Source organism: Myodes glareolus, chromosome 5 (genome assembly GCF_982192425.1).
Source record: "Myodes glareolus chromosome 5, mMyoGla1.1, whole genome shotgun sequence".
NCBI classification, from domain to species: Eukaryota; Metazoa; Chordata; class Mammalia; order Rodentia; family Cricetidae; genus Myodes; species Myodes glareolus.
Genome location: NC_142030.1, coordinates 102,699,920 through 102,844,098, shown reverse-complemented (window position 1 = coordinate 102,844,098; position 144,179 = coordinate 102,699,920). Strand labels below are relative to the sequence as shown.

Sequence of the window (144,179 nt, the reverse complement as noted above, 5' to 3'; positions counted from 1 at the left end):
TGGACTTCTTCTCCTTCTTCTATCCCTATTATTTTTAGGTTTGACCTTTTCATGATGTCCCTTATTTTCTGGATATTTTGTGTTAAGCTTTTGTTAGATTTAGTGTTTTCTTTGATCAATGAGTCTGTTTCCTCTAATGTATCTTCAGCACTTGAGAGTCTTTCTTCCATGTCTTGTATTCTCATGTTTATGTTTGCATTTGTGGTTCCTGATTGTTTTCTCATATTTTCTGTTTCCAGAATTCCCTCCATTTATATTTTCTTTATTGTCTCTATTTCAGATTTCAAGTCTTGAATCTCTTATATTGATTTTTCTTGGTCTTCTTTATGCGATTTGTTGATATATTCCAATTTTTTATTTGTCTTTTCCTCCATTTCTTTGAGGAAAATTTTCATTTTCTCTTTAAGGGCTCAAACATTCTCCTAAAGTTATTGTTTAGGTCATTTTCTTCTGCTTCATCTATATTTGGGTGTTCATGTCTTGCTGTTGTAGGGCCACTAGTTTTTGTTAGTGTAGTGCTGCTCTTTGTGCTATTCAGTGTATTCTTATCTTGTCTACCCATCTTTTCCTCTGAGTGGTGTTTGGGGCTGTGTCTCTGTTGATCAATCTTCCAGGTGCCAGTTGGTCTGAGGCTCAGATGGTCGCTCCTCGTGGTGCATTCAGGGCCACAGTTCCAGTCATCTTGGAGGTCACTTGGTTTTCCCAGATGTCACTCAGCACTCCTGGGGATCACTCTGCAATCCCAGAGATTATTTGGGCCTGCTCCTACCAAGGTAGCTTGTTTGGGTCTGCTCTTGCTGAGGTAGTTGGCTTGGGCCTGCTCTGACAGAGGTCTGCAGGCTTGGGCCTGTTTTCATGGAGGTCCCTGGCTCAGATCCAGTACAACAGAAATCTTCGATTTGGGCCTGCTCCCTTGTACCTGCTCCTGTGAGGTAACTGGCTCAAACCTGCTTCCACCATGGTCGTTTGCTAGGGCCCGGTCTCACAGAGGCCTCTGGCTTGGGCCTACTCCCTTGGCAGTCGCTCTCTTGTATCTGTTCCTGTGGAGATTGTTGCCTTTTTGTTTGTTTATTTTTGTTTTAGTCTTTTGTATTTTTTTTTGAGACAGAATTTTTTTTCATGGGAGGGCCCTGGCTGTTCTGAATCTTGCTCTGTAGACCAGGATGGCCTCAAACTCCAAGATAAGTTTTTTTTAAAATTGAGAATAATTTACAATAAATATAGATCATAGTTTTTCCTCCTTCATCTCCTCCTAGATCCTTCCCATCTCCTGACCAGTCCATCTACATATTTTCTTTCTTTCTCTCTTTAGAAAACAAACTGCTAAACTGCCAAACAAACCAGAATAAAACAAAACAAACAGGAAAAAAAAACAAGAGAAACACATACATGTGCAGAAACATGCATACTCATACAAAACCCACAAAACACAAAATCAAAAGCCATAGTAATAAGGAAAAGGCCAGTAAGGTTAAAGAAAAGTCTAAACAAAACAAAACAAAATTCCCCCAAAAACCTTTGAGTTAATTTTGTGTTGGACACCTACTGCTGGGCATGGGCCCCGCCTTTATGCATGGTGTGTATTCGCAGCGAGACTCCATCTGAGAGAAGTAATTTTTCTTTGCAAGTGGTTGTCAATTGGAGGTAGTTTCTCGGTGAGGGATGCAGGCTTGTGTCCACTTCTCCTGTTAGCACTGGGACAAAACGTAGCTTGGAGCTGTGCAGATTCTGAGCGTGAGTTCAGATGTCTGGAAGGAAGGCCTATTTCTTTAGTGTCCTTCATCCCTGGTTTCATGTCAACTTGACACAAGCTAGTCGTCTGAGAGACGGGAACCTCAGCTGAGAAAATGCCTTCATAAAGTCAGACTGCAGCCCACTGTGGGTGGGGCCATCCCTCAGATGTTGGTCCTGGGTTCCATAAAAAACCAGGCCGAGGAAGCCAGGGGGAGCAAGCCAGTAAGCAGCACCCTTTTATGGCCTCTGCATCAGCTCCTGGCTCCAGGATTCTGTCTTCTTGGAGTTCTTCTGACTTCCTTTGGTGATGAACTGTGTTGTAGAAGCATATACCAAACAAACTTACCTCCCCAAGTTGCTTTGGTCATGTGTTTCATCACAGCAATAGCGATCCTGATTAAGACATCCCTGGCTCTTACAGTCTTCCTCACTCTTCTGCATAGCTTCCTGAACCCTGAAGGGAGGATTTTGACGAAGACATACCATTGAGGCCTGAATGTTCAAGGTTTCTCACTCTCAGTACACTGTCTAGTTGTGGGTCTGTGATATATTCCATCTCCAGCAGGGAGAAGTTTCTCTGATGATGGCTGATCAAGACACAGATTTATGGGTAGAGCAGATGTAAGGAGCCGTCAGAACATCGCCATTGTGATATGGTGCTGGCGTCCTGCAGCTTGGAGGAAAACAAATCCTTTTGAAGTTGCCGAGTGGGCCTTGGCCTGTATTTGCATAACTGAGCCTTGGTTCCCTGGCCTGTCCCGAGGCCCCGGGCTTCAGCGGAATGGTATTCACCAATCAGAACAGTGTCCGAGCCTCTCCACCCTAGAAAAGCAGCTGCCGCTTGGCTTTTCACTCTCTCTCGTTCCCCACTTCCCCTTCAACCGAGAGGCTCCAATAAAGTTGTGATTTGGGAAGAATTCTCGATTTCGTGGTCGTTCCTGCTTACTGGTCAAGGGGTGCGCCACACAAGCAGAATGCCATTAGGAGTCATTTAATTGTTATGTTTCCTTAGCAGAACAACAGTATTTGGTTCTCTCCTGGGTCTGTGATCCTGTGAACCCAGGTCTCTGGTTCTTGGTCACCAGAGCAGTGTCAGGCATGGGTGGGTTCCATCTCTTGGAAACGTTGGGCCAGGAAGATGACTCAGTCAGTAACGTACTTGCTGTACAAGCATGGGGACTTGACTTTGAGAACATGCATTTAAAAAGCTGTGCATGCTGGTAGGTGCCTGTAATCCCAGAGATGAGGAGGGGCCAGTGGCCACGTAGGAGGAGCAGCAGGTGGCAACTGAGCTTCAGGAGACTGGTCCTCCAGGAAACAAAGCACTGATGGGTGAATCGTGGATAGACAAGACCCTGAGGACTTTGACAGCAGAATGTGTCTTTCTACTGCTGGCTGCTGAATGTCTCTCGATGCCTACATGTTTGCTGATGCCATTATTCTCTGGCATACAGCATGGTATGAATAGGTGTGGGGGGGTCCCCACTACCCTTAATGTAGTGTGATTAGCTCATGGAAATATCCTGTTCTACTGGGCATTGAAGGACCCCAACTCGTTTTAACCACAGTTATACCGTTTTGCAAAGGTTCACAGATAACAGGCTCAGCTCAGGACCTCCGGAATGCTGAGCAGATAACAAGCTCAGTTCAGGACCTCCGGAATGCTGAGCAGATAACAAGCTTAGTTCAGGGCCTTCGGGATGCTGAGCAAAGATACCTGAGGTTAGAGCAAGAACAGCCTTATCTGGCTGCAAGACAGGGGATTTATGGACTGGCCATAGAAACAAAGAAAGAGAGGATTGCAAGGCCTGAGTCACGTGTGAAGCGGGGCTCGTCACGAGTCAGGGGCTGTGCAATCAGACATCTGGTCGCCAGCCAGGAAAGGGGGGCAGGATGGGAGGAACAGTAAACCGCTGAGTAGTCCCCTCATTGTTGTTTGGGTTGAGAATTTACCACCCTGCATCTTGCTTCTGTAGACCTCGCTTTTTGCTCTCCTATAAGAACCCCTCACCCCCAACCTGCGGGCGCACAAGTCCTCCGAGAGACTTTGTCGCCACAGGTACCTGCATATCCAATAAACCTCTTGCTGTTTGCATCCGGTTGCGTGTTTTCGACTGATCTTTGGGCATGGGGTCTCTCCCGAAGGAAGACGCCCACGGGAGTCTTTCATTTGGTGCATGGGCCGGGAAGTTGAGGCCCCTATCCCAGAGACTGCTGAATCACTGCTGGGAGGTGAGGTAAGCTGGCCAGAACTTTATATGTCCTGTACTTGTCTTACGTCTTTTGTGTCTGAATGTTGCGCTGTGAATTTGAATTTGTTCGATTCAGCTGAGTCGAATTGTATTTGGCGGGCCTCGGAAAGGAGCTGACGAGCTCGAACTTTCCCCCCGTACTCCTGGAAGACGTTCCGGGGGTGTTTTGGAGCCCGATTTTTCGGGGCTCATTTGTCTGAACCCACGACCAGAGTCGGACCTTTGTCCGAGGGGTATGAGGTTCGTTTGGGGAGGCGAGGTGTCCGGAACCTCTTCGTAGCCTCCGTTTGCGCAGCGTGTTTGATTGTCGGTCTGTTTGTCCTATTGTGCATCTTTGTGGTTTGTCTGTTTGTTTATTGAAACACCAGCATGGGGCAGTCTCTAATTACCCCTTTTAAGCCTTACTACAGATCGGCACCCCCAGCGCAGCGGCGTGCGTGGGAGGGCTAGGGGAAGCCCGAGCGCCCAGGCCTGAGCGAGCAGCCGGGGGCCGCTGAGGGCCGGCAGCCTGCCTGGCCTCCCGCCGCGCTCGCCGCGGAGAGCGAGGTTTGAGCCGTCTCCGGCGGGACTCCAGTGGGGGAGGAGGCAGCGGCTACGGAGGGGTGGTCCTGCCCCGCGGCTGGGCCTGGCCCCCGCGAGCTGGGGGCGCGGCGCCCGGCGCTCGGGCCGTCTGTGCAGGGGGAGGTCAGCGGCGCGGGCTCAGGCAGGCTCGGCGCGTCCCCGCCGCCTCCTTCCAGTGTCTTTCTCCCCGCGCAGCCCCGAAGGCACGCGCGCTCCCCTCCCCCTCGCTGTCTGCGGGCCGCTGCGGCGCGCGTGGCCGCCCCGCAGGCGGGACTCCAGTGGGACTGCGCCGCCCCACCTTTGAGCCGCCCTCACGGGCCGCGGGGGCTCACTGCTGCCCCCGCTGGCGCCCAGGGTGCGGCCCGGGCCCGGCTCCATCACGACTCCCCCGCCGGCAGATGCGCCTACAACCCGGGCCCCGATGAGTAACTCCTGCAACAACTGAATGATGATGGGGGGGGGGGGTCGGCGCCCGCGTAGGGCGCCGCCCAGACTGGAAGTGGGGCTGGTCACACCCGTGAAGCAGCTTAAAGTCTTTGGTTTGTTTGATGTCTTTGTCCTGTGTGTCTATGTAATACTTTGTCCTGACTTAGACTGACGTTGACTACTCAAAATGACTTAATGACTTCTTTGACTTTGATATTGTGATCACTTACAAGACTTTAGAGATATGGCCATAAGCATAGGGGTATATTTCAAAAAAAAAAAAAAAAAGAGTCAGCCTCAGCCCCAAGCACGTGGATGGCTGAGCTGGATAATGGCTATGACCTAAAGAGATTAACAATTTTTTTTCTCAGTGCCCCCCCCCCATGCTGATGGATGAGTTCCCTCTGTCTGCCCTGGGAGCTGTGCGCCTCAAACCTTTGGTCAAAGCTGGCCAAGGCTTAACTCCACCTATGAAGAGCTCTTTCAGATCCTATGGGTTATAAATATTATAAATATCTGTCATCATTTATAGAGGCTGGTTACAAATTATTGTCGGTTAATGTTTAAAAAAAAATTGCTGGTCCCAAATGTTTCGCACTGGTACAGGATTTTATGTACTGTTCTTATTTAAAAATTATCATTGGTTAATGTTTTATTTTTAAAAAAAGAGTCTATTGTTGATCTCAAATGTTTCACACTGGTATAGGATTTTATATGCTGTTCTTGTTTAAAATATAGCCATATATCCCCACTGAGAAAAACCACAAGAAAGACTTTGGTAAGAGTTTTTAATGTTGTCTAAAAAGAAAGAGAAATTTTTGCTGTGTTGTCTAAAAAGCAAGGGAGATTTTGGTTAAAAAATATGTAAACAGATGGGCCTTATCTAGTTCCCTATGTTTGTTTTTAAGGTCAAACTTAAAGCAGGTAGGGAGCAGCTGACAGTCCATCACCGCAGGGCTCTGCCATCTATGTTTCTTGAGCATTTAAAGGAGACTTACAGGCATTATACTCCCCTTGACCCAACCTCTGAGGGTCAATGGTACCTATGGCCTTTATAGGACAGTCAGCATCAGATATTAACAAAAGTTACAATGGTTAAAAGGGTTGCAGGATTTGGTTAAGGAGGCAGAGAAAATGTTTCATAAATGAGAGATGGAGAAAGAGAAGCGTGAGAGAGAGAGAGATGGAGGCAAAAGAAAGAGGACTGGAGGGATCATAGACAAAAGGGAAATTTGATAAAATTTTGGCCGCAATGGTAGGAGAGAAAGAAAAGATAGAACATAGACAGATAGGGAACCTGGGCAACAGAAGACCAAAGATGAACATGGACAGGCACCCCTTGGACAAAGGACGATGTGCTTATTGCAAAGAAAAAGAACATTGGGCAAGAGCAACTGGACAGAAACAATATCTGTGGACCACCTCACGAACTGTAGATTTGGGGAGAGGAGAAGTGACTCATTCCTTCCTTTTTATCCCCGAGCATCCTATCTTTATTAGAAAGAGACTTGCTAACGAAGCTGAAGGCCCAGATCGGGTTTACTCAAACCAGGCTGGAGGTGATTAAAGCCTTTTGTTGACTGAACCAGTGACCTTCGCTCCCCCTGCTGTCCTCCATCCCACTACCCTACTGCCTGAGACTGATGACATCTCGTCTACTCATCAATGCGCTGAGAAGCTGGCACCAGAAATGATCTGAAGGATCAGCCTTGGCCTGAAAGTCCGAGCTGGTGTACGGATGGCAGCTGTTTCGTGATCAAAGGTAAGTGGAAGGCAGGGACAGCAGTGGTGGATGGGAGGCAAGTGGCCTGGGCACAGCCTCCCTGAAGGACGTTGGCACAAAAAGCCGGACTTGCGGCTTGGATACGAGTGGCGGAGGGAGAAGTCTCGGCGTCTACACTGACAGCAGGTATGCTTTTGCCACTGCTCATATTCATGGAGCAATATACAGATGAAGAGGACTGTTAACATCTGCAGGAAAAGACATATACTTGTCCAAGATTAATGCAGGACACTCCATATATGCTCCTGGGAAGAGGCTCAAGGGCAATTGGCCTGGAGCCTACTGGAAAGTATATTTTACAGAAATTAAGCCAGTCAGATATGGCAACAAGTACTTATTAGTTTTTATAGATACCTTTTCAGGCTGGGTAGAAGCTTTTCCCACCAGGACTGAGACAGCCAATGCGGTGGCTAAGAAGATCAAAGAAGAAATCTTCCCAAGGTTTGGGATACCCAAGGTAATTGGGTCTGATGATGAACCTGCCTTAGTTGCCCAGGTAAGTCAGGGACTGGCCGCCCAATTGGGGATCAATTGGAAATTACATTGTGCTTACCGACCCCAGAGTCAGGACAGGTAGGAAGGATAAATAAAATTCTAAAAGAGACCTGCGGAAATGACTGGACAGCCCTCCTTCCCTTTGCCCTGTTCCAGGTTTGGAATACCCCGGGGCGATTTAAACTCATCCCTTATGAGATCCTATGTGGAGAACCACCACTGCTCACTGAGTCGGGTAAAATATATAATCCTGATGTTATTCTTTCTAGACCTTTATTTTCCCCGTCTAAAGGCCCTTGAAATAGAGAGACACCAGATCTGAAAACAACTGAAAGAAGTATGCATCTCTGCCTGGATCCACGCCTCCCACATGAAGCGAGCTCCTGAACTACCCAAACTACAGTATCCGAGGCTTTTGACAACGCTACCAGTCAAAAGGCTTGGGTTTAGAGGACTAATCATACATGGACTCTTACTGAGGTTATGTAATGAGACTCTAAAGAGCCCTAAGACTCCTAACACCTGGTACTTGGTTCCTGGTTTAGGTAGATGATGGGTTTGTAGTACAGGCTTGATGCCTTGCGTGTCAAGTTTTTGATGATACCAAAGATTACTGTGTGCTTGCACAACTGGTATGAGTTTGACAGGCACCCATCTCACTTTCGACGAGAACCTATTTCTCTGACACTAGTAGTAATCCTGGGCCTTAGAGAAGCTGCCTGTGTTGGGGCAGGTACTACTGCCCTAATACAGGCCCCTCAGTAATTCAATGTATTAAGATTTGAGGGCTTTAAAACAATCTGTTTCCAAACTCGAAGAGTCATTGACTTCCCTCTCAGAAATGGCCTTACAGAATAGAAGGGGATTAGATTTGTTATTCTTAAAGGATGGAGGATTATGCGAATAGATCTCCCTGGATGACTACTTTGATATCCTCCCTTATGGGACCACTCCTAATTTTGCTTCTGCTACTAATATTACCTTTATTAGAAAAAGAACAGGTGCTGTTCAGATTTTGATGTTACACCACCAATACAGTGCTTTATAAGGTCAAGAAGATACTGAAATCTAGTTCTATGATTAGAACTAGGCACTAAAAAAATGGGGGAATGAAGGACCCCAACTCGTTTTAACCACAGTTATATCGTTTTGCAAAGGTTCACAGATAACAGGCTCAGCTCAGGACCTCCGGAATGCTGAGCAGATAACAAGCTCAGTTCAGGACCTCCGGAATGCTGAGCAGATAACAAGCTTAGTTCAGGGCCTCCGGAATGCTGAGCAAAGATACCTGAGGTTAGAGCAAGAACAGCCTTATCTGGCTGCAAGACAGGGGATTTATGGACTGGCCATAGAAACAAAGAAAGAGAGGATTGCAAGGCCTGAGTCACGTGTGAAGCGGGGCTCGTCACGAGTCAGGGGCTGTGCAATCAGACATCTGGTCACCAGCCAGGAAAGGGGGGCAGGATGGGAGGAACAGTAAACCGCTGAGTAGTCCCCTCATTGTTGTTTGGGTTGAGAATTTACCACCCTGCATCTTGCTTCTGTAGACCTCGCTTTTTGCTCTCCTATAAGAACCCCTCACCCCCAACCTGCGGGCGCGCAAGTCCTCCGAGAGACTTTGTCGCCCCAGGTACCTGCGTATCCAATAAACCTCTTGCTGTTTGCATCCGGCTGCGTGTTTTCGACTGATCTTTGGGCATGGGGTCTCTCCCGAAGGAAGATGCCCACGGGAGTCTTTCAGGCATTTTAATCTGTGGATTATTATGAGATGACTTCACCTTAAGCAATACTGTTTAACTGAAGTAACAATTTTATACAATAATAGTATTAGTTTAAATTAAATTTTGATGATTCAGGGTTTTTAGCAGACATAGTAAGGGATTAAAATAGGAGTTAGATTAGTGGGAAAGTTAATGTAGATAAAGACAGGATATAGTGCTGCCCAACCCCTGATAAAACAGGGGCTGCAGAGGATAGAAAATGGGACCATGAAAGTATCACACAGCTAGGACTTGAGTTTCTCTTGAGGAGTCTTATAGACTGTGGCTTAGGTTAATGATTAAGGAAAACAAGTCCCAGAAGCTATGCTAGCTCAAGTTCTTTTAATCTTTTTTATTATTACTAAATTTATTTTTTAAAACATTTTTTTTCTCATTTTACATACCTATCCCAGTTCCTACTCCCTCCCTTCCTCCCATCCTCCCACCCTCTCTCCACTGCAGCCTTCCATCCCCTCCTCAGAGAGGGTAAAGCTTCCCAAGAGGAGTCAACAAAGTCTAACATATCACTTTGAGGCAGGTCTGAGGTCATCTGCCCTACATCTAGGCTGAGCAAGGTATCCCTCTAAAAGAATGGGATCCAAAATGCCAGTTCAAGCACTAGGGATAAATACTGGGTCCACTGCCAGTGGCCCCCAGACTGCCGAAGCCGCACAACTGTCATCCGCATTCAGTTAGCCTAGTTTGGTCCTATGCAGGTTCCCCTGATCTCAGTCCAGAGTCAATGAGCTCCCACTAGCTCAGGCCAGCTGTTTCTGCGGGTATCCCCATCAGGATCTTGACCCTTTGCTCATATTATTGCTCATCCCTCTCTTTGTCTGGTCTCTGAAAGCGAGGCCCAGTGTGTAGATGTGGATCTCTGCATCTGCTTCTATCAGTTGTTGGATGAAGGTTCTATGATGACTCTGATTACGGGGTCAGGCCAGTTCAGGCACCCTCTCCACTGTTGCTTAGAGTCTTAGCTGGGGTCATTCTTGTGGATTCCTGTGAATTTCTCTAGTGCCAGATTTCTCTCTAGCCCCATAATGACTTCCTCAATCAAAATATCTCTTTCCTTGCTCTCCCTCTCTTTCCTTGCTCTCCCTCTCTGTCCTTCCCCCATTGTTGAATCCCATCTCTCTCATGTTTTCCTCCCTCTCTTTCTCTCCTCACCCTCCCCTTCTGCCCTCCCTAAATTATTTTCATTATGTTGGGAGATGTGTTCACAGGTTTCAGTGTATATCATAGCTAAAACAAAGCTTTGAGTAATGACTTAAGGTTAGGTTAAGAGGTTTTTGTTAATGGCTTTGAGTTAAAAATTTTGGGTTTAGAAAGGCATATTTTTAATAGTTGAGCGAGGGACTCTGAAGTCAGAGAACAAAAACAACGGCAGCCTGGCTATTGCTGGCTGACATTCCTTTCTTGTTAGGATGCATTGGTGATCAAAGGTGAAGATTAATTCCTTGTATCCAGTTCTGCCCTCAGCTTCCTGATATTAAAAAACAAAACAAAACAAAGACCGTTGATGAATAGGTATGCACCCTGTGGATTTAAAGTAGAGCTGACTGTTTTTCATATGTAAAAGTTTAGATTTGAGATCCTTTTAAGATTTTTTTTATAAGATTACCTTTTGAGTTTAATAAAGTGATTGATCCTTTCTTTGTAACTGCAAAATGCAGCCTGCCAGTGAAAGAGCAGGCTGAGAAAAATATCTTGCTTGCTTACACCCTGTTAATCTACAACAAGTTGCTTGGACATGAATGTACGTGGGTTCTTGGGATAATTTGTTTTTCACCCATAATATGTAAAATGTTGAATCATGTAAGGGAAATAAGAAACATGCTGCTTTTCACTTGTATTCATTGTAATCATTCACTTGAAAAATAGAATATAACCACATTGTAATTTTTATGTTGCTTGAAAGATTTTGCTGGAATATGTAAGCTGCAAAGGAAAAATAAAGGTAGAAATGATAGGAAGATCTTGAAGGGGTGTGTGTGTGTGTGTGTGTGTGTGTGTGTGTGTGTTTCTTTTTCTTTGGCTCTAGAAAATTAAGTTTTACTCCCTCAGATAGAAAAGTCAAATTGAGCGATTAGTCTGGCCAACTTCATAGCTCTCCCTCATTTCCTGAGCTGCTGAAGGCTGGTCCTTACAGTAGCAGGGGTGCAGAAACAGTAGGTGCCTGGAGCTCACTGGCCAGCCAATATAGTCTACAAGGAGAGTTCCAAGCCAGTTAGAGATCTTATCTGAAAAAAAGTGGATAGTGACTGAGGAACAAAGGCTGAGGCAGGCCTCTGACTTCCACATATGCAGACTCTTGCACATACATATATACACAGAAATGAATGTGCACACACACACACACACACACACACACACACACACACACACACACCTTAAAAAAGGAGACCAATGGCCAGGAAAATTTGTACATACAAAATTTGCATAAACTTGCTAGGCTAACCCTAAATTTCCTAGTCCTTTCTCTTGGTAATTAACAACTTTAGGCTAAGGCTCTCTGCTCTCCCACATTTTCTCAGGTTCTACTCTCTGTTAAATTTAGAATATGTGACATTTCCAATTGTCCACTTGACACAATCTAGAATCACATAGGAAGAGAATCTTTAGGAGGGATTATCTAGATTAGATTGATCTCTGGTCATGTCTTAGTCAGCTTTTTATGCTGGGAAGAGACACCATGACCACAGTAACTCTTATAAAGGAAAGTATTTAATTGGGGCTTGCTTACAGTCTCAGAGGTTTAGTCCATTGTCACCATGTGGGGAAACAGAAAGTGGCATGCAGGCAGACAGTGCTGGAGAAGTGACTGAGAGTTCTACATCTGGATCTGTAGGCAGCAGGAAGAGAGAGAGAACCACTGGGCCTGGCTTGTGCTTCTGAATCTCTAAAACCCACTCGCAGTGACACACCCACTCCAACAAGGCCACACCCACTCCAACAAGGCCACACCCACTCCAACAAGGCCACACCTCCTAATCTCAAGTAGGGCCCCTCCCTAGCGACCTAACATTCAAATATTTGAGCCTATTGCAGGGCCATTCCTATTCATATCACTGCATGTCTATCTTGATTATTAATTGATACGGGAACACCCAGCCCACTGAGGATGGCACCATTTCCTAGGCAGTGTAGAGAAGGAACTGAGAATGCGTAGGTGTGCGTTTCTCTGTACCATTAGCTGTGGATCTGACTTGCTCTTTCATGTTTCTGCCTTGACTTCCCTGCTGTGATGAACTGTGGTTTGGAATTATGAATTGAATGAACCCTTCCTCCCCTAAGTTGCTTTTTTGCCAGGGAATCTTATCAAAAATAGAAGTAGAATAATATATATGTGTTTTTATGTCTATCAATCTTAGACTCTGTGGTATATGAAATTTTTAGTAACTAATTCGTGTGCTTTTATTTTGCTCATTTAGTTCAATTTTATTCTCTGGCTTGGTTATAAATCTTAAGAGGGTCAAGTTAAAACTTTGTCTTCCTTACAACACTGAGGTACAGAATGAATAAATCTGCTGAGACCAGTGGTTTTCAACTGGAGGCCATTTAGCCTGGCCTCAGGTCACAGTGGCAATGCCTGGATATAGTTTTGGCTATAGCAACTGAAGACTAACACCTAGGGAACATAGTCTAGGAATGCTACTAAACAACCTAGAATATTCATGACATCTTTCTCCAACCCCCAACAGGGAGCAGTCCAGCTGAGGATAAGGAACCCCAGCCTGGGGTACAGGAGCCAGGAGCTATGCTCTCTGCTTGTGTGACTCTAATTGGAGAGATGTGGATAAATGTCTATTTACCCTGAGGACAGACAGAAGAAATGATTCCACACAAATCTAGCTCAATGAATCAGTGAGTTTATTGGGGTGACTCGTAGAAGTGTGGGTGAGGGGTTAGTTAGACCACTCAAAGGTAGCTGCCTCATCAAAAAGCCCACCTCAGTGTGGTGAGGAGTCTCTGTAGGACTGGCAGGCAGCTCAGCCAGGTGAAGTGTCTCCCCGGAAGTTGCTTCTGCTTGCATAACCATGTGGGATCCCCTTGCTAATCCTGGAAGTTTTAGGAGCTTCCTGATCTTAATGGAACATTTCCCATAGGAGGAAATAGCAACACAACCACCTTCCATCGTCGGGAGTCTTTGGAAGCTGGCTACATCTCGCTTTCCAATGAGAGCACCTGCAAGGCTCACCTGTGACCCGGGAGCACCTGTTGCTGTCAAGTCAGCCAGGTGCAAGAAGAGGGCAGGCAAGCGCCAGACTGGGGCCCTTTGTGAGGCACGGATGAAGTCTCTCTTCACAGCCGCAGCAAGACACGAGGCCTTGACATCAGAGTGTGAGAAACAAACAGGCCCTTTCCCGTTATAGTCACCCAGAGCAGCAGAAGTCATTAAATAGCAGTTTGAAGGGTGAAGGATGATTTCTTTCCCTTCAGACGCTGAGTTCAGTTAATTTATTCTGACTGGATGTGGAGCAACCGGGTGCCGGACAGGACGGCGTGTGGAAATACATGTCTATTCCTCATTATCTTTAATGGGAGCTTCAAAGCTGCACTCAGAGTTGGTGTCCTATTTGGTCTGCCTTGTACAACACCTGTCAGTAGACCGCTTTCCTGCTATGTCATTAATATTTAAATAATGCGATTTTAAGGTCAAACTGTGCCCACGGCAGTATTAAAATCCAGCATTTCTTTTTCCTAGATGGTGATGTAACGGAGAGCGGAGAGCTGTAAGAGACAGTGGAAGGTAATAATAGCCCTGCCCAGGAGAGAGCACGTTGCATGTACGTTCATTGCATTAATAAATTCATGACCCACCTTGACTTTTCTGGACAGAAATGTGCATTGCTGCAGAGCTAAACTGTAGATGGGAGCTGCCGAAATGGTTCTCAATGAACAGAGAAGGGGTGTGGCTAATTCTTCCTCCAGGCTTTGCCCAGACTCTTGGCTCTCCCCTTTCTGGGAAGTCTTCCTCCAGAGTAGGGTTTCCCCCGTGCTCTCGTCCCCCTCCCCCTTTGCTGATTGGCGCCTTCCTTAGTCAAGTGACCCCTTTATTCCTGCGCTATCTTCAGGTGTCCTCTTAGAAATGTCCGACACCCTTTTCTCTCTCCTTGCCAGCTTTGCATCCTGGTTAATTAGTTTTCCTGGTGCTGTGACAAAGTGCCTGGCAATCATTTCAAAGGAGGGTTTCTTTTCGCTTTCAGTTCAAGGGATACAATCCCCAGCGGCAGAAAGTTCATGGTGGCTGGGGGTTGAGGCAGCTCGTTATCTTGCGGCTACCGTCAGGGAATGCGGGTGTTCAGCTCACAGTCTCCTTTTTATTTAGTCCAGTGCCCGAGCCTCACCTCTGTGAACCTCATCAATACAATCCTTCATAGGCGTGCCCAGAGGCTTGGCTCTAGATGATCCTAAGAGCGGGACAAGTTTATAATCAGTGTTAACCTATACAACATCTCCTTCTTGGCAGAAGGAGCTGTGCCTCACCAATGTTGCATTTGGAGGGAACCCTACTGTGTACGCATGCTGCTTCTCCTCAAAATTACCAAGTGGGAATTCTCACCCCCAAGGAGATGGTGTTAGGAGGTGGCACCTCTGGATGGCGGTTAGAGAGAGGATAAAGGCAGACTTTTCATGGATGAGATTGATGCTGTGTGTGTGTGTGTGTGTGTGAGAGAGAGAGAGAGAGAGAGAGAATACTTTTCCCATCTACCATGGTATAATTCAGAACAAGGCACCAGCTTTTTAGTCAGCAGACGTGTGACCTGCTGGCACCTTGGTCCTTGCACTTCCAGCTGTCGGAAGGTAGGAATCAGTGTCTATTGTTCGTATACCTAAACCAACATATGGTATTCTACTACAGCCACTTGAAATTAAAAAATGAATAAATTATGTTACTATGGAATTGAAATGATAACAAATATTTGGCAGCTTTTGGCTTTTCAGTTTTTCTCTGCGTCCCTTTCTTCTATCAGGTCCTGATGTGATGAAAGTCTGTCCTGAGCTGAAGAAGACACCACGGGTGACTTGGGTGTGTCAATCTCTTCCAAGTCACCAGATTCTGTGGCCTCACCGAGGGCAGGATCTTTTGCTTGTTTGAACTCTGTAGTTTTCTTAATTTCCTCTCTAACCATTATGCCTCTGGACTCGTTGTACACGTGTTTGTGTGCTGGAGTGGGTGGTGGCCAGAGGCTGACACTGGGTGTCTACCTCTGTCGCTCTGCATCTTGTTTCTTTGAGACAGAGTCTTCCTCCAAACTGAGACTGTGACTGCTGTTGGCTTCTACCCCGTTTCCTCCTTTATGCAGCAATGGTGTCACTCCAGCCTCTACTTCCCACTCTGATTTTTTGATATAAGGTAACGTTTCATAGGTGTGTAGGGAACATAATTTTCCTACCAAAATGGAGAAGACTTTGAGGTTTATTTCCTATATAATTTTGCTTTGGCTTTTCTTTTCTCCCTTCCTCCTTTTCTCCCTCACTTCCTTCCCTTCTTCTTCTTCCTCTTCCTTCTTCTAATAAAATAAGACACAAATGTAGGAGATCAAAGCTTTTAGCCCAGTGAATTAATAATAAAGCAAGAGCTTTATAATAATTGTGGAGTAATCTGTAGGCTCCAATAGAGTCTTTTCTCCCCCAAGTTGCTTTTATTCAGCAAGGAAATGAAGCTGGAACATTGAGTTAGGATTTCAACTGTGCGTTTTAAAAGAACACAAAAACCAAGCCATAGTAGCTTCACTCCAAGTCATTTAATTCTTCCAAAATATGACTTTCTTACCTGTAAAATGGGGATGATACAAACTCAGAATTGTGAAGAGTCATAGAGATGGCAACATGGAATGTTTTTTTTAGGCCGTGAAATGGAAAGTTTTTATTTTAAATTAAATTTTAAAAGATTTATTTTAATTTTAAAGGTGTGTATGTGCATCTGCCAATACCAAAGAAGGCAATGACTTCCCTGGATCTGGAATAATAGGCAGTTGTGAGCACCCTGGTGTGGGTGTTGGGAGCCGAGCTCAAAGGAAGAGCAACAAGTGCTCTTAGCTGCTGAGCCATCTCTCCAGTCCCTTTACTTCAATTTTTGAATAGATATTATATACACATATTTAAAAATACTCAAATCCCATAACTTCTCTCATCCAAACACTAACTCTCATCTGTTTCACTAAGTATCTATAGGTTATAACTTTTGTGCATATGGAAGAAAATATCAATGTACAGCTTTGTGTTTCTCCTTTTTTTAATGTGCCAGTCAACTTTCTGCTGCTCCAACAAAGTCCCTGTGATAATTAACTTCAAAGGAGAAAGGTTTGTTCTGCCCTCAGTTGTGGAACTTTCAATCCATAGTTGGTTGGCTCTGTTGCTTTTAACCAGTTGTGAGACAACCCCTTATGGGGGTGGTGCATGGCAGAGCAAAGCTGCTCCCCCCTCTTGGCCAAGGAAAGAAGGGTGCAGTGACGGAATTCAATATCTTCTTCAAGGAAATGAGTGACCCAGGTGGCCTAACCTCCTTTTACTAGGACCCACTTAAATCTTTACCACCTTTCAATACTGTTATCAGCTGGAGACCAAGTATTCAACACACGAGTTTTGGGGATCACTTAAGATTCAAGCTACAACATACAGTATGTATTCTACCGCAACTTTTGTTTCCTCCTCCTTCTCTCCCCTCATATATATTCATATCTGCTTATATATACACACACGTAATGCACACTTACATATATATATATATATACATACATATACATGTATGCACATACAACTTATACTTGCTTTTATAGCTGGTTTAATAAGTCATATATTAGTGTAAGTTTGGTTGCATCTGTAAGTTTTCTGCTCAGTTAAGCTTACACAGGAGCCATGTATGCATGTGGAATGCCTGCATGTGGGGTGTGTGTGTGTGTGTGTATGATAAGTTTGCATAGGAGCTGTGGAATGCCTGTGAGTGGTGCATATGTGTGTGTCTGTGTGTATGTGCATGCCTGTGTGCATCATGTCTTACTTAGCTCTAAATGTCAACCTGATGCAGTCTAGAGTTACCTGAAAAGGGAGTCTAATTGAGGGATTGTTCAGATTCATCTGTGAGCATGTTTGTGGGGAATTCTGAGCATGTCTGTGGGGAATTCTCTGGATAGAGTGAGAGGGCCCAGCCCACTGGACTATACTGCCCCTAGGCAGTTAGTCCTGGGCTTTGTAAGAGAGCAAGCTAAGCATTAATCTGTGAACAAGCTATCAAGTGGCCTCCTGCATAGTTTATGCTGTATTTCTTTGGCTTGGCTGAGTTCCTTCATCAGAGGTGATGTGTATAGCAAGCAGGAATAGCAAGCAGTCCTGCCTTCAGGTTTCTGTCTTGAGCTTTTACCTTGCCTTCCCTCAGTGATGGATTGAGACCTGGACATATAAGCCAAATAGACCATTTCTTTCCCGAATTGATTTTCATCATGGTGTTCATCACAGCAAAGGAATGAAATCAGAACAATACCGTATGGTATGTGTGTGGGTTGTATGTAAGTGTATATGCATATGTATATGCATGCATGTGTGTGTAAGACTATGTGCATGTGTGTGCTTGGTGTTTGTGTATACGTGTGGGGTATGTATGTATGTATATGTGGGGGTGTGTGTATTATTTTATGTGCATGTTGTCTATGTCTGCATATGTGGGGTATACATGTGTGTGTGTTTGTGGGATGTCTGTGTCTGTGACTATATATGCATGTGGAGTATGTATATGTGTGTTCATGTTGGGGGGTGAGTTTCTGGAGTCAGTTATTTATAGCTCTTAGAATTTGTGCAAAGAACAGTCAAGAAGGCTTGGTTTAAAGTTGTATTTCTCTTGGTGGGTAGACTAAGACTGTTCTTAGAAAGAATGAAGACATACTGCTTCTTTTCCATATTTTAATGCACTTTTCTCACCTAAGGAATGGGAATAATAGCCCTAATATGCTGAGTTTTTCTGAGGCAAAAATGAGACTGGAGCAAGTTCCCACACATTGGTACTCTGTCTGTAAATGTGCTGTTCTGCTAGCAAGGAAATAGATGGCCTGTCAGTCAGTTCAGTTTGCTGTTATGAAATATGACAGGTGCTTGAGCAGCAGGAGGGTGAGGAACTGATAAGCATATTACGATGAGAAACCATTGCTCATAGTTTCTGTGAGCTCAGAGGCCCAGTGATGCTACTAAAAGGTCTGTTAACGCCCTGTAAACTTGTGATGCTGAGCAGTGTGCTGCCTCCTGCTTGCAGCCTGGCCTGGTTGGGAGGCAGGGAGGTGGTGAAGCCCAGCAATGGCAGTTGTGAAGCAGAAGCAATGCTGGCAGGCAGGGCAGAAGTAGTGCCTAGGATTCAAAGTTGGAGAACCTGGCAGGGACTGGTCTTGGTGACTCAGCTCAAGATATGGAATAATTCCATAGGTTTGGGGGTCACCACTGAAGATTTTCGCTGTGACTTTGTTATAGGCAGATATTGTGGTCCCGAAGATATTCACCAGGACTTCCAGGTTCTTGTGTTTCATAACAGGGAATGGGGCCAGGGATCCAAGGATAGTGACAGAAGCAGACAGTTGATTAAGGAAGACAAAGGCACTCCAGAGTGTTATTTCTTTGGGACACTTTAAGAACTAACCACGCCCACCCCAGCCACTTCGGACCTTCCTCGCCACCATCTTCTCTCTCTTGTGTGTGTGTGTGTGTGTGTGTGTGTGTGTGTGTGTGTGTGTGTATGTGTGTTTTTTTCGTGTCGTGTGTACATTTGTCTTTGTTCTCTCTATGTTTGTCTATGTCTCCCTTTCTTTAAGTAATAAATGTCTAGCTTTATGTATAGCCTTATGTCCATTTACTCTGCCGTCCAGCGCATCCAGCCGCCTGACTCTGCCGCTCGCCTCGCCCGGGGACCCTGACTCCCCCCGGCCGCATGGTGCTGCCACCCTGGAGATCTTGCCGGGACCCACAGCCACTAACAGCTGCTCCGCGAGCTGCCCGGGACATCCCATCATCATAATATTTTTAAAAAGAACAATACAGAGAACAGAAGTGGGCTGGAGAGCTTCAAAAAGGTAAAAAAGCTGTGGTGCTGGGCAGCAGACTCAGGAGACTCATGAAGGGTCTGTTCTGCATTTGTAGGGCCTGGCGGGCTTTTCTCAGGCTTCATGTCTTATCTTAGGTCTTGGTCAGGGGCCTCTGGTCTTTCTCTGCTGTCTCTGTCTTCCTTCCCATGCTAATCTTGGTGCCTCTTTTCTCCCACTCTACTCTTCTGACACAGCTGGAAACTCATCTGCATTTGTGTAAGAAGAAAAGTACTGTACAATGTGACAGGCCTCACCTAAGGTGGGCTGCTGAACTTGGACCTGTGACCTTGGGAGGGGGCAGAATGTAGGAAGTGGTGTTGAGGTAGGAAAGGGCAGAGTGTGGAGATGACTTTCTAGTTGCTGGATTATTGGCCTCATGAATGGTGGTGTAGTTCTTGGGTTGTGTGTACCAAGAGAAGCCAGTCTGCATAAAGGATGGAGTCCAGTTGGGCAGTGAGTTTGAATTGTTAGAGGTGCATACAAATGGAGACGGCCCATAGGTCAGCTTGACATGTGGGTCTGACTTGGAAGAGAAGTCAGGGCTGACAACAACCAATGCCAGTTTCCTCTCAATTTTTTTTTTTCTGGAATCATCTTTTTCTTTTTTTCATGTCCACATCATCTCCTGCTGCTGATGCATATATATTATTCTAGAGTACAGATAGTGTCAGTGAAACCACTGTTAGGATAATAGTCCTTAACTAGTGAGCGCGTGCGTGTGTGTGTGTGTGTGTGTGTGTGTGTGTGTGTGTGTTGTTCTTCAGACCCCATCTACATTGTATTTTACAACAGTGTTTTTCTGGCCCAAATTCACCAAGTAGGCCAGATGGGCAATCCAGTGAATTCCAGCAGCATTTTGATCACAAGTGTAACTTTTTGGTGGTTGTTTGTTTTGATTTTATTTATTTTTTTACTTTGAGATTTGAACTAACGTCCCTGTACTTGCAAGGCAAGTATTTTACTGACTGATCCCTGCTTAGTGTGTCCTTTATGGTTGTTCTAAACTCATCCCATTGCTGCAACAAAATCCTTGACCAAAGCAGCTTAGTGAAAGAAATGATTTTTTGGGTTACACTTCCAAGTCTGTCATTGAGAAAAGTCAGTAGGAACTTGAAGCATAAACTGCGGAGGAACACTGTTTCCTAACTGAGGTATGCTTAGTTTATCTTTTTTTATAGCCCAGAACCACTTTTCCAGGGAATGATGCCACCTTTGGTTAAGGATCAAAACACACACCCCTCCCTTAAACACACAGGGCAATCTACCTGGACTATCCTTCAACTGAGACTCCTTTCTCAGGGAAAAGGAGTCTCAGCCAATCAGGACAGTGACTGTTGGTCCAGGCCCACTGAAGCTGTGCTCCTCAGCATCTCAGTGTCCAATGCTGACATCTCCAGACTCAGAAGATAATGAGTCTACTTTCTGCATTCACTGGTGATGAAAAGACAGACTGTTTCTTCTTTTGATCATAGGAATAACAATTAATCATGCAACGGTTGGTCTTATCAGTGTCGACAACTCTCTGAACCCTCTTAAACCGTGTCCTTTCAAAGCTTCAATGGTGGAATTCTTTCTCCTCATCCCCCACACACACCCACTCTCTCTGCCTAATAGAATTAATTAACTGTTGTCCTTCCCTTTTGTATGCATGTCTGCAAATCCAGACATAGGACCCAAGAAGAAGCCGAGTTACAGCAGAAAGCAAAAACCCTTGCCATGCATCTTCTGAAAAGTTGTGGAGCAAACATTGTGGCGCAAATATGCCCCAATCCATCAGTCCTTGCATATCATCAAAGAAATGACTCTTAATGGGGTGAGTGGATGTTTGTCAATTCAATAGCTTCTCTGAAAAAATCCTCTTATTTCTTGCTGCCATAGAAACAGTCTCTTTCAAGTGGATTATAAATAAAAACAGGGCCTTCTGGCTTTGTGTTTAAATTATATGTGCATTCTTTTCAATAGAAAGAGTATGCCAAGGGTCTGGGCTCTTGATCTCATTCTCATGTTTGTGTCTGACTGAGCAAACTCTGCAGTCATAGAGAACACTTAAGTTTGTCCTTCTGGGTTAAGAGATAAGGCATGCAGAACTTCGGGTTTGGATATTTATTGTAATGCATTCAGAGGCATTGAATACCTAAGAGTAGATAAATAATGGGAATAAATTAAAATCTGAAATCTTTCTCTGTCTCCTTCTATATGGTTAAACCAGCATCCTGGGTCTGTTGGGACTCTGACTGTTCAGCATCGCCAAGGCCACAGCTGTTCTGAGTCTGTTTAGCATGCGTTGTTTTGAGAAGAAAGTCAGTTCTTTTATCAGAGCAACTGTGACTGCCTTCAGGTGATTGTCAGTTCTTTGCCTATCTTTCTCGCTTGATGGCTGACAGATCTTGAGGAAAAGTACATTTCAGAGAGAGCCTGAATCAACAGGAAGAACAGGAGGAGGAAGGAAGGAGAGAGGGAAGAAGGGAGGAGGGAAGGAGGGGAAGGGAGAGAGGGAGAACAAGCTCTTGCTGCCAAGCAACAACTTCCTGGGAGAGCAAAGCATTCTGGGTGAAGGTACTCTGGCTGGCCTGGGCATGGCAAACATGGCTCTGGGAAGCCTTGTCCCTCTCCCCATTCTCTCTGTCTTGCTAAATACCATTAGATTACATTCCCAAAACTAGTCTCCACGATCTATTTCCTTTTTTGGCCACTTCCTCCTTCTAAGGCTGACTAGCAAGGGCCATCTATCAAAGTACTGATGTCCAGCATTCAGAATCCCCTTTTGGCTCACCTAATTAACATGCACAATTAAAATTAAACACTTCATCCTAACACGTGGTTTCCCCTTGTATCTTTATAAACAGCCACTTTCCCATGTGCCACACATCCTCTATTCAGAGGTGGTCCTTTGCTCCATCCGGGACAAATGCTCCTGCCCCTTTCCCTTGTTTCCATCCCCTTCTCCTTCATCCTCTATTTCCTGTGTTTGTCTCTTATTCTTTGACCTCTGTCTCTCTGGGGCAAATAAATCTCCTTTGTGCTGAGAACTTGGTCTTGGGGTTGCCGAGCTGATACTGGTCCTTTCACTGGGAGTTCTAGAACTTGAGAGAATTTGCTGCCAACTTTGAGGTAAGATATAGCGGATTTTGCACATATAGAATGTGACTTTCCTAATACCCTGATCTGATAATAATATATCGTAGAGTGTCACACAGTATCCTGTGGCACTGATAACTACTACTTATCAATTAAATACAGAATTACGTTTTTGAAAAATGCAAAAGAAAGTACAATGCACCCCAGTAAATAAGTGCAACCCAGGAAAACTACCTTCAGAGGTTTCCTGTTTACACATAGATTTGGACAAAGGTTTCTCTTTTCCATTTCTGTAGATCACACCTTGTCAAGAAAAATAATGATTTTTTTCTGCCTATGTTCTTGTCTCACCCTCCAATGGCAGTATCTTTTCCTTTTGTTATACACATATATACATGTGTGTCTGTGTGTGTGTGTGTTGTGTGTGCATGCGCACAAAGAGTGCTCTCACTCTGCAGGCACACGTGGAGCCCAGAGGTTGATGTCAGGTGTCTTCTGCTATTTTGAGTTAAGATTTCTCATTAGATCTAGAACTTGCTGTTGTGGCTAGGCTGCCTGGCCACTCAGCAGTAAAGATCCTTTTGTTTCCAGTCCCCTACCCATAGCCATGCCTGGTGTTTATATGAATCCTGAGTATCAAACGTAAGGTCTCACACTTTTAAGGAAAGCACTTTACTAATTGAACTCTCTAGTCCCATGCATTGGTTTTCATAGCAGGCAATACAGATTTCCCAGCCTAAAGTGTCAAATGCCATCCTGTGGCTAAGAGAAGCTAGTGTATAACAGCTTTCTCCAAGACTGAAACACACAGTCTAGCGCCCAAGCTCCTTAAGATAGAAAGCAAACAACTGAAAATTACTTCAGGAAGTCCCTGAAACCTACCAGATTCACTAGACCCTTTCTTACTCAAGAGTAAATAGTAAAGGCTGTTAAGAATCATTCTCAGAAAAAAATCAGAGAAATATCACCCTTCACAATAGCCACAAATAACATAAAATATCTCGAAGTAACTCTAACCAAACAAGTCAAAGATGTGTATGACAAGAACTTTAAATCTTTGAAGAAAGAAATTGAAGAAGACACCAGAAAGTGGAAAGATCTTCCATGCTTTTGAGTAGGCAGACTTAATACAGTAAAAATAGCAATCTTACTGATTGGTCAAAAGTGAGACCCCAGTCCTCTAACACTCCTACATCCAGAAGTTGGAATGTGATACTGAGTTGGAAGTGTCACTCCCAGCCTGCCAAGTGCTTGGACTTCAACTCCCAGCCTGCCAAGCGCTTTGTGCTTGGACTCCAATTCCCAGTCTGCAAAGCACTGACCCCAAAGGGTATTTAAGCTCACACTGGAGCTTAAATGGTTTTGGGTTTGTATGAATGTCCCCTCTGTCTTCCCCTCGAGATGCTCTCCCGACCACTTGGGAGTGTGCCGTTTATTAAACATGGGCATTGAATTTGGTTTAATATGGTCCGATTGGAGTCCTTTTGTGCTGGCAGAGTGGCTCATCTTAAGAGTTTCCCTATCACTTACCAAAAGCAATCTACATATTCAATGCAATGCCCATCAAAATCTCAGCAAAATTTTTCACAGACCTCAAAAGAATAGTACTCAACTTCATATAGCAAAAAACCCAGGATAGTCAAAACAATTCCGTACAATAAAAGGACTTCTGGAGGCATCACAATCTCTGACTTCAAACTCTACTACAGAGCTACAGTACTGAAAACAGCCTGGTATTGTCATAAAAACAGATAGGAGGACCAATGGAAGCGAATAGAAGACCTGGATATTAATCCATACACCTTTGAACATCTGATTTTTGACAAAAAAAACAAAAAATATAAAATGGAAAAAAAGAAAGTATATTTAACAAATGGTGCTGGCATAACTGGATATCAACATGTAGAAGAATGAAAATAGACTCATATCTATCACCATACACAAAACTCAAGTCCAATGAATCAAAGACCTCAGCATAAAGCCAGCCACACTGAACCTTACAGAAGAGAAAGTGGGCAGTACACTTGAATGCATTGGCACAGGAGACCACTTTCTAAATATAACCCCAGAAGCACAAACACTGAGAGAAACAATTAATAAATGGAACACCCATGAAACTTAAAAGGTTCTGTAAAGCAAAGGACATGGTCAACAAAACAAAACAGCAGCCTACAGAATGGGAAAAGATCTTCACCAACCCCCACATCAGACAGAGGTTTGATCTCCAAGGTATACAAAGAACTCAAGAAACTGGTCAACAAAAGAACAAATAATCTAATTAAAGAAATGGAGTAAAGACCTAAACAGAGAACTCTCAACAGAGGAAGCTAAAATGCCTGAAAGACACTTAAGGAAATGCCCAATATCCTTAGTCATCAGAGAAATGCAAATCAAAACAACTCTGAGATTCCATCTTACACCTGTAAGAATGGCCAAGATAAAAAACACTGATGACAACTTATGCTGGAGAGGTTGTGGGGAAAAGGGAACACTTCTGCATTGCTGGTGGGAGTGCTAGCTGGTAAACCCCTCTTGGATATCAGTATGGTGATTTCTCAGAAAATTGGGAAACTACCTTCCTCAAGACCCAGCAATACCACTTTTGGGTATATATCCAAAGGACGCTCAATCATGCCACAAGGACATGTGCTCAGCTATGTTTACAGCAGCTTTGTTTTTGTCATAGTCAGAACCAGGAAACAACATCTTGAAATTTGCAGGCAAATGGATGGAGTTAGAAAACATCATTTTGAGTGAGATAATCCAGACACAGAAAGACAATTATTATATGTACTCATAATGGTTTTTAAACATAAAGCAAAGAAAACCAGCCTACAATTCACAGTCCCAGAGAACTTAGACAACAATGAGGACCCTAAGAGAGACATACATGGAAATAATCTACATGGGAAGTAGAAAAAGACAAGATCTCCTGAGTAAATTGGGAACGTGGGGACCTTGGGAGAGGGTTGAAGGGGAGGGGAGAGGCAGAGAAAAATGTAGAGTTCAATAAAAAATGTCAATTAAAAAAAAGTCACTCTCAGACAAGCCAAGCAGCAATGAAGGCTCTCAGACAGGCCAGGTTGAAAAGACTCTGAGATTAGATCAGTTGCCTGGAAGAAGCAAAAATCAGATGATCTGCCTGGAAGATGTTTTGATATACCGAGTCATTCAGAAAAAACTGCTCCCCAATCTGTTGAGCTGCATGCTGGGTGTGCCGTGTGTTCAAGGTTTCCAGCTTTTGTGAGCCGTGAGATATACTGGTGTGGGTGCTGACAATGCAGCTGTTTTTGAGTCAGTTCTGCTTCTGTAAGTGAGCCCAATAAAAGTCATTGGTTTACCAAGTTAGACTTTGGTGGTATCCATACTTTGGTCTATAATGGGCTCGCTACGTAGAGTGAGTAGGTGTGTGTGTGTGTGTGTGTGTGTGTGTGTGTGTGTGTGTGTGTGTTGGCGTGTTGTTTCCTCTGGAAAATTCTCATCATTCAACAAAATTCTCTGGAAAATTCTCATCATTCAACAAAATTCTGAGTTGCTGGCATTTATCTCAGATAGCACATACCCCAGAACATACCAAGTTATTTTTGAGTATCATAAGCAGTTCAGGGCTGAGTTGGTTAGTACAAAGTCATCTTCTATATAATGGTGAAATACAATATTCATTGTGTTGATGATGATGTAAACCACATTGGGAATTGCTTGCTGAGATGGTCTAACTTCGTCACTCCTGGCTAATGCAAATATAAATGATGGCTCTCTCCTGGATCATACCGTTTGGAGAATAGCAACAGTTGTGTGGGGCCAAGGCTCAGAGGGTTTCAGAAGATCTTGGTGATAGTCAGTAGTTACTGGGTTATTTCTCCTATCATCTCTAAGCTGTCAATGGCAAAATGTCTTGTCTTACCTCAGACACTTTAGCTGGCAAATTCTAGATAGAAGTACTTGTAAGAGTGTTTATTAGCTTGGTTGCTTTTCAGGATTTAGGTGTGTCTTCAGTCACATTCATAGACACAGAATTTGCTGGTAAGTGCTTTATTAAGGAAAGTCACATGGCTGGGAAGACAGCTCACTTCGTAGGGTGCTTACCTTGTCATCACGAGGATCTGAGTTTGATCCTTAAAACACACACTAAAAGCAAACAAACAAACAAACTGGGCATGGAGGTGCACGCTGGTTGCTGGTAACCTAGTGCAGGAGGTGTGAATTCCTGAGGCTCGTGGGCCAGTCAGTTTAGCCTTTTCGCCCAGTTAGTGATTCCAGACCAGTGAGATAGAGGCCCTGTCTTAAAAAGGAGGGGGGCAGGTCCTGGAAATCTAAAGTTGTCCTCTGGCTCCCCACAAGGGTACACACACATTCTCTAACATACACATGTACACATATAGCCCCTCCAAAACCCCAAATAAATGAATAAAAAGAAGAGGACCAAGAGCAGGTGTCTGAAGAGAGAAAGGGCAGGGAGGGAAGGGACAAGCCAAGTCAGAGAACAGCCTCAGGCTAAGTCCTGCTGGGGACTGGGAAAATGAGTGAAATTTCAGTTTTCCTCATCTGAAGGTGAGGACAGGGTTCCTCACTTTAGGCTTGTTTGTTATAGTTGCCTCAGTGAGGGTGAGAAGGTGAGACATGAATTCCCAGGAACTGGCATTTGGTAGGACAAGAGCATCTTCTAAAGTATGTAGGGTCTGGCATCTGGACACATAGCAAGCACACACATAAACATATTCAGAAGATATGTCAAGGAAAAGGGAAAGATTGGTCCTGCTGTGTCTATACACCAGTGAGGAAGGAGGTATAGAATGACTTCCTGTCACTTAATACTGAAGGATTAAGTCAGCACCTGATGGTTTCTGAGTCTGGAGTCATGGAAGTGTTCACGAGCTTCTGGACATTTTTGGCATGAGCATTGAGTGTTCCAGATTAAACACTGACTTTGCTTAATAAAGTCTAGCACTCAGAAATCTAAATGGACTACAAAGACTAATTAGGGTTTGTCTTCTCATATCCCGCTAGCATTTGCTGAAGTTGAAATGGCATTCCTGAGAAACCACGCAGAGATGAACAAAACAACAATCTCCAGGATTATTTAAAGAGGGCAGAAAGTTTCTTTCTCATTACATTGTGTGTGTGTATGTGTATGTGTATGTGTGTACACAAACATGTACGTTGAGACCAAAAGCGGTAGCTTCAGTGACACTCTGTTTTGAGACAGGGTTTCTCACCAAGCAGAGAGCTCACAGATTAGCCACACTGCCTGGCCAGCAAGCTCCAAGAGTACTTCTTCTCCATCCCCATGTGCCCTGCCCCTGCCAGCACTGGGGTATGTAGTGCTGTCTTGTCCAGACGTTATACATGGGTGCTGGGGATCTGAACTCAGGTCTTCATGCTTGTGAAGCAATCATTTTTACCCAGGTAAGTGTCTCCTCAGCTCCCACTTTACTTTTTGATACAGGGCCTCCCATTGAACTTGGACTTGCTAACGAACTTCACTTTCTGGCTTGCAAGTCCCAGGTATCTGATTGGTTCTGCTTTGCCAGTGTTGGGATCATGTGCATGCACGACTGCACGAAGCATGTACTATCACAGCTGCCTTTTTACTTGGCCTCTGGTGGCCAGAACTCAGGTCCTCAAGTGTAACATGTGGGCCTGCAACATGAGGTCCTGCTTGTTGGGGTTTCTGTCCCGCCCAGTTCCCACAGTCATTAGGTCCCAAAGAATCACACAGAAGGTCTATATAAGTTATAAAACTGATTGGCTCCTTAGCTGAGGCTTCTTACTAGCTTTTATAACTTATATTAACCCATTATTCTTATCTATGTTAGCACATGGCTCAGTACCTTTTTCAGCAAGGCAGATCACATCCTGCTTCTTCAGTATCTAGACAGGACTGCAGGAAGAGCTTCCTTCTTCCCAGAAAATTCCTGTTCTCATTGCCCCACCTCTACTTCCTGTCTGGTTGTCCCACCTATACTTTCTGCCTGGCTACTGGCCAATCAGCTTTTATTTAAGACATAATTGACAGAATATAGACAATTCTCTGGCACCACTCAAGCTTGTGCAGTAAACACCTTAGGAGTTGGGCCCATTTCCTCAACCCTTTTCTTGTTGTATTTCTTTTTAACAGTAACTAATGTGGAGAATGCTATAGAGTTTCATCCCAGAAGGAAAGAAAAAATGACACTTCTAGGTCACTCATATATGACCATCCTGCCAAAGAATTGTTGTTTTAATGAAGTGTGATCTGAACTGTTTATGCACCACACCAAGGAGTCCAGGAACGTATGGAAGAAATGTAGAGATCCTGAAAATGTAGTTTGCCTCAGCACATGTGCAGGGCTTGTTTACACACCTGTCACACAGGAAGAATGAAGCCTGTGATTAGCTTTATCTGAGACCGGCAGATGAATGTGTAAAGGACAAGGAAAAGGCAGGTGCTGCATTTACCAGAAGCTCCTAAGACAGCAGATGCTGTAGGTAAATGTGTGAGAGTGGATTTCTTAGAGCTGAAGTATGTTATCAACAGTTCAGTGTGAACTGCAAATAACGTGAGTTTTAAAAACAAATACCAAACACATTTCTGTTTGGAAGTACTTTGAACTTTGATCTTTATCAATAGTTCTAGATATTTTTACTCTACAAAAACTTCTGACATTTTCCATCTAATGTACGTTTCCCCCTTTCACCGCACAGCTCCGATGCCCTGTGGTTCTTTTCTGTAAAAAACAAGGATGCCGACTTTGCTAGAACCTTTAGGAGCCCTCCCTCGAAAGTTCCCTGGACTTTTCTCGCGGAATCATTGTCAATATATTCTGTTTTCCTGTTTGTCTTTCACAGTTTTGCTGTTACCATGTTTTAAGCAAGAAGAATTGAAGAAACATCTACCTTTTGTAGTGTAATATTTTTGTGTGTACATCTGTGTTGTAAAAGGAGCGGCAGGCTGTGTTCCCACTGCCCGGCTCCCAGCTAGCTTTACCCAAAATAATTACACAGAAACTATATTCATTTAAACATTGCCTGGCCCATTAGTTCTAGCCTCTTATTGGCTAACTCTCACATATTGATTCAACCCATTTCTAATAATCTGTTTTGCCACTTGACTGTGTCTTACTGGCATGAGTCTAACCAGCATCTGTCTCAGAGAGGAGAGCCATGGCATCTGTTTGACTCTGCTTTCTTTCTCCCAGCCTTCTGTTCGGTCTACTTCACCTATCTAAATTCTGCCCTATCAAAAAGCCAAGGCAGTTTCTTTATTTGACCAATGAAAGCAACACATAGAAAGAAGACCCTCCTATACCACATATGTTCATGTATGTGTGTGTGTGTGTGTGTGTGTGTGTGTGTGTGTTTAAGTATGTGTGCACGTACATGTGCACGCCAGACTCACCTCAGGTGTCATTCCTCAGGGACCATCGATACCGCCATTTCTTTTTTTGAGTCAAGGTCTTTTACCGGTCTGGAAGTCATCAAATAGGCTAGGCTGGTTGACCAGTGAGCCCCAGGGATATACTTGTCTCTGCCTCCCCAGAACTGGGATTATGAGTACATGCTAACATATCTCGATTTTTCATGTGGTTTCTAGGGTCAAACTCAGGTTAAAGGCAAGCAGTTTGCTGAGTGAGCCATTCCCTAGCTCTATACTGTAATATATTTAACTAATAGGCAGATACAGATGTGTAGTCGGAATTTTACACTGCAGCACTGGATCCCGCCAGTTTTATTTTTATTGTGTGAACTCCTGGACACCTCTGCAGTAGATTTTTGCATCTTGCTGCTCATTACTGAAGGTTAAGCGTGGCAGAATCCAGAAAGACTGGCAGGACGCAGGGATCTGAAGCCCATGGACATAGTTATATTTGGAAACTATTGCTTATATATCTATCCCCAAATTCTTTAACTTTTCTTTCTTCAGAAGTTGGATTTTAATCTCAAAATCCTCCCTCTTCCTCTAAGTAAGAGCTATACTGAGCCATTTTCTTATAAAGATCAGAACAAGCCAGGAGTCAAGGTGATAGCATATACCTCTGAGATGAGAACAAGGTCATGAATAAAAACTAGTCTCCTAGCTCCTTCTCTCTCCATACCCCACCTCTCTCTCACTGTTCACCCTGGAACCTGCCAGCTGACACATCTCAGGGACCCTCAAGCACTGTATGGAGAGGTGTGTATGTGACTTGAACATCTTTTTCTCAAGAGTGAATGATGCACTTTGGAAGTGGCTCCTCCAGATGACTATAGGCCTGCTGACATCTTGATAGCTCTGTCTGCCCTAAAGGACTCTGAGCCAGGGTTGTCCAGCTAAGCTGCTTGCACATCCTGCCCTCAGACACTGTGAGATAATAGATGCTATTATTCATATTAGCTACTCTTATGCTAAGTTAGCGCTGTTTTATTGCTTTAAAATCTTTTGTGTATGTGTCAGTGAGTGTGCCTGAATGCCAAGGCACATATGCGGAGGTGCCCAGCTCAAATATCTGGGTGTTTCTTTCCCCTTAAGGAAGGCGAACAGGAGAACTGGTGGTTCTCCATGCGATGTTGTCTGTCTGTACAGCTGATCAGCCTTTGGCTTTATTTTTCCACTTAAGAATGGGCTCCTCTTCTTGTTTTAGCTGCTCTTCCCTTTTGTGTCAGGATCTCACACATTATGTTACTTGTGTTCATTTATTGCAATATTTTCTTTCCTTCAAATTTATTTTTAATTTTTTTCTCACTGTATACATATGTGGTATGTCCGTGTATGTATATATGTTCACCTGTGTGGGGTGCACATGTATTTTAAGGCCAGAAGTTAACCTATGTGTCTTTTGTAGAAGGAGCAGCAGGCTGTGTTCCTGCCTGGCTCCCGCATGGCTAGCTTTACACCCAGAAATAACAACACACAAACTGTATTCATTTAAACACTGCCTGGCCCATTAGTTTCAGCCTCTTATTGGCTAATTCTCACATCTTGCTTTAACCCATATTTAGTAATCTGTGTCGCACCACAAGGTGGTGGCTTACTGGGAAAGATCTTAACCTGCATCTGTTTTGGAGAGGAGAGTCATGACGACTGCTTGCCTCTGCTTTCTTTCTCCCACAATTCTGTTCTGTCTACTCCACCCACCTATGTTCTGACCTATCAGGCCAAGCAGTTTCTTTATTAATTAACCAATGAAAGCAACAGATAGAAGACTCTCCTACATCATTTCCCCTTTTTCTGTTTAAACAAAAAAGAAAGGTTTTCACTTTAACATAGTAAAATTACATATAACAAAACAGTTATCAAGCAAGAATTAGTTACAATATTTATATCTATTTTATCTTTTATCATAACCAAGGAAAACTATAACTATCCATTCTTCAACTCCATCAAAGACTCCAGAAGGATATAATATTACCTAAGTAAACAAGAAGTAAGCAACTTCCAAAGTCTAGAAACGAGAGACATCTAGCTGCCTGGAGAGTCACCCAAAGTTCCTCTGTACCGTTGGAGCATCCATCTTCATCCTTCAGGCCCATAGTATCCAGGAGACTTTTCCATGAAGCAGGAAATTTCAAAGGTAGTTTAGTCACTATCTGCTGTGTCCTGCAGAATGTCTCACAGACTCTTTCATGAATCAGGAACCCCAAAAGACCATCTCACCTTTAGGCAAGTTCAGCAGTCCTCTCTCTGCGGGTTCTTTGTGTTCAGTCAATGCATCAGTCCAGGCAAGAGCAGTTTCTTGCCCAAATGGCTATCAAACTCCATAAGGAGTCTCTTCGATGCCCATCTTCCTCTCGAAGTAGATTGGTGCTGCCAGGAGCAGACGTATCTCATTGTCATGAAAAGTCCTAAGTTATTAAAACATTTAAAATGCCATATTCTGTAGTCTTTGAAAGATATGAAGAATGCCTATCTAACTGAAATGTATCTCTACATATCTAGAAAATCTAACATAACTACAAGCTTGACTATTATCAATGATTATCCATTAATCTATATTTCTAATTATACATTACATTTTTAAATGAACTACACAATCACAATACCTTAATAAAGATCAGAAATACATATACATATAACAAAATTGACTTTAAAATCCATACCAATGCAAATTATTCATATCTATATCATATCCCCCTTTAAAAGTAAAAGAACATTTACAAACAATATTTGGGAACATGGGCGCAGTTATTTCTCTCCAAACTGCTTCGTGCTGGATGTGGGTGCCATTAATCAGGTCTATTTTGGTGTAACCTGTGTGCCAGCTTCATCTCAGTCTGCAGTTGAGTTAAGTAATTTTCTGAAGGTGTTCACGGCAACCTTTCAGGAGGGCGTGGTCTATCATACCATATTGGGATAGAAACAATCCACAGGGTCTCATCCTCTGTGAAAACAAAAGAAGACCCTCTCCAAAGCATCATATCCTTAGATCCAAATTCTGAAGTCATAATACCCTTATGATATCCATTCTGGTTTAGCTTGGCAGCCCATATAATGAAATGTCTCTCTGTACTTAGCTCCTTCACAATCAAAAATTTTAAGGAAAACACAATGTACATAATCCAGACCCTCTGTGAATTTTCCATTTTTACATTGCTTATTTTTCTTTATTTCTTTAAATCTATAATTATCTGTACTCTGTCTCTTTAAAGACTTTACTCTTTGTCTTTAAGGCATTAACTTTATTCTCTATAATCTTTTTCTTTTTTCTCCCAAGCCTCCGTACAGTCATCCAACACTGTGACCCATTTAGAGGTCTTTCATGTCTGAATCTGTCCTATTGTGAATCTGTAATTTTTTTTTTAATCCAGGAACATTTCTTAAAATGTTAAGCAATTCTTAAAAACTTAAGTTGTGCCATGTAGAGGTAATACGGTACCACCTGTTTACTGCGTCTAAACCTTAATTGTGCTGTTATTAGGATAATTACGATAGTTCCTGCCTGAGACCAGCACAGTTCAGCTTGGCGCCAAGCTGAGCAGCTCCAGGCTCAGAGCCATTCGGTGCCCCTGAGCCGCGCACAGTTCCAGGCACACAGCAGTCCACACTGCCATCAAGCAAGCCCGTAGCACTTTACTCCAAATGTTCCATTCAAAAGCTCTGTCTCCCACAGGAGCCAGAAAGAGATCGCGATGGCGGCACAGCCCAGAAAGTGGTATTTCAAAACTGCCATGTTCTAGTAGACCTGATCCAGCTGCTTACTCGGGCAGGAAGAGTAAGCAGTGCCAAGTGGGCACACAAATGTCTGGGCCCAGAAATGCTCCATAGCCAGAGTTTGCACCAGCGGCAGGGCCCAGGAAGCCATGTTTAAAAGGGCACAGCTTTTTTTCTGCCGCTATTGCTGAAACAGGAAATCTCTCTACAGCACGTCCTAGCAGACAGCAAAAAGCTGTGTTAAACTCTCCCTTTTTTTTTTTTTTAAGCTCTCTCAGGTTTTTAAATCGATTTAGTCCATCACGTTGGGTGCCACTCTGTAGCGGGTGTGGTCGATCGATAACTAGACCAATTTAATACAAAAGATTTAGCTTTTAATAAAGGGGAAAAACTTACAAGACCTGAGATTTAATGAACACCAAAGGAGCCGGAACCGAAGAGAGAGGGAGTGGCAAGGCACTTCGATCTTTTATTTGATTTGTGTAGCCTGAAGGGGCCACACCTTAAGCAGAATGTGATTGGCTGAGATTCCCCATCAGTCTTTCTTGAAAGCTTTCCACTTTCTATACCAAGGGAGGGTTTCTCAGTTGACCTAGTCTGGATAGCAGCTTGCCGTGGGAATCCCCTGCCTCTGCCTTTCAAAATCTGGGATTGCAGTTGGTCACCACATTCACTTGGAATTTATGTGGATTCTGTGGAGCTGAACTCTGGTCTTTCCCCTTGTGCAGCAAATGCTTTAGCCAGAGCACTAACTCCTTGGCCCTTTATTTCTTATGACAGATGTTTTTTTTTTTTTTCAAAAAAAAGATTTTATTTTTCATTGTGTGTCTGTATGTAGGTTTGTCCATACTAGTGCAGTGCCCTCAGAGGCCAGAAGAGGGCATTGGATTTCCTGGAACTGGAGTTACCTACAGTTGAGAGCTGATAGATGTGGGTGCTGGGAGCCAAACTCACGTCTTCTGCAGGAGTGGTGCGTACTCTTAATCACTGAGCCATCTTTTCAGCCCTGTATCATTTATCAGTTTAATTTTCCTCAAAGCTGAAGTTATTCCACAAAGTTTACCTGTTATGTCTAACAAATAACAGAAATGATTTTGTTTACTTCTTGGTCTTGGGACTCTTCTGAGCTTGCTGTAATTAATTATGACGGTGTATAATCTTTTAAGATGTTCTATTCATGTTGCTACTTAAAAGTGTAGAAATTGATTAGAAATGCATTATTTGTCTCACGAAACAAAAAGCTGATTCTATGTAATTTTGTCTGTGTTACTCATATCTGAGGGGTTACCTGTAATCTTGGAGCGGAGGAGGATGTTGTGGTGGTAAATTTCCATTTGAAGATTAAATGTTTTTTTGGGCTATGATCTATGCTTTGGTATTAATTTGCAAAGGTGACGGAGTCACTATGCAAAGGGCAACAGCTTTGAAGAAGGAATTTCTATTAGTTACATTTTCCTGAGAAAGAGGCCAGGCCATATCTGTAGGGCTACCTGGGAAAGCTTTTGATTGTGCTAAAGCAAAGGGTGAGGGACAGCATGGTCCACAGTCTTTATAGCAGGCTCTGCAGAAAGGCAGAATGGGACTGGGTGAAAGGCAGAGGCCTGGGTCATTTGACTCAGTCCAGCAGACTTTGGGCCACGGGCATTGGTCCTAACTCTGCAGCAACTGGCCTTGGGCAGAATAGGACAGAGAAATACTACTTCCGGGGGTGCCCAGTGTGCACACACCAGATGGGGTGCCCAGTGTGCACACACCAGATGGGGTGCCCAGTGTGCACACACCAGATGGGGTGCCCAGTGTGCACACACCAGATGGGGTGCCCAGTGTGCACACACCAGATGGGGTGCCCAGTGTGCACACACCAGATGGGGTGCCCAGTGTGCACACACCAGATGGGGTGCCCAGTGTGCACACACCAGATGGGGAGGGGCTCTATAGTCAGATCCTCATTTGTTTATTTTGCAGATACAAAGGCTCCGTTCCTGGTGTCGGTAAAGTGTGTGTTGCACAGGCAGGAGGACGTTATCAACAGGAGAGCTGGGCATGGTGCTGTGTGCCTCTCACCACAGCTCCAGGGAAACAGAAATGGGAGTATCCCTGGCGCTTGCCGTCCAGCCAAGCAGGCCCTCTCTCAAAAAATGAGATGTTATTTGGTACCTGTGAAGCAACAATACCCGAGGTTGTCCTCTGACCTCCACATGCATGCATACAAATTAACACAAAGAATCTAGGAGGTATGACCCTCACTCCCTGGGTCCAGTATTTATTTCTTTTCTTTGATTTTTTTTTTTTTTGAGACTGGGTCTCTTTCTATACATCCCTAGCTGTTCTCCAACTCACGACGTAGACCAGGCAGGCCTTGAACTTACAGACATCCTCCTGCCTCTACCTCCCGAGTGCAGGGATCAAAGGTGTGTACTGCCATATCTGGCCTCCAGGGTTTCTGAGATGTACACATACTAGAAGATATAGAAACTGATCATGGTCAGCCACTATCTTCTTAGTTATCTTCATAGTTACCTCCGTTCCCCACCTGTCCCTTGCTGGCAGTTTGTGCTTTTCCCTCTAGCACGGATGTAAGCCCTCTGCTTTTCTTTAGGTATTTTCCGTTTGGAGTGATGACTCATGCTTTCAGGGTGTTACTCAATGTCCCTTGGCTCCTAGGAGATTCCTTATAGAGCTCCAGATACTGGACACTGAGCTGAAGGATTTGGTGTTTGCCTTGCTGGATTTTTTTTCACTCTATTATGTACCCAGTCTTCTTTTCTGAAATAGGGATGCTTGTTCTGTACCATTCTGTATTCAGTCTTTGGGCCACTTTAGAGTAACCTCATGGTGGCAGGTATCTGTAATTACTGTATTGTCTATCTCCTGCTGCAGGTCTCTCAATGGGTGCTGCTTTTCCTTTTGCACCAGCAGAGAAAGAGGATATATATCTATATCTATATCTATATATAAAATACAATATTCTGTCTGTGTGTATGCCTGAAGGCCAGAAGAGGGCACCAGACCTCATTACAGATGTGGTTGTGAGCCACTATGTGGTTGCTGGGATTTGAACTTAGGACCTTTGGAAGAGCAGGCAATGCTCTTAACCTCTGAGCCATCTCTCCAGCATGAGGTTTTCTTTTATTCTGACCAGAAGCATCTTTCTTTGTTTTTCTGCCTCTGACACTGCCAGGTAGCAGCCACACTTACCACCTCAACCCTGGTAACCAGTTGGCTCATGCTGCCACCAAGTAACTTGCATCACGCTGTCCACAAACCCCCTTCAAGTGCTTGGCCTCTTGAAAGAGCCAGAGTTAGTGCTGGCAGCACTGACCATTTCGAAACCCCCCCTTTTTTTACTGCTAATGCTGAATCAGGAAGATCTCTCTTAAAGGAGCTGTGGCATGCCACCAGCAAATAAAATCCATCTGAAAAAAAAAGTGGCTAAACATTGCTTTTTTTGTGTGTCTAGAATTCCTTTCCAAGCTCTCTCAGGTTTTATGTAGATTTAGCTGCACACATTGGTGTGCCAATCTGTTGGGGAGCTTTTTCATTTCCCGGCCACCCAGACTTTTGAAATAATCACACTGAAATCTATATTGATTACAATACTGTTTGGCAAGTAGCTTAAGTGTCTTAAATTAACCCATTTCTATTAATCTGTGTATCGCCATGTGGTTGTGGCTTACAGACAGGGTTCTGGTGGGCTCTGGCGGAGGTGTCTGTCTCCTGTGGCAGCTACATGGCTTCTCCCCAACTCTGCCTACTCTTTCTAGATAGCTCTTTCTGCCTGGATTTACTCTGTTAAGCCACTGGCCGAAAGCAGCTTCTTTATTAACTAATGGCAATAAAACATATTCACAGCATACACCACCTCCCACATCGCTATGCAGATGAGGACAACCCTGACTAAGCCCCAGGATTACAGGCATGTGCTGTCATGTTCTACTTAGGAGGTTTTCCTGACATCTGACTGCTTCAAAGTTAACCCTATATGTTCCTGGCAGTACTGTGGACCGAACCTAGAGCCTCAGGCCTGTCAGGCCAGTGCTCTCCCACTGAGTTACCCACTGAGTTACTGTTAATTCCAAAGACTTATGGAGAAAAAACACCAACTCACATCATTATGACCAAACTAATTAAACCAATGATAACTAATTAAATCATGTACACTGGCTGCCTCCCCCTGGTAGGGTTCCAGAGATCAGCATCGAATGTGAGGAAGATAATGTTTTTATAGCTTAGGGGTAGGAGTTTAAAAATGGGGATTTGGCAGGCAAAATAGGTGGGATTACAGGAGCAGGGCATGAGCATAGTTAGTTAGTTATAATGACCTCCTGAAACAAAGACATGATATGATAAGGTGGTCAGAACAACCTTTAGAAACAAAGGTAGGTTTGCAAGATGGCTATAACAGACATGATTGCAAGGTGTTCTTAATGTAGTCATAACAACAGGTAGTTATAACAACCTTTTGAAACAAAGATAGGATTTCCTGGAAGAGGAAGTTGAGAGCCATTTGTAGCTAAGGTTACAGGTGGTACATAGCCGGATCCTTGAGAGACAGGTTTAATGATAAACAGGAATGAGCCTGGTTTGTCTTTACTATACGATGGTTTTTGAGCCTAAGGTGGAGGCAGGCTGGTTCCTCATTACAGCTCTAGCCTTTTTTTTCCACGGAGTGCTTCAAGGCATAACGTACTATGGGCCACACCCTTACTACCGTAATTGTTAATTCTCCGGGTCTTGGTTTACCCACTTGAGTCTCTAGGCTTTCTAAGCCCCCGAGAGCTTAGACTTGAGACGTAGACTTGAAGTGCCTGGCATACAGTAGGTACTCAGAAAGTAGACAGCAGGCGCTCAGTAGTTGTTCCGAATCTGAGTGGATAAAAATGATCCTGAGTGGGCATATCACGATTGTGTGGAGTGTATGTGTTCATTTGTTCATGTGCGTGCAAATGTCAGCATCGGCTGTTGCCCTCAGCTGCTCCCTACCTTATCAAAACTGGAGCGTAATGTTTCGGCTACGGTAGCTGGTCAGCAAGCTCCTGGAATTTCGTCTCCGCCTTTGCAGGGCTGGGATAACAGACATTTGCTGTCATGCCTGCCTTTTGTGAGGCGGTTGGGGATCTGAACCCAGGGCCCCATGCTGGTGTATCAAACAGTTTTCTGACGGCACCTCCTCCCCAGCCCTCTTGTTTTACATTTTCTGTTCCCCTCTATCCAGAGCTCACCACACCTATTTTTATCTTGGAGGAGGGTGTTTTACCAGCAGAGAAAGACAGAGTGTGCCATGAATTATGGATTCCATCTGATTCTCGTTGAGACAATCTGAATATTTTCCCTGTGGGCGCTTGAGTGAACCAAATTAGCCCCACGCTTGTCAGCCTGCTCGCGCTCTTTGTGCTGCAGATGAAAGTCTAAGAAGTGAAAACTGAGTCTCTCTTGACCTTTTCAAGTCTTCAAATAATGATTTTCTAGACAGATAAAACTAAATTGCTATTGGATCTCCGTTTGGGAGGAGGGAGGATGGCTGTGGAGGGGCGAGGTGGTCTGTTCATCGCTTCATTTCTCCTCTCCTGCTCGATAGTGGAAATTAAAACCCTGATGGTCAGATTAGGTGGTTTAAGCTCCTGCCCCTTGCCTCCTGCAGCAGGTGTGAGAACGGGCTTATCTCCAGGTTCAGGTGAAGAGGTCGATGATGGGAACAATTGAAGAAAAACCGAGGTAATAAGATCCTTAAACTAAAGGTATTTTTGAATTGTTTTTTAGAGAGAGAGAGAGAGAGAGAGAGAGAGAGAGAGAGAGAGAGAGAGCTCACAGCCATAACCTAATCGAAGAAAAAAAAATCCAATCATGCTCACACCCAGCATCCCAGACACAGGGCAAAGGGCTACCTACGTGCGACAGAGCAGAGGGCACTGTCTGGACCTTTGGCAGCGCTCCTGCTGTCCTGCCAAACTGCTTGTCAATCATCCCTGAGAGCTGAGGATCTGCATGGCAGCTGTCTGGTGACCAGGACACCCCGTGTCTGTAGCCATGCACACTCAGGCGTGTGGCTTGGCTAGGATGCTCTGCCACAGAGGCCAGGTGGAGCACCCCTTTAAGGGAAGAAGGGGGAATGATCAGGTCCGGAGATCAAGGGCTACTGTTGACAGCCCATGTCTGCTATATCACTTGGGGAAAGTAACTCCTGCCACTGGCTGAATTCCCAAGAAAAAATCAGGGATGGGGAGATCATCCAGGTGGTAAAGGGCTGGCCGTGCAAGCAGTAGGACCCAAGATCAATCCCCAAATCCATACAAAAGAAAGCGGGGCATGGTAGTGCTCACCAGCAGTCCCAGCACTGAGGAGATAGGTGGGATCCTCAGAATTCACTGGCTGACCATCCTAGCTACAGGTTGGTGAGTTCCAGGTACCCTCGTCTCAGAAACAAGGTGGGGCAGTGCCTGGAGAACAATGGAGAGGCTGATCTCTGGCCTCAATGATGCATATACAGGCTGAACACACACGAGAGAGAGAGAGACAGAGAGAGAGACAGAGAGAGAGACAGAGAGAGAGACAGAGACAGAGAGAGACAGAGAGAGAGACAGAGAGAGAGACAGAGACAGAGACAGAGACAGAGAGAGACAGAGAGAGAGAGGTCAGTAGCTGGAAAGAATCTGTGGGCCAGGCCCTCTTAAAGCATCCTCTAGTCAGTGACTGCACAGTCAAAAACCCAAGTCCTCTGACTATTCAGGTTAGAGCTGGACGTACTTACGGATGTGTACTCACTGTGCCTGTTCCTTTGTGTAACCATTGCTCTCAAGTGGTAGCTTTTAAACTTTGTAGTTTTTGAATTGCTGTGCCATACAAGGGACTCATGGATGCTTGGAGGGCTTTCTACGGAGGCACCTGTGCACGTGCATACTCTTATGGGCACACATACACTAAGACACACACACGCTGAATAAGTACATTTGATCTTCACACACTTTGTAAGTACAAGGCTTCCTTTCAACACAGCTGTTTTGCATATTCCCAGCGTCTCCGTCAAACCCATGCAGGCCTTCTCTAGACAGCAGGCCAGGGAGCCCAGTTATTCCTGTTTTGTCTGCTGCAAGGCCATGGGGGATTTTTATAACAATGAAATTCTTCTGCGGGTCCCATGTTAGGGGAGATAGAAATTACAGTGTACAAGACTAGATGCTTGGAATGGAAGAATGAATTAGCTAGAGACAATTCTTTCACTTACTGAGCGTAGAGTCTGGTATCAATGTCAGTCCAGGATAAATAAAAATATTTTCAGCTTCCATATCTTTGAGTTGTTATGCCCAAATCCGTGAAGTCCCCTAAAAAGCAAACAAGGAGATCGAACTTCATATGTAAAAGCAAAGAACCTTTATTTTATGCAAGTTTGCAAACTCGGTCTCTCTGCATGTCCAACATATTGGAATAAATGAGAGCCCTAAGCTCAGTTAGAATAGAGTTTTGGAGTAGTAAAGGTGGGGGTGAGGGGTTTCTGAGGTTCAGGATTCCTGATTGGCTGACATTTGTCTAGGGGTGTCCTGGTATGTGTTCTGGCAGGTGGTCCTATCTACAGTGGCTGGAACGTTAGGCATTTCCTTTAGATGGTCTGTTTTTGGGTGGTGCTCAGGTAATCTCAGCTTGTGGTTCTTCCTACAACCAGGAAAATTACTGAGACTCAGGCCTCTTATTAAATTTATTGATGGCTGAGTGCTACTCTGGCAGGTGATAATGGTTAGAGGTAAAGAAGTTCCTTTGGGTGACCTGCCCATACTTAGCTTATCATGGCTGACTCTCACAGAGTCCCACATCTATAGAGTCAGCCAACTATGGATGAAAAGTATGTGGGAAAAAAATTTTGTAAGTACTGAACACACACAGACTTATATTTTGGGTCACTATATCCTAAGCAACACAACGTGATAATTTTCAACATAGCAATTAATAGATACTGTAATTGCTATTGAGATAAAATTACTATATGTAATTACTATAGAGTTAAAATATATAGGAGGCTTGTGTAGGTTATTTCCAAATACTTAGTCATTTTACATAAGGGATTTGAGCATCTGTGTAATTTGGTTCTTGCCTGAATCTTGCAGCCAGTGCAGAAAGTTTCTGGTGATTTAGGCAAGGGTTAGGGTAAACACAACTAATGTACGCATGCCTCAAAATTGTTCCACATTAAAACACGGTAGATGTTTTAATTAAAGCATGCCTAGCTGCATGAAGCCTTGCGCTTGATACTCAGCACCACAAAAATCAGATGTGGTGGTTCACACCTGCACTCCGAGTACTTGGGATGTAGAAGCAGAAGAACTAGTTCGAGGAAAACATTTCTCAGGGACTTCAACTGGAAACCTTTTCTACTCTGAAATGTATCTTGTGTGTTGGGGAGGAAGGGCGAGAGAGACGGGGAGACGGATTAGTTAAACAATTACGTCTAAGTCTGTGTCTCTCTGGTGATATATGCACATGAATAGAGACCAGAAGAGGGTGGCAGATCCCCCGGAGCTGGAGTTTGAGGCAGTTATGAACTATCTGACATGGGTCTCAGGAGGGAACTCGGTCCTCCGCAAATGAAAAGTATGCTCTTAACCACCGGGCCGTCTCTCCATTCCCGAGATTGTGTTTTGAAGGAATGTTTGTGTGTAATAGGTGTTCATTGGTGAACAAATGGCAGGAATGGCAATCAGCACTCAGAAGATTAGCCAGCTGATTTGAAAATGACAGGCGAGGTGATTTCCCCGGGGAAACAGCGGCTGGCAAAGGAGAAAGACAGCTATAATAAGACAGGAGCTCAGTAAATCCTGGCATTCTTATCGCTCTACATATTTTCAGCACTTCTCCTAGATTACACTGAGAACTTGGAACTCTGTACAAGGCTCTTGCTGTTTTATGCTGGGAAATCTCTCTCCCCTGCTGATAAGATTAAAGAGCTAACTCTCAGGCTGCTTAGCCAGCCGGCAAGCCTGCAATCAAGGTGACACTGGATTCCTGGGGACCTCGCCTGTAGGGGGTTGGGAAGGAGGAGCAGCAGCAGCAGGGAAGGATTCTTCCAGAAGCTCCAGGAGCAGTTTGAGCAGCGGAGAGAAAAGAGATAAAGCGTGGGAGACAGAGGATGTGAGGGGACATTTATTGCAGTTCTTTTCCAGCTGGAGAGAGGCACACAGCGTGTTCAGGAACTCCAGTGTTGGCTCCACAGAGCCACAAGGGTAGGAGCTTTGCAACCATCGGATGGACAACCTTTCCAAACTCTTCCACTCAGCCTCACTCACAGAAGGACCATCTTTCCTTTCCAGGTACTTTACCCCTAGTCTACTTATGGTGACATCATTTGAGACAAATTTTTGCTTTTTAGCTATGCTGATGTTGGAATGATGGTATTCCTTTGGAATACCTCCTGTGGCCCTCCTTTGGGTGATCAAACCATTGAAACAATGGACCCTAAGACGTTAGAATTTCCCCAGGAATCTCCTGGTGGGAGAGGAAAAAGGCCAAACCTGGTACCAGGCAGCCAGGGACCTTGTCTTATGGGAAGGGATTTCACACAGTTCTGACAACTGTCAGACCTCGTGCAAGAGAGGAACCCTGAGGATGGTGGGTTGACTCCGTGTGGAGGAAACGCACAGGATTGCTCAGCTAGGCATAAACTTCTTGCCTTCTATGCAAATCTAAAACCTCAGGTCAGAACCCCAGGATGAACTGGGGGTAGGGTGGGGCTTACTGGGCCTCTTTGTTCCGTTTCCCATTGAATAAACTTCTTTCCCTGCTTTTCACTCTTGTCTCTCTAATTGGTCTGTTGGGGGAAGAGGGCTGAGAGCGTAGTTTGTTATGACTGCAGGGCCTAGGCTGTGACCCCCACAACTCCGGTTTTCACTTCTGAGACAATGAGTGGGGGCCTTGTAGACCATACTTCTGAAACCTAATGCCTCCCCCAGAGCAGACTCCTAGTTCAAGTTTTGTTAAGTTGAATAAATAATAGGACTGGGGATGTTACTCAATGGTAGAGTGTGTGACTTGCATGAGATGGGGGTTAGGTTTAAACCCCTGCCCTGAAAGTCAGAGAGAGCAAAGGGATTCAGACCTCTTTCCAATAGACAGATAATGTTCTCTTTGGAGCACAATGAGAGCTTCAGCCTAGTTTTGGGCTGAACAATTTTATTATCCAAAATGATCTTAACTGTAAGAGCAGATTTTTTTTTTATGACAAATGACAAGAAAAAAGAAAATAAAAAAAATGCAGTGGGGAAAAGAATTTAAAACACAAAGCAAACAGGTTTAGAGTGGCAGACAGGAGAGAGCGTGATCCTGCACGCTGCTTCTTGCAGTGACACAATTTTACAGGCATCCCACGATCGCCCTTGTCTGCATGAATACCAAAACACTGGACAGAGGCTGTAACCTGAAGTGTGTAGGAAATACTTTTCCTGAGCCGAGGCCCAGAGAAACGTTTATTCTACTAACTGATGCAAAATAAGACATGCAGCCCCAGGCTTAGGAGCGCTGTGCACTTAAAGCAGTCTTAAAGGACTGCACAGCTGCTCTGTGTTTGTATGAGGAACTACCCGGGTCTGGGTCCCCAACACTGTGAATGAATAGGCAGCCATGGTGGCAGGCGTTCAGAGTCCAGTGCAGTGGAGACAGAGACAGGCGGCCCCCTGAGCTTGCTGACCGACCACTGCAGCCGCATTGGTGAGCTTCAGGTTCAATGAGGTATGTGTCAAAAAGGCAGGTGGAGAGAGATTGAAGAAGATACCTGCCTTCTAGTCAGTACTCGCGTGGACACACACACACACACACACGAACACACACACACACACACACACACACACTTTTAAAAAACCAATTAATTAGAACATACAATTGCTTGACAGAACTTCAGAAACTTTGATAATAACTTAAATGTGTTCTTATTGTCAGAAACAATCAAAGCAGCGGAATTAGGGATTTGATTGTAAAATTAGCCTATGAGGAAATAGGGAGTTGCATCTTATCAGCTGAACGTCTTTGAAAATGGCTCTTTTGTCTGTCTGGAAATGTTTTGCCTTATCTACCATCCCAGGCAAGAGTAATAAACAAAACAGCGATAAACTCAGCAATTATGGATGCTTTGGGTTCCTGAAGGTTTCCGAGGCTGGAGTCCGCAGGCTGCGTTATCAACTTAGGTCATTGAACCAGGTGGAGTGTCTTTTCATGATGAATTTTTGGAGGACCCTGGTGTGTCTTCCTTCTCCTCAGTACACCCTCATGGGAGATGGTGTGGCATAAAGGGCTGCGGTAGTCAGAACCCCAACAATAAGCCCCTTTCTACTGGTTAGCTGTGAAGCCCCAAGCAAGCCACTGGGCTCACTTAAGCAAGCCCTGGGCTGCTTCTGCTGATATTATCTATCACCCCACAATGCACACAATGCCAAGAACACATTTAGATCCTCCTGGTAGTTTTGTAGCTATGATAAGCTTATATTTCTTTTTGAAATTTATGAAAGAGATAATACTAGGTCATAGGGAGATTACTTCTCTGCAAAATAACATGTACAAAAGCCTGACGTGTTGAAGCCAGCAGTTTGTGTTGGTCTTGTTTCTCTCTCGCAGCCTGCCTGGCCCAAGCAGGAAAGGCTGCTCGTCTGTGGAGTAGACTTCTAAGAGGCCCTCTCCCTTGTTCCGGTAGCCATGAGCTCTTTGTGAGTTCTCTGAAAAGGGCAGGGGCATGCTTGCTTCTCTGACCAAGAGCTGAGTGCTCATAGACAGAAGGACACCCACATGCCTTTCCCACTTGAACACAAAGCCGAAAGGTGGGAACCTTTTTTCTTGCAACAGGTTTGGATGTTTGTTTTAGCCTAACGAAAAGATGGCAAATTCTGAACTATCCAACTGCAACTTACTCCCCATCGAGTACATTGATCCAAGGTTTATCTCTGTGGCCATTACGCGCGAATTGGACCCTGCTTGCAACTTTTGGCTGCGGTTCAGGGCCAGGCTGTGAGCGCTGAGGGAGCATTCCCGGGAGTGGTGCTTTGTGTGCAGAGGGGCTGGAGACTCCAGAAGGAAAGTGTTACTTGTTTATTTATCAACATTTCCCCCCTTGGCGTTTCTGTGAAGCCTGCTCAGGCTGTGTGAGAGGCAAGGGGAGAGTGGAAGCGAAGGCATGAGTGACAACATGTCTGGTGGCACAGCAGGCTCTGCCATGCCTGGCTTTCCCCACGCGGGTGATCTGCCATTACTGCTTATTCCACCCTCCTCTTTCCCCTGCCTTTCCCAGGCAGGGGTGCCATCTGGCATTTCTCCTGGGGTGTTATCTCTCTCATCGTGGCTGTGATAAACCAAGTGGGGGAGGACTAGAAGGAGTGAAGAGAGGGGAAAACGTGATCAAAAGATGGTGTATGAAAAATATTTCCAATAAAAAAATAATAAAAAGAATCCCCCTCCCCCAGCAAACCAAACCAAAGTCATCCATTTTCCCTGCCAGTAGCTTTCTGTCAGTCATGAAGGTGTTTGTGTCCATTCAGATCCTGTGGACCTTTCCCCTCCCACGCTTACCTCATCCCCCTCCCCGCCCCTCACCTTATATTCCAGTGGCCATGAACTCACCTCTACCAGTGCCCTGTCAGGTTACAGGGATGGTCTCTGTTGCTCTTGAACTGTTTTTCCTTCCCCTCTCCCAATAGCTCACTAGTGGAGACGATACCTCCAACCACAGATGTTTGGAAGACCCTTCAGACCCAAATTATAACAGTTTTCTGTCATTGGGAAGCATTGAATTACACTATCTATCATAGAAACTCAAGAAATGGCATTTCAGTCTGACTTTATTAAACATTTTTGGAAATTAGAGTATGCTCCTTATACGAAGTGTTGGGGTTCACCATGATATTTTCGTTCATGTCTACCATATACTTTCTTATACCATACCGTTTTTTCTACTGCCCTCTCTTGGCCCCCAGCTAGTCTCCTTGCAAATATTGCTGCTTTTACTTTCATGTCATATATACATTTTATACACAAATACACACATCATATGTAATCTAAACTCACATAGAGGGGAAATGTGATCTCTCCCTCTCCTTCCCTCTCTCCCTTTCTGTCACTTGAGACAACACCTCATATAACTCCAGGCTGGCCTCAATCTTATTACTTAGCTGAAGATGTCCTCGAACTTTGATCTTCCTTCAGTGCTGAGAGGATGGGTGGTGAACCTGGTTCAGTAGGGCTGACCTCAGGCTCTGACCCTGACAATTCTGGTATTATCAGATCCATTGCAACCCAGACTCATAGCAACCTGGTCTTGTACCATTCCAAGTCTATTTAGCCTGTGAACTCAGGGCTCCCTATAGTGCCAGGATCATTAGCTGTCTCCTCCCTCTCTGGAAAATCCTTCTGGTTCTGCAAGCATACTTCAAGGATCAACAGCTTAGAATCTGAGCACAGAAGAAGCACTATGGCAGAAGGCTGCCGAGCATCCTGTGCTGGTCATCTAGTCCCTCCCGGAGAGCTGCCTGTTGGATAGCGCTATCTTTTGCAGAAGTAATGGGGCCCTGAGAGTGCAACCTCTGCATCTGACTGATGACACTGAACATTGAACCCAGGAGTCAACGTTTATAAACCAGGCCTTCTGTGTAATAGGCTCAATCTCTTAATCTTCATTTATTTATTTTTTAGCAAATTGATTAATTCTTTGAAAATTTCATACAATGTATTTTGATCAAATTTACCCACAACGTCTTCCCTTAATTTGTCCCGGATCCACTCCCTTTTCCACTTCTCCCAACTTCAAGACCTCGTTTTGTTTTTTTGTTTTTTTTTTTGTTTTTGCTCTTGTTTTGTTTGTGTATTTAAAAGTTCATTGACTTCAATTTGTGTTGCTGGATGTGGAGTGGGGTCAACCTACCCGTTCTCTTAAAGACAATGGATTCTCTTTTTCCTAGAAGTCATTAACCATGTGTAGCTCCCAAGCTAGGGGTAATGGCTCACACACATCTTCCTACTGTGGGCTAGAATGTTGACTGGCTTGATCTTGTGCAGGCAAGGGCAGCTGCCTTGAGTTCATGAGTATGGTTGTCCTGTCAATTCCAGAAAACACTGTTGTATTCTAGTCCTCCCAGACCATTTGGCTCTTGTAATATTTCCACCCCGCCGCCCCACCCTTTCCACAATGTTCCCTAAGCTTTGAAGAGAGAGTGTGGGATAAATACCCCCATTTATGACCAAGCACTCCATAGTCACTTTTTCTCTGCACTTAGAATTTCTGTTTAGTATCTAGTATTTAGTTTGGTGGGATTTGAGAGCTTTACCAGTCTATGGCTGCAGAGATATGGATTTAGAGGGAAGTTTAATACTATGCCTCTTTAGCAGAATAATAGTATTAGGTTCACCACTGGGGCTTGTGAGCTCTCCAACAATGAGTGCTTGGTCAGATTTACAGTACTAGGCATTTGTTTCCTGCTTAAATCCAATCAAGAAGTGGTTGGCTACCCCATAACATTTGTGCCACTCTTGCACTGATGGGCATGTGTCTTGCCACTTCAGGCATTGATGCAGTTCACGGGATTCACACTTGAGTAAGGCTATTTATTGGTAGCATGCAGAGCACCTTCTGTACTATGAGAGCTAGCCAGCTATGAGGAAACTTCCTGGTTAGTACTCACCTGTTCTCCATGTCCTGTGACCAGCGTGTGTGTGTGTGTGTGTGTGTGTGTGTGTGTGTGTGTGTATGTGTGTGAAGCTAGAGGGTCTTAACTGTCAATTTCTAGTGAACAACCAAAAGCTATGGCAATTGCCTATATCGTTTTGGGGTTCTCCAGGCCACCTCTAACTAACAACCCTGGGATTTTTATTTGATGACCTATAGCTTCTGAGATGAACATAATCCTCTGTAGGGTGACCCCAAGCAAGCTGTTTTATATGAATAAATGAAAGAAAAATATGTAATGCTTATAAAACAGTAGGTTTCTATATGGCCTTTAAAAACACTCTAATGTTAGTTATTCCTCCCCCAGCTCACTCCTCCCTGTTTCTTTTCCATGTCTCTCCCCACTTTACCCTTCCTCCTCCTTAATAGGTTTTCTGTATCCTAATAATAGGTTTCTCTGAACAACTCAGTAGATCAAGTCGAACTAAAAAAGTTAAAGAATAGGTTCACTTGAACAAAGCAACTCCCGGGTGAGTTCTCCAGTCCCAGAGATTGAGGCCAGAGAAGTCACAAGCCAGAACTAAAGCAGGGCGGTTGTATAGCCTGTAGGTGAGGCACATATGTAGGTGAGGGGTGATGATGTGTGACCTCCGCAAGCTGGGTTTGTGAAAACTGAGCAGTGTAGCTGGGGACTTGGGCTGTGGTAACTCCAGGAGAGGAGCTGCTGCAGCTGGCAGGAGTGTGGAACTGGGCTGTTTGGCACTTTTTCTTTGTTGGAGATTCTTTGAGAGGGTGGGGTTTGGAGAGGGGGGGCTTTTTAGACTGTGCAGGAGTGAGCTAGAGGTTTCAAACACTCCTCCTTATTCACTTTTGCCTTCATGTTGCCAGTGTTCTACTATGTTCCTTCCGCTTTGAGATCTTCCTTCCCTCTCCTCACCAAGGTTTCCTTTCTAGTTTCCTGGATCCTTTTGGTACTTTTAATTAAACACGAATCTAGAATTTCGTTCAAAGATCCACATATGAGATAGAACATGTGGCTTTTATCTTTCTGGGTCTAGGTTACCTCACTCAGAATAACGTTTTCTAGCTTCATCTATTTACCTGAAAATTTCATAATTTTATTTTTCCTTACAAGTGAATAAATTCCACTGTGTACAGGCACATTTTCATTATTCATTTACCAGATGCTGAGCATCTAGGTGTTTCCATGACCTAACCAGTAAGAATACAGGAGCTATGAATATGCATGAACATGAGTTTCTACAGCAGGAAATAGAGCCCTTTGGGTATATTGTCATGAATGACTACAGTGGTTTGAATTAGAATGGCCTCAATGGTCTTACTCTTCAGGGACTGGCACTACTTGAGAAGGATTAAGAGGTGTGGCCTTGTTGGAGTTGGTGTGGTCTTATTGAAAGAAGTGTGTCATGGGGGTGAGCTTTGAGGTTTCAAAAGCCCAAGACAGGTCTAGTGTCTTCTCCAGTACCATACATGCCACCATGCTTTCCACCATGCTGACAATGGACTGAACCTTTGAAACTGTAAACAAACCTCCAATTAAAGTTTTCTTTTGTAAAAATTGCCATGGTCATGGTGTCTCATAGCAGTAACAGAATGATGACCAAAACAATTGTGTATCTGAGACATATGTGGACTTATTTCTAATTTTTTGAGGAACCACAACAGTGGCTGCACCAATTTGCATCCCCATCAACAATGTGTGAGGGTTTTCCTTCCCAGCATTTGTTTTATCTCTTGTTTTAAATCTTCCTATGAGCCACTTCCTAAGAGCATATGAGGGCAATTACTTTCAAACTACCATGGTGGTTTTTAGTTCCTTGTATATGTTAGATACTAATCTTCTGTCCATTCTGCAGGCTAATTTTTTTTTTAAGTCAGCTAATAGCTTCCTTTTCAGCATAGTGCTTTTTAACTTCAGGAAGTCCCACTTGTTGATTTTGCTCCTACATAGTGAGTGATTACAGTCTTATTCCTAAGTTCCTTACCTGAACTTATACCTGAAATATGTTCCTTTATTCTTTCTTCTAGAGGTTTCTCTGATCCCTTTGGAATTGATCTGTGTGAAGAGTGAAAGAGAAGCTCTTTAAGCCTCAGCTTCCTCAATAGAGAAGAGGAACCACAGGGTTCCTGCTTCATAGGGGCCAGCAGGGACCAGCTGAGGTGGTCCCTGGGAAGAATTTCCAATACTGTGTGGTTCTGAGTACAAAGACACCTGAGAAGAGCTAACCACAATGCTTTCTCACCTGAGACGCCTTAACCACAAGGCTATCTCACCTGAGAAGAGTTACCACAATGCTAGCTCACCTGAGAAGAGTTAACCACAAGGCTATCTCACCCAAGAAGTGTTAATCACAATGCTATCTCAGGCATGTTAACTGCTATGCCATCTCACCTGAGAAGAGTTAACCACAATGCCATTTCACCACTCAAACCCAAACCCTTGCTACACTCACTAGTTTTCCTTTGTAATGTAGAAAGTTTGCTAGAAACTTGTTTCTTGTTTTAAAAAAACAGGATATGGCTCAGTTGTTAAAATGCTTGCCTATCATCCATGAAGCCCTGGATTCCATCCCCAGCACTGCATAAACCAGGTGTGGTGGTACACACCTGTAATCCCAGCATTTGGGAGGGAGGGGCAGGAGGAGCAGAAATTTGAGGTCATCCTAGCCTAAATAGTGAGTTTGAGGCAAACTTGGGTTCCATGAGACCCTGTCTCAGACACACACACACACACACACACACACACACACACACACACACAGGCACACAATTCTGCTTGCTTAAACACGAAAAGGTTCAACTTTCCTTTCAGCCTTATTTACTATGCTAATTTGATCTTCTGTGAACCAGTTTTCAAAAAATTCTACAATTTTCTATTTTATTTTTCATTAAGTTTTTATTTGGAGATAATTGTACACCCAGAGCTAGGCAGTGGTGGTACATGCCTTTAAGCCCAGTATTTGGGAAGCAGAGGGAGGTACATCTCTTTGAGTCCAGCCTGGTCTACAAAGTGAGATCCAAGACATCCAGGACTGTTACAAAGAGAAATTCTGTCTTGCAAAACAAACGAAAACAAAACAACAACAACATTAACAAAAAATCCAACTTGCACTATAATGTCTATACCCAGTATCTGCATATATAGTATCTTATTCTCTCTCTTTCTCTCCCTCCCTCCCTCTCTCTCTCTCTCACACACACACACACACACACAGAGTTCAGATTGTTTAATTTCCTTTATTCTATCTTTAGTTCATAATTCTCCAATCTCTGTATTCTTCTATTGAGTTGATTGTGATGGCCCAAAACTGTAAGTCTATTTCCATCTTGTCTGAAGGTCAGAGAGTCTGAAATTGCTCAGAATTGTTGACAACAACCAGGGCTACACATCCTGACCCAGGATGTGGTTACTTTGTTCTTTTGGCAAAAGATGGCCCATACAGGTAGATCCACTCATCCTGACAGATGGTTAGGATATGCAAACATACTTCTGCTCCTTCTTTTGAAACAGGAGGTTTGACCTAGAGAGTGGCTGCCTTCAGAAAATTCGGTCTAGGGTGGGTTCACTGCCTAAACAACAGAATGTTAATGAACGGATTAATGCCTTGATGGTTTAAAATATTGAAGCAATTAACTGTTTGAGTTGACTTTTATTGCCTTCTCCCCCCTTTTGTACCAGGGTATAAAAGTGTATGGAAAATTAAACTCAGGGGTTTTCAGTATTCCCTGAAACCCCCTCCTGATACTATCCTGTATTTCTATTTTATTATTTTCACTCGTGTCTTCGTCCTCCTTACTATTTTTCTGATCCCCATGCTCCTACCCTGGTAAGTGGTATTTTTGTTGAAGCTGGTCTCTAACAGTTGATATGCTAAGTTTCGTTTAAGTCAGTATAATTTCCAGTCGTATAATTCCCACCTGGTTTTCTAGAGCATCTGTTCCCCATTGACTTATCTATTTCCTCTTGAGTGATTTTCTATATTTTCATTTGTTCCAAAGTTGTTCTTAATTTTTCATTGATGAATTAAACCATATGATTCTCATATTGCTTTGTATATGTGTCTATTTTTCTCTACATTCCAGTTGAGATTTTCTTTCCTTTTATATTATATTTATGCTATATTTTATGTAATTATTTTAAAAAATCTGGACATATTTGAGAATCCAGGTCTTAGATATACCTTCAATTTCAACTGTTTTTTTTTTAAATACTTATACTTCAGGGGTTGAAAACTCAGCCACTTGATTTTCCAGGTAGGGGTAGAAATCTTTGTCTTGAACTTGTCTTCTGTTTACACTTGAAGGAGTCAAGTCTCCTTGTTATGACTGAGCAGGGTTTGGACTTTGGCTCCCTGTGAGACCTTTGCTGTATGAACTTGTCGGAGGGGTGGTGTGCTGGGTTACTTCTCCCGTGAGCACTGGAAGCAGCTCACATCGCTACTGGGTGGTGATGAAAATCTATATTTTCCCATAGACCTCCTCTGACCTCACTGGCATGGAGAAGTGGGTGGTCTAAGCTTACCAGTTGGCGTCCGTCAGTAGTATAGGCATGCTGAACCTGGGCAGTGCTCAGGATAATAACAGTGTGGCTCCTGACTCTGCTCTCTTAGACGGTATTCTAAGGGTTAGTTCAGGCCCCTTGTCACAGCTGGAGAGGGTTGGCGCTTAGCGGCTCCTAGACCTTTGCTGCCACAGTGGTGCCAGGTTTATTTCTCTGTTTTGTTTGCCTGCATTACCCAGATGGCTGATTAACTGAAAATGGTCTTTAATCAGGTCATCTGTCCCCTTGGTCTTTTACAAAGGAAAGCAAGGTTTTGTAATGGCTTTGATATTTTGTCTGCCCTTGGTATTTCCAGACCACTAGCTTCCTCAGCACTGTGTAATGGGCCCCAGAAATACAAAGAGAACCAAGGAAATCTACACCCACAATGTGCCCTAGGTTCCAACATCCTCAGACCATCTCCTTTCTTCTGTACGCTGTTCACAGTCTTCTTTTGTTAACACATTTACAATTTCCAGTGTCGTTAGCTTCATTTTTACATGTCAAAATGTTCAAGATAATTAATATAGATAAAGGCTATTTTGGTTCATGGTATTGGAGGTTTCAATCTGTTATTCATTGGTCTTACATTGTTCGGCGTCTAGGACAAGGCAGAATCTCCCGTTGGGCATATATGGTAGAACACCCACTTACTTTGTAGACAGTGTCAGGTCCCGCCCAACATATTCATCTGTGCTTGTGGGGAAGAGTGTGGATTAAGAAAAAAATAGACAAGAGACAACAGATAGAGTCAGGAGGACAGCCAGTGAGTACTGTGACCAGTCTTGTCTTTACTCTCATAGCCTTTATATACATACCCCAATCCATAAAGGAAGGGGAAGGCAAAGGATTTCTTTACCAAGATACAAAGAACAATCAAAGTAATTACCATCTTAATACCCCAGCACCAACCACACCCTATGTCAAAACATCCTGTTAGTAACCACACCTTAAGACAAAGGATAATACGTGGTTCTTAGTGGAAGAAAGGGAAACAGTACATCTAGTCTATACTCTCCAAACTGAAGGCATTTTCTTTCTCCAACAAAATAAGGTCTTGATTTTATTACAAACTTTCCCCCAAATAAATATTAGGAAGCCAATCCCCTGTCTGGCAGTTATAAAATTTTTATTTTCCCATGTAGAGAATACTTATTTGAATACTTGTGAGTTGTGCTGTTGGACATTAAGAAGGCACATTAGTGACAGTGTTGTGGTAATGGAGCAGACAGCATCATACTGGTGCTGTGCAGTGCTGTCCTCTGATTTCAAACTTCCATCCCGGAAGGAAGTTCCTTAAACCCGGAAGTTCTAATGGAAGGCTCCTCAGGACTCAGGAAGTCAACAATTTGTCTCAGGAAGTCACTGAAACTTACTTGGTGTGCCATGCCCCTTGCTGAGGAGACAGAGATTAGTCTAGTGGTCTGGAAGAAATTCTCGGACTCTTTGATTTGCCTATGAGTCATCTAGAGAGCTCCAGGGTTCCAATTTTTATCTTGTGTGGGCTTTCTGCGACACATTTGCTTCTGAGTTGTTCCCGATTATGTATAGCATCCCTCATATATTCTCCTGTAAGTAACTTTGATAATTTTCACCAGTTCTTCAAATCAGACTTTTGTGCTATGATTTCGTTGGTCTGTTGTCCTTTCTGTATGTGGGGTGAACAGAAGTTTGTATTGCATCTTCCCAAGAACAGTGTTAGCTAAAATAAATTATCTGTGACAAAGGTGAACTGTGCAGGTTATCGACACAGGCAATTGAGAGTTAGTTGTAGAGGTATTTAGTCTCAGAAGCAGATTTAAAGTTTGTGTGCTCTTGCTCTCAGATAGGAAATGAGCCTTTCATGGGACTGACAAATAGGTTCTTATGCACCCAAGCCTATAAAAACCAAACAAAAATTTTCATCAAGGGTTTTCTAAACCCTACCTTGTCATGTGTATTACTATACATTATTACTGATACTCTGCATTAATACTCATCTTGTTACTGTGCAAAAGTACCCTATAAAAACAGCTGAAGGGAGGAAAGGCTTGTCCTGCCTTACAGTTTGAGGCCACACAGTCTATTACGACAGTGAAGCCATGGCAGCAGGGGAGGGTGACAGCTGGTCACTTGGCATCCACAGTCAAAAGCAGAGAAATGGATACCTGGCTCAGTTCACTTTCTCCCTTTCATTCAGCCCAGGACTCCAGCCCATGGGGTGGTACTGCCCACAGAGAAGGTGGGTTTTCCTTTCTCATTTAATCCTACTCAGATAATCATTGGCAGGTGTGTCCAGAGACTTGCCTTCAAGGTGATTCTAGACTCTGTCAAGTTGACGAACAATAGTAACTGTCAAATAAACCTTCTCTATCAATGCTGATGTTAACTCTTGAGATAAGTGCTCAGACCATCGTTCTCTTTGTTGTTGGAGCCCACAAACTATACAGTGAATGCACAGCTCACCGACCAATAGACAGAACCATGGGAAGTGTATACGGACACGTTCACATGGAACAACCCTTTTTGTAGAGCTGCGGGAACACATGTCTTTTGGAAAAGTTGCTGTCAAATCTGTGGAAACCTTCTAAAGCCATGATTCATTCCCAAAACACCTCACCAGTGTGACTTCTGCACTAGCAGCAGAGTGACCTTGCTCCATTTCCCCCAGACCAGACCGTCTTGGAGCGATGACATTCACTCTTTGTTCTAATAGTCAAATTTACATAGAGTCAATCCCACAAAATTACCTGCTAACAGACCACATAGAAATTTCTATAGAAGACAGGCACTGAACAGGAAGGGAGCATGCCCCACCTTTGCTAACAAACAAATCTGGGCATCCCCAATGTTGCTTATCACAAAAGAGATTAGATGAGGAGAATGGATAAACTCAGGATTCAGGGATGTTTAATAACTTTATCTAATGGTTTGGAATTTCAGATACTTCCCCTTGCATGCTGGCCCTTTCCTGGGTCGGTCTACCTCTTCCAGAGTAATGCTTTGTCAGGTTCTACCTGCTATTTTTGTAATTTTGATACGCATATTGTCATTGCCCTTGCCTATGGATTTTCCAACCATGTCTGTAAAAAACTAGAAACCTCGTGGAGATCACCTCTTCTTCTTCTTCTCGTGAAAGACCCCCGGAGTTGGGAGACTCTTACTCAAGTCTCGGGATAACACGACCCCCCAGGAACTCACGAGAGACTGTTCTTGCTGTAATCACACGAGGTTTATTGACAAGAACCAGTGCGCTGGGGCCGAGACTCATATCCCACACAGGGGTGGAGGAGTTTGACCACGAGTAGCTGGGAGAAGGGGTGTTTAAGGGAAAAAAACCACAACCCAGAGGGGGTAAGAAGGGTATCATTGGAAGATTCCGAAAATACCAGTGATAATCACAAGGGGGTAACTCCCCGTTTCTCAAGATTGTTCTCAAGATTATAATCTAACTTTGTGGTCAGCCAGTTCCTGGAATAGTCACTGAACTGGCTAACCTAGATTTTTGGCTCTACTCTTCCTGCTAGAGGGTGTGGATTTATCTGGTCTTACAGTCACTACTTCTACTTATTCTCTTGCTCTCCTTCTTTCTTCTCCTTATTTTTCCCCTTATTCTTCTTCTTCGTACCCTTTCACTTCACTTTCTCCCCTTGCACAAAAATTAAAGAACATGCAGGGGTAATGTATTTGAGTTAATTTTTTTACCCTCAGATCCTTGCCTGCCATAGACATTCAATTCTGAGCCCTGAGTGGGCACTGAGGCTGGTACTCAAGGCCCCTGATACTTTGTTTCAAAACAAATTATGTATGCTTCACTCTTTTGCTTTTAAGTTCTTTCTTTTACCTTAACCTCATTGTCTTGGGATATACCAATTGTCTCATGAAACACATATTACTGATGACAGTCCTTGAATGCTCTATAATAAACTCAGGGTTCTTTGGAGAAACCTCTGTTTTTTTCTCCTTAAGTTGGTACAACACCAGGAGTACCTTGGCCTCCAGCTGAGCTGGAGAAGTTCTTGTTAGCAGTCTGGGATGGTCAGCTTTAATTGTCAACTTCACACAACCTGGAATCACCCGAGGAGAGCGGTTCCAAGGTGGAGTATCTACATCAGGTCAGCCTGTGGACTTGTGTTTGAGGGCATGTCTTAATTGAGTTGACTGATATGGGAAGGCCCAGCCCCCTGTCGACAGCACTATTTACCAAGCAGTAAGTGCTGAAATTCTAAGAGTTGAGAACTTAACTGAGCACAAGCAAGGAAGTGAGTATGTGTGAGTTTATTTCTTTTCGCTCCTGGGTACAGGTATGATTTAGCTGGTTGTCTGAAGTTCCTGAAGTCTTGATTTTCCTACTCTGGTGGACTATAGCCTGGGATTGTTAAGTGGAAACAAACCTTTTCTCCCATAATTTGCATTTTGTTAGAGTATTCTATCTCAGCAATAGGAATGAAAGTACAGAGCCATCACATTGGCTTAGCTGAGGGATTGTAGTGGGAGCTTGCTACCTTGGACAGTCAGAACTGTAGTGCACGGCTTTTCCTCTTGGAAAGATGTCAGCGACTGCCCTTCATGGTTGAATACTGCGCAGTCGGAGTCTCCTGGACTCTGGGTCCCTAGGTTCATCATTTATATGTCGCCTCCAGATAGTTGTTTGGTTGTCTGGATTTACTATCAGGGAGGACTTTGGGAAGATTGCAGCTCTTGGAGTGATGGATCTCTCTAATTCTCCCTCTGCTCTTTCATGAACTATTCTGTTCTGTTCTATTCTATTTGTGGGAATGTGTGTGTTCAGGTGTGTACAGGTGTACATTGTGTGTGTGCTCATGTGAAGGCTAAGGGACAGCAAGCTCAGTTGTCATTCCTCAGGCTCTGCCCTTTATGTTCTGAGATGGTCTCTTGCTGGCCTAGAAGAACCTGCCAAGCAGGTTAGGTAAACTGACCAGTGAGTCTGGAAATCCACCCTGCTCTGCCTCACCACTGATGGGATTACAAGCACATATTGCTCCTCCTGGCTTTATTTAATCACTCATTGAATCACTCATTCCATTGTTTATCTCTGTTACTGAATTACCATATTATTTTTAGCAAGTGTAGGAAGCATGAGTGAAAGCTTCCCTTTGTCTCTCAAGAGGGTGGCAGTGGGTAGGACAAACAGTGGCCACTGAATCTGGTGCTGTGGTGGAGAGGGGCATGTGGCCATCCCAGAATGTAAAATAGACCAGGAATAGAGTCAGGGGAGGGCTGCTCAAAGGAAATAGCATCTGCATCTTAGTCTTGCTGAGGGAAAAGTTTAGCCAGATAAAAAGGCCTTGGGAGAATGAGACGGACTGCTGCAGTGGATGGAGCAGACAGGAAGGGGGCGCCAGAGAACAGCGATGTGTGTCGTGGTAGAGGTGGATTGGAGAGGCTTGTGGGCCTCTGAGCCTCAAGACATTCGGGGATCATAAGAACTGTACACGCGCACACGTGTGTGTGTGTGTGTGTGTGTGTGTGTGTGTGTGTGTGTGTGCGCGCGTGTGCGTGTGCATGCACGCGCGGGCACTCATGAAAGAAAGAGAAAGAGACAGACAGAGAGAGAGAGGGAGGGAGGGAAGGATGGAGGGAGGGAGGGAAACGAAGTCTTGACATTAGGCGTCTTCACCTTCTTTACACCTTATTTTCTGAAACAAGGTCTCTCCCTAAGCCTGGATTTAGCTACAGTGACTGGGCGGTGAGCCCGGGGATCTTCTTGTCTCCCTCTCCCCAGAACTGGGGCTGCAAGCACATGCATCATGCCTGGCTTTTATTTTTCATTTATTTGTTTATTTTTGCTGTTGTTTTTCTTTTCCATGACTCTGGGGGGCTGAACTCAGGTCTTCACTCCTGTAAGGCAAGATACTTTACTGACTGAGCTATTTGCCCAGCCCAAGGACTTTTAGGACTTTTATGCAGGGTAGTGGCATAGTGTCCCAGAGAGAACATTCTGCCTTATGGAAAAGGAATAACTTGTCAAGTGTGGAGGGCTGCAACCACATTCTCCATTGCTTCAAGGGACAGAGCTAGAGATTGACCTCTGTGACCTCAAGGTGTGGTGGTACACGCCTTTAGTCCCGATGCCTGGGAGGCAGAGGCAGATTGACCTCTGTGACCTCAAGGTGTGGTAGCACACGCCTTTGGTCCCAATGCCTGGGAGGCAGAGACAGACAGATCTCTGTGAGTTCAAGGTGTTGTAGCACACGCCTTTAATCCCAGCGCCTGTGCTTGGTAACTTTCTACTGCTGCGTCCCTGCCTACTCCCGAGGCGTCATCTGGGTTGATGGGCAGCGGACCAATCCAAGAGTGACACGTCCGAAGCGAGGACTGTTTCCTATATAAGGGACCGGTTCCCCTCATTCTGGGTCTCCGCTTTGGAAGCTTATGCTCTCTCTCTCTCTCTCTCTCAAGACGCATTAAAGCTTTTCTGCAGAAGGATCCTAAGTGTCCTGCGTCGTTCTTGCGGGCGAGACGGTAGCGCGGGACAGTCAAGGGAAGAGCCTTTGTCTTGGCTGTGATGACTGTCCATGCTAATCCTGGAGAAAGTCATTGTCTCCAGTATCCTGGGACCTTAATGACTTTACATGAACCTAAGAGCACAATTTGGTTTGTCTGTTTCTTCCAAAGAGGAGAATTGAGAGAGTAGAAGACAGCCCGAGGACTGTGACGGGCCTCGGAGATGTACTGCTTAGATGGACATCCATTAACCGAGCTTAAGATCTGTAGCATCCCGTGCTTAGAACTCTCAGAGAGCTGAGAGGCGCTGCTATCAGCCAGACTCCCTTCCACCCATTTGTGTAAATAACAATATGGGCCTCTCTTGAAGATCATAAAGAATGAACAAATAGCTGCGTTTCAGTGCTTTGGAAAATGATGGGAACTGGTCCTGAAAAGGTAGGAAATGAAAGCTGCTTCCCATTCATTTCCTGTCTTTGGCTCTGAAGCCATTAAAATGTAAATCAAACTTTGAAACACACAGTGAAACAGAAATAGGAAAACATAGGACAAAGAGTGCTTGAAAAAAAAAAGAAACAACTAATAGTTTTAGGAGGGATGAGAGGTAAGGGTGGGGGATTTCCCCCAGCAAACAATATTGCTTTCATCAAAAGAGAAGAAAATATGAATTCTCTGGTTTCCGATGTCCCGGGGCTGAGTTTAATTAAGGCAAGAAATGGCATCGAGAAATGATAAATACAGCCGAGGCCAGATCTGTGAGACATTGCCCTGGAGAACAGAGAGGCGCTCAGAACTGGTAATCATCATTACGTGAGGGATGAGGCCCGTCAAGGAGGGAGGATGTCATGTGGATAGTATAATGAAGCTCCAGATGGGGGTGAAGTGAAATCCAAGCACCTTTTATGATACCAGAGTGAAGATGCAGGGAGCATGCTTGAGCACAGGTTCTCTGAGGTTTGACAAAATGGGTCTTAGTTATCTTCCTCTTTATCACCTGGGTGAAGGGGACGGGACAGGTGGTACCTACAGGCAATGTCCTTGGCCAAGAGCCACTTAAAGTTTCTCCGAGGGAGATGAATGAGGAACACTGAGAAAGTATGTACAGGGGAAGGATCATGTTTTGGATGATCTTGGGGCAAAGTATACATGAGTAGAAACATAACTAGAGTACTAAGAATTCTTGGGTCAGTGTGTGCGAGGTGACTCTGTGCTTGCCGTACAACTATGAGAACTTGATTCTAGATCTAGAGAACCCAGGTGAAGAGCTGGGTGGGTGTGTTGCCCTGCTTGTAATTCCAGTGTTTTGAGAGGTGGCAACTGGGTCTCAGGAGTAAGCCAGTTAGCTAGCATGATGTATGAGCTCTGGTTTCAGGGAGAAACCCTGCCTCAGTAAATAAAGGGGGGACAAAGGGAGACACACACACACACACAAATGCTTGCACATACATGCAACACCCCCCAACCCACCTGCAAACAAAACAGAAGAAAGAAACAATAATGTTTGGAACAAATGATAGACTATCGACAGTAAACTCATGTTTGTCCTTTGGGGGCTAGAAGACTTGGGAAAAGTCATAGCTTTTCTATTAGTGGGGCCAAAACACATAGAAGAATCACTCAAGGAGGCACTTAAAACCATTGGACACCCAGGCAATGCAATATATGAAAAATTAAAACCTATTACTGGGCTGGGGAGATGACTCGGTGATTAAAAGTGCTTGCCATGAAAGTGTGAGGACCCAAGATCAGATCTCCAGCACCCATGTTAAGTCAGTCTGTGTCTGTATCTGTAACCCCAGCTCTGCGGGCTGTAAGAGACTGCAGGGTCTATGTAGCTTGTACTTCTCAGGCTGCCCTCAGGTCCGCTGAGAGAGGCCACCTCAAGAGAATAAGGTGATAATAGCGCAGGATACCTGGCATTGCTCCTCTGGCATCTTTGGACCTGCATACGCTTGTGTGCATGCATTCAACACACCCTATTGTGATGAGAACTGTTTGCCTGAGATACTGGGACTGTCCTGGTCTCTCTCTCCCTTTCTTTTTCTGTAACAACAGTTAACTTGACATAAGCTAGAGTTTTCTGGAAAGAGAGGACCTCTGTCAGATTATCTGTAGGCATGTCTTAGGGCAATTTATTAATTAGTGATGATGTTAGAGGGCCTAGTTTCTTGAGAGTGGTGCCATCTTTAGGCAGGAGGCTATATAAGAAAGCAGAGTATTAGAACTTTAATGGACTTTTCTCATTAGAAGTTTAATGGACTTTTCTCATCTGGACCGAAAGTGCTTCCCCCCAAGAGCCAAGGCTACCTAACAAGAAAAAATCAGTTCCAGACATAAGAATCCCTTTTTTTTTTGAGTTGTTGGCCAAGCTGCTCAAGAGACTCCCCAAACATACAGCCCATTGCTGTTGCCCTAGGTTACCCCCAAAAGATGGAAGACACAATGCACGTCAGAAACAGCCCAGAGACCCTTAGCTGGTACTAACCTGAATGCCTCCTCCCTCATGGCTAGCTTTTGTGGTACTAGAAGGCACTATGAAAAGCTTCCAAAGGAGGGAGGTAACCAACAGTCTACTCAGTGATAATATCTATAAACTACAGCAACCATCATGGCATGATAACCCTAAGGGAATATAGTGAAAGGTATACTCTGGCAGCAAACAACAGCCTTTTAATAATTTAAGACCCCTTAGCAAGAGAGATGCCATGTCTGCTACTGGATACCTGGCTAACTCCTCAGTGCTGGTGAAGTCATGGTTATTGGAGGAGAATCTACAACCTCTAATTTAGTAAACGGCACAAACCATAGCAACAATCCATAAACACGTGTCCTGTTAGTGTCAGGTAAGTATAGTCTTTATCCCTCACCAAGGAAATCCTCTCTTTGCAACAGAGAGAGACCATTACAGAAAACCACACCTAATCAATATGCAGAGTGGCAGAGCCCAGTCCCGATAGATACACGCACAAAACGTTCCCTCACCTAAGGGAAATATTTTGGAAGAGGGGCAGGAAGATGAGAAGAGCCAGAGGGTGAGGGATGTGTTGTGAGAAACGACATCCACAAAGTTCCACTAACACGATTGCCTAAACATGGTCGAATAAGGATGACCACTGTGGACACGCCAAAGTGGATGGGGAAAGCCCATGAGGCCTCAACTCTACACAGAGATTTAGAGGTGACTGAGGAAAAGCTGGGAGTGGGAGAGGGGATTTCCTCAGGGAAAAGCTCACCAATTGGTTGTCCAGTGCCAAATGGTCAGTCCCCAAAACATACATACAAACAATATTTGAACCGAACACACACACACACACACACACACACACACACACACACACGTATATATAATATAATATATATTCCTAAATATAACTTGAACAGAACCAGGCTAGGGAAAGCTGGGGCAATGCTCAGGCTCCAAGCAGGCAGGTGCTTCCATCTCTATTTTATATTCATGAAATAACAAGTAACTTAAAAAGAGCTCATGAACTGGAATAAGAGTGCAGAAGGGTATAAGGGAGTGGTGTTTGGAGGAAGGAAAGGTAAGGGAGAAATGCAATTATGTTATAATCTTTAAAAAACAAAGAAAAAAAACACAGGGCGAGCAAGCTAGGAGGATCAAGCAATTAAGAAGAGTTCTCCATGGCTTCTGATTCAGCTCCTACCTCAAGATTCCTGCCCTGACTTTCTCCAAGTATAGGCTGTATGGTGGTCTGAGTGAAAATGCTCCCCAGCCCCATAGACTCACTGGGAGTGGCATTATTAGAGGTGTGGCTTCGCCAGAATAAGTGTCGGCTTTTTGGAGAAAATGTGTCACCGGGGGCCGGGTTTTGAGATTTTAGAAGCTCAAATCAGTCCTAGTGGTTCACTGCCTCTTCCTGCAGCCTGCAAAAGCAGATGTAGAACTCTCAGCTCCTTCTCCAGCACCATGTCTGCCTGCATGCTGCCATACTTCCCACCATGATGATAACTGACTAAATCCCTGAACTGTAACCCAACCCTAATTAAATGTATTTTGTTGTAAGAGTAGCAATGGTCATGATCTCTTCATAGCAATAGAACCCTAAAGACAGACCATGATGTGGGAATAAACAATTTCCTCTCCAAGTTGCTTTTGGTAAAGGTGTTTTATCATCACAATAGAAAGAAAACTAAGATGGGGCTATTTAATGATCTAGTTGGAAATAGTACAAAAGTAACAGCTTTCACTGGATATATCTGAACTAGCATCAAGAAGAGGGTAGTCAAAACAGTGGAGCGCTGGAGCAGGCATCCATAGAGGAGTAACAACCTGAGGCTGAGCCATCCGTCAGGGCCTGAGAAGGAAAGTCAGAACCAGGCTAGGGAAAGCTGGGGGCAATGCTCAGGCTTCACGAGAGCTGGTGTTTTCATCTCTGCTGTAAGTGTCCGATGGATTTGAGAGGAAGGTTTCTGTGGCATGACAGCAAGGTGCTGAGATAGTTGACCTTTGCGGGGAGACCATTATCAACATAACAGTATCATGACAGTGTGATGGGGTCCTGAAGGGGGTAAAGGGTCTCCAGTCACACGGGGCAAAGGACTTCCTTGCTGTTACCAGTCTCTGATGGTGGTCGGTTGTGATGGTGGGGGGTAGAAGGTTCTACATCATGTGACTGAGTCTTCATACTGAGAGTCACAAGGCACCAGGTAGGGTTCTGAAGAGTCAGAAAGACACTGGCTGATAGCAGGGTCTGGGTTTGTCTGCAGGGGTGGAGTTGGGGAAGGACTGAGGGGTCTGGGTTTGTCTGCAGGGGTGGAGTTGGGGAAGAACTGCGGGGTCTGGGTTTGTCTGCAGGGGTGGAGTTGGGGAAGGACTGAGGGGTCTGGGTTTGTCTGCAGGGGTGGAGTTGCAGAAGGACTGCAGAGTCATAGCAGACATTGTCCTTCAACTGTCTGAAAGGATGATGCGGGGCTGTGTGGCTAGATCTCTTCAAGGCTGCAGTTCTGACTCCTTAAAGTGACAACTTCTGTAAGGCCCGTAGCCTAGCAATGAGCCCACTGTCTACAGCAGTGCCTGGAAAATGGTAGAGACTCTAAGTATCTGTCAGGATGGATGTTCTGGCAAGCACACCAGTGGTTTCAAGGAATTGGACCAGTAGAGGCAATTGTTTGAGGAAGGCAACCTCAAAGGCTTAGGAAACTCCTACAGTAAGCCCAAGGTTTTTGTAAGTAGAAAATCTTGATAGATGAAACTCAAGGCAGAAAAAAAGCAAAGGGGAAACGAGGAATGCCTTGACGGCCCAGGATTATTGAGCTACAACAAGGAAAACTGAGGAATAAACAGCAATCCATGTTATTCTGTCTTAAGTTTCCCTCATTCCATTCGGTTACCCTTTGCCCACCTGGGATGGTTAATATTGTCAGCTTGACAGGATGTGGAATTACCTGGAAGATGAACCTCTTGGTGTGCCTGTGACTGTGTTTCTAGAGCATGTTAATTGAAGGGAGAAGACTCATGCACCCTGGATGTGGGTGGCACCATGTCAAGGGCTGGAGTCCTGGACTAAATAAAAAAGAAAAAAGTGTGCCAGGTAGCGGTTGTGAAAGCCTTTAATCCCAGCACTCGGGAGGCAGAGGCAGGAGGATCTCTGTGAGTTTGAGGCCAACCTGGTCTAGTTCCAGGACAGGCTCCAGCATTCATCTGTCTCTATTTCCTGACTGTGGGTGCCCTGTGACGTACTGCCTCACACCCCTGCTGTCATGCCTCCCACCCATGTTGCACTGTACCCCCAAACTGTGAGCCTAAATAACCCTTCCTTCCTTCCTTGTGTGACATTTGTCAGGCATCACAGTACTGAGAAAGGTGACTGATACTTGGCACACCCACACAGCTGTGCAGAAAGCGACGGCTGCCTGATTTCTGCTTGATTATGGGAAGAGTGAAAATGTAATCCAGTGATCTTAGGGTACAGGCAAGAATTCTGTTAGCCCTGAGGGATTCTTAGCAGATACAATCATACAGTTGGGAGATCTGATAGTTACCAAAGCAAGTTAGGGAAAGGGTCTAAAAAAATCGCTGTCAGGGCCTTCTCTAGCATGTTCTGGGATTCCATGTGGACCCAGATTCCTTGGGAAGACATGGAAGTGAAGGTTGCTTTAAAAGGTCAAGACTTGCAGAATAGACTTAGAAGTGATCGAAGAGAGAATGAAGTCTAAACACCCAGGAGAAGCAGCTCCGAGCTTCCCTTCAGGAGTAGAAGAAGAAGGGAGATGTGCATTTCTGGCTTATTCTCTCTCTCTCTCTCTTTCTCTCTCTCTCTCTCTCTCTCTCTCTGTCTGGTTTTTGTACATGGGTGTGTGTATTTAGTTGCTTATTGTGAGTTTTAGTGAGTATGGAACATGATGACAGAGTCATAGAGATGTGCTGGTCTGGGTGGTGGGGTGTGTACTTGTCTGTGTATGTGTGTGCTTGTGTGTGCATATAAGTGAGAGTTTTGAAAAAGAGCTCTTAGGCTGAGGAGATGGCTCAGTGTGTAAAAGTGTTTGCTGTGTGCAAGCATGAAGACCTGACTGAATCCCAGCAATCAAGGCCATGGGCACACCTGTCACCTGAGGACTGTGGGGTCCTAAGACAAAAGGATTTCTAGGCTTGCTGGCTACTAGGCTAGATTCTGGTTCAGTGAGAGACCCTATCTCAAGTGAATAAAGAAGACAGGGTGAGACCAGGGTACCTGATGTTCCCCTCTTCTCTCCAGTGTATATGCATGGGTGCACATACCAGCACATACATAAGCCACACACATAATACAGCACACACACACACACACACACACACACACACACACACACACACAGGTCTCTAAGGTCAAATGCTGCTAATGTTCTTGGAGAGCCTCCCGCTGGGTTTCCATGGAAACAGGAGAGGCCAGCTCTGAAACAAATGGCAGGAAACCGAAGAAAAGGGCAGAGACAGTCTCATTAAGTATCTTTTTATAATCTGGCCATTCCAGTACATCTGCAAGGACAAGTAGGCTAAAAGTGATCAAAATACTCAGATAAATTTTTATACTTTTAGTAAAAAGAGGAGGGCGGTCGTTCTGTTTTTGTTTTATATGGCGTTCATATGGAACTGATGCTATTCCAAGGATTTCCCTTCTCATTTCTTACTTTGCTCTGGTCTGTGTACCAACCAGTTCTTGTTAAATATTTATGGACAAGATTAAAGACTTTATAAAACTTAGCAGCTGGCAGCTATCCTCGCCTAAAGAATAAAGCGGAGAGTTTTCATTTTAATTGGATAACCGTGTGACCGAAATATCTAACCCCAAGGGAAATACAAGAATTAAAATATGTAAAGCAATTTTAAAAAGAGAGAGTGGCCTTTTTCGTCCTGCCGACTTGATTTCCTTTGGTGGTTTTGTGTGAAGGTGAAAACGATGGTGCTTTCTTCCATAGCTTCTAGGCCTCCGCACACCTCCTTGTAGCACGTACATAGAGAACACACCACGCGGGGGCCAGGAGAAACTGGTTGCTGTCACTTCTAGGAAGTGTTCTCACAGCATACTCATGACTGAGTAAACTTAAATGTGGAGAGGGTGAGGATTTTCCCACACCTCTCGACATTGAATAAAACAAAAGGTAGTTGAAAAAAAGAGGGTCTTTTCACATCTCTTTTCCACATCTCCTTTCTCTCTCCCTCCCTCCTGTCCCTTCCTCCTCCTCTTCTCTTCTCCTTTCCTCCCTTTTCCCCTACCTTCTTCCCTCCCTCCCTCCCTCCCTCCCTCCCTCCCTCCCTCCCTCCCTCCCTCCCTCCCTCCCTCCCTTTTTTCTTCCTTCCTTCCTCCCTTCTTTTCCTCCCTCTTTATCTCCCCCCCCTTTCTGTGGTGATTTGAATGAGACAGGCCCCTATAGGCTTGTGTATTTGAATGCTTGTTTTTAAGTTGGAATTTTCCTGGAAGAAGTAGTGTGCTGGATGATGTGTGTCATTGGGGGTTGGCTTTGAGGTTTAGAAAGCTCATTCTATTCCTGGTTACGGTGTCTCTCTCTTCTTGTGGTATTATTTTAACATGTAAGCTCTCAGCTGCTGCTCCAGTTCCATACCTGTCTGCCTGCTGCCAGGCTCCTCACCATGATGATCATGAACTGACTTTCTGAAACTGTAAGCAAGCACCCAATGAAATGTTTTCTTTTATAAGTTGCTTTGCCACAGCAATAGAAAGTAACTAAGACACTGTCTTGCCCTCCCTCCTTCTTCTTTCCCTCCCTCTCTCCCTTTCTCTCTCCCTCCCTCCCTCCCTCCCTTCCTCCCTCTCTCTCCCTCCCTCTCTCTCCCTCCCTCTCTCTCCCTCCCTCTCTCTCTCCTTCCCTTCTTCCACTTTCCCATCTCTTCTTCTCTTCTCCCCTTCTTTTTCTTCCTTTCTTTCTTTATCCCTTCCCTTCTCTCTTTCTTCTTTTCTCTTTCCTGAGTCAGTGATAGCCACACTCTTTGACGCTGACATGAGAATTCTCACAGATCGTAGACAAGTGAGCTTTCCTTCTGTGGGTGCACCCCTTATAGCTGTTGGAGAAGATACCACCTGAGATTCTGTTAAAGCCTCTGGCTGTGTCAGAGTTGGCAAACAAAACTCCACATCCAAATCCTATTAAGTACCTATTTTGTGTAGTCACGAGAGCTAAAATTGCTTTCTGAAACCCTTTAAAGGTGTGCTAGGGGACTATGAAAACAGAATATTTCTGACATGCACACTATATAAGATCAGAATGCCAGTGTATGAAAAGCCATGTGAAGCATAGGCTGACCTCTTTGTTTAGGTCCTGTTTAGAATGGTTTTCACATCACAGTGACCAAGTTGAGTTCTTGTGACAGAGGCTGTGCCCATAAATACTGCGATAGTTACTATTTGGTATTTATTTTACAAAAGATTGCCAATTTGTATCTAAACAATTGAAGTTGACTGAAATGAGCCCATCAACATATTTTTCTTTGTTCATTGGAATGGTTACCTTCTTAATAATAGCTTGGATTGTATTTGGACAAAATGCCTATTAAAAATTAATATTATTTATTTATTTAAGTTTGGATGTCTGTGTGTGTATGTGTGTTTGTGTGCATATACAAGTACATTTGTCCTCATGTTTGCAGAGGTCAGAGGCTGACCTTGGGTGTTGTTTCTTAGGTGTTCTCCACTTTGTATCTTGACAGGGTATCTCACTGGACTGGAACTCACTGATCTGGCTGGTGTATCAGACCAGAGGGGCTTAGGGATTCACCTGTCTCTGCTTCCCCAGAGCTGGGGTCACAAATGTGTGTCATCCCATGGGTCCTGAGGAGAGAACTCAGGTCCTTGTACTTTTAAAGCAAGACTTTAATCAACTGAACTATCTTCCTTGTCCCAATTTTTGCATTATTACTAAAGAAGAAAAATGTGGTTTTCTATAAACGCACAAGACAGCTACATGGGCTACTTTCTCTGGGTAATTTTTCTTCTTTTAACTTCACACGTGTGGTTATCTACAGTTCCAGAGAACTGGGGTAGCTACAGCATAACGCATAGACCAAAGAGCCCAGATTCATCCTCTCTTGTTGCATTGAACTGTGATTTGAACATGTCACATGTCACTGAGGTTCATGTTTTGGAGACTCAATTAATTCTTAGAACAAAGATGTTGAAAATGGCCTGTCTGTATGCCAGTTTACCCCTGCAGAGACCTCAGTGGCTCAGTACTGTTTTCACAACTGAAGTCCTTACCATGGATATGGGTTCTGCTTTCACTCTCTTTTGTAAACATTCTCTGGCCTGCTATTCTTTCATTTACAGAATGATGATCAAGGAGGCTTCATTAAAGACTTTGGACTTGACTTTGGACTTCACAGTTGCCAAAGGTCTAACAATATGTCTCTATTCTTTATGAAACCACTTCAACTCAGGCATTGTTTAAAAAGCACAAAACAGGCAGACATGTTGAGATGAGCTCTCTAATACTGACAGATCTCCAAACCAGGTCCTGGGGAAAACTTTTGACTGGCTTGAAATGCAAACAAATTAGTTATTGGCAAAACAATGTAAGAACTAAGAATTATTGATCCCTGGCTGTTGTCAGTCCCACGAAAACTTATTTGTCCCAATACGAAAACCAGAGATGTAGGAAGATGAGAAAACTGGTAAGTAGAGAAGAAGAGTTTTGAGCTTGCTTCTTTGGAATTCAAAGGTCATGTATATGTGTACTCATGTGTGTACAGATGCACATTCGTGTGCAGGTGCATGTGCAATGCATGCATATGTAAGAAGGGGCCAGTGGTCAACCTTGGGTGTTATTCCTCAAGAACAAACCACCTTGGTTTTTGACACAGGTTTTCTCTCTGGTACTTTAGATTCTCCAAGCAGGTTAGGATGGCTGTTCAATGAACACAAGGGATCCACTTGGCAAGATCACCCCAGATCTGTCTGGGATTATAAATATGTCCCATCATGTTTGTCTTTTTGCATGGGTTCACGTTTTCACGGTTGCCATTCAAGTTCTTTACTGGCTGAACCATCTTCCAAGTCAAAGCTCATGTTTTTACGAAAACAATTTAGTATTTTCAAGGAAAACTTTCTTCCAAGTAAGGAAGTTATTACTCTGCCCATTTTTTTTTTACAGAGACATGGTGTAAATTTGGGTCCTATCAAGGTCCATGAAGGGTTATCAGTTATCAGCTGTTTCTTAGAGCATGGTTGACAACATTCGATCCATTTCTTCCAAGTTCTGTCTTCAGCAGTGGAGGTCTCCTTTATGAGATTCTATTTATTTTTTAACCCATCATTCCTCAAGAACACCCTCTGCTATCACTGTGTTGTCAGTGTCCCAGATGCCCGTACGGCTCTTGGGATGCAGAGAGGAGCCTGGAATCCTTGACATCTTTGTTGACCATCCAGACTTACAGTTTCTTCCCCCACTATGTCACTATGTCACATCTGCTTTTAGATCATAGTGGTGCTTTCTTGGTGTGTCTATCAGTCTCCATTCTGCCACCAAATCTCTTGAGTTGTACTCTTTATGCTTCCTCTTCTTCCTTCTCTCATATTCTCTCTCTCTCTCTCTCTCTCTCTCTCTCTCTCTCTCTCTCTCTTCCTCTCTCCTTGTCTTTCTCTCTCTCTGGATTTTCATTGTTTCAGTGTCTGTCCACCTTCATTTCTGAGGCAGGATCTCTCACTGGCCTGGAACTTACCAAGGAGGCCTGGTCCCCTAGCTAGCAACACAGGGCTCCACTTGCTTCTGTCTCCTAAAGTTGGGATGGAAAATGCAAGACATTACATCTAGCATATTATTATTTTTTAAACATAGATTTTAGGAATGAACTTAGCTCCTCATACTGGCAAGGCTAGTGGTTTCCTTTCTTAACCAGGTCTACAGCCGTTATTTATGCTTCCTGAGATCAAGAATAGAATCTCAGACTTTCATACTCCAAAGCACTAAATATGGTACACCATGAAGGCAATGGGCAATGAAAAAAGAGTATTTGGGATATAATTTTGTTCTAGCAATTTGTCTCATCACCTATTGTGATAATCTTGCTTGTCAACTTTGCCGGATCTGGAGCCAGCTAAGAGACATTCCTTTGGGTGGGCATGTGAGGGAAAACTAACAGAGAGGAGACTCTTCCCTAGAGTCTGGGGCATATCCCTGTGGTAGTCCATACAAAAAGAGGTCCCAGGGAAAAATCACTGCTGCTTTTCCTGCCTATCTCCCTATTTTGCTTTTGAGAGCATTTATCCCATTGCTGTAGCTGCCTCCACTGCTGCCCATCCATGACATTAGAATTCAACTTCTTTGGCCTTCCAGCAGGAACTAAAGACTTATGGCTCTCCAGGAATCCTCTAGGCCTTCAGTATCTGATTGACATCCCTAACATATCCACTCGTGTGGACTTAGCATCTACTGGGCTCTGCTGTCAGGCAGTCATTGACAAACTACCCAGCCTTCACTGTGTAAGCCAATCTAATAAACTCCCTTGATATATATTTGATGTATATCTATTCATTCTATCAGTTCCATTCCTCTAGAGAACCCTGAATGTTTTCCGAGTGCCAACTCTGCTACAGCCAAAAAAAAAAAAGACAAACTCTCATGCTTGTCTTAGCAGAGAAAGGGCAGGGTTGGGCTAACATATGTTGGTCACTCACAGTAATTTTAAAGGTTTGTTTAGTTTACTGGGGAAATGATTTCTCTGTGTTCCCTGACTGGATCTTCTTATTACACTGCATCCTACAAAAGTTCACAACCTATTTTTTTGCTTTGTTTTCATAGTTTCTTTTAAATTGCTTTTATTGAGTTACATTTTCCCCCATTCTCCTTCCTCCCCTCTCCCCTTCCACCCTCCCCCATGCTCCCAATTTACCCAGGAGATCTTGTCTTTTTCTCCTTCCTAAGTGTATTCTTGTATGTCTCTTAGGGTCCTCTTTGTTGTCTAGGTTCTCTGGAGTTGTGGATTGTAGGCTGGTTATCCTTTGCTTTATATCTAATATCTGCTTATGAGCAAGTACATATTATTATATTTGGCTTTCTGGATCTAGGTACCTCGCTCCAATATGTTTTTTCTAGTTCTACCCATTTGCTTGCAAATTTCAAGATGTCATTTTTTTTTTAACTGCTGAGTAGGACTCCATTGTGTAAATGTACCACATTTTCTTTATTCATTTTTCATTTGAGGGGCATCTAGGTTGTTTCCAGGTTTTTGTTATTATGAATAATGCTGCGATGAGCATAATTGAGCAAATGTCCTTGTGGCATAACTGAGTGTCCTTTGGGTATGTGTCCAAAAGTGGTATTGCTGGATCTTAAGGTAGATTGATTCCATTTTTTTTTTTTGAGAAACAACTGTACTGATTTCTAGAGTGGCCGTACAAGTTTGCACTCCCACCAGCAATGAAGGAGTGTTCCCCTTACCCCAAATCCTCTCCAGCATAAACTGTCATCAGTGTTTTTGTTCTTGGCCATTCTGATAGGTATAAGATGGTATCTCAAAGTTGTTTTGATTTGCATTTTTCTGATGGCTAAGGAAGTTGATCATTTCCTTAAGTTTCTTTTGGTCATTTGAGATTCCTCCATTGAGAATTCTCTGTTTATATCTGTACCCCACTTTAAATTGTATTATTTGATATTTTGGTGCCCAGTTTCTTGAGTTCTTTGTATATTTGGGGATCAGTCCTCTGTCAAATGTGGGGTTGGTGAAGATCTTTTTCCCATTCTGTAGGCTGATGTTTTGTCTTGTTGACCGTGTCCTTTGCTTCACAGAAGCTTTTCAGTTTTAGGAGGTCTCATTTATTAATTATTTCTTTCAGTGTCTGTGCTACTGGAGTTTTATTTAGGAAGTGGTCTCCTATGCCAATGCCCTCAAAGGTATATCCTACCTTCTGTTTTATGAGGTTCAGTATGTTTGATTTTATATTGAGGTCTTTGATCCATTTGGACTTAAGTTTTGTGCATGGTGATAAATATGAATCTATTTGCATTTTTCTACATGTTGACATCAGTTATGCTAGCACCATTTGTTGAATATGCTTTTTTTTGTATTTTATATTTTAGCTTCTTTGTCAAAATTCAGGTGTTTGTAGGTGTGTGGATTGATATCCAGGTCTTCAATTCAATTCCATTGGTCCTCCTGTCTGTTTTTATGCCAATACCAAGCTGTTTTCACATATAAAACAAGCAACTTTGCGGATTCACTTAAATGTACTGGAGGCCAGTTTCTTCATTTGTAAAACAAGACTACGTAACTCAGATCTTGAGTATTAGATGATGTTCTTGTGCCACTTCTGTTGTTGTGATAAAATACTCTGTCAAAAAACAACAAAGAAAACAAACTTATTTGACTTATACCCCATTATTTTGGATAAATCAAGACAGGAACTCAAGGGTCTAGTTACATCCAAAATTCTGTCAAGAATAGAGGTATTAAGCACATTGCTGTTTGATTGCTGTTTGTTAGCACCCAGCTAGCTTTCTTCACTCTTAGGTATTCTGAGGCCCAGACTATGGAGCAGTACCATCCATATTCATGGTAGATCTTCCTACATTGTCTAAAAATCAAGACAATTTCCCGCAGACACACTCACAGGTGACCTGCTCTCAACTGAAACTCCCTTCCCCTTTTTTGAGGTTATGGCAAATTTAAGTTAAAATCAGCCAATAAAGATGAAAAATGTTTACATATGCACACTTAAGCATATACATGTACAGATGGATAAGTATGACAGATATCATTATTATGGCATCTACAATACAAGAAAACTACACGAAATTGTTGCTGTTGGTAGTGTGTTTGTGTGCATCTAGCTACATAGCCCAAGCTTGTCTTAATTTATAATGTTCCTGCCTCAGTCATTTTTATAATAATTAATTAGATTCATTCTTGGGCATTTTCCTATATGTTTAACTTTTATTTAAATTACTTTAATTTCCTTCCTCTGTCAACCCTTCCTTCTACAAATCTCTTCCTGATGTTGAACCTCCTTCTGTATATGTGTTGATTTTATTGGCTACTGAATAAAGCTGCTCTGGCCAATGGCTTAGTAGAGTAAAATCATACTGGAAGAGATATAAAGATATAAAAAGCTACACCATGTAGCTGCCAAAGGAGACAGACGTCAGATCCTTATCAGTAAACCACAGCCTCATGTAGATACATTGATTACTAGAAATGGGTTGATTTAAGACTTAAGAGTTACTTAATAAAAAGCCTGAGCTAATAGGCTGAACAATGTTGTAATTAATATAGTTTCTGTGTGATTATTTGGGTCTGAGCAGTCAGGAAATGAAAGAGCAGTCTCCACTTACAAATGATGCCCATTGTGGGGTAACTCCATGAGCATCAAAACTGAGAGGGCTTGGGAAGGAATTCTAGACACAAAAGAACAGAGTTAAGCACAGCTTCTTGGTAGCTGCATTTTTTTCAGATAGACTCTGTTTGCTGGGAGCAAGTAGAGGCATGGCTCCTTTAAGAGAAATCTTCCTGTGTCAGTGTTAGTGACAAAAATTGTACAGCTTCTTTAAGATCTGACTTCCTGGTTCATGCTGGCAGAATGAACTCTGGCTCTTTTGGGAGGGCCTGCATTTAAATGGGGTCTGTGAGCAACATGTTGCAAATTGCTTAATGGCAACATGGACCTACTGTGTCCCTGAAGCTGGGGCAATGTACATGGCTTGCAGAGGTGGTGAACATACATCCACCATGTTGGACTGGGCAGAACAAACAGGGAGGGCATGCCCATTTTGAATTAAAAAGCGGCACTCCTTGTCAAAAAATGATTACAGATACACAATAAAGACAGATTCAGATAAAAATAAACTGTGAACAGGTCACAGAATGTTAAAAATATTTGTAGGCTTGGGAGAAAGAGGAAAAAGAGTATACACAGTTATAAAAAGAAGTAAATAGTTTTAAAGAGACAGTAAAAGTAATATAGAAGAGTATAGACAGTCAGAGATTAAATGAGTAAAGAAAAATAAGTCACATAAAGATGAACTATGCACAGAGTCTGGATTATATATATTCTGTGTTTTCTTTGAATTTTTTGACTGCAGAGAGACATTTGTTTCTGGGAGCTGTTAAGCTAACTTAACACATATATATTTTAAAGGTATCTTGACTTCAAAATTACTTTGGAAAAGAGATTCTGCTTTTCTTTCCACAAAAGATGAGAATGTGTGGATTCCTTCAAGGCTAATATTGTTTGATGAAACAAGACTCCCTGAAATGTCTCCATGAACCCTAAACTTACTTCACCTAACAAACAGCAAAAATTAGCTTGGAGAAAACTATGCCCAAATTCCCAAAATGGTTGTTTGTAAACGTTTATTTCCATATTTTCAAGATGACAAAACTAGCAAAGACTCAAACCTGAAGACACCTGACACCTGGAGTCCTGCTGAGACCACCTTAAATGCTTGGTGATTCTAGTTTCCAAAAACTTTTTTCAAAATCTCTAAAAACAAAAACAATAACAACAAAAAAAACCCTAGATTTTAATAATATATTTTGTCTTAGGCATTATTGAGGTAGGATGTCCTTCTGTATACTACGAATATATGTTGTTCTCATTGATTGACAGCTAAAGCTGCTTTGCCTAGTGGCAGGATGGAATATAGCTAGGTGGGAAATCCAAACAGAGATATGGAGAGAAAGAAGGCAAAGTCAAGGAGCTGACACGTGGCCTCCAAAGGAGTAAGATGCCAGAACATTACCAGTAAGCCGTGGCCATGTGGTGATACACAGATTAGTAAAATTGGGTTAATTAAAACTGTAAGAGCTATTTAATAATAAGCCTGAGCTAATAGACCAAATAAATGGTTTATAATTAATATAAATTTCTGTGTGGTTACTTGGAACTGGGTGGCCAGGAAACAAAAATGCAGCCTCCAGTTACACATTATGGTTTAGATGCTCAGCTTTCTTCTCTTTGTTTGTATGTGGTATACATATGTGTCCATGAGGGTGCCCATGCATGTGTATGAGTGTATGTGTAGAGTCTGGGATGTCTTCCTTGTTTGCTCCCTACTTTACTTTGTGAGATAGGGTGTTTCACTAAACCTGATATTCACTGACAGGGTAGCCAGTGAGATCCATGAATGTGTCTGTCCCAGCATTGAGGTTACAGATATGTGCTGCCATGCCTGGTTTTTATGTGGGTGCTGATGGTTTGAACTCTGGTCCTCATGCTTGTTTGGCAGGTACTTTACCAACGGAGTGATGTTCCCAGCTTCAATTTTATTATCTCAGAAAAAACTAATCCAATTTGTGAAAAGATTATACTTGAATTCATTTAAAAACTAATTTAATAGCTGTATAACTGCCCCAGAGTAACAAAACCCCTTTTCACTTTGTATTGCCTGAACCTTTGTTTCCCAGTGTAAGGTGAAGGGGAGGTGGGAAGTTCAAAGTGAGGCGGCAGATTGAGTTATGAAAATAAATGGGTTTTCTCTGATGTCTAATTCTCCAGGTTGACTTATGCTTCTCATTCAGTTTTTAGTTATTTGCATTGAGAAATTCTGTTGGGGAAGTTGTAAATAGGAGAAGGGAGGGGGACACTGCAGACTATTACTGATGTGAGGCATAGGAGTGGTTGTCTGTTTGCAAGCGGCAGATGCTTGAGGTGTTGTACGTGTGCTGCCCAGTTCAGCAGCAGTGGCTGTAATGGCTAGCATGGAAGCTGACGATATTAAGGACATTGGTTTGACTTTACATATAAGAATACTCTGTGTTTGCCAACAGGATCAGGAACTCTCTTTTTACTGAGCTTAAAGAATGCAGACCTTCAGATTGGCTCTAGTAATAGAAATCTCAGGAAAGGGATAAACTCATTCCATTGTGTCAATAGACACATTTTTTTTTATCTGTCCATCTGTTGATAGACATTTAGAACGGCTGCACTCTTGCTATTATGAAAGATGCTTGTAAATGCTTGTGTCTTTGTGTCTTATGCAAAACTTCTCATGGGGAGATATGAGCAAACATACATCTACTACAAATAGAGTCCCTGACAACAGACTCCAGAAATGATTCCAACTTGGTGAGCCAATGAGATTTTTGGAATAACTTTCAGAAGCACAGGTGAGTTCAGGCAGCTGCGTCACTGAAAGTTCACCCTAGCACGAGTGACAGCTCATAGAAGCTGCATCTCTAGAGCTCTCTGCCCAATGTGCAAGCACCTCAATGGGTCGGAGCCTCCTCTCCTCAGCGGCGCTAACTGCTTAGATAACCTTGAGTAAAGAGGGACATTTTGGATCTTGTGTCTCTCATGGAATGCCTGAACTTCTGAATTGTTGGCTTCCTGAATTTTAAGGATCCTTCCTCTGGGATGAAAGATTATTTCAGTTCTGAGGAAACTGCTAAGCCACAGAAGGAGTGTCATTTCTTCTTGTGAATAGCCTTTATTTACATTACTATCAAGGCTAATCCTGGTCCAATATGCACTCATCACAATGAATGTTTTCTTATTTGCAAATATTTAATTGTTTTCTTGTAAACATCTTGCTGCATCTCATTTACATATTTATTTCCAAAAACAAGAGCATCTCTATCAAAGCTATGCAAGAGAACATGAATTCAACTATAATGAAGCTTGTGGTGTATATTATACTATGACCTTAGTCAAACATAAAATATTAAAAATTCTTATAGCATAAGACTCTGGTTGGATGACTCAGTGGTTAAGAGTACTGGCTACTCTTCAGTGGACTTGGATTTGATCCCGAGTATTATATGGCAACTCACAACTATCTGTAACTTCGGCAGACCTGAAACCTTCTTCTGGTTTCTGTGGGCACCAAGTATGCATATGATGTACATACATACATACATACATACATATATACATACATGGAAATCATCCATACACATAAAATAAAACAACAACAATAACAACAGCAGCAAGCAGCAATCTATGAGCCTCTGGTGACTTTGTTTTTTATAACTCAACTGAGTGGTTCCTGAGTGTGAACTTTGTCATTGACAACATTGCATATCAATATCAAAAGGCTGGGACATGCCTTCAGACCATACATACTCGGATTATAGGTGGTGGCTATTATCATAATATTGTCTGTCTGGAATATAAGATCAGAGCTTGGTTATGACTGGAACCAGACGTAATTAGGCTTTTCCAAAGTTTTCTGTAAGTATCCAATTGATACCTGTTTTATAGATTTTTGTGTTCTAGAAACTCTAGCCAGCAAGCAAACATCCAACAGAGTTGTAAGAATACATAAAGCAGAGAAGATGTAAATAGAGAACAGTCTGATCATGTTTTTGAACTTGACAACATGTTTGAATTGGGAACTGGAAAATACCTTAATTTAGAAGCAAGGCCATTGCTCTCGGAGAACAACAGGCATGGGTGAGGGATACGCTAGTTTGCTTTATGTTGCAGTAATAAAACACTCTGACCAAAGTAGCTTAGGGGAAGAGATGATTAATTTGCCTTACAGTTGCAGGTCATAGTCCACCACAGAGGGAAGTCAAGGCAGGAACTTAATCAGGATCTTGAAGAGGAAACTATGGAGAAATGCTGCTTTCTGACCCACTCATGCTTTCTTATATAGCAGGGGCCCATCTGACCAAGGAGTAGCTACTCCCACTGTGGGCTGGATGCTAATTAACATTAGCATCAATTAACCATCAAGACAATCCTGCAGACATTGCTACAGGCCAATTTGATCTGTAGACTGTGTTAAATTCAGAGTTAAAGTGAAAGATAAACACATACTTTATGAACCATAGTGATTTAGGGGATTCGTTTTTGAGTTTGTCCCAGACAGTTCTGAAAAGTTGATCATTTGTTTCAGTTTCTCCTCCCCTAAGGCAAAGGCTGAGGTCCATCTCCTGGCACAGGCAGTGATTTCTTTAGCACAAATCTAGGCTGCCTGGTCTATTTATCAGCAGCTGGAGGTGAGACTCTGTCCTATCTATAGCTTTCATGTAAGTTTGGTGTTCTAGACACCGGGGACATCTAGAGACATCTAGAGAATGAAGCAGGGATGCTGCGCAGGGGCAACTGGAGGATGTGGGGCCATGTAACTGGAGCGAAGGAACTGGGCTCTGCAGGTTACCACCATATGAAGGCAGATTAGGGTTTGGAAGTCTCTATTTTCTGCTGCTAGGGTCTAAGATGCTGTGGAACAAGCAGGGAGGCCTACTCTTTTGAAGAAGCTGACAGAGGAGAAAAGATGGAGTCTATTAGGAACTGACTTTAGGAACCTTTCAGGTTGATGGGAGGGTTGCACACACATACCTGTGTGCACATGCATTTACATACTTGGTGTCTGGTATAATTAATGTATTCACCCTCGTCTCTCCTCTCCTCTTCTCTCCTCTCTCATTCCCTTCCCTCCTTCCTCTCTTTTTTAAGTCAGAGTCTCACCATATAGCCCAGACTGGCTTCAGATTCACTGTGTAGTAGAGAATGATCTTGAACTTCTGATCCTTCTACCTCTATCACCCAAGTGTTTGGATTATAGATGGGCACTACTATATCCAGTTTATGCAGTGCTGGGTTGAAACTCAGAGCTTTGTGCATTCTAGGCAAGCATTATACCAACTGAGCTCATCCTTAGATCGTTCGCTTCTAAACATCACAGTCATTGTCCGCCTGGAACTCTCCTGCATGACCTCAGGCTTCACTGTGGTCCCTGGTCTTCAGGGGATATGTCTACCCATCTGTATCCATATGCCCTGATGTTACCCACTGTCTCCACCTCAGTCTCAGTCTCCTGATTATGGGGATGTTGTTCTGCACCACTATTGTGTGTGTGTATGTGTGTGTGTGTGTGTGTGTGTGTGTGTGTATACACGAGCATGCATGTGTGGCAGCCAAAAGTTGGTATCAGGTGCCTCTATTGATCTCTCTTTACCTTGTCTTTGAGACAAGTTATTTCATTGAGCCTGGGGCTTTCCAGTTATACTGAATGGCCAGCAAGACCCCAGGATCTTCCTCTGCCTGTCCCAGTGTTGGGATTACAGGCATGGATCATGCGTTCTGGGGCTTGAACTCAGTCAGGTCCTTATGCTTGCGCAGTGAGCACTTTACCAACCAAGCCGTCTTCCCAGTTCTCAGCTTCCTGCTTCCAGATGGGACTATTTCAGCAGAAACCGAAGTTGCCTCCAATTGCCCTACAGTTCCACTGCTCCCCAGCACCATCCTGCTCCCTGTGCTCCTCTGCCGAGAGCTTGCTTCCCACAATCACTGGGACATGCATCCTGTTCGTAGGTCCCAGGGAAGCAAACCTAAGATAGTGTTTATACTCACGCCTTTCCCCTGTTTTCAATTAGGAAGCAGCTTCCTTTAGGATTTCTCTTCTACCTACTGAAAATGGATCATGTTAATAATTAATCATAAATAAATCCACTGAGTCTATTTGTAGGCTAATGTATTGCTCTTTCCTGATAATAGAAGTCTTGGATTCACTAAGCATTTATTTTATTTTGGGGACTTGCTTAAGTAGCAACACTAACAGGAAAATGCCATTGAGATGCTGTGAGTGTGGCTGGTGTTGTCTGCAAGGAAGAGATGGAAGGGACCCTTTGGGGGCCTTCGCATCTGCTATAGGTTAGCTGCCATCTGCCCTCTCCACAGCTCACTGATGTGTTTATTAAGAGGGAGGAGATACTCCAGCTGCGGTGTGTAGAAGTGGGACCGTTAGGAGGTGACGAGGGTGCATAAAATCATCTGAGAGGGGCCTCTGTAACTGAATCTTAGTAGTCTTATAAAGGGAAGGAGGACACATTTTGTTTATATACTGCAATGACTTGGGAGTCTGTCAGCATCAAGGTCATCCATAGAGATGGTTCTTAGCCTTGGACCAGAGCCACAAACCAAACAGACCTCTTTTCTTCATGATACCTCCGGTTTGCGATGTTTTGTTATGTACATTAGAAAACAGACTAATTGATTCAACATTCTTTTTTTCTGAATCATCTCTTTCCTTACCACTTTTACCTATCAGGAAGCTGATGTCTCCCTCCTTGATGTCCCTCGTTCATATATGTCCTGTGACTTCCTGGGGAGACCCAAACACACATCTGCTCACCCAGAGAGGGCACTAGTGACAGACTGAATGAAGCAAGGGGTCCATACAAGCGTAGCTTAGTGAAAAAAATGAGGTTATTGGAGTTGTTTACAGGACTGTGAATGAGGGATTTTTTTTTTTTAAATAGAAGCCTGGGTGGCTCAAAGGCATTACCGCTATCAAAGTTCATGCAGCCTGGGTGATGATCCGTAAAAGTTGAATTCCTGGGGCTCCCGCCTTGGGTTGTATGAAGCTCAGCCTGTCCAAGAATCTCTTCTCCCTGGCAATCACTACTGATTCTATAACTTTAGGTCAGGGTTTTGTAACTTTTAAGTTTCAGGAGCTTCCTGAGACTTTAAGTTGTGTTTATTTCCTGTGCCTTAACAGACAGTTTCAATTTGGAAGAAAAATCTACACAATTGGCCAGTCTCTCTTTACCACGCTGACCACACCACATTCTGACCATTTGGTTTTCTGGCTATCCATTCCTGCCATCTTCAAGTGTCTAGGTCGTAGACTCTTACTCACCTCTAACTCTTCAGGGCCTTCGGAGTGTCAGGTCCCCAAAAGGAGCTCAAATAACATGTTCAATGAAAGTTAATTAATTACACGGGTACCACTTTTCTTCCATTTCCTCTCAGGACTTACATCAGGCAGATCTGTGAAGAACACTTGCGACATTTATGGTGCGATGCAATGTCTAGATTATTAATCAGTTGCTTTTCTCTTTTATATCCAAACTTAAGAAACAATGCCATCCTCAGCAGTGAGAAATCAAGCAGAGAGGGTGGGGATAAGGAATGGAAAGACAGTCAGTCTCTGGAACAGGGCAGATATTGGGGTGCGGCCAAGACATGCCTGAGGTAGACTTGTGAGTTCCAAGGGCAGGGAAGACTGCTTACTTTTCTTCTGGTAGATATTCTAGCAGGAGACAAAATCCAGAGAGCAGGAGAGTTCAGAGGCTCAATGGGAAATACTACCTGGGGATTCAGGACTACAGAACTAGGCATGCCTGGAGGCAACAGATCTCTTCACAGGGTACTGGGGAAGCAGGATCAAATGACAACACTTCTGAGCTTGTAGATTGAAGACTGAGGAGTTTTATCAACCTAGTGTTTTAATTATATTTTTTCTTATTTTATGCATATGGATGTTTGCCTGAATGTATTTCTGGACATCATGTGCATGATGGTGCCTAGGGAGGTGGGTGGGAAGAGGTCTCAGATCCCTTGAAACTAGAGATAGAGACAGTTGTGGGTGGGTTCTGGGAACAAAACCTGGCTCCTCTTCAAAGTCTTCTGTCTTAACTGCTAACTCCTGAGAGAAAATTCAAACTTCAGATAGTTCATCTAATCGTGTGGCATAAAGAGGCAAAAATATAAAGTTGACTTATATTTAAAAATCCTTCAAGTTATATTAAATATAACTTGATATATATACAAGTTAGCTCTGGGCTAAAGGCTAAAATGTTGTTGCTTATAAAAACTGAAAACCCAGACTGGGGAGATGGCTCAGTCATCAAAGTGCTTGCTGCATAAACATGAGGACCTAAGTTCACATCCCCAGCACCCATCTAAAAGACTGGACATGGTCGTGTGCATCTACAATCCCAGCACTGGAGCGGTAGAGGCAGTATAATTCCTGGATCTTGATGGGAGTCAGTTGACCAAATCAATGTACACTAGAAGACCCCATCTCACACAGAAAGATGGAACTCTGATGCCTACAGGCTGCTGGATATTAGCTGTGATTGTCCTGAGGGCGCTAACATAAAACCAAGAGACCCTGAGACCAGCGATGCCTAGACTCATCTGAACTCACCAATATCCTTTTACCTCTACCTCCCTAGTGCTGAGATTTTTGACTGGGCCACATGTTCAACATCTGGACGTGCTAGAGACAGAACAGGCTCTCCCTCCCACTAAGCACACGATTTGCTGCCGAGTGACTCCCCAAACCTCTGTTCTGCTTTTATCTTTTATTGAACACTTTATTTCATTCTGTTTTCTTTCTTTTAGCAATAAATTTTTTAAGAGGTGACGAGCAACTGAGGAAGAGAACTCTCTGTTCTCTACATAAACATGCATTCTCCCCACCCACCCCAACACACAAATCCAGGGAAACCTGGGCAAACAAAACTACACTCAGCAATAACAGGTGTTAGAGATTTAGGCTAAGAGTCAGCATAGGGTCTAGTTCACCTCAGGACTCAGGGAAGCCAAAGTCTAGCTCCTGTGGTATGTGTTGAAAGCCAATAACAACAGAAACTGAGCGTGGTAGGTGGATTTGCTACCTGTGGTTTTTAAACCTCCAAATATACACCTACAAGCATCTTCTAAACATAACAGCATAGACCCAGGCATTTTCAGCAGCAGTCAGCACACCAACAAAGAGGCCTACCCTGGTGCTGTCACGGTGGGGATACTGAAACTGTCATTGCTGCAAAAACTGAAAACTGTGCCGAGCACTCACTTGCCTTGAGTCAGATGGGCAGCTGGAAAACTTTGCTTGATAAATCTAATCATTAGCTTTTTTTTTTTTCCCCAGATTACTCTTGGGTAGACTCAAGAGCACTTGGAGAAATGGATGCCAGTATATACAGACCAACACTTATATACAGGCATAAACACACAGATTAACACTGCCAACAGCAGAGTCCTGTCTCTTACTCTTCTATCTCTGCCATTTATTTATCTATTTTATTTATTATCTATCACCTACATCTATCTTTTTTCTATATCCATATATATCTGCCTGTATGTATTTCTGTGTTTGTCTGTCTGCTTGCCCATTTACCTATCTATCTGTCTATTTATCTGTTTACCTATTTGTCTGTTTATCTATCTATGTGTCTGTCTATCATCTATCTATCTATCTATCTATCTATCTATCTATCTATCTATCTATCATCGATCTGTCTATTTTATATCATCTTTACTATTTACCTTTTATTTATATTCATATCTATTATATATCTATCTGTCTATCTGTCTGCCTACCTGCCTGTCTGTCTATCTATCTGTCTATGGTCTATCTGTCTGTCTGTCTAATCTATCTATAATATACTCTTTATCTCTTATTTATATCTACCTATCATCTATCTACTCATCTGTATATAAGTAAGAGCTCTGAGTACGACACTTGGGACCATAGAACTTACAGAGTTATGCTCCCACAAGGAAGGTTATATTATATTGTTTTTTTTCTCGAAGTTTATTAAAATACAAAAGTCTCCATTTCCGCCCCTCCTCCCAACACCCTCCCACTCCCCCCACTTCCTCCCCTCCTCCCTCTCCATTCCTAAGAGCAGTCAGGGTCTCCCACCCTGTGGGAAGTTCAAACTCCTCCCCCTCCCTCCAGGTACAGGAAGGTGAGCATCCAAACAGACTGGATCCCAAAAATTCAGTATATGCAGAGGAAACAAGTCCCAGTGTCATTGTCGATGGCTTTTCAGAAAGACTCCGGGCCAGCCACATTCAGAGAATCCGGCCTCATTCAGAGAATCTGGTTGGATCACGTGCTCGCTCAATCCCAGACAACTGGCCTTGGTGAACTCTCATTAGATCAGTCCCCTTGTATCAGTGGGTGATCGCACCCCTCGCGGTCCTGATTTCCTTTTTCATGTTCTTCCTCCTTCTGCTCCTCGTTTGGACCTTTGGGGACTCAGTCTGGTGCTCCAATGTAGGTCTCCGTCTGTATCGCCATCCCTCGTCGGATGAAGGTTCCCTCTGATCTTGCCTTCCTTGCTCACGTTTTCTTTCCTTCTGCTTCTCGTTTGGACCTAGGGAGTTAAGTCCAGTGTTCCAGTGTGGGTCTCCATCTCCATCTCCATCCATCGCCAGATGAAGGATCTATGGTGATAAGCAAAATATTCATCAGTATGGTTATGGGCCCAGGCCAGTTCAGGCACCCTCTCCTCTGTCCAGAGAACAATCTGGGGATCTCTCCTTGGACCTGGGATCCCATTTATAATCAAGTCTCTAGTAAACCCTAAACTGACTCCCTTAGTTGAGATATATTCTTCCCTGATCCCATATCTATCCTTCCTCCCCCCCCCCTCCCAGTCCCCCGAGCATTCCCCATTCCTCCCCTGCTCCCTTCTCTCTAACCCTCTCCCTCTCCAGCAACTCTACCCCTCCACAAGCACTTGAGGTTACCTGGGACTCTTGTCTATTTCCAATCTCCAGGGGGAAAACTACCTGAATTTTCTTCAGGTTCACCCTCCTATCCAGCTTCTCTAGGATCATGAATAACTGGAACCCCTACCCTTCCTCTCCCCCTTTTTCGGGGTTATATTATATTGTATCTACATGAACGGAGCTTAAGACATCCACACAAAAGAAAATTGAGGCAGAAGGTGGTTTAAGAACTTGAGGATGATATCTAGAAAGGAACAACATTTCTATATAATTGTGCTTAATGAAGCCTACCTTTCCTTCTATAAACAGTTATGGTAGATGAATTTATTCAAATTTCTTTTACTGCTAGCACTTAACTGTTCAGCTCTTTTGTGTATGTGTGTGTGTGTGTGTGTGTGTGTGTGTGTGTGTGTATGTGTGTTTCCAGAAGTCAGAGGTCAGTGTTGAGTGTTTTCTTCAATTATTTCTCCACTTTATGTTTTAGTGATAGGGTCTCTGTCACTGAACTTGGAGCTCAAGCATTCACCTACACTAGCTGGCCAGTGAACCCCAGGAATCCCCTTGTTTCTGTCCTCTGCAATGCTAAGATCATAGGCTCATACTATAGTGCTTGGTTTTTTTGTCATTGTTTTTGTTTTGTTTTGTTTAACGTGGATGCTGGGAAGCCAAACTTCGGTCTCCATGCTTTCACAGCAAATGCTATATTGATGGAGTCCCCTCGCTAGTGCCTTTTAATTCATTAACTGCAAATTATTGGAAAGAACCACAGGGACAGTTGCTAACACCATTTTCTGGACTGGGAGGCAGATGTCCTGCAGAGAGCCTCATGCAGGTGTGTGCACAAACTGGGTGCACAAACTGGGTGCGCACAAACTGGGTCACACAAACTGGGTGCGCACAGACTGGGTCACACAAACTGGATGCACATACACTGGGTGCGCACAAACTGGGTCACACAAACTGGGTGCGCACAAACTGGGTGTACAAACTGGGTGTGCATAAACTGGGTCACACAAACTGGGTGCGCACAAACTGGGTCACACAAACTGGGTGTGCACAAACTGACTCACACAAACTGGGTGCGCACAAACTGACACAAACTGGGTGAGTGTCCACCTTCACATGCAGGTGTCCCCTGATTTAGAGAGAATCACGTTGTTATTCTATCATTTTTCCTTCACAGATGTGGAAACCACTGCTTAGAAAGGAAAACGACTTCCTTGAGGTTCTCAGAATGAGGTGTTGAAAGACCCTGGTTTGTTTCTGCCTGAGAGATGTAACTTCTCTCTGGCGCCCAGCCTGGGGCGTCCTGAATGAAGGTCAGAGCACTGTGCACCTCAATACCTCTTCCTCAGTCAGCTCTTAATCTGGGACTTTGATAGCAGTCTGACTTCTAAGAATACCAGAACCTTCTGCCTTGAAGTAAGGGAATAGATACATTTTCCTAGGCCAAATTGAAATGGATTTTGGATGATCTCTTATTGTCTAGGAAGGTCCCCAGGCATCACTTGCTTTGACCTCTTCCATTCTCCAAGAAGCCAGAGTCACTTCTGTGTTTGAGAATTCTCTGAAGGCCTCCCCTCCTGACCAGACAGACCCATAGCATACTCCATCCAGCACTCATTTCTTTCTCCCTTTGTCTGGCCCTCCACCAGATCCCAAGGTACAAACAAGTCACCCAGCCCTCACTTCTCTCAAAGGATGAAACTTATAGGCATCAATATACATTTTTATTTTGTAAACATTTAAAAAATAAAAAATCACAAATTATACCTATTTACCGACTGCCCAGTTGATGATTATTATGGTGTTTCTTGTTTTTTGAAACATGAAATCACTGTGCTGTTCAGGCTGGTTTTGAGCTCTTGAACTCAAGGGGTCTCTGTTTCAGAAAATAAGGTTTAGAGAGTGTAGACCTTCATGTCAACACCCATGGTTGACCTCTCGCCTTCATATTCACAAACATGCATGTGCACCACCCTAACACACCTGCACAATCACACAAGTGTACCACCCAAATATACCTGCACAAACACACATATGCTTTGCCTTCATATACCTGTATAAGTATACATGTGCACTGCCCTCAATACACTTGTACAAATACATATTCACTGCTCAACACACCTAGACAAATACACATGTGAACTACCCCAACACACTTGCACAAACACACATGTGCACTGTCTCAACCCACCTGCACAATTACATATGTGCACCATACCAACACACCTGCACAATCACATATGTGCACTGACCAACACACCTGAAGAAACACACATGTGCACTGACCCAGAACATCTGCACAAACACACATGTGCACTGACCCAGAACATCTGCACAAACACACATGTGCACTGACCCAATACATCTGCACAAACACACATGTGCACTGACCCAATACATCTGCACAAACACACATGTGCACCACCCAACACACCTGCGAAAACACACATGTGCACTGCCTCAATACACCTGCACAAATACACACATGAGTATGGTAGCATGCATATGTAACCCTAGAACTGTGGAGGTAGAGGCAGGAGGATCAGAAGTCCAAAGCTATCCTGGGCTACCTGAGGCATTATCTCAAAAGATGTTTTTAAAGAAACAAGACAGAGTTATTTTTGTGTGCTTCCTAGTTCCAACCTTCTCTCAGAGGCAAGTACTGTAATATCTTGTTACTGTTGAGTATGACAATATACACATGAAATACAAACTTGAAACATCATCACATGTGAGTTAAACCTTAGAGTTAGAATAATAAGGTTTGCATTTGTTAAGTATATAAATTTTGTTTATATTGAATAAAGGTTAAAATTAAGTTTTGATTAATGTTTACATAAGTATAAGCCAACATTTATATACTTGCTACAGGTAACTGTAATGTACACATATATTACAATTTGTGCTATATATAATGTATACTCTTATCATCATGGTATAACTTTCCTTTCCTTCAACCCCATTGAATTAGGATTTCTCATTGCTGTGACCAAATGTCTGACAAGGGACAGCTTGAGGAAGAAGAGCGTATTCTGGCTCACAGTTTGTGAGTACAGTTGACGGTGGTGGGGAAGGCGCGGTGGCAGGAGCACAAGGCAGCTGCTCACATGGCACCCACAGTCAGGAAGTAGAGAGAGATGAACGCTGGTGCTCAGCTCTCAGTCTTCCCTCTTCATTTGGCCCAGAATGCCAGCCCAGGGAGGGAAGTTAAAGTGACTCTTCCCATCTGAACTAACCAGTCTAGACAATCCCCAAGACATGCCCACAGGTCAGTCTAATCTGGGTGAGCTCTCAATTGAGAACTCTTTCTCAGCTGACCCTGAGCTGTGTCAAGTTGGTAGTTAAAGTAAGACTTGTCTCTTCGGTCACCCAAGTCCTGTCAACTTGACAGTCAGTTTTAACCATCACAATCTTATCTTTTGTTTGCTTGTCTGTTTCTGTTTCTGTGCACTCTGGTGCCTGCTGTGTCTCTTCGGTCATTTGAACTGCCCTGGGGTCTTCCGTTGCAAGAATGTGTCATCAGTTTATGACTGTCAGGGACTTGCACTGATAGCTGTTAGAAAGTTCTCATAACTGCTGACACTGCTAATCTTCCCATGGAGTCTCCCATGTCCTTGTGTGAGGGATGTTAGGACAGACACCTGCAGGTGGATATTTCTCTTCTACCAACTGCTGTCAAACTTTTCTCCACGAGGCAATGCTTGAGTGCCCTGCAGACTGGCAGAGAATGCAGCTTCCAGATCTCTGGATCCCCACTGGCACTGAGTCTTGTCTGTTTTCAGGTTCATTGCCAGCTGGGTGGATGTGAAATGACATTTCACTGGTGGTTTGTCTGTGTCTTCTTGACTATTCATAAAATTGACAGTCTTTTATGTTTATTGGTCCTCTGGGTTCTCTCCTTTGTGTGGTGTGTTTTTATAGCTTTTGTCTATGTTTTTTCTCTTGGGTTATTTATCTTTTTTTAAAATTAATTTGTAGTGTCTTTTTTAGTACTTTGTTTTCAAGAATTCCCAATGCCTGTTCTGGACTGTGACTTGACGTTTAGTGTCGTTCACAATGCCTCACTGTGTAGATCTAAAAAATTATTTGAGAATTTCATGTATGTCCATAATGAAATATCATGCTACCCATTTGCCCACCTCCAACTCCCCCAGGTCACCCTCTGTGCCCACTTCATGTCCCCTTTAAAAAGTATTTATTTTTATTTTTAATTACGTGTATGTGTGTGTTCTTGTCCCATGTGTGTCTGGTGCCCTCAGAGGCCATTAGAAGACATCAGATTCCCTGGAACTGGAGTTATAGGTGGATATGAGCCACTCAATATATATGCTTGTGTTTGTGTGCCGAGTCCAGATGTGTGTGAGGACAGCCTTACACCTTTTGTTTGAGACTACATCTCTCTAGCCAGGAGCATCCCCATTCAGATTAAGCTAGTGAATCAATGAGCTTCCAGGTACCTCCCTTTCTAGACTTCCCATCTCCCAGATGCTGGAATTACTGGTGTGTGTCACTACGCTGTACTTTTTAGGTGGGTTTGAGAGACGTGAACTCAGGTATTGCTGCTTGTAAGGTAAACACTTTATCAACTGATTCATCTTTCTGGCCTTGGAAATTGTTTTTAATCTATTAGGGTAGAGCTGGGAGAGCAGCGATCTGAAAAATGGAAGCCTGGTTTCTGGAGAAGGCAAAGGGAATAAGGATTTATGGTTTCCAACCAGAAACTAGCTATTGGTTCTCTCTGGGCAATGACTTCCAGTTAAATGACAAGAGAAAGTTCTGCATTGGGGAACAAAGGAGGAAGACTATGAATCTAACCGAAAACATGCATGATCTTGAGGAATAACAAGCATTGTAAGTATGTGCCCCTTGCCTTTAATGTTGCCATACCTTTGGTGTCATGTGTTACTTACGTTTTCATGGTGGAACTCCTTGCTGGGTAAGGAGTTGTCCTGTGTACATGAAATACCAAGCTACATCCCTGGTCATTGCCCACTGGGTGGTAGGAGCATTGCTTTACCATCCAAAAATGTTAAAAAAAAAGTGTTGCCAGATGAGGTGGAGATGTGACTGGGCATGTGTGAATCACTGATGTATTCAATATACATGCATATTATTTTTTATGTGTAAGAGCATTTATTACAGATGTGTTTGGATGCACATATGGTATATGTGTGTATATATGTTTATGTGTGCATGTACACATGCATGTGGACAGGCATGCATTTGTATGTGGAGGATAGAGGTCAACACTGGATGTCTTCCTCAGTCACTTTGCACCTTAGTTATTTGAGATAAAGTCTCAAGACCTTCTACTTAGCCATCTTCTCTTCCCAAGCACTGGAATTTCAGGCATAGGCCTCTACATTCAACCTTTTATGTGGGTGCTGTGACTCCAAATGTGGGTCTTCAAGTTTTAGTAGCAAAAACGCTCTTCTCTGAGGCATCTCTTCAACCTTGTCACAGGTTGTAAAGAAGAAAAATGACAAGCTGACATCATGGCACACCTACTTTCATCCACTTCAGAGGACGTGCAAACACATATCAGAACAGTCTTAATAGATTGTTCCATTTTGTAAAAGGTGTATTTCAGTGTCTGACTCCAGTTTTTAATATTTACTCAATTTATTTTTTTAAAAATTAGTTGATAGGAAATACTGGTGTGCATTTTTAAAGCACAGTGCAGCATTTTGATACAGATACATATTATGGAATGATCAAATCATACTAGTTAGCAGACCTGTCACCTCAAATACCAATCATTTCTTGTCTTATTGGTGTATATTCATTGTACACATTGTTGGGTTTCATAAAGACAATTTAAGTATATTGTGCATTTTGATCATATCCAGCCCCATACTTCCTTTTGTATTCCTTCTGCACATCTCACTCCTATTAGTCATATGTATCATATTTATAACATATGACATAGATAGATATGTACCTATTTAATGTATCTACAAAAGTCTAGGATTCATAAATGAGAGATTAAAGCACACAGCATTTCTCTTTCTGAGTTGGTCTTATTTCACTTAATATGACAATTTTCAGTTGTATCCATTTTGTATCCAATTGTATCCACAGCATTTCATTATTATCATAACTGACTAAAAACTCTATTGTGTACTTATAACACATTAAAAATGATAGACACCTAGGTCGCTGACTTAGCTGCTGTCAATAGTTCAGCAATAAACACTGAAGTGCAGGCTTCTCTGTGGCATGTTGACTTAGGGCCTTTCCTGATACTTCTTCATTTCATTTCTCATGGCTCCGATAAAAGAATCTGTCAAAAGCAACTTATTTGGCTCATGTTTCCAGGTCACCATCCACATCGTACGGAAGTCAAGGCAGGAACTTGGAGCAACTGGTATTGCCAAATCCAAAGTCAAGAGCTGAACGCAATGCATTGCGTACTCACTGTAACATGAGGGCCGGCTTGTTGGGGTTTCTGTCCCGCCCGGTACCCCACAACCGGAAAGTCCCAAAGAAAATCACACACAGGACTCCATAAGGTTATTAACTGATTGGCCTTTAGCTCTGGCTACTTATTAGCTCTTATAACACATATTACTCCATTATCTACGTTAGCCACATGGCTCAGTACCTTTTCTAGCTGGGCAGCTCACATGTGGCTTCTTTGGTGATCTGGGCAGGAATGGAAGAATGCGCTTCCTCTCTCCTAGCCTTCTCCTGTTCTCCTCGCTCTGCCTCTACTTCCTGTCTGGTTAACCCACCTACACTTCCTGCCTGGCCAATCAGCATTTTATTAAAACATGATTGACAGATTACAGATAATTCTCCCACACCACTTCCCCCTCTTTTTTTAAAAAAAAAACTAAGGAAAATATCCATAGTCCATTTTTTTGGGAATGTGGGTGTAGTATTTCAGGCTACTTCCAGCTGGTTGGGGGCACTGATAATCTTATGGGTACCTAAAGAAAATTTAGAGTCAAGGCAGGAACATGGAGCAACTGGTATTGCTATATCCAAAGTCAAGAGCTGAACACAATGCATTGTGTACTCACAGACTCAAGTTGCCTTCTCCATTTGTCAAGTTTAGGATCCTCTGTCTAGAAAATGGACCACCCACAGTGGCTGGGTCTTCCTACCTCAACTACTTGAATTAGGATAATTCCCCCAGACACTCCAGAGACAACGGGACCTAAACAATTTTCCACTGAGACTCTCTTCCCATCACAAGGTATAAACGGTCCTTTGGTAGTTCCGGTTTACTTATCTGAAGAACCTCTATACTGATTTCCGTAGTAAGTGAGTTAATTTACATCCCCATCAGTGTAGAAAGGTTTTCCTTTCCTTGAATCCTCCCCAGCATTCCTTATTTGCTTCTTATGGGAATATTAGTGCATTAGTCTGAAGAAAATAGATGAACCTCAACACTGTGGTTATTTCTGAGCACTGGTAATACCAGTGGTCTGTCCTTTAGCATTTTATTTTTTACATAACCCATTTAATACCACAAACTTGTGCATTAAATATGTGCCCATGCGATAATAGAAAAAAATGATGTGGTCACTGGAGAGAGTGGAAGAGAATTACATTCATAGTACATCTGCTCTCCCATGGCATGGCGCCACACACCTTGCCAACCTCATGCTTCCATACCCGCCTGAATAACCTGTGATGGCACTTGTTGGACTGTGGGGGGCTGGCAGAGCTGGATTCAGTCCTGGTCCCAGGCCGGCCTGGCTTGGGTGAGTTATTGAATCTCTGCAAATTTATGTTTCTCTACCCCTGTAAACTGGAGCTAACCTTTCGTTGTGGCTGCAAGGGCCGACGGAGGTGATTGACGGCACACATGACCGTGATCATTCTGTAGTGTTTGGCCCTTGGTGGGGGCTGCCCTTTCTTTTCTTTCCCTAACACGTCAGTTCCCGGCTTGCTTGCGGTGATGACCCTGCTGTTGCCTCTCTGTTCTGCCTTCCTTAGGAAGAAGCTGTAGAGACGGAAAGAACGATGCCTTCCGGCGCCGGGGAGATGATGAGTAACGCCGAGGGCCCAGTGCTTCGAAGTAGCTAACTTTTCTTTTTTTCTTGACAGGGCTGCTGACAGGCCCTTTAGCAGTACAGAGGCTAATTACTCGCCAGCAGTGAAAGAAAATGTGCCGTTTGGTTGTTCTGGAGCTTCCCAGTGCAATAAATCACAGCCGCGGACCCAAGCTTCTTTGATTTAATAAAGATTTTCAAAAGAAAGTTTTCTTTGTTTTTATTAAGGACTGTTGGTCATTGGTGCCTTCAGCAAGGGCTACTCTGTCTGTCTCTTGATCTCTGTCTGTCTGTCTGTCTCTAAGTATATGTTTGTACATGTTCATGGACTCACAGGAAAGTATCTCGGCTCCTGCTCTGTTCTTCCCTTCCTTGTTATCTCAGTCTTCACTGAGACTGGAGCTAGGTCAGCACCTAACAAGCCCAGAACCATCCTGTTTCTGTCCCTGCGGTTACAGGCTCCTGTGTATAACCTTGACCCATACTTTTAGGTGGGTGCTGGAGACTGAAGCTCAGGTTCTCAGTGTCCTCAGACTCACCTCTCTAGTCCTCTTCAAGGACTTTGAATTGCATGGAACCTGTTCTCACAGCAAATGAAACCTGGCACTTCAGAGATGCATTGTCCGTGGTCACACCCGTGTTCCCATTTCCTGAGTGGACCCCAGGGCCACTTGTTCCCTTATCTAGAATCCCCAATGCCTCAGTGCCAACCATGGCTTCTGGTTCCTCATACGAGGCTCTGCTTCCCTAGGAATTAATTCCCTTGACCATGAAGTCAAGGCTTATCTCTGACTTCCGCCCTGTCTCCTGAGGTAACCTGGTAGTTGTTGGCTGGTCCCTGTTTATCTGTTAATCACCTACATCTTCATGAACCAGCCTGCACGGTCAGGTGGGTGCTTTAGAGATTTGGAATGCGAAATACGGCAGAATGGAAGAGCTTGGAACTTTGAAATGGCCTTTGTTTATTATAAAAGCAAAGAGCTCCCAGTTGGGAATATCCGAACAAACAGGTTTAATATTGTCTCTCAGTCTGGCCCACATTAAGAGCTGTGGCTCCTTTAAAAAAAAATTGATACAGAGCAAATTCCTCAAAGGACAATGGTGTTCTCTGGCTGTAGGACATGTGGGAATGTTAAGCTTCTTTCCCCTTTTCCACTCCTCCCTTCCTCCCTTCTTCCCTTTCTCCTTTCCTCCTGCCCTCCCTCCCTCTTTCCTTCCTTCCCTTTTCTCTCCTTCTTCCTTCTGATCCCTTGACAACACCTGTGTAATATTTTGACTCATGTTTTGCTGGAAGATTCAACCCCTTAGTTCATTTGAACGCACCAGGGCTCTGAACTGGAGATGCCACTGCCCAGGAAGCCCCATCTTTGCTTTGCTGCTGAGTTCTGCATTGTCTCAGAAGCCAGGCCTCACTTTCCTACCAGGTGGGGCCACATCACCACCCCCCCAGCTTAATGAGCATAACTGTCAAGTAAAAATTATGTACGTATTTAAAGCATACAACTTTATCTTTTGTGTACATTCTAAAATGATTACTGCAATCAAGTTAATTAACATGCCTATAACTCATGGTTGATAATTTCCTCTCTTATTTCCCCCTTTTCTTTTCTCCCTCTTTCTTTTTCTCCTCTTTCTCCTTCTCCTTCTCCTTCTCCTTCTCCTTCTCCTCCTCCTCCTTTTCCTCTCTGTCTGTCTGTCTGTCTTTATCACTCTCTTTCTCCCTCTCCTTAGAGCTGCATTATTGGTAAATATCAAGCCTGAAGTATTGTATTTGTTACCATGGTCACATGCATGCTAGATTTCTCGGGTTTACTTACTCTGTATACTTGTAACTTTTTTTAAAAAAAATGATACCCCCCACATTCCTGCAGTTCCTGACAATTACTGTTCTATTTTCTGCTTCTGTCATTGTTTTCAAATATGAGTGAGATCATGCATTGTTTGTTCTTTTCTTTAGGGGCAGTATGGAGCCTGGATCTGGGCTCTTGTGCATGTCGGCTTTACTACTGACTTACACTTTCACTTTCCAGTCCTTTCTATTTTATTTGGAGATAGCGGTGTTGCTTGGCCATCTTATGTTTCTTGCTCCTATAAATTTGAACTTGAAGTATTGGTCACATTTAGATTTCTCTATAATGGTGCTACTTGAAGATTCCAGTTTTCCATGTGATTGGGAGTAGGTAAATAGAAGATTTCTCCTTTAGTCTGGAAGATAGTGCTTCCTAAGAGAGAAGGGAACTAACTTAAGTGTGAGTATAAATGAGTAATCCAGTGTTCCTATGAGCCCTTCATGCTCTACCTGGTCCTAGTATCTTGCCTCTCTCTCCTAGTCTCTTGTCTTCTATGTGCTTTGGTGTTCTGAGGATCTAGAGATCCTCAGACTCATCTTACCAGACTTGCTAGGTTCAAAGTCACCCCATAATTCACTTAATTCTACCCACCAGTAATAACATATCACCACCACCACCACCACCATCATCATTGTCATTATCATCATCATTGTTATAATTGTAGTCATTTTTACCTTTGCTAGGAATTTGTACCAACAGAGGAATTTCTATAATAGCAATCTGATATGTATATACCAAGATAGTCTCATTAAATTGGTCCTAGGGAATTCTAGGGGAAATAAGTTTTACAAAAACTCTCAAGTTGTCTCTAAAGTACTGCCATTACTGGTAACGTTGATGTAAATATGAAGGATAGCATCTCAAAGGATTTTAGTCTTTCATGGCTGCCAGAAACACCTGGTGCAGTGGCCACTTCTGCCCCATCCTAAGAAGGAAGGGCATTAAACGGCTCTCTTTCCTTTCCATTTCCATGTGGAGTCTAAGGAAGTTTAGGATAAAGTGGAATGAGAACTAACTGAGCAGATGTGAACAATGTAGCCAATCAGAACTGTTTCAAAGGGTCTATTTTTTTTATTGTAGAATGCAGTTCCATTTAAATTCTCCCAGATCATGAAATCAGAGCTCTTAAACTGATGGTATACAAACCAGATCTTATATACACAGATTTGTTTGCAATCTGACAAGATGGCTCAATAAGGAAGGTCCTGGTTTTGCAAGTATGAGGACCTGAGTTCAATCCCCAGAATCCACATAAATGCTGAGTGAATATGGTGGCCTACCTTTATTCCAATCTTGGAAGGTAAAGACTGGGAATCCCCAGAGCACGCTGGCCAGCAAGGTTAGCTGTATTTGGAGTTCTTGGTTTGATTGACAGATCTGCCTCAATCAATAAAGGGAAAGAACAATTAAGGATGATTGATTGAGCTCGCTCTCTCTCTCTCTCTCTCTCTCTCTCTCTCTCTCTCACACACACACACACACACACACACACCTATGTTAACTCAAACACAAACAAACATGAATACACCCATGCACCCCCTAAATGGATAATGGAAAAAGCAAAAAAAAAAAACCAAGTTAATCAAGACTGAGACAGTAGCTATAAATATGTCTTATCTTTCCACTTGGGAGCTGCTTTTTCTGCTTTGCTCTCTTGGTTACTTGTTGGAGCCATGTGTGCACTATTTCATTTTCAGGAGCATCAATCTCTCATGTGCTTCAAATTCTGCTTGTCTTGTTGACTGCATTGTGACTAGGATGAAGTGATATCAATAGTTACTATGCAACACCTATATACACTGCCTTGTGCTTTTTGTTTATGCCCATTTGATGAATTTTCTCTGTGGAGGAATGAGGCAGTGTCTACCCTCCTCCTTATAAGGTTCCAAATGACAAACCCAAGTTTCATTCCAGTGAGGAATCCAATGGGTTTACTGGGGTTACTCACAGAGCATGGGTGGGTAGTCATTGATGGTGGTGTGGGTGTCCCCTAAGCAGACACCCTGCAAAGTCTTCTCCCATAATGTATTATGAATTCATACATGACATATTCATAGGCACATATATGGAGTCCTCTTTCTCCCATAGCCTCTTTAGTCTGCATACTATATCCCCTCCCAAAGATGCTAAGGCTTGACTGAATGTTCACAATATTGGAAACTGGGAAACCTGGAATGTACTGCACATAACCTATGACAGTTCAACTAACTGGACATCAGCTGCCTAGGGAGAGTTGTTTGAAGGTAGACCAATTTGTCTGAGCCTCTTCCAGGCATCTCAGTTTCTTCTTCCATCTTCCAAGCAGCTCTGCTAGTCTCTTCTTCTTCAGATGTCTCCATTGGTCTGAGCATCTTCTAGGCATCTAAGCTTGTCTATGAGTGATTATCAGCAGTCCTTGCGGCTTACATATGCTTGTGGAGGAGTGAGTCTGATCAGTTTCAGGGACTTCCTGAAGCTATTTTGAGTTATTTGCTTCCCGAGCTTAAGGAACTTCCTTGCAGGATAAGATGGTCCACTTCCCCTTAGATTCCAAGGCTTAGAAAATCATGTTGTTTTACCTCTCTGTAAACACCAGTGTCTTAATGAGCTCCCCCTAAGAAGAGCAGTTGCGAAACACTAACTCAAGTACTTTCATTAAGAAGCTGAAGAGTCGCAAGTCTGCATATGCCTCCATCAGTTGCTCAGTGGTGCCTCTCTGATGACAATTGGGCCAGGCACCAATCTGGTCACAGGAGATGACCAGCTATGGCTACTTATCCATTATAGCTAGGAGTCTAAGCTGGGTTCCGCCCCATAGACTTCTGGGAGATTCCCCTGTGGCAGGATTTCACCTGACCCCAACCCCACTCCCCCAGCAGTTCTCAGCACCCTTTCCCTCTCAGTCCTCCAATAGAGTCCCAACTGATAACCAGGGAGCCTGTGTGGGACTGACCTAGGCACTCTGCATACGTGTTATAGTTATGTATCTTGGTCCTCTTGTCTCCTAACAGTGGGAACAGGGGCAGTCCCTGACTCTTTTCTGGCTTTTGGGACCCTACTCCTCATACTGGGTCATTCTGCCTAGCCTGAGTACATGAGGAGGTGCTTAGTCTTACTGCAACTTGATAAGTCATATTTTGTTGATCTCCATGGGAGACCTGTCCTTTCCTAGATGAAGTCAGGAGAGGAGGGGATTGGGGGTGAGATGTAGGTGGTAGGCAGGGACAGTGAGGGGAGGATGCAGGGTGTGTTGTGGCTGGGATATAAAGTAAATATGCAGCAGGACAATGGTCTTTTATCTTGTCAGTTGTATTATTTTAAATAAAACGCCAATTGACCAGTAGTCAGGCAGGAAGTATAGGTGGGGTGATGAGAACAGGAGAATTCTGGGAAGAGGAAAGGTCAGTCTGCAGTCATCACCCAGACAGAGAGGAAGCAAGATGAGAATGCCTCGCTGATGGAAGGTACCAAGCCACGTGGCTGATACAGACAAGAATAATGGGTTAATATGTAGGATGTAAGAATTAGTTAATAAGAAGCCTGAGCTACTATGCCAATCAGTATTTTATTAAAAATAATGCAAGTGACATAATAAAAGACCATTGTCCTATAGCATAAATAGAAGAATGTTTTTTAAAAAGAAGTGGAAGAGAGCAGGTGTTAGCTCAGCTGACAGAGAGCAGGAGATAGCTCAGCTGGCAGAGAACAGGAGACAGCTCAGTTGGCAGAGAGCAGGAGATAGCTCAGCTGGCAGAGAGCAGGAGATAGCTCAGCTGGCAGAGAGCAGGAGACAGCTCAGTTGACAGAGAACAGGAGACAGCTCAGCTGGCAGAGAACAGGAGATAGCTCAGCTGGCAGAGAGCAGGAGATAGCTCAGTTGGCAGAGAGCAGGAGATAGCTCAGTTAGCAGAGAGCAGGAGATAGCTCAGCTGGCAGAGAGCAGGAGATAGTTCAGCTGGCAGAGAGCAGGAGATAGCTCAGCTGGCAGAGAGCAGGAGACAGCTCAGTTGGCAGAGAGCAGGAGATAGCTCAGCTGGCAGAGAGCAGGAGATAGTTCAGCTGGCAGAGAGCAGGAGATAGTTCAGCTGGCAGAGAGCAGGAGATAGCTCAGTTGGTAGAGAGCAGGAGATAGCTCAGTTGGTAGAGAGCAGGAGATAGCTCAGTTGGAGGAGAGCAGGAGATAGCTCAGCTGGCAGAGAGGAGGAGATAGTTCAGCTGGCAGAGAGCAGGAGAGAGCTCAGTTGTCAGAGAGCAGGAGATAGCTCAGTTGGCAAAGTGCTTGCTGCACATATTTTAGCTTGATCTCTCAAACCTGCATCTTAAAAAAGCTAGGCATGTTGTACTGAGGAGGAGACAAACAGGTCCCTGAGGCATATTGGCTGGCCAGCGTAGACAGACTGATGAACTCTAAGCCAGTGAGAAACCCTGTCTTGGATAATGAGGATGATTCAATGGTTAAGAGCAGTTGTAATTCCCATGGAGGACCTAGCTTTGATTCCATAACCCATGTGGATGCTCACAATCATTCAAACTCCAGTTCTAGGGGATTTGATGCCCACTTCTGATCTCTGCAGGCACCAAACACTCATGCGGTACATGGACATATTTGTAAGCATAACATGCAAACACAAAGTTTATCCAAAAAAAAAAAAAAGAAAAGAAGGTAGACTGTACCTGAGCAGTTATACCAGAGGTCAACTTCACACCTGAGGAGTTCCACCAGGGGTTCACTTCACACCTGAGAAGTTACACCAGGGGTCTACTTCATACCTGAGGAGTTACACCAGGAGTACACCTCACACCTGAGGAGTTACACCAGGGGTTCACTTCACATCTGAGGAGTTCCACCAGAGGTCAACATCATATCTGAGGAGTTACACCAAGGGTCCACTTCACACTTGAGGAGTTACACCAGGGTCTACTTCATACCTGAGGAGTTATACCAGGGTTCCACTTCATACCTGAGAAGTTACACCAGGAGTCCACCTCACACCTGAGGAGTTCCACCAGGGGTTCAATTCACACCTGAGGAGTTCCACCAGGGGTTCACTTCACACCTGAGGAGTTCCACCAGGGGTTCACTTCACACTTGGGGAGTTACACTAAGGTCAACTTCACATCTGAGGAGTTCCACCAGGAGTTCACTTCATACCTGAGGAGTTACATCAGGGATTCACTTCACACCTAAGGAGTTATATCAAGGATCCTCTTCTGGCCTCCATATGTATGTGTGTTCATACAAAACGCATATGCAACCCCCCACCCATAAACTGAAAGTTGTGTTATATCTCAGCTACTACAAATGTTTTATCTATATCTTATCTGTTTGGTTTTGTTTATACAATAGCCCACTTAATCCACTTACTTATCTGAAACAATTTCTGAGAGGCTGAGAAAATTGCTTAAAGTCATGTAGTTACTAGATAACAAGCAAGTATTCCAGTAGTGGTCAGTTAGTTCCTTTTTATAAGTTTATTACAGTTGAAATAATTTGAAAACAGTATAAATTCAGCAGAATCAAAGAAAAAAAATCCACTTCCAATAGATAACATACCATTTTAGTGTACTTTGTCTAACTTGTTTTGTATGTATCATACATGAAGTAAGCACACTTCATAAATATTTAGTAATATTTATTAGCTCCCACAAGCATGAGATCATGAATTTTGATCCCAAGCAACCTGCTTAAGAGCCGAGTGCAGCAGTGTGTGTCTGTGACCACAGTCCTGGGGAGTAAAGGCTGAAACATGGAGATTCCAAGGGTTCCATGGCCACTCAGTGTAGCAGACACAGGACGCTCCTGGTTCAGAGATTGTATCTCAAAAAACATAGAGAGACGCTCATGTTGACCTTTGGCCTCCACACACACATATATGGTAGAGCACAACTTCATACATGTACATATGCATGCATGTGGAACACACATAATTTTTTAATTTTTAATAATTGAAAGACTCTTAAATATTAGTCATGCCACATTGAGAGTCTACTTAAGCAAAAATTTTAGCAAGTGCAAATGCAGATAAATTCACAGTATTTGCTAGGCAGTAAGATTTAAAATAACCTCCTGGAAAACACACGATATTCATATGTGTGTGCATGGATGAGTGTGCAAAGTGGACAATTATAAAACTAGAATGCAGTGTAATAAATATTTTAATAACAATCAGTCCTGGGAGTTTTGGTGATCATGGGAGGCATTCAGCCAAGGGAGAGAGTGAATGACCCGATGGCCCAGAACAGAAATACCTGTGTTGAGTATTGCAGCAAGGGAAGTACACAGGTGAAGGGGGAGGCAGGAGAGGTCATCCCAGATATGGCTGTAGGAAGACTGTTTCAGCTTGCAGCACTCTGATCACCCCAGAGAAATCTCACACTAGATACATTGTCCTTTACCCCAATAGAAGACAAGAGTTATGGACCCATCCGTAGAACAGTTTTCTCTTCTACCTGTCCCACAGAGTCACTTAGAATTCTAGGCTTGTGCTTCGGGAAGAAAGTTACACAGTCTTCTACATATCCAGTGGGAAATATATTTTTTACCCATGGCAGAAAATCCGTTCAATCATTTGCACATAATAGACCATATGCCGGCGCAGGGCCGCAAGGTGACATGACAAAGAGGAGCAAATGACTCGCAACAGGTGTGGGTGATGAATGCATCAGGCAGGTCTTTGCCTGGGGAAGGAGTGTGGATTCAAGAGTGCTCAGGTAGGAGAAAAGAGTCCCCATTCCGAGTGTCATGGCCGTCACTACAGAGGTTGTGTGGGTTAGGCACACTTCTTGCTTAATGAAACATTGAAAAGGGCAATGTCTCTGCCCTAGTCTCCTCTGAAGACAGATAGAGAAAAAACTGGAGTTATCTTTATCTGACCAGATGAGCTAAAAGAAAAATGAACCTGTAAAAATGTCTTTGTCATATGGAAATTTCACATTCTCCGCACAGCCATACATCTCCCCACTTTTGCTCCAGCCTCTTGCACCCTACACCTACCAGACTCCTTGTTAAAACTCTGTGTGCGAAAGAGTAATTAATGACTCCAGTGGACGATCTTGAGGGACCACTTCTCGTGTGCTTCTGCGTAAGAGCACTTTGCTGAGTGGAGTCACAGTGGAAAAGGCCAGGAGGGGCCAAGGAACTCACAGACAGTCACAGCCAGAGAGTGGAGCTGGGATTTGAACCCATGTCTCTATGGCTGGAGACTGCAATATTTTCCTCTGCTGAGCTGCAGGAATCTAGGATGTTATTGTTGATTTGGGGCTATGTGCACATGTGTGCATGAGCGTGTAGAGGCCAGAGAATTGCATAAGGCATCACCCTTCGTCATTCTCTACCTTACCCCTTACTATTATTTCGTTTAGAGAGAAGACCCCTTGCTGAATCTGGAGTTCACTGATTGGTTAGATTAACTGGCCATTGAGCTTCTAGATCCTCTATCTCCCTTTGCACAGTGACAAGAGTACAGGCCCATGCTACCTCATCTGACCTTTTTTTTTTTTAACATGGGTACTGGGGATCTAATTTAGGTCTGCATGCTCGCGTAACAAGCATGTTACTTACAGAGCCATCTCCCCAATCCCTGGACTTTTAGTAATAAAGTTCTTTTACCAGGAAAAAGAAGTCAATATTGGAAAGTCTGAGAAGTTGTAATGACCTCTATACTTCCTAATGTATCAGCTTCCTAATATTTCTTATCTTCTAGTTTTCTGATCTAACTCTTCTTCCCAAATCGCCCCTGCTCTGAGAGATATTCTCCTCGCCTATCCTCTCAACTCCAAAGACTCTCAGTTTTAAACTGCTTTCTTCCACCTTCACCTGATCGTAATAAACGCAGCTCCTTCAGGTTCTGAGACAGGTGTGTGTGCTTAGGAGCATGTGTGTGTGTGTGTGTGTGTGTGCACGCGCCGTGCACGTGCGAGTGTGTTTTGCTATTTTCTTGGTCTCCCACCTGGAGTGCAGAGACAGATTAAGGAAATATGTCCAGAACCCAACCACCTCTCACCCCTTTGACTGCTATTCCCAACCTGTGACCCAAAGTTACCTCTGGCCTGGATTGTGGGACAGCTCCTAAAGATGGTCCCTGTTTCGACTCTGCTCTGCTTAGACCATTGTCTATTCAATAGTTATCACAATGCTTTTAGGATGGAGGGAGAACTTGTGTTCTCTCTGCTCAGAGCTCTCTGATTTCTTCCTATGTGATATCTGAGTCCTTGCCATGAACCCTCTATGGACTTTTAAATGTATGTATGTATGTATGTATGTATGTATATATGTATATATTTGTGTGTGTGTGTGTGTGTGTGTGTGCATGCATTATGCATTCTTGGAGGCCAGAGGACAATCTCCATCTGTCATTTCTCAGGAGCTGTCCCTGTCTACAGCTGTACCATTCTGAACACACTATGTAGCTGAGGATGACTTCACATTCCCGATCTTGCTGCCACCAACTACTCTGCTGGGATTATAAACATATGTCACGGCAATGGGTTTATGTGGTGCTGAGGATTGAGCTCAGGGCCTTGTGCATTCTAGACAAGCACTTAACCAACCGAGCCCCACCCCAGCCCCTGATTTCTGCATTTGTGTTTTATGTTTCTTCTAATGACTTTTGCATTTAAGTGAATTTAGTGAAGAAAAACATTAGATTGGCTTATTGAAAAATCAAAGTGAGAAAATGTTCATATCTAATTGAGACTTTTAGGTTATTTAGAAAAGACTTTTTCCTTTTCCCCCTTCTCTTTCTTTTTTAAAGGTAAAACTAGCTAAAAGAATATACACAGATTTGTTTGAGCGAAATCCCTCTGGCCTGGGAGGAAATCACTCAAATCCAAACCATATGTGATATGTAAAGTAGCACTTTGAATATTCATATTATGATGTGAAAATCAGATCCCCAGAACTATGAGTTCCATGGCATGCATTGCAATGAAGACAGCAGTACGAATGTCACCTCCCTAGTGTACACTGCTGCGGTTCTGCCTAGCATCCTTCCTCCCCGATAGATCAGCCACTAGATAAAAGTCATTCTTACAGGCACAGAAAACATGCCTTCATCCTAATTATATGGGGCACTTCAGAGCCAGGACACATTTTAGCACAGCATCTTTCCGAGTGGAGTTTAATCCTGTAATGTGATGTTATTATTCTTGTCTGTTCTTCTGGCTTAGCTAGCTTTTTGCAACATCAGCGACTCATTTGTTTCTGCTTCTCCCCAGCCAGGACTGAAACAGCCTCCGAAATGTATTGGGTGTTTACTTACTACCTACACATTCACGGTTCCGTTTTGAGAGCTTGGGCTATTATGCCAAATACCCCTCTCTCTGCCTTCATTCATCTGGTTAGTAGCCCTCTCAACAGATTTTCCTCAGACCAATCAAAATGATCTTCAGTTTCTTTTAGTAGAGAAAGAGGGAGGGAAAAATTGGATTGCTTTACAGCACATGTATCGCTTTACTTTAAACGAAAGCATTTTATATTCCTTTCTGGCACACCTACCTAAGTCCGTTTTAGCATTATTCATATCCATTTACCCTGTTAATGGATTTTCAATTGCAAATTATTTACAAAACCTGTATCAGGATACTTTTTGCAACTGTATGATGGGTCCATCTGTCCATAACACTCAGTCAGCCTTTGGTTTATATCAACAAGTTTCCTATTTGAAAGAAGGTAGCTCACAGCGAGGCCCAGCAGAGGAGTGGTTAATCATGATTCTGGAACAATCTTTTGTAGGTATGACTGGATATTTTTACTGGCCTCAAGTTCTAATGCTGTTACTTAAGGAGACGGCAGGCTGGGAGTGGAGGGTGCTTCCCTACCACACAGGCAACCCTGTGTTAGATCCATCTCTGCATAAACAAAGGCATGGTGCCTACACTTGGGAGAATCCAGGGACCAGAGGCACAACAACAGCACTCATGACTGCATGGGTAGACAGCCGTGGGGCCAGCGAAAGAAGACTGGGGTGAGGGGAGGGTCAGACAACAGTCATGAGCTTCCTTGGCGTCTCCTGAGAAAGGCATGGCAGGGCAGGATGAGCAGTTTAGGGCTGACTACTCTATAATTCTCACATAAGGTGTGAGAAGATCCAGTGCTGCCCTGGGATTATAAGAAGGGTATATGGGCCAGAGAGAAGTACAGCTCAGCATGGGTCAGCTGGCTTGGCTCAGCATGGGTCAGCTGGCTTGTTTATGACATCTTACTGCTTGGTCCTTGAAAGGGTGAGTCTCTCTCTGCTGTTAGGGATTTTAACAATGTCAGAAGGTGATAGTGCACTGGATATCCATGGTCACTGCTCTGTAGTGTCAACCTCTGTGGTCCCACTGTCTCCAGGGGAGTGTTCTGGTGCTTGAATGTCTGACATGGGAGATGTTTTTGAATCTTTATTTAAACACCCTGTCTGAGGCTGTTGAGATGGTTCAGTGGGTAACAGACCTTGTGGCTAACTCTGAGGACTTGAGTTTGAACCCCAGTACTGAATTGGAAGGAAAGAAATAACTCCTGCAGGTTGTCCTCTGACCTCCATACCCACACCGTGAACCACACCTACCCCACCTACCCCTACAATAAATGAATAAATGTAAAAAAAATTAAAAAATCAAGCATCTTAAATGACCACAGTTGAATGAATATTCATTAAAATTTCACCTTCATGTTATATGACTTAACTTCACCCATGCAAAGTGTGATGCTCTTAAATCTTATTCTTCCTTGGGTTCTCTCACTGTAAAGCTTTGATATCCAAATATCCCTATTACTTTTTGAGCCATTCGTGACCACAGATTCCAGCTCTTCCCCATGACCTTACATGGAATTCTGCTATGGGAATTATGTTACTGTTGCCAAGAGTTGTCAGTGGCTCATTGGAGAAAGACAAAGAAAAGCTGGAGTTGAGGGGCTAGCACAGTGGAGAGAAGGCGTCCTCGGCAGCATAAGAAGTGGTCTGCATCCCGAGAGCTGAGAGAAGAGCAGGCCTGGTATAGAAATCCACAGAAGGCTAAAAACAAAGCCGCAGCTTATTTCCCATACTAAAGTTGAGCCCTCAGCTTGGACTGAGGGGCCGTGAGGGATAATGTGGGCTGGCAGTTTGTTTGGATCTGGAATCAAATACTAGAAAGCTGGGTGGGTCTGAGGGAATTTCCAGGGAGGGTTGACTACACAGAGAAGGCTCTGCCCCCATGTGGCCAGCACCTTTCAATGGTGGCCCAGATGTAGAGAGGGCTGCTTGCCCGTGAATCTCCACTTCTTGTGCATCTTCTTGCTGTGCTGTCTTCATTGGCTGTCAGTCAAACCCAGCTTCATCAGCCTTCCAAGACAGACTGAAGATCAGCTGCCCTATAGAACTCTCCAGGCTGCCAGCACCAGATCAGGGCTGTGGAGGCATCCAGCCTCCTGGGCTGAGCAGCTAGGTAGCTGGGTCTTAATGTTTCCACCTTACAGACAGTACCTGTTAGGCTACCCAGATGTTATCATATAAACCATTCGGCTACATTTCCATTTATTCATTCTGTTAATTCTGTTCTTCTAGGGAAACTTGACTAGTATAGTGAGATTAAGACTTATGATACTGACTTTTGTACACACACACACACACACACACACACTCACACACAAAACATTTTTGGTCCATCCTTCACCATCCTCCTTGTACTGTAAGTTTATGTTTCCTCCCTGCCTAGAAGACAACACAGAGGCTTCTTCCTGCGAACTATGATGTGCAGGTCTCAAGGTGAAACTCTGCTTCCTCTCCTGTCATCAGACCAACAAATGCTGACAAATCTAGACACGACATGGGGTCCTGGGAGACGGCACAGAGGGCAAGGTGTTTACTGTGTCAGCGTGCATGAAGACCCGGGTTCAAAAGCCAAGTGTGTTGGTGCATGCTTGTAACTCAGGCACAGTGGGCGGCAGAGACAGAAGGATTCCTGAGGACTCATTGGCCAGCCAGCTTAGTTCAACCTAGGATCTGATGAGCCTCAGATCACTGAGATACCTTGTCTCAAGGCTCAAGGGAGGTGGACAGCCTTCCCGAGGTTGACACTTGAGGTTGTCCCCTGGGACACACACACACACACACACACACACACACACACACACACACACCAGGAGAAACCAGGCTAGTGGAAGGATAAAGGGAAGTAAAACAGACTCGAGGCCGAAAGAGCTGCAGGAGCTGACCAGCTGTGGCACACCTGCAGTGACGGGACGGGATACCTACATGGGGCTGGATCCTGCTGAATCAAAGGCGAGAAACACAGTGTTGAATAAAGAGAACAGATCAGAATGAGAGCGCTGTCTCCACACTGGATTTAACTCTCCCGCGATGTAGAAAAGAACCTCAGGGTACTGTGCTAATGAGATGTGGGGTGACACGTGGAAGCTTAGCGAACGCAGTGGGAAGCAGAGATGCCAGATCTGTGTCAGACAATGGAAGAGAGGCACAAAGGGTTCAGGGAACGAGGTTATGTTAGAGTAGGTGGCCTGTGGGAAGCAGAGAGCTCACTTGCTTATTTAGGAGAGTCTGTTGGACACAAGGCACCGAGTGTAGTGTGAACAGGACAGTCGGCAAACCCAGGGCAGTGGTGGCTGTCCTTTGCAGTCAGAGCTGATGAGAGGAGACGCTGTGACAGAGCCAAGCTGCTTGATTACAACGGGGATGATCAAATCTCAAAACAATAGAGGTTGGGAGATGGCACTTAATCAGAAGCAAGTGGGTGAAATCAGAGGCAAGGTTGGGAGGGCAGTGAAGGGGCATGACCCAGAGAAAGCCGTGGAGATGATTGACAGACCAGCCAGTCCCAGGGGAAAGAGGTGGGAAGCAAAGAAAGCTACTTCTTAATCTTTGTGGGATAAGCATGAGTACACGCGTGAGTGTGTGTGTGTGTGTGTGTGTGTGTGTGTGTGCATGCATGTGTACGCACATGTGCATGTGGGTGTGCATATCTGTACATGAATGTGGGGAGGCCAGAGTTTGGTATTTGTTATCTTCTATCTCAGCCCATCTTATTTTTGGAGGCAAGGCATGCTCTTAGTTTTTACTGACAACTTGACACAACCTAGAATCACTTGGGAAAAGGGAATGTCAACGGAAGTATTGCCTCAGTTAGATTACAAAATCTGTGCCCATGTCTGTGGGAGAGTGTCTTGATTGATAATTCATGTGGCAGGGCACAAACTACTATGAATGTCACCATGGGTGGACATGTGGATCGATCTGGGCTACACAAGAAAGCTAGCTGAGCATGCGAGTGAAGCCACGCACAGTGTTCCTCCTCGATTCCTGCCATGGCTTTCTTCCTGATGGACTGTGAACCGGAAGTGTTAGTCAAATAAAACAATTCCTGCCTTAAGTTGCTTTGGTCAGTGCATTTTATCATTGGAACAGGAAGCAAACTAGAATGTATGGTCTATGTTGAACCTGGAACTCAACGGCTCAGTGAGACTAGCTGGCCAGCCAGCCACAGTGCTGAGGCTAATCAAGGCAGGGGCCTTAGTCAGGATTTTTATCACTGTGAAGAGACCCAATGCCCATGGCAACTCTTACAAAGAAAACATTTAATTGAGGGGGCTTGCTTACAGTTTCAGAGGTTCACTCAATTATCATTATGACAAGGAGCACAGCAGCATGCAGGAATACATGGAGGAATAGCTGAGAGTCCTTCATCTTGCAAGCAACAGGAAATTGACGGACTCTCTGGGCTATATCCTGAGCATAGGAAACCACTTCAAAGTCCACCCCCCAATGACACACTTCCTCCAACAAGGTCACACCCACTCCAACAAAGCCACACTTGAAGTGCCACTCCCTATGAGATGAGATTATGGGGGCCAATTACATTCAAGGCTTTTGTGTGGGTTCTGGGGATTTGAACCCAGTTCCTCATGCTTGTGTGATGAGTGCTTTACCCATAGAGCCTTTTCCCCAGTCCAACTGACTATATCTTAACCTAATTCATTGTTTCCCCATTTTCAGTAAAGAAACAAAAGCTTAGAATGATTCAAAAATTACACCATCATTATTTATTCTCAAATGACATTTAAATTATATGTGTATGTTCTAGACAATATAATGTTTTGACGTCCATATACATTATGGGAGGTTAAATCTATTGAATTAACACACTTATCCCTTTACATAATTATGACTTTCATGGCGGAAACTCTTACTATCTACTTTCTTGGCTTTATTCCTGAATATAGCATAATTAAGTAACTGTACTCACTATATTGTGCCAAAGATTTCTTGAAATTGCTCTTTTTAAATTTTTTTGCATGTATACATGTGTATATACGTTCAGGTACAGGTGTATTGCATGTGCACATGTGCATGTGTGTGTGTGTGTGTGTGTGTGTGCATGCACATGCAAAAGCCAGAGGACATTTCTCAGAATGCCATACAACTTGTTGTTGTTGAGACAGGCTCTCTGAACCTGGAGCTGGACAAGTACGCAAGGCTGGCTGGCCAGGTAGCCCCAGAAATCCCCTGTCTTTGCCTCCCCAGAACAGCAATTACAAGCATGTGCCACTATGCCTGTTTTTAATTTAATTTTGTTTTGTTTTAATGTAGGTTCCAGGGATCAAACTCACATCTTGATGCTTGCATAACAAGTACTTTACAGAGTTCTGCCCCCAGGTCTGTTCCTCTTACCTAATTTTGGTTACGGATTCTTTGATAAAGATCCACCACCTGGTCCCTCTTCCCCAGCCTGGCTTTTGATGACTTCCATTCTACTCTCTTCTTTCCACATCAACTTCTTCAACTTCCACACAGGAATTTTGTCATTTGATTTTTTTTTGTGCTTGGTTTATTTCTAAAACTGTGTCAGGGACACAGACCCCCTAGTCTTCTGTTCATTTTGTACACCCTCAGCAGCCAAGTACGGGACTCTAAAGCATTGCCAAGGAAAAGACATATGGCAGCGGATGAGCTAAGTTTAGCACGGGCTGTATTTAAACACCCTTAGGAGTGGTCATTTTGTTGTCATGGTTGCCCCAATCACAGAGATGGATAGAGGGTCTGGGGGCTGCAGCTGCTTGTCTGATCATTTAACCTTCGGAAGCCGATTTTATTAAAGTGTTCCTGTTGCTGAGAATGAATTACAAAGCTTTCCCTTCTTCTGTAGGAAATAAGAGTGCCCAGATGAGATTACACGGCTTCCTATGATATCTAAATAAGATTAGTTTGCTGAAGATCACATTAAAATCCCATTAAAGAGACAGTTCCGCTCCAGCCCCCCTCCTCTCCTCGGGCGAGTTCTGAGCGAGTTGATGAAAATTGCTCAGGGATGACAAGCAGGCTCTGGGTACCCTGTGGAGACCCGGAGAGGGGGTGGGGATATTACTCTAGCCACACTCGTTGCAGGAGCAGGATCTGTGTGCATGGCCCATTACTTACAGATGACAGATCCTGACTCTAAGGAGGGAAGACTTCAGGGAAGAATTGGTAATAAGATGAACAGAACACAGGATGGAGCCACCGAGGTCATTCCCAGAGAGCATCCAGGAAATCATTAAATCATTTCTTCGTGTGACAAGGATAACAATATTAATGCTTAAGTATTTATAGTCTTCCCTCAAGCCTGCTTCCAAGAAAGAGAGGCTACGAGGCTTGGATGGACCTTGCTCAGGCTTGTTCAGTGGAATGTAGAAAATAGCAGCCCCCCTCACCCCCTCTCTCTGCATGCTGATGTGTGGATGCACACACATGTGCATGTAGAATGTAGAGGACAGCCTCAGCTGTCCTTCCCCGGGTACCACCCACCTCGTATTTGTCAGACAGGCTCTCTAACTAGCCTGGAGCTCTCCAAGTAGGCTGGATGGCCAAAGAGTGAAACCCAGGGATCTACCAGTCTCTGCTACCGCAGCTCTGTGTTCTCCTGGGCTGGAGAGATGGCTCAGCCATTGAAAACTAGGCTCACAACCAAAAATACAAGATTATAGGCCCTCCTCTGGTCTCCACAGGCATGTGGAACACAGACATACATGCAGGCAAACACTCATTTTTGTAATCTGAATGTAATTGGCCCCCATAATCCCATAATCTCATAGGGAGTGGCACTATTGGGAGGTGTGGCTTTGTTGGAATGGGTATGACCTTCTTGGAGGAAGCGTGTCACTGTGGGGTGGGCGGTGAAGTGGTTTCTTATGTTCAGAATACTTCCCGGTGAGTCAGTCAACTTCTTCTTGCTTGTAAGATGGAGCACTTTCAGCTCCAGCATCTTGTCTGCCTGTATGCCGCCATGCTCTCTGCCGTAATGATAACTGACTGCACCAATGAACCTGTGAGCTCCCTCAATTCAGTATTTTCTTTTTAAGAGTTGCCATATTCATGGTGTCTCTTCACAACAATAAGAAATAAAACTAAGCACTTATACACATAAAATAAAAGTAAGTAAGATCTCAAGATAGAAAGAAAAACCAAACCAACGTAACACCATGGTTCAGGATGTCAAACTCAGGCCTTATGTTTGCAAGACAAGCACTTTACCAATGGAGGCATACTTCACCTGCCTTTTATTTTCCTTAAAAACATGGTTCTTAGGGAGCTGGAGAGATAGCCCATCCTTTAAGAGCACTGGCTTGGTGCGGGAGAATTGTCTGTATTCTGTCAATCATGTATTTTAATAAAACACTGATTGGCCAGGCAGGAAGTATAGGTGGGTCAACCAGACAGGAAGTAGAGGCGGGGCGATGAGAACAGGAATTCTGGGAAGCAGGAAGGTTCCTCTGCCACTCCTGCGCAGACCACCAAAGAGGCAACATGTAACTTGCCCCGCTGGAAAAGGTACCAAGCCATATGGCTAACATAGATTAGAATAATGGGTTAAGATAAGTCATAAGAACTAATAAGTAGCCTGACCTAATGGGTCAATCAGCTTTATAACTTATAGAGTTCTCTGTGTGATTAATTTTCTTTGGGACTTGCTGGCTGTGGGGTACTGGGCAGTACAGATACCCCAACAAGCCGGCCCTCATGTTACACTGGCTATTCTTCCAGAAGACCTGGGCTTTATTCCCTGCACCCACCCACATGGCAGCTCACTACTGTCTTTAACTCCAATCCTCGAGGATTTGAGGTTCTGGGTACCAAACTGAGCTGGCATGGGTATTGAGCCCAGTTACACTGATCTTCACTAGGAAGAGAAGGTGCTTCTTCTATGGGGCCGAACAGGACCGATGTTCTGGCTGGACCTTGAGTAGGACAGCAGTGAAGTCTAAGGGCTGCTAACAGGGAGCCTGGAGGAATGTATGATGGAGACTGGTTCTTGGGAAAGGTTAGGCAGGCCAGGAGATCTGCAGGGGAGTTGCTTGGTTTATCTTTCAGTGCTTCTTTAAAGACCCAACATGGTTTTCAGTAATTGTGTACAACTCATGTTTAATTTTTTAAGGCGATAACACAACCACGAAGTACCCAAACGTCATTTGTTTCAGATCCTGATTTCTGAAGTGTTTGTGGAACATATAAGGAAGATTCTGGGCTAGTGGGTTTTTCTTTCCTTTCATGAAATACCTGAGATAAACCACCTGTCAGAGGAAGGTTCACTGGCTCCTTGTTCCAGAGACTTCAGAGCATGGACATTAGCTCATTGATTTTAGTTCTGTTGTGAGACAGAATAGCAGGTAAACAGTGTGGTGGAGTGTAGCTGTTCACTGCGTAGTAGCCAGGAGGTAAGGGGTGAGAGGTGGGTCTGTGTGATGTCTGTTCTTGGTTGTCAACTTGACTACATTTGGAATGAACTATGACCCAGAATTGGAGGACATACTTGTGATCTGGATCATGAGGCTGGATGACACACACTTTAAATCCAGATTTTGAGGCAGCAAGACACACCTTTAGCCTGGGCCATACCTTCTCCTGGAAGCCTGTGTAAGGACAAGGGAAGAAGGAAGGCTACATTCTCTGCCTGCTTGCCCTCGCCTTGTCAGCCCATCCATTCCTTCACTGGCATTGAAGCCCACTTCTTCAGTATTCCAGCATGTACAGAAGCCTGGCTGGGACACCCAGCCTAGTGGGAATGAGCAGCTACTAGATTCTAGGACTTTCCATTCACAACTAGCCATTGTTGTATTGTAACCTGTGAGTCATTCCAATAAGTTTATATATAAGCATATAGATTTATATATAAATATATACACACATACACTTATCTATTCATTCCATAAGTTCTGTGACTCGAGAACCCTGACTTATACAGTCTGTCTGAGGCTGTATCCCTTGAAGAGCATGTCACCAGTGAACCAACCTCCTCTTCCCAGTCTTCGCTCTAGACTATCTTCTACTTAGTCTTTGGCCATTTCATATGTGCTCACATGTATCTTGATAACATCCACTTCCCATTTCATTCTTACTTTCAAAGAAGTCTGTAATACTACTGAATGGGCCTTTATGGTTTGAGTGACACACAACAGGCAGCTAAGTTCACAAACTTCATCTGTCTTTGTGCTTATCAACGATGTGAATCTTGGGAAGAGCACCCATCAGGCATCTTACTTTCACCAGCACTCACAGCTATGACTAGGTTAATTGATTAGTTTTATTTTGGTTTTAAATTAAAAAAGATTAATTGATGTGTGTGTGTGTGTCCCCACGTGTCCTTGGAGGCCAGAGAGGGCAGTGGATCTCCTGGAGCTGGAACCCTTATGTAGGTGCTGGGAACTGAACACAGACACAGGTTCTATGCCAGAGCAGTTCATGTTCAGACCACTGAGCCACCTCTCCTTCCTGTATGCTATCTTCTGTTGTCACCGGCACGTCATCACTGTGTATAGATGGATTGATTGTTTCAGTGGAAAAATTGTAATGCATTCTCTGCTACTTGTTTTGAATAGGAAAATGAATCTGACCCACATGTAGATACAGTATGTTTCTTTCTCTACCTGGGACATTTTCAATGCCCCTGTCAGACATGAGAGCAAAATGTTAATAAGGACAAATGAATGATAAACACTTTAAATTTTAAATAGTCAAAATACATTGTCAACACTTTTGGGGGGAGACTGAGAAACATGGGTTTACTTCACAGGCTTCTTTTCTGATGCATCTCTAGGTGTCGCTGTTGAGACACGCTCTGGGAAACAAAGCACGACCCAGATTTGACTCTGAGAAGGACTGCTGGGATAGTTAGACTGAATGTTTTTGAACACACACACACACACACACACACACACACACACACACACACACACACACACAATGACATGAGTGTAGTGCTTCAGTCTGATTTCCAGGCATAATTAAAACCACTAATTTCGACTGCTTTATAGATTGAGGACTGATTAGACAACAAAATAGGGTCAGGTGGAGTAAGTAACACAGAACCTATATCTTAAGTTTTGTCTTGGCACTCTTAGATTGGTAATTTGGAGAACTAGTATTTCCCTGTCTTCCTTTATTTCTTTTCCTATGATTGACACAAGTCATCTGGAACCTCAGGTTGTGTGAAGCCTCCTATGTGGGGATTTCTGGTTAGGTGGTGGGTCCCATTCATAAGGACCACAACTCAGGAACCAAAACAACAAACAACTTCTAAGTCTGACTTCTAAAAAGGAAGTCAGGCTAGAGACAGGCTATATTTAAACATTGGGATCCTGAAACTCTAATTTTTCAAGAATTCTCCTTTTATCTTTTTCGTTTCTTTCTTCTTTATCTTTTTTTTTGTGGTTTTGGAAATCTTGAAGTAAGGATAATTCTTTGATACGTTTTAATGCGCTTCTAATTTTCTCTTTGATATATTTGAATGTGCTTCTAATTTTTCTATTAGTTAAATATTCTTTCACTAATATTTTAATTAACCTAATAATATGATAGATTATTCCTTTTATATTACACACATTTCCTTTCTCCAGATGTTACGAACCAGAGAAACAGTAGCATTGGGAGAGCAGTGGTGATCTGTGGGGGAGTTAAGTGACCAGTGTGTAAAGATGAGGCTTCCCACACCTGCTCAGGGATCACAGAATGTTTTAGGGACAAGTTTATCCAGCCACGTTCAATAACATTTACTCTAAGGACAGGCTTGTGGAGTGATTGGCCCATTTTGGGCACGTGGGAAATCATATACAGAGAACCAGATGCAAAGCACCAGGAATGTCTGGAATTCTGGGATGCTAGATAGTCCTAAAGACTAGAATAAGGATGGGGATAAGGAGGCAGTGTTTCCATGGTGACCCCTCTTCAGGATGACCTCAGAACCTCACTGTGCTTTAGCTAATCACACTGACCACAGACATGACTTCCCTCATAAACAGAGCTTGTCTTCTCTTTTATGCTTTTCACTATTCATGAATGTGTATACACGTGTGTATACATGTTTAGGGATGCACATACATGTGTGTGTACCTATACATGGAGGCTAAAAGTTGACATCAAGTGTTATTCTTTGTCACTCTTCAGGTTTTCTCAGTGAACCTAGAACTCATTGATTCACCTAGGTGGACTGACCACTGAGCCCCAGGGACTCACCTGTTTCTGTCTCCCTGGTGTTGGGATTACAGGGATCTGTCGTCATGTCCAGCCTTTACACAAGTGCTGGGGATTGAACCCAGGCACTTCTGCTTGCACAGTGAACACTTCACCAGCCAAGGCATCTTCCTATCACCATTCACCCTTCAACATAGAACGAGGCATGTTTGTGAGTAGACAAGCTGTGTTAGAGTGGACAAGTACCATTGAAGTTTTATTAGACAGTAAATGTTTTGATGACTTATTTCTCTTGGCTGATGAGAAAGTCAAGCAGAAAGATTGTATGTTGGGTTTTTTAGAATGAGGTGAGTAACATAACTCTATCTCAAATGAGTCATAGTGTTTGAGCTAAATGGTAGTCATTAGTCAGCCTCTTGTGGCTGACAGAAAGTAACAAACATTTCTGCAGAACTTGCTCTGTGCCAGACATGCTTCCAGAATATTCTGCACAAATTCACACATTTTTTTTTGATCAGGTAGATAATGGTCCCATCCCAATTTTATCCCTAAACAAATGAGGCATGATATATTAGAAGATTCGGCTAATGTCCCATAGCTAATAAGAAGCAGAACTTGGATTTGAACCCTTGCTCGTTTGGTGAAGGCCACATAGGATGAAGTAATTGGATATTAAATGTTAATTATACTTTATGACAATTCACTTTTTGGGATTTACAGAGATGAAAGACCTGCATTATGTAGGTGGTTGGGAGTGGGGGTGTGGGCAACGCTGGAAGAACAGCCGAGGCTAACTGATTTATGGCTACAGGAAGTGTTGTCAGGAGTATCAGAAGCACCTCCCATCAGTACAGTAAGGCTCCCTATGTGAGGACTAATATTTTTATTTCTGGAGATAGCCATAGTGGCAAGAGAGAAAGAGAAATGAGGAAGGGGCTGAGAGGGGGAGAGACGGAAGGAGGAAGGAAGGAAGCAACTGAGCTGGGTGTGGAGGTGCACACCTATAACCCCAGGGAGATAGAGGCAGTAGATGAAGAGTGCAAGGCCAGATTCGGACGTCTGTTCAAAGTCAGCAAGTTCAAAGCTGGACTGTTCTATATGAGACTCTATCTCAAAAAACAAACAAACAAACAAGGGACTGGAGAGATGGTGGTTAAGAGGACTGATTCTTTTTCAGAGAACCTGAGTCCAATTCCTAGCATTTGTGTGTGTGTGTGTGTGTGTGTGTGTGAGAGAGAGAGAGAGAGACAGAGAGAGAGAGAGAGAGACAGAGAGACAGAGAGAGAGAGAGACAGAGAGACAGAGAGACAGAGAGAGAGAGAAAAGTGTGGAGAGGAGTGTGGAGAGGGCTCAAAACTATAAATAATTCCAGACGGGATCCAATGCCCTCTTCTGGCTTCTGTGGGCACTGCATGTACACGGTACACTGACCTCCCTGCAGGCAAACACCCATACACATTAAACAAAATTAAAAGTAAGAAAAAACCAAACAACCCCCCCCACCAAACCAAATCAAAACAAAGAAAGAAAAACAGAAAGAGGGAAGGAAAGACAGAGAGTTAAAGAACTTTATGTTATCTTAGAAATTAGTTTGGCTAGGAACAATCCCAAATGGACAGATCAGACTTAAGACTTTGACAATATATACATAGAAACTGTAAATCTTGCTGTTTTGTTTCATATGTGTGGAGCAGCAATGGTATCCAGGGGCTGTTCAAATTCAAAACGGTATCACTCCTGCCCTAAGGGTTGACAATGCAAACAGTCAGATTTGATTTTTTTTTAAACCAGATCCAAATGTTACACATCACCCGTTCCTTCTGCTTCTTTCCATTTTAAATTGGTGCTGATTCCCAGAGCACTGACATCCGCCCCACTGATTTCACTCAATGCCTCAGTGAGGGGGAAGTACGATATGCCTAAAATATTTTTTTGTCTGCAGCAGTTAAACATAAAACGTGACATTCCTCAACTGTTCTGCACAGGGCAGTCAGCTATTTCTATTAGCTTTTCCTGCACACAGAAACATCAGATACAGAATTAAAGGGATGAGGGGGCTGGTGAGATGGCTCAGCAGGTAAATGTGCATGCTGTCAAACTTGGCCACCTGAGTTGGAACCTGGGGCCCCACATGGAGGGAGAGAACCAGTGGTCACAAGTTGTCCTTCCTCCTCCACATGTGTTCTGGGGGGAGGGAAAGAGAGAGAGAGATAGAGAGAAAATACAGACAAATGATTCAATAAGTCTCTGTTTAGATCTTCTCTTAGCAGTAGACATGACCATCTTTCTTACTCTGGGACTTGGAACTATCTAGAAGGTTGGCAGAGAACCCACAGCTTGACCATCAGTTCCAACAGCAGCAGGCGGCTCAGCTGGTCAAGTGCTTTCACTACAAGCATGGGGATCTGAGTTTGAGTCCAGCACCAATGGTGGCACACATTTGTAGCCCCAGTGCTGGGGAGCTAGAGAAAGGACTTGCTGGCCAGCCAGCCTACCCTAGTGATGAACCCTAGGTCTCAAAAACCAAATGGATGGCATTTGAGGAACAATAACGAAAGATGTCCTCTGGCTTCCACATGCATGCTTGAAAACACACACACACACACACACACACACACACACACACACACACACACACACACTTTCATATACAACAACAACAATAAAATAATGCTAATACTAATACTAACAATTTTTGTTACTATTGTTTACTCACAATAAAAACTAACAGCAAGGACTTGTAGATAGCCATGTGAGAGGGCTACTGGAAGACACCTGGCAATTTCTCAATTAAGCTAATGTCTTTTGTGCCAAGAAGTCTCCCAAATGCCGTTGTACAGTTTACACACTATAGACTTCTGACCCATGGTCTTTATGCTGCCCCAGATGGCTATCCTATTGTTAAATGGGTTGCTTTCTGCTGGTAATATAGTAGTTAATCCCCATTCCTAGGGTGGAAGGCAATAATGGAGTTTAAGTAATTTAGCTGGTGCATCTCTGGATGACTGCAAACTGTTGCGCAGTGATCTGCTACAGAGGGGTAGCTCTCAGGTACCTGGGACTTGCAGTGGAGACCCTGGCATGAGTATCAGGCTGGGGACAGAGTTGGCTTGGTTCCAGAACTTCTAACAGTTAACTTCTGCAGTATAATATAAATCACTGTTGCTTCATCCCACAGATTTCAACAAACACAGTGGTAGGATACTGTGCTTGGTATCACAGCCTTAACTCAGGGCTTATCTGGCTCCATCCTGAAGAAATGTCAGCTATGCCCCAGCATTATGTTTTATAGATTTATGTGCTTCTTCCTCTCAAATGGTCAGTGGGGGATTTTAAAATCTCTGTAAGTGGAAATTCAGGGAATAGTTCCAACCCTCTCATTACATTAGTGTCTGGCAGCAGGCCAAAAAAAAAGAAGAAATATAGAAAACAACCCTCACCAGCAAAAAAACAAAACCAAAACACCAAAACAAACAAACAAAAAGCAAGCGAAAATGCAGGCGCACCAAGAGCAAAACAGAATGAAATAAATCAGGCATCAGTATGGGACAATCACGCAGGGAGTGGAAAGAGTCACACACTCTTTACAATGGGGAGATGTGCTGTCACTTCACAGAAAGTCAAGTGGCTGTTAACCAGATGTGTGATCTACAGACTCCTTTAATGTGTGGTCAAACACTTGTGTCACCTGGGGTCTGTCTGGACCAGGTGTTTCCAGGTTCTTGGCATCTTTCTTGAAGAATCAAAGAAGTGCGCATAAATAGTAAACCAGCAAGGGGTTTTATTCAGAAACAGTGCTAAAGAACAGAGTAGGCACACTGCAAGAGGACAGGGGTTCTGAGCAAGCATGCAGCTCAGGAGCTCCTGGAGACTCTCTGAGCATCCTTTTAAGGACTCAGTAGGAAGCAAGGGAGTTTTCTCCCAAGGGGTAGGTTACTGGTGGCTCCCCATATTTATAAAAATATTTTTAATTATGTGTAGGTACATAGGGGTATGTGTAGACAGAAGTTTCTGTCCCACCTAGTCCCGCAGCCATTCAGTCTCCCAAAATCATACAGAGGCTTATATTAATTATAAATGGTTTGTCTTATTGCACAGGCTTATTACTAACCATCTCTTATGACTGATAATAATTCTTATCTATGTTTAGCCATGTGGCTTTGTACCTTTTCTCAGTAAGGCATTTTCATCTTGCTTTCTCTGCATCTGGCTGCTGACTGACTAGAATTCTCTTAGTCTGGTCACCCCGAGTGTATTTCCTGCCTGACTACTGGCCAATCAGAGTTTTATTAAACCAACATGAGTGAACTTTACAGTGTACAAGAGCATTATCCCATAGCACATATGTGCACCTGAGTGCAGATGACAGAGGAGGCCAGCAGAGGGCATCCGATCCCCCGGAGCTAGAGTTGTAGGTGATTGTGATCCACTGCCTGCAGAACATGCTGGGGACTGAACTCAGGTCCTCTGCAAAAGGAATATATGTGCTCTTAACAGCTGAGTTATCTTTCCAGCCCCAGTGGCTTTCTGATTTGATTATGCTTGCGATAAATCAGCTTTTATTCACTGTACACATCCTACCCCATGATGCATTTGATTTTAATCATGCATGCCCAGTTATGCAGAGGCATAAGATGGTGAGTTGGGAATTTTATTGAAATGTTCATTCTGAGTCTATAGGTTGCCTTACTCTGAATGTTTCTAAAACCAGTCCAGCTGGATTGGCTTGCTGCCCTTAGTTCCCAGGTATGTTCCAGGGTGTATCTGGCTACAAATGGAGAGCTACTAATAGGCTGCTAGGGAGCTATAGGTAGAAGTGCTTATAAGCCTTTGTTTAGGTGGGGTTCCATGTTGCTGAGTGTGCTTCTGGGAAAGTCTCTCTCTCTCTCTCTCTCTCTCTCTCTCTCTCTCTCTCTCTGTGTGTGTGTGTGTGTGTGTGTGTGTGTGTGTGTGTGTGTGCGCATAGGTCAAGCCAAGAACAGTCATAGGTTGTAAGGTTTCTCTATCCTTGCCTGTTGGTCCTATTTCCCTTATGAGAAGAGGGAATTTGTTAGAAAAAGCCCAACTCGTATTTACAGCCCATTGTACCTAGGCACTGTGCTGAATCTTCCTCTCCTGCAGATGGATCCTCCAGTGCCCTCCTGGCATTCCAACGTGACCCATTCTCCTCTACTCAAAGAGCCATCCCTCAGCCACTATGCTTCTTCTCTCCTGGATCATCCCCCCAGGCCTACAGGATGCCTTGTTGTCTCCTCCAATAACACTTCTTGCTTTCAGGTTCTCTCAGCTCCCATTTTGTTTTGCTTTAAGCAAAAACCTTTCCAAGTGTAGCCCATACTACACCTCCTTTTTTTTTCCCCCACCAAATAACTCATAGCAGGTCTTTATCCCTGAGACCACACCAGAAAGCTCTCATCAAGGTCACTAATGCCCACCAACTCCTATAGTCAATATTTATTTTCCTCCTTTCATCTAATCATGTTTATAGAAGCATTTGAAATTTTTTTTTCAAAAAAAATCAAATAAGTATGCGTGTGTGTTTGCATGTGAATCTAACAGCAGTCCTTGTGGAAGCTAAAAGTGGAAGTTGGATCCCCTGGAGGTGGAGCTATAGGTGCTTGTGAGCCACCCAATGAGGATACTGGGAACTGAACTTGGAGCCTCTGCAATGGCAGCACTTGATCTGACCACTGAGCTATTCTAGCTCTTGTTTGTAAGATTCTCAGAAGATATCTGGGAAGGAATAAGGCCAAACCTGAAGATCACAGAGTTTAGACTTTAAACAAGTTTCATTGCTATTGTAGCATTCTCTATGTAGTAGGATTATCTTCTCTTTGGCAATGGCCTTCATCCCAATGCTGCTAGCTATGCTAGAATTCTTGATTCTCAGATGCTAAACAGCTTCAGCCAGACTCTGGAGTGGGGATTCCTTTTCCTTCCTACTATCCCACCAATTTTCCTGTCTTTCTGTTCTATCTTGCTTGTCTAGAACGCTCCAGTAAGTTTTCAGCACATCTAGAAAGAAACCCAAGCCTTACTGCCATTAGATCACAGATGTTGTTCTTGTAGAAGGCTCAGTCATACCTCATATCCTACCATTAACTTTCCCTCAAGTGCTAAACTCCCAGCAAGTAACAAACAGCTCCAAGGACAGTTGGTACAGGAGGGTCAACTTCCTAACTGACTGCTGTGCATACTATCTAGAACCTTCACTAATCCGCTGAATTCAAATATCCCTCCCTCTTAGGCCTGTAAGTGTAAGGAAGTTCCTTTGTTCTGTGGGTTGTTGTTGGATTTCTTTCTCAGCTTCCCTTGCTTAGAGTGTGCCTGATCACTGAAATCAATCCCAATGCATTTCCTCCCTCCGTCCCTCCGTCCCTCCGTCCCTCCGTCCCTCTGTCCCTCCCTCCCTGCTCCCCTCTCTTCTTATTTTCCTCCCTCCTCCCTCCATCCCTTTCTCCCTCTCTCATTAGACAGGTCTCGCTATTGTAGACCTGCGTGGCGGGGAACCTGCTATGTAGTTCAGACCAGCCTCAGACTCACAGAGATTCTCCTGCTTCTGCCTCTAGAGTACTGAAGTCTAAGGCATGCGCCATTACACCCAGCAGACTCTTCATGGTCTGTGTTGTCTCTCCTACAGCAGCATTCCTTCTGCGGAATGGTACTGCCCTCATTGAGCTGTCACAGGCTCCATGTTTATTTCTGGAAGCATGGTACCAGGTGCAGAACAGACAGTGATGAATCATAGACATGTCACTTTAATGACAATCCTTGATTAACTTCCATTGGGGATTATGTAAGGCATCTTTTATACTTTTCTTTTTTCTTTGTCCATGTGTCTCTGCCAACACCCTCGTTCTCCCAGTTCCCCCTCAATGATACAGGTTCTCTATTTTACCAGAACCAGCTAGCAGGCAGCATCATTTATGGTTCCTACTATATTTCTTTGGCCATGAAGTGAGTTCCTTGGTTGGAGGTAATGTTATGTGGACTAGCAAGCAGGGTTGCCTTCAAATTTCTACTTTGAGTTCCTTCTTTGACTTCTCTTGATACTGGACTGTGATCTGGAATTGTAAGCCAGAGAACACATTACCTCCCTGTGCTGGATAGTTTTATGTCAATTTGACACAAGCTAAAGTCATCTGAGAAAATGATAGCTGAGTCTCAACTGAGAAAATTCCTCCATAAGATGAGGCTGCAGCCAAACCTGTAGGGCATATTTTAAATTAGTGGTTGATGTGGGAGGGCCCAGTTCATTGTAGGAGGTGCCACCCCTGAGCTGGTGGTCCTGAGATATATAAGAGAGCAGGTTGAGAAAGCCATGTGGAGCAAGCCAGTAAGCAGCATCCCTCCATGGCCTCTGCATCAGTTCTTGTCCCCTTCCATGTTCCTGCTCTGTTTGAGTTCCTATACTGACTTCCTCCAGTGATGAACAATGATATGGAAGTATAAGTCAAATAAACCTTTTTCTCCCCAAGCTGCTTTGGACAGAGTGTTTTTATCACAGCAATGGGAAGGAAGCCAGAACACCTTGCCTTTCACACTCCCTAATTTAAGATGCAGCACTGTTGTGCATCTAATGTAATCAGGGATGGATGCGCATCCTAACGGAATAAGAATCATCTCTACAATGGTGAGAGGACACATGGCAGATCGCCCTTACATATTGAAAAATGCCTTGTTGACATCACCTGGCTCAAGGTCATAATCATTTTCTGAACCATCAGAAGGGACTGATACAAGTGCAGATGGCTTAGTCTTTAAAGTTCTTGCCCAGCACACTTGAGGGCCTGAGTTCCACCCCTAGAACCTAGGTAGAAAAAGCTGTGTGTGGTGGTATATATACCCTTGCCATCCCAGCACTGGGGTACAAGGAGACAAGGAGAATCTTGGGCCTTACCAGCTGGAGAGCCCAGCTTACTTGGCAGGCTTTAGTTCCACAGTCAGTGAGAGACCTTCCCCCAACGGACGACACCCAAAGCTGTGGTCTACCTCTACACTCACATGCACACAAGTAGGCCACCTTCTGCACTAGTAACAAAGTAGTCAGAAAGAGTTGGTTTGGGCTTGGGGTGAAGGCTGATACTTCCACCAAGGACTAATCTAGGAAAGAAAAGGTTTGACGTCACTCCAGTTAATCATGATCCACTTAGATAAGGATACAGAGAGCGTCATGGGAGAGGCAGTTCTGAGCAGCACTAGCTCCGGTGCTGATGAGGTAGCCGACAAAGTAGGCATTTTCCCATGTCACCTCCCATGACAGCAGGAACTTTCACCTCAGCAGGATGAGGCACTATAAAATGTTGTACAGAGAACTCTCTGTATTTAGGCCAATGCTTTCTACTTGGATTCTGGGGATTTGAACTTAGGTCTTCATATTCATGCAGCAAGCCCTCTTCCCCTCTGAGCCATCTTCTCCACCCCACTGTGGATGATTATAAGGCTCAAAATTGGAAGCCCATGAGTGCATTTCTTCTGTGACTAATTATTTCCTTGTGCTCTCTGTTATATCTCTTCCCCCATCTTTCTCGCATTTATTAGACTTTCCGACATTCCTCTCAATCTACTTAAGCCATCACACTTTGACATGGCTTTAATGACCAGTCTGTTGCATAAGGTCGTTTCTATCTATGATCCTGCATTCCTGAGTATGTTCTTTCTGTGCCCATTCTCTGTCTCTGGACTCTATGAGGAGCTTCTGGTGACATTTATCTGTAGTCCCAGAAGTCCCTGCTAGAGAAGAAGTGAGCAATAAGTGCCTCCTGGTGACAAATGGAGCACAGGGCCTAAATCTTTTATTTCTGGCTCTCCATCATTTTATGTGCTTCTGTGTGACACAAGTGTGAAAGCACTCCTCTGCTAACGAAGGGGAAATCTGCTTATACTCCGTTGTGTTGCTTCTTATTCCAGAAAGGATCCAAGGAAGCTTAAAATGCAGCAAAATAATACATACTAGAAATAAGAAAACAGTAAAGCAAGGGTAGGGACATAAAACAGACCCAGAAATGAGAACAACATCAAAATGTTGCCATATAAGACAATGCATGAGCTGCAGACCAACCATGCAATTTTCAGTGTTCTCTCTCCCTCGCCTGTCCCCCCGTCACTCTCTCTTCTCCTCCTTCCCTCTCATCCCTCCATCTTTCCCTCTCTTTCTTTTGTGTGCACATGTTCATGTTTGTGTGTCTATGCCTTCGGACATAAGTAATCAGAAATTCACTTCTCATACTGGTATGGAAAGGCCAATGTTATTTCCTTGTCCTGTTCTTTGCCTCTGGATTGACCAGACAAGTGAAGGAGTTCAAGAAACAAATCATCCTAGAGTCTCAGCAAGATGGTTCTACATCATCATGGCTTTCATCATTATACATGGCAAGATAGCCATTACCATGGGTATAAAGCAGAACCATGGCTATTCAAGTCTTGAGAGTTGAGAAGCATTAGAAAGGAAGGAGCCAGCTCAGTGGAGGGGCCTCTGGCTTCTTCAGAAGTGCCAAAGAGCAACGAGGAGAAGTCCTTTCTCACAAACATGATGCCTATTGTCAGCCAAATCCTTTGCTAAGGTGACAGGCACCTGTACTGTTTAGAACAGTGACCCTTTAATATAGCCCTTCACATTGTGGTGACCCTCAACCATAAAATTATTTTTATTGCTACTTCATAACTGTAATTTTGCTACTGTTATAAATCATAATGTAAGTATCTGATAAGCAGGATGTCTGTGTAAAACCCCCGTGAAAGGGCCATTTGACTCCCAAAGGAGTTGTGACCCACAGGTTGAGAACCACTGCCATAAGAAGAACTCATGTGAATTCTCTGAGGCTCAATATGGTGATCTCTTATAAAGATAGTGCAGTATTTCATAGAAAGTGCGGGGCCGGGGAGATGACTCAGTTGTGAAAGGTCAAGCATGAGGACCTGAGTTCAGATCCTGACTGCTCATGTACTGCGGGACTGGCTTGATGCTGAGAAGGGGTCAAAGCAAACCTAAAATCTCAGACCTTCTTATTCTGAGAGTGCAGGAGTTTGGCTGTTCCCCAGTGCTCAGGAGCTAACAGACCCAGGTTTCCCCCGTCGCAGATAAGCCCCAGTGCTTATAGTAACTGATAACCTCATGTGTCACTGTTTATATGACTGACGAAACATCCCAGGCTCGACTTGTTTCTTCTCTATATGACCTTATAAGGTCCATTCCCCTGATCCCTGCTGCTCCTGAGTATGCAAATGAAGCACCCTCAAAGCTCTTACCCCAACCAATAACACGCCACCACATGAATCCAACCGGCCATTCTTTCTGGGGCATAACTGTCCCCTTCCCTCTTCTAATAAATGAGCTGTCCTCCGACAGTCTCCTGGCTGTTCTTTCTCGTCTCACGAGCAAGTACCAGTGGCGTGGGCATGCAATGCCAGCACTGGTGAGGCAGGGACAGGAGGCAGACCCGCAGTAGGTCCCAGGTTCTCAGGGAAGTGTCTGATGGTGAAGACCAACATGGATTTGGGACTCCATCGGCGGAGCAATAGTCATGTGGTGAGAATGCATCCCAGTCAACACAATATAGTATCTGCCTCCGTTCTCTTCTAGATACACACGGATTTCTTCTCCTCTAAGATAGGACCATGTAAGAGATAGGGGCTGAGTTATCCGTCCTTCTAGAGGATCATATCTATGTGACTGCAGGATCTAGAATCACCTTGGAGGCAGACCTCTGTGTGTGGCTGTGATGAGGAGCCCTGTTCTCATCAGCACTACTCCATGGGCTGGGGTCCTGGACTAAGTAAAAAGGAGAAAGTGAGCTGAGCATCAGCATCCATCACTTTGTTAGGAAGTAGGTTCAATGTGACCAGTCGCCTCACATTCTGGCTGCCAGCACCTCCTGCGATGATGGACTACACCTGTAAACTCTGAGCCAAAATCAAGCCTTTCTTCCTTAAGTTTCAGTTACTTACTTTGCCACAACAATATGCAAGGTCAACTACATGGTAATTATATGTGTATGTTGTCTATGGGGCCAATATGTTTATATGGTGTTTGTGATAATGTGTGCACGTATGCATGCATGAACCGTATGGGGACATGAACAACAGCAATGTTTGAGGAAGATGAAGAATTAAGGGCATATTTCTGCTATATACTCTAGTAGTTTGAATAGTATCTGGGTTCAACGAGATAATGTATCTTAGAATATGTGTTACCCCTCTTACAGGCTATGAAATGCTGAGGATGCTGCAGGTAATGTCTTAAGCAAGCATGAGGTATAGTACAAGAAATTAAAACAGAATCTTCCTTTTTTTCTGACATAAGATGCATAGGAGGTAGAGGCAGTGGAGCTGGGAAAGTTTAGTTCTTGCTTTTTGAATCGAAGGATCTTTCCAGTGGAGATTTTGGTTTTGAAACATGGTCTCATATAGCCCAGGCTGGCCTTGAACTTGTAGTGAATGCTGGCTTGAAACCCTTCAGCCTTCTGTCCACTTCTAAGGTGGTGGGATTGCAGTTTTCGACCACTGCAGACATTTATGAGGTACTGGGGATCAAATTCAGGGCTTCATGCCTGCGAGGCAAGTGTTCTATCAGAGGAGCCCTTATCTGGAAAACTTCTTAGATGACAGAGCTTTTGAAGGACACACAGAGGGCATATGGACAGGAAGTTTTCAGCATTACCGATGGCGTCACTCAACACAATTAGAGGGCATCTCCTTCTATTATGCCATTTGCCTTGGTTTCAGGTTGCCTGGTGTTGTTGTTGGTAAGAAACGCGCTGTCATCAAAGCAGGTCGACAGTTTTAGTCTGAATAATGACCATGGTGGTGACACTGTCACTAGTAGTGGTGCCTGGCATTGATTAGTCACACTTGGTGCATGAGCAGTAATCAAAAGATTATTTACTATCCTAGACAACAGCAAAGTAGATACACACAGAGATATTTTACACAAGGAACCCAGACCAAGTGGCCCAATACACTCATGATAACATGGACCAGAGTGAGGTTTCATTGAAATTCATGTGTGCTGGTCTCTTGCTATTATGAACACTGCTGTTTCCTGGGTGATGGGTCCAAGCAGAGACTACTTCCAGGCCCTTGTCCCTACCTCAGCCAGACTCTTCCTTTCTGTCTTGGCTAACAGCATGCTTGTTCTTTAATTCAGAAGGCAGCAGAGACATCAGTTTTACTTGTGTGTGCCCTCTGAGAGGCAGAGTCTCAAAATTTAATAAGTGTCTCTGGGAGTTAGTCAAGGAAGTAATTAACACTGGGGCACAGAGGGCACCCTTCGCCTCCAACGTCTGGCACCAGGAAATTCGACTGTTCATCATTAGGACATGATTAAGTAGTTTATCATGTGAAGGCAGTGCTGGTGGTCTGGAGGGGTTTTATTTCTGTCCATCAGAAGCTGGTTTTGTCTCAGGTTTTTCCTCACAAGACTTGGAAGGCCGGAGAAGGACACTTCTTATAGGATCAGATGTGGAAGCGATAAGGAGTGAAAGGAAGGTGTGATTCATTGAAGATACTGACATATTTCTCTCTCTCTCTTTTTTTTTATCCATGTGAAGTATACAAACTTGAAAGACTAAATTATTTATCTAATGTTATTCAAGGAACAAAAGAGTATGATTTTGCTTTAGTTCCATCTCAAACTTGAGCATTTAAACTTTAAACTGATCTGAGAAGTTCAGTTAAGATGCAGTTGTGAAAAAATTTCCTCTGACTTGATACATTCCATTCCAAGAGAAACTCCTTAAGAATCATGAAATAAGCGACTCACATATTTCTGAAACTCCATGAAACTTAGAAGATACCCAGGCTCCGACTTCTTCTAGTAAAGGACTGCTGAGGAGATGCTTAGACCTGCTGAGATGGCTGGAGGAGAGGCTCTTCACCAGTTGAGCTGCCTGTAAGTTACGCAGTTAGTTCCAGGCTTGCGGCTTTAATGAGCCATCACGAAGGGAGGGGTGGGTTTTGGCTATGTAGCTGCCTTTGAGTTACCCATGTCCTTGCAAGTAACCCTACTAAACTTGCTGGTTCACTGAGTTGCACTTTGGGCAGCATCCTTACTTTGGTCTGCAATCAGTTTCTCGTCTGGGCACTCTTCTGAGGCCTTACCACTGCCTCATGCATAATGTAATGTCTTTTTTCTTTATACTCCATTGTTTCCTTCTTACTACCTTCTCCTGCTTGAGTGGCAGGTCTGTGAAGGCAAGGGTGCTTGTCCTATTTCCACTGCTGTCGCCTATAATGAGAGTAGCGAGGCCCATGGTAAACAACTGTGGTAAGTAGGTTTCTGATCCCTTCCTTTCTTCCTCGAACTGCTTTTGATCTTTGGACCATGAGGCATTGAAATAAGTGAGCTTCAATCTAACAAGGAGCGTGTACCCACAAGATTCTAAAGAGAAAATACAAATAACTAGGGGCAGGTGTAAGGCCATCTGGTACTGTAAAATACCTTTCATTTCTCCATCTTTATAGAGGTGCAGGAAAGCAGGGACCCTGAATGAACAACCTTCTAAAAAATCCTGTTTCTTCTTAGCCTGTCTTCTTCAACCTCTGAATTCTCACACATTTTCTTTGCTTATGTTCGACATTGTGTCTGTGCTCTAAGCTCATAGTTATACTTAATTTTTTTGGCTCAGTGTAGTATAGGGTCTCACATTAATTGTGAAGACACGAGAAAGGATGCTTGCAGCTAGAGAGGTGGCTTAGCAGCTAAGAGTGTGTGCTGCTCTTCCAGAGGACCTGAGTTCGGTTCCTGGCACCCACGTCAGGCGGCTATACCCAACTTTACTTCCCGTTCCAGGGAATCTGGTGCCCTCATTTTTACAGGCTTTCTGATTAGAGAAAAGAGGTGCCAGGGCTCTTTTGCAGGAAGCAGTTTATTTTATTCTAGAACACCTCTGTGGGATTTCCCCTTAAAGACAGAGATAAATAGCCACAAATAGACTTTTTACTACACTTTGGTATTTTGTCCCTCGTACAGGGGACTTCTAGTCCAATTGGGTACTTTAAATTGTTGAACAGTGGGGCTAGGAAAGTTGAAATGGGGGATAGGACAGGGAAGGGGAATTGCAGCAGAGATTGGTGAAGTTATACATACACTGAAGGATATTGACTCATCTGTCTGGCTGTTTGCTGTTGTTCTTCTTTTCAGCCCTTGAAGAGAGTGGGGCAGGAAGACTTATCACACTCGGGCTTCCAAGGGCACCAGCACACATGTGGTACACACACACACACACACACACACACACACACACGTACACATGCACACACACACACACACACACGTACACATGCACACACACATAAACACACACACACATACACATGCACACACACATAAACACACACACGCGTGCATGCACACACAATACACACACACGCACATGCACACACACATAAATACACACACATGCGCATGCACACACACACAGACACATAACTATTCCGAAACAAAGGAGGGTGCTTTAAATTACTTTAAGCTAAGGAATGGTAATTTTTGCCAAGGACTTATTTTCCGCTTCTATTCCATCCCCATGGACTGAACACTGAAACTCTGGTGGATCCCCAGTGCTGTTGCAGGCTCATCCTCCCCCCACCTGCAAGATCTTACCTTTCATTTAGAGTCAAATCATGGAAAGGATGACACTGTCGGAGGCAGCATGAAGGAAGTAAACAAAGGTCTTATTAGACAGCCTCCACAGAGCTCTGGTGCAGGCTGACTGCCCTCGTGGGGTTGTCCCCTCCTTGTCTCTTTGTGCTTCTGAGCATGTCGTGATTTGTTAACAGTAGCCATCACATGCTTCTGGAGTCGTGTGTGTGTGTGTGTGTGTGTGTGTGTGTGTGTGTGTGTGTGCACGCGCAGTGGGGAGCAATACAACGAAAGCTGTTGCTGTTGAAGTCAGAGTGGCCCCAATCCCTGAGGAGAAGTTCTCAGAGTAAGAGAGATCTCGATGGGATGCTGGTTCTGCGCATTGGCTGAAGAGGTTCTGATAGGAATAGAGTAGTTGGGATGAAGAGCGGTGCAAGTTTTGGGTGTTTCTAGTTAGTATTTGTTCCTTTTTTGTTGCTGTGACTAAATGCCTAACAAGAAACAATTTAAGGGAAGAAGGGTCTTGGAGGCTCAGAATTGGAAAGGATATAGTCCTTCATGTCAGGGAAGGCACAGTGCAGGAGGAGAAGGCTGCTGGTCACACTGAATCTGCAGCCCGGAAGCAGATCCAGGCCATAGAACCTCAAGGCTAACCCCCAATGACTCACTTCCTCCAGTGAGACTCCATCCCCAATGGCTTACTTCCTCCAGTGAGACTCCACCCCCAATGACTCACTTCCTCCAGTGAGACTCCACCCCCAATGACTCACTTTCTCCAGTGACACTCTACCCCCAATGACTCACTTCCTTTAGTGAGACTCCAGCTTCTAAAGTTTTCATAACATTTTCAAACAGCACCATGACTGAAAATTAGGTATTCACATACATGGACTTGGTCAACAACACCCAAATACATGTATGCTCTCAATCTTGTGTACCTTCCAGAATATCTTTTCTGTTAACTCATCGGCTTCTTTTGTTCTTAGTCCAGTACAAACCCCTCCTCATCCCACACCACAGATGTCATTCTTTCATAGTCTGCTTATGTACCCTTTAGAATACTTTTAATTATTATTTCTTGTTAAGACAGGGTTTCACTATATAATCCTAGCTGGCCTAGAGCTCTGTGTAGACCAGATTGACTTCAAGTTCATAAGAAACCACTTGTCTCTGCCTTCTGAGAACTAGGATTAAGGATGTGTGCTACCATGACTGGCTATGTAAAGTTTTGATTTATATTGTGTGTGTGTGTGTGTGTGTGTGTGTGTGTGCATGTCAGTATGCTTGATTGTACTTATATTCACATGTGGTATGAGTGGGGTCAGAAGACAAACTGCTGGTGCAGGTCCTCTCTTTCCACCATTTGGGTTCCAGGAAATGAACTTAGCTCATCAGACTTGGTGGCAAGTCCCTTTTGCTGCTAAGCCATCTTTCCAGCCTATGCATCCTTTTTGTCAATGATGACAATAATGTTGGGGATGTGCAAACCATATGGATCTCTCTTCTTTCTCAGAAATGAGAACAAAGAACCAGATAGATGGAAAAGCTTGTTAAAAAACACATAGCTGGACAGTGTGAACTGGGTACAGTCACACAGGCTTTCCTCCTCCATCCCAGAAAACTCTCCTTTACTAAATTGCTCTGAACAACACTGAAAGTACCGAACTCTTTTCCTCATTACAGACCAGGAATATCGAGCATGCACAGCTGTGTGTGACAGTGTCTTTGTAATGTTACGTTAACTCAGTATTAAAGTGTTGAAGCACTTTATGTTTGAGTCTGTGTCTTTCTTTTCATCATTCTCTATGGACCCTGAAACAATGCTCAGGATACATATGCTGATTCAACTAATGAGTACCTAGTGTTTATGAGGAAGGTGTGGATGGTAAAGACAGTGAAATGGTCCGCAAAATGTCTCAATGGGTAAAGGCATTTGACTTCAGGACTGATGACAACTTTGCTTCCATCCATGGGATTCACATAGTAGAAGGAGAGAGGACCAGCTCTCACAAGTAGTCCTCTTGCCTCCACTTTCAAGTTGTGACATTCTCATGCCGTTGGACCTATCCCCATAAATAAACGAAAGTCATAAAAATACAGCATTGTGTATGTTTGTAGACTACAGCATGCATTGCTGACATGAGCATACTGAAGAATGTTTAAATCAAAGCTGACTGGACTATATTTTCACTCAAGTTTTTGTGGTGGAACATTTGAAATTTGTTCTCTTAAAAATTTTGAAGTATGCAATTGCCAGGGCTGTCTTTCAAACCCATTTATCCTTTATCTAATTTATTATGTCTACTGTTGAAACCTATTAATATTTTATCTCAGTACTGTATTCTTTTCTTAATTTACTTAAAATTTTTTTATTGAACTAAACATTTTTCTCAACTCCTCTTCCTTCCTCCCCTCTCCCCTTCTACTCTCTCCCATGATCCCCACACTCCCAATTAACTCAGGAGATCTTGTCTTTTTCCCTTCCTATCTAGATCCATGTATGTTTCTATTAGGGTCTTCTTTGTTATCTAGGTTCTTTGGGGTTGTGGATTGTAGGTCAGTTTTTCTTTGCTTAATGTCTAAGAGCCACTTATGAGTGAGTACATTTTATATTTGTCTTTCTGGGTCTGGGTTACCTCACTCAATATGATTTTTTCTAGATCCATTAATTTACCTGCAGATTTCAAAATGTCATCATTTTTTACTGCTCAGTAGTACTCTATTGTGTAAATGTACCACATTTTTAAAAATTCATTCTTTGGTTGAGGGACATCTAGGTTGTTTCTAGGTTCTAGCTATGACAAATAATGTTGCTATGAACATACTTGAGCATATGTCCTTGTGTTATGAATGAACTTCCTAAAGTTAATCCTTAATATACCCAAAAGTGGTATTTCTGGGTCTTGAGGTAGATCATTTCCTAATTTTCTGAGAAATCGCCATACTGATTTCCAAAGTGGCTGGACAAGTTTGCACTCCCACCAACAATGGAGGAGAGCTCCTCTTACTCCTCATCCTCTCCAACATAAGCTGTCATTAATGTTTTTGGTCTTGGCCATTCTGACAGGTATAAGATGGAATCTCAGAGTTGTTTTGATTTGCATTTCTCTGATGACCAAGGATGTTGAGCATTTCCTTAGGTGTCAACCATTTGAGATTCATTTGTTGAGAGTTCTGAGTTTAGGTCTGTACCCCATTTTTTAAATTGGATTATTTGTTCTTTTGATGTCAAGTTTTTTGAATTCTTTGTATATTTTGCAAATCAGTCCTCTTTCCGATGTGGGGTTGGTGATGATCTTCAACCATTCTGAAGGCTGCCATTTTGTCTTGTTGACCATGTCCTTTGCTTCACAGAAGTTTCTCAATTTCAGAAGATCCCCTTTATTACTTGTTTCTCTTAGTGTCTGTGCTGCTGGGGTTATCTTTAGAAAGTGGTTTCCTGTGTCAGTGCATTCAAGTGTACTTCCCACTTTTTTTTCTATGAGGTTCAGTGTGCTTGGTTTTATGTTGAGGTCTTTGATCCATTTGGAACTGAGTTTTGTTCATGGGGTTAGATATGGATCTATTTGCATTTTTCTACATGTTGATATCTAGTTACGCCAGCACTATTTGTTGAATATGTTTTCTTTTCTTCATTTTATATTTTAGTTTCTTTGTCAAAAATCAGGTATTTGTAGGTGTGTGGATTGATATCTGGGTCTTCTATTTTATTCCATTGGTCCTGTTGTCTATATTCTTTTAAACAATTTAAAATTACGTTATTTATCTGGAGTGTGTGTGTGCATATATGTATGTATATATACATACAGAAGAGGGGGGAGAGCTCAGAAAATATTTTTGAGAGTTGGTTCTCTTCTTCCACCACATGGTTCCTAGGGATTCAACTCAGGTCATTAGGGTTGGTGGCAGGCACTTTTACCTACTGAGCCATCTTGCTGGCCTCTATATTCTTTATTGATAGAGTTTGTTTATTCTGATAGTTCCTATTTCTTTGTTTTCAATCTGTTGACAAATTACTTTCCAAATTCTGCTTAGTTTTAAAAGAGATTTCTGTTAGTTTTGATGAACGTATATGTCTCTGTTAGTGTATGTCACTCACGCACATGTGCTTGCAGGGCTCAGAAGAGGGTGTGGGATTTCCTGCAGCTGCAACTCCAGGCATGGGTGACCTACCTGACATGGGTGCTGGAATTGAACTTGGGTCCTTTAGGAAAATAACAAACTCACTTACCCTTTGCATCATCTCTCCAGCCCCTCACACAATGTTTTAATCTTTCTAATTTCTTGGAGCTGCGCAAAGCGTCAAAAGGCTACAGGGAGTTCACTTAGAGTTTTCTGATAATCACGCTGTAGACTGCACTGCTTTGGGCCCATTTCTGGAGCATCCTCAGTTTCTTTGGTGGTCTTACATTTCTCTGGTTTTCATAGTCCCGTGTTCTTAGATTGACAAGCACATGTGATGAAATGGACATTCGCTTTCGTCTATGCAGCTGTTCGTTAGTGACGGCTGGCCTTTGATAGGAAGTCTAACCTGGAATTCTGAATGGGCCACCTAGTAGCAAACCTAGACAAGCAGGTCTTGGGGTCACGTTCTGCAGCTGAGCTAGGTCACCGTGCTCTGAGGTACAATCTGCTGCTGGCTGTGTTCTGACATGCACTGCGATCTGGCTGGCCTCTGCCTTTAGACGGAGCGGCTCCTGGGTGCTGTGACTGTGATCAGGCAATGCTGGGAGTTATCTTCTGGCTGGACTGGACTGTTGCTAAGGATGGAAAGATGGGCAAAGCTGTGCTGGGCTCCAGGGCTGGGTGCCTTCTCTGAGACTGCTGCTTGGCCACGGTAAGCGGGCACACTCAGGGGCTGTGTTTCACAGATATGGTAAATCTGTGAAGCTTTGCCTCCTAGCTTAGCAGAGCAGTGAGACTTGGTGGAATTGCTGCTCAGCAGTGGGTTGGTTGGTTGGGACCAGATGCTATCTGCATGGGTAATGAATAGTGTGCAGTAATCTCCTGGCCTGGGGAAGACTAAAGCGCCGTTTTTAAAACCAGGTGAATTTAAACCAAAATATTATTTATTCTCTACAGAACTGAACATTTGTTCTTTAATACATACAAATAAAAGTCAGCTTTGTGATAGGAAATTCACTGGCATGTCAGACTGTCTTGGGCAGACAGCTGACCTTTGAATATTCTCCTTACTGAAGCGACGGAAAACAACAGCAACAACAATAACAAACAATCACAGTGAAAACTAAGAAGATTTGGTTGCTTGTACAAACATTTCTGAGCAAGGCAGTTATGCAGTATATTAAGGAAACGAAGGAGGTTATCAATCATTACTTTTTAATTATTATTCAAGCAATAAAAGTTTTATCATGTTTATCATTCCAATCAAGGATCTTTCTTCTCTCTCTCTCTCTCTCTCTCTCTCTCTCTCTCTCTCTCTCTCTCTTTAAATTTTGCAGGGGGTGGGGTTTTAAGACAGCGTTTCTCTCTGTAACTTTAAGAACCTCCCCTGAAACTCCCTCTGTAGACCAGGCAGACCTTGAACTTGCAGAGATCCGCTTGTCTCTGCTTCCAAAGTGCTGGGATTAAAGGCATGCGCCACCACAACCCATCTCTTTCTTTTCTTTCTATTTTAGGGTAAATGCTGACACTCGGCTGCCTGCAGCAAACTTCCAGATTATAAGTAATTTGACAGATTAAAAACAGAGTAGTAGGGGCTGAAGAGATGGCTCAGCAGCTACAAACGTGAGGCACTGCTCTAGAGGGCCCTTTTGGCCCCAGCACCCACATTAAGCAGCTTACAACTGCTTATACTCCAGCTCCCAGGTGTCCAAGGCCCGATTCAGGCCTTCACTGGCATTGCACACATGCACATATGCACACTCAGATACACAATTAAGATTTAAATAAATTAAGATTAATCTTTTAAAATGGTGGAGAAGAAACAAGGTGTGTCGGACCTCTGCTGCATGCACACACTCTCTGGTTTTCCATATAAACGGAACTCTGCCGTCTCGCACTCCAGGACACACACAGCTCCACATACCAGTTATCTTCAGCACAGCAGCATCTCCTCTCCTGCCTACAAAGAGTACAACAGGTACAGTGGATGGATAGACACTTCCTCACAGTTACCGTATTTAAACACATTTACTTGTACATTTAATTATGTTTTTCCTCTTTTAAATTACCTTTTTTCAAAAAATAAACAAAGTTGGGTGGACAGGGAAAGGGGGTGGATCCGAGAAGAGTTGGGGTTTGTGTGTGAAGATAATCAAGACAGGAACAAAACTTGAAACTCCCAAAGAACTGACTAACATCCCCTATCTCAGCAAGAGGAAAACAACCAGATTGAAGATTTGACAAAAATTCTAAACATCTACCTCACTGAAGGCACACAGAAGTCAAATAAGCAAAGGAGACATGTTCTGTATGCGTCTTTGGGGAAATTCAAATTAAAAAAAAAACAGTAAGCTACTGCAACTTAGTTAATGGAATGGTTTAAGTCAACATCGACAATACCAAGTGCTGACAACATGCACAAGAATCCTCATTATTGTGGGAATGAAAAATGATATAGTCACTTTTGAAAGCAATTTCTTACAAACCAAAACATATTCGTGCTACTGGACCCAGCAATCTTAGTCCTTAATGCTTAAAGGACTGAGTTAGGAACTCAGGCACACAGAGAACACTGCACACAGATATTTATAGTAGATTTATCCATACATGTAAAGGCATGGATGCATCTCAACTGTTTTCTGAAAGTTAAAGTATTGACCCAGAACATCTAGCTAATGTACAGCACAGAGACAAATACTGGGGTTCAACCTGAAGGTCAGAAAAGCAAAACAGCCAGCCACGGGCTCTTACCTCTACCTCAGTCCGAAATAGCAATCTGCCTCCAGGAATCTCAGAATGAGACTAAGCATGACAGCTGTCTCCTCCTGTTTTATATTTCTCGCTAGGGCTGGGATTAAAGGTGTTCACAATTACCGCCCAGTTTCTATGCAAACTTGTGTGGCTCTTGGGATTAAAGGTGTGTGTCACCACTGCCTGGTCTGCAAGGCTGACCAGGGCAGCTGTTTTACTCTCTGGTCTTCAAGCAAGCTATATTTATTAAATTATGAATAAAATATCACTACAATAATAGTATATAACCCAGGACTAAAAAGAGTTACCAAGCCATACATACCACGGGAAGCCCCAGTACCTGCTATTAAATGAAAGAAGTCAACATGGATAGCCAACCATACAGTATAATTCCAATCATATGACATTTGAGAAAAGACAGAACTGCAGAGATGGTGAGAAGATCAGTGCTTGTTGGAGGTTGGGAAAAGGAGGGAGGGAAAAAACACAGACGATCAAGGCAACGAAGCTGTTCAGTGCGCTTCTGAAAGGCTAGGAAATTGTCTATTGTCTTTGCTCAAATCTGCAGAAGACACAACACTGAGTGAACCCCAGGGAAAAATAATAGAGTTCATCACCTGTGACCAGTGTGGCATTATGACAGCCACAAGTCATAATAGAAGAAATTTATATTTCTTGATAGTTTTTCTATGAATCTTCTTGAAAAATTCCATTCTATTTAAAAGGAAAAGTAAACAGAAAAAAGATTAGTCTTTCTTTTGAGGCAAGGTCTCGTGTCGCTTAGGATAGCTTCAAACTTGCTATGTGTTTGAACTTCTGATTCTCTTGTCTTTACCTTCTTAATGGGCACTGATGGTCAGCACCACAATATCTAATATAGCAGTGGTGGGGTTGGAAGCCAGGATATTGTGCAAACTAGGGAAACACTCTACCAAATGTAGTCTCCTAGTCACCTGGTTTATATAACATAGCATTTTATAAAATGCACTCACTTCTCTATGCGAATGTTGTTTTGAGATTTTCAAGATCTGTGACCTCTGTGGTTCTCTATGCGCATGTCACAACCTGCTTTACACCCACCACATGCATGAGCTGGTGCACAGACAGATGCTGCCCTGTTCCTTCCACTGAAGAGGGTGTAAGAGGCACCAGGTCTATGAAGTACCCCAGCTTGGAAATGCTGAAGTTTATAAATGAGCTCCATGTAGCTAACTTTCTATTTCACAAACACTAATCTCACTTGACCCTGCTAATCTTGGGGATGGTGTTATTAAGTAAGGAGGCAATAGTGGGACTAGATCAGTCTCCCTTGTTTTCGTGCATGGGGTTAACTCATCCTTCTAGGCAAACAGTCATTGGAGGCATACAGAAGAACACAGAATGGAGACTGCAGGAGCAGTACATGGGCTTCTTTATTCTTTATGCTATGTATCAAGAAGCACATGCTAAAGAAGGTGTGTGTGTGTGTGTGTGTGTGTGTGTGTGTGTGTTGGGGGGAATGGTGTGGTGTGTTTAAGTGGGTGCATGTGGAGGGCCGGACCACATTCTCCATTGCTTCTAGGAACAAAGGTAGAGATTGACCTCTGTGACCCCAAGGTGTGGCGGCACACGCCTTTAATCTCAGCGCACTGTGCTTTGTAACTCTCTACCGCTGCGTCCCTGCCTACTCCCGAGGTTTCACCTGGGACTGGGAGCAGTCAGCCAATCCGGGAATGACACGTCCAGGGCAGGGTCTGTTTCCTTTATAAGGGATGGGTTCCATCTTATCTGGGTCCCCACGGCCGTGTTGGCTTATGCTCTGCTCCCAAGAGACATAAAGCTATCTGCAGAAGGATCCTAGTGTTCCGTGTGGTTCTTGCTGGCGAGACGGTAGCACGGGACAACTGGTGCCGAAGCCCTCGGGACGCCGAGGAATCTTGACCACCGCACCGACGGGGATCTCTTGGATTCACTTTGGATTCAGGAAGGATTCAGAACTGCAGGGTCTGCATATCAGAGAGGTAATGTCTGTTCCTGGATTTTTCGATTTTGAGCTCGACTTGTCTCCGCATTGGGAAGGTTTCATACAGGCTTTGATGCTTATCTTAGCAATTCTCTTATTTTCCATCAAAAATTGCTTAAAAGATGAATCTTGCCAAGCGGTTGTTGCAAGGGCAGAGGAAATTCAGGACAGAATATCAGAAACTGAATGCAGTGGGAGGTTAGACGCGCGCGTGAGAGAAAAAATTAAGGAAAAAGGACCCTCCAGGAATTCTAAGGAAGTAGAAATGGGGGAGAATATTGGCCCACAAGGCCAAAAGTTTTCTGCAGGAGAAGAGGAAGGAGAACTGGATACAGAGGAGGAAGTAGAATTAGCCAACGGCAGGGCCATGAGGTTATCCCAAACGGTCCATCCGCCTCATTATAGGCTACATCTTCCCTCAATTGCCCCTTCGGCGCCTCCTTATGAGGAAAGCCTTGGGCCAAAGACCTTTTCATTTATCCCTGATAAGGTCAAGAGAAAGCTACACTTGGCTTTCCCCCGTTTATGAAGGGGAAAATGGGCGATTACATGCACCTGTGGAGTACAATCAAATCAAAGAATTAGCAGAGTCAGTCAGAAAGTATGGAGTGACTGCTAATTTTACCTTAGCCCAGTTGGATAGATTGGCCTTGTCTGCCATGACTCCAGCGGACTGGGAAACAGTTGCAAAAGCATCGCTCATCAGCATGGGTCAATATTTGGAATGGAAAGCGCTGTGGCACGAGGCAGCCCAGGAACAGGCCAGAGCTAACGCTCAGGCCTTAATTCCAGAACAACAGCAATGGACATTTGACCTCCTGACTGGGCGAGGGCACTATGCCGCTGCCCAGACAAACTACCCTTACGGCGCCTACCGCCAGATAGCCGATACAGCTGTAAGTGTGCTTTCTAATGAATGGAAAGGCCCGGATCCCATCTTATTGAGATCCAGGGGAGCTGTTTGTGTTTTCCCACAGGATCAAGAAAGCCCATTCTGGCTGCCAGAGCGATTGACCCGAACAGTGAAGAGTGATCCACAACACACGGATTCGCCTGAGGACCTGGCTGCTGTTCCTCCTGCCATTTTGTGGATGGATGACAGAGCACCGATGGAGGACACTCTCAGCCTTCCTGAAGTTGTTACCAGTCAACCATAGGATGGCTGTGTCTCCCCGATTTTTTACAACCAATAAGATTTTGGGCCCCCTCCCTACCGTCCTAGAGATGATTTATAAGCTTGGCCGTAGGACTTCAGTCCTGGGCCGTGTCTCTCATTCCCCTACTTCAAAGAATGGGTGGGGGTGGAAATGTTTTGGAACAGTCCTATGCTATGGATTAGTGTTTTTCCTCTGGATGGTCTGCTGACTCAAATCCCAAAATCGTAGGGACAAAGTGGTTATTGCACAAGCGCTGGCTGCCCTGGAACAGGGGGCCTCTACTGATGTGTGGTTATCTATGCTAAAGCAGTAAGGTTTAAGCCAACCAGCTCCTGCACCCCTAGGACTGTGGTCCATTGCACAGGGTGGAGTGCTTGGCTTAGCTAGCCCTGAAGGTTGTCGAGCTGAAGAGCATCGCACAGAGAATGGCCCTCTCTGAGAGATAAGTCGCTCTGCTTAAGGGTTTTCTGCTGTATATTCCCTTTCCCAGAAAAATGGCAGAGGGCAGGCCGGATAGGTTCCAGGTGTCATGAGCCTAGGGACAGATTCCGTGTAAGCCCATTTTTATGTTTTCATTTTGGGAAGTGTGACCTCTATCTTTACCTTCCTAGGGAGTTGCCTTTCTGCAAAGAAGTAAATTAAAAGGGGGGTATGTGGAGGGCCGGACCACATTCTCCATTGCTTCTAGGAACAAAGGTAGAGATTGACCTCTGTGACCCCAAGGTGTGGCGGCACACGCCTTTAATCTCAGCGCACGTGCTTTGTAACTCTCTACCGCTGCGTCCCTGCCTACTCCCGAGGTTTCACCTGGGACTGGGAGCAGTCAGCCAATCCGGGAATGACACGTCCAGGGCAGGGTCTGTTTCCTTTATAAGGGATGGGTTCCATCTTATCTGGGTCCCCACGGCCGTGTTGGCTTATGCTCTGCTCCCAAGAGACATAAAGCTATTCTGCAGAAGGATCCTAGTGTTCCGTGTGGTTCTTGCTGGCGAGACGGTAGCGCGGGACAGGTGCATGTGCATTTGGAGAGTGAAGGACAAATTTGAATATGTTCACTTGGGTGCCGTCCACTTTGCTTTTGGAGGTAGGCTCTCACAGAACCTGGAGCTCACTGCTTTAGTTGAGGCTTGCTGCCCAGCAAACTCCAGTGATCAACCCGTGTCTGCCTTTCCTGCACTGGGGCTACAAGCACACCACCACACCTGGACTTTTTTTTCTTTTTTTATACATGAGTTTTGGAGATTGAACGCCTTGTGTTTACAAGACAAGCATTTTACTGAGCTCTCCCCCGTCCTGCCATCCTCCCCCACCATCCCATATAGAGAACTTATGCTTAGTATTACAATCCATTACCCTTTCAAATGCTGTATCAAACCCAGTTTGTAGTCTGTCCTTTGGGGAATTGGATGATTTGCTTGATAGGCCCTGCCTTAGTTACTTTTCGATTGCTGTGATGAGACACCATGACCAAGGTAAATTGTAGAAGAAAGTGTTTATTGGGGGATTGCAATTTCAGAGAGTGAGTTAATGATTGTCCTGGTGAGGAGCATGGCAGCAGGCAGACATGATGCTGGGGTAGTGGTGAGAGATCACTTCTTGAAAAGCAACTACAAGGCAGAAAATGCTAAGTAGGAACAGATCAAACTTTTGCAACCTCAAAACATATTCCTGCCAGGTGGTGGTGGCTCACACCTTTAGTCCGAGCATTCAGGAGGCAGAGGCAGGCGGTTCCACCAACTGGGGACCAAGTATTCAAATATAAGCCCATGACAGCCATTTTCATTCATACCACCACAGGCCTCTCATCTTGTTTTTCATGTATGCTAATCTCAAATTCTTATTTTTATCTAAACTTGCTGTATTCCTTCGTAATTCTATTACTTTATTTTTAATGATATATAATCGGAGTTTTAAACCAAAATTTTATTCTTTTCCAAGCAACCACTTTAGCCTCTAGAAGCAATTACAAAAGTACATAACTCTTTTAATGCATTCTTTCATATATACTGTTCTTTTACATGGCTATAGTACTTAAAAAGAATTTTTTTTATTTTTGTTTTTTATGTGTTCGAAATCAGTGTTTACAGAGGCTGGAGGAGGACATTGATTGGATCTTCTGGAACTGGAATTATGAGAATTGTGAGCCACCATGTTGGTGCTTTAATCTGAACCCCTGCAAGAGCAGAAGTGCTCTTAATCACCGAATCAACTTTCCAGTCCAGTTAGAGTCCTTTTTGTTTTATTTCTCTAACTTTTGTATTGATGATTGCATTTGGATCCATAATTCTTTCAGTATTCCAGCTCGTTAGAGTGCGCTGGAGAGCTGACTCAGTGGTGAAGAGTGCTGGCTGCTCTCACACAGGACCTGTGTTCCCAGCACACACGTGGCAGCTCACAATGACCTATAACTCCATTCTCAGGAGCTCCAATGCCCCTGTTAGCTTCCATGGGCACTGCACACATGCATATTGCAATACTGAACATGTACTATACTGCACACCCAGGCACTGCAGACACTGCAATGCACCACACATGTGTGCCCACACATAAATACAATAAACAAATCCAAAAGTCCTTCAATATATATGTTCACGGTTATTCCTGCTCTGTGCTCCTCAAAATATTTTGCTTTCTTTTCTTCTTTGTGATATTTGAGAATGTTGAGCTTTGTCTTGATGTGTGGGAATCATGAAGCCCTAAACCAAAGATACTGTCCTCCAGAGGGGGGCATGTTGGCTTCTGCTCAGGGTTCTTATATTTTATTTGAATAATATTGGACTTCATAGATAGCCTCTGGTTTTATCAAGAAAATTTTACATTTAATTTTCCCCTTTTATTTGACATTCTAGAACAATGTCTATAGATATTATGTTGCTGAAACATTTGGTGGGGAAACCTCTCCACCACCATTTTCTTTAATATATATGTTGTGTATTGCTTGTATGCATGTTTCTACATACATGTAGGTACATGTGTGTGCATGCATGCAGAGGCCCAAGGTTCATGGAATCATCAATTACTCTTCCACCTTATTCATCGAGGCAGGCTGTTTCAGTCAAGCCCAGAACTTGCTGATATAGTTAATCTCAACAGCCAGCTTGTTCTGGGATTTCCCTCTTTGTCCCTTGTGGGGGCTGTAATTTCAGACAACCAATCACACCCATCTGTCACTTACATGACTTTTTGGGATCTGAACTCCAGTTTTTGCATTTATTTGGCAACTGCTTTATCTATTGAAACATTTCTGCATCCCTGGAAAAGAAACTTTACCATTTTTATACTTTCTTCCAGATCCATGTTCAACTTTGGTGGAAGGTTGAGTGAATTCCATTTCTGCTTGGAGATTCACCAGTGCATAAAAGCAATATCTTACTGGGCATGGAGCTGTGTTAGTACAGTAGATATGTAGTTTGAGACTCTGCCAAACACAGATTTTCAATTTTTGGTTATAATTGATAATTTGATCAAATCTTCTGGTATTGAAAATCCCCCAGGAGGATCTATGCTTATGGAAATACTTTGATAAATATTTCAGAGGATTGGACCAGAGGACTTTAGAGACTGCTGCCGGAAATAGGCCAGCGTACTTAGGAAAATGTAGCCAACAATGATAAAGACATCTGCTCAAGACTTAAGCTTGGCTTATGTTTACATGTGTGAATAGGAAACAGCCAACTTGTCCTGAAGTTTGTCTTATACTTTTATGGTTAAAACCTAGTGTTATTTTGTGTGTGTGTGTGTGTGTGTGTGTGTATAGGTAAACCTGTGCCTGTGTGTGCACATATAGGTCATAGGTTGATGTTGGGTATCTTCTTCAATTGCTTTCCACATTAATTTTTCTCTCATTTTTATTTTATGTGTATGAGTGTTTTGCCTGCATGTATGTCTGTGTACCACATGCATTCAATGCCCACAGATGCCAGGAAAGGGCATCAGATCATCTGGGACTGAAGTTGTAGATGGTTGTGAGCTACCATGTGAGTGCTGGAAATTAAACCCCTGAGCTATTGCTCTCATCCCTCTCCACCTTATTTATTTATTTTTTAATGGCAGGTCTCTCACTGGTCTGAAACGTGTTAGTTTAGCTAGACTGGCTGGCCACTAAGACCAAAAGATTCTTCTGTCTTCCCCCCAGCACTGGGGTTACAGTTGGCCACCACCACACTGGCTTTTTGTCTGGGAGCTGAGATTCCTAACTCATGTCCTCATGCAAGTATGGCAAGTGTTTGATTGACTAAGTCATCTCCTGAGACCTCTACTGTTATTTCAAGAAACTGACTAAGAAATCTTTAAAATTGATGCCCAACTCCAACTGATATATCTCTGACACAACCCCTGATCCTAAGGCTCAGGTCATATTTCAGAAGACAGGACAGAAAGACTGTTACGAACCAGAGGACCAGGAAATCTGCTGTGAGATGGTTTCTCCAAGAAATGACAGGGAAGCTTCTTCACCCATGATACTTCAAAAACCTGGCTGCCTAAACAAAACACAAAGAAATACAACACCAATAGACATGCTGACACAGAAAAAGGAAATCCCACTGGGCTCAACCCATAGACAAAGAACTATAGGCAATTAAGGAATTCTGAGAGTGGGAAAGATATTTAAAAAAAAGAGGTCATAAATTTGAGGAGCGGCCCATGGGGAGTGGGAGGAAGAAAGGGCAATGATGTCATTTCAGTTAAAATTCAAAAGAGATCAACCTGACTTTATTATTTTGAATCCCCTTGTAAACGGAGACCGTGCTTTCTGTTTCCTGGCTTC

General features: G+C 43.7%; 1 long non-coding RNA gene across 1 annotated transcript; it reads left to right on the top strand.

Moving 5' to 3' along the window:
• Positions 1–42,090: 42,090 nt before the first annotated feature.
• LOC146895009 (uncharacterized) lies at positions 42,091–92,756 on the top strand. Its single transcript, XR_015001172.2, has 3 exons — positions 42,091–42,562; positions 89,177–89,397; positions 92,617–92,756. It is a non-coding gene; the product is annotated as an uncharacterized LOC146895009 (long non-coding RNA).
• The last annotated feature ends 51,423 nt before the right edge of the window (positions 92,757–144,179 follow it).